The sequence below is a fragment of the Girardinichthys multiradiatus genome, chromosome 8 (assembly GCF_021462225.1).
Source record: "Girardinichthys multiradiatus isolate DD_20200921_A chromosome 8, DD_fGirMul_XY1, whole genome shotgun sequence".
NCBI lineage: Eukaryota > Metazoa > Chordata > Actinopteri > Cyprinodontiformes > Goodeidae > Girardinichthys > Girardinichthys multiradiatus.
In genome coordinates, this window is record NC_061801.1 from 10,984,547 (window position 1) to 11,127,686 (window position 143,140).

Below are 143,140 nucleotides of genomic sequence, written 5' to 3' on the forward strand. Positions count from 1 at the left end.
GGGGGTCAGATAATAAAAACAGAAAATACACGAGCATTAAGACGAAAAGAACATAAGCAATGTTTCTACTCAATGTGATAAAAAGGAATACAAACTGGTAACGATTTGCTTCCATAATTTTGGTCCACTTTGCTTGCTATATGCATCAATTGGCCGACAGAACGTGCTGTACGTAATTGCGTCATGGATTTGCCCACGTGTAGATGTTTATGCTCCTCGTGCACGTCGGCTGAAGGAGGAAAGGAGGTTTAACAAAGTCCGAGTGCGCTTGAGACAAATTAAAAAACATTCAAATAAATTACTTACAATAAAATATGAGATATTACTGGTACATTATGTATAGTCTTTGTATTTTATTAAAATAAACCTCGAAAAAAAAAGGCATAACCTTGTGCTGCCTTCACGGGACATGGGATAGATCCAGATGGTCTTTGACTAAAAGGCTTAAAGCAAAAAAATACTTTCAGTGGCTCTCGGTTGTGAAGATTTTAATAGTTCCACAGTAAATCATTACCTCTAGACAGATAATTAAAATACAAACAATCCATGAGGATACAAACTCTTAGTTCGATTTAATAAAGACACCGTGGGTCCTGTAGAAGACAGGACAAATTTACAAGAAAGCTAAAACGCCAATTATTCCACATCTTTGAATAAAACCTAACGTCCTCCATTTTCTCTACTATTTCGCCTCTTTGAAATGGTAACCTGTCTGTGGTGCTTTTAATTAAATAAGATCAATACAACTGTCTTGACTCAGTTTAGCAAGCTCACCATACTGTTTGTCAAATCATCTCTTTTAAAGGTCCATATAAACATGTAAAATATAGGACAGCATTGCTGAGAACAGTAAAAACAAACAAAACAGTGATAGAAAAATCAAAAAGACCGTTATTAAGGAGTGAGGTAAAATACATTTAGATTGAAGATAGCGGTTTTTTATTTGAAATGATGAACAAAAATCATTAAACACTGTTTTTCCGATTAAACTGGGGACACTGAACGTAACATGTGGCGTGTTAAACCCCTCCCCGGATTTGACCGACACGCACGCACCTTGTGCTTGTAAACAGAAGCTCACACGTGACGCAGGGAGCAGAACCAAGTCGCGCGACCGCATTGTCTAATCGGACAAAGGAGCTCGAGCTTCGGCCAGGTGAGCGGCCAGGTGTTATGGCAACCGACGCTATGTGCCGCAACACGAAGCAGAGTTTTTGCTCTTTTAAAGACCGACGTCTGGTTACGCGTTTTGTCGCTTGAACTTAATGTCTGAACCGCAAGTCCTGAAGCTCGGTGGGATAACGTCGTTCTCTGCGTGTTCGCTGCTCTCACGCACGCAGCGGGGTTAACTGGAGAGCCTTTGTTGTTTCAACGCTAAATCTGGCTGATATTCTGTGGCGCTGTCGTCAACTAGCAGTAGCCTTTAGCCTCGACGTCAGAACAAATTTATTTCCGAACAACATCCATCCGTGTGTGTTATTTATTGGCTGGATGAGATGTCATTCGCCATGGAGGATAATTTGGAGTCCGGATGGGTGTCAGTCCGACCCAGAGTGTTCGACGAGAAAGAGAGGCATAAATTTGTTTTCATCGTGGCCTGGAACGACATCGAGGGAAAGTTCGCCATAACCTGCCACAACAGAACCGTCCAGAAACGGAACACTTTTCTGGACCTGGATTGTAGCCCCGCTGCTGCGCTTCCCGTCCCCGCTGCTGCTAAAAGTCCGGCCAAAGCGAAAAAAGATGAAGCCTGTCAAGCTGTTGAAGTTAGACCGCACTCTGTCCCGACAGGAAAAACCACAACAGACACCGGAGCTGGAGACACAAAGGCTTTAAAAGACGACAGGTTAAAGGCATTCGAGTGCGTTAGTCACACATTAGGGTCCTGGAATATTGTGACGTCTAAGGAGATGGATTTGGAGATCCTGGACTCAGTGGATGTTCCTTCGCCTCCTGAAGATGCAGACCCAGGAGACGGTGAGACTAACCTCCGCGAGGACTTCAGCTGGGCCGCCCTGTTCTCCTTCCAGGACCTGCGAGCGGCCCATCAGCAACTGTGCGCCGTGAACTCGAATCTGGAGCCTTGCCTCCCCTCATTCCCCGAGGAGCAATCCGGCGTGTGGACGGTGCTGTTCGGTGCCAGGGGGATGTCGCAGCGGGAGACGGACGCGCTGTGCTACCAGCTGCAGGTGTACCTGGGTCATGCCCTGGACACCTGCGGCTGGAAGATCCTCTCTCAGGTGCTTTTCTCCGAGAGTGACGACACAGAGGAGTACTACGAGAGCCTGAGTGAGCTGAGGCAGAAAGGCTATGAGGATGCACTGGAGACGGCCAAAAGGCGCATGCAGGAGGTAAGTTATGTTTTTTTTTTTATAGTTTACCTTTAAAAACCTCATCATTTAATGACATGGGATGCTTTAATTATACCAAAACACATATGTGTGCTGTTTATGATCAACATTTACATTGTTGAGCCCCCTGTTCTCCGGACACCCTCCCCCCACCACCCCCCCCACCCATGGTCTACCATCTGTTGCTGCACACTCAGAGAGCAGTAATATGATCTGGTCTGGCCAGACATCCCACTCCAGTTGGCTGAATAGTAAGGAGGAAGTTACATAGAAACATAGGAGAACAAATGGAGGTGGGGTTACACAGTGATGTGTCACCACAGCTGTTGGCTTTGTTTCAGTGTTATCCCACATAACTGAAGACATTTATTTCGTCTAACTAGCATGGGAATAAAAGCTGCCAACATTTTTAGTTTTCTCTGTGTCAAATATCGCCTTCCTGTTGAAGCAAACTATAGGGCATTCCTAAAGTATTTATACCAGTTTTATACCAACGTTTACATTTTTTCGTGTTGCAACTAACCATACTCAGCGGATAGTGGGATTTCAAAGCAAAGCATAATAGCGAAGTGGATGGAAAATTGTTTAAATATGAAAAAAAAAAAAAAAGTGGTCTACATTCAGATTTGGCCCCATTTGTTCTGAAATCCTGTAATGTAAATCAGCTGGCTTTAGAAGTCAATACAGTAAATAAAGTCCTTTTTCTTAAATGTTTTGAACCACCTTTCGCTACATTCCCACAGCATGATGCTGCCACCGCCATTTCTCTTGCCCCTTCCATGAGAGCCACGGAGTGTACAGAAGGTGTAAAGGAAGCTGAATAGATATTCACCCCACTTATAAGGAGCCTGTTCCTTATCCTTTCACAATTATGTACTCGTTTGTGTTTGTGACGGGACAAAATTTGAACTACTTCAAATGCATGTAAGTACTTTAATAAGTACCTGTGAAATCGAAGTAAAAAAGCAGTTGTAAAGACGTGTTTGATGGAGCAGAAATGAAGCCGATGGCGAGTCGTTCATCACCCTAGCTATGTTCAACTAGTTGATTCGCAAACAGCTGAAGTGAAGGCTCGGCCACACCAAAATAACCTGCGGAGTGAATAAGAGACTCGTATACAGGTCCTTCTCAAAAAATTAGCATATTGTGATAAAGTTCATTATTTTCTATAATGTCATGATGAAAATTTAACGTTCATATATTTTAGATTCATTGCACACTAACTGAAATATTTCAGGTCTTTTATTGTCTTAATACGGATGATTTTGGCATACAGCTCATGAAAACCCAAAATTCCTATCTCACAAAATTAGCATATTTCATCCGACCAATAAAAGAAAAGTGTTTTTAATACAAACAACGTCAACCTTCAAATAATCATGTACAGTTATGCACTCAATACTTGGTCGGGAATCCTTTGGCAGAAATGACTGCTTCAATGCGGCGTGGCATGGAGGCAATCAGCCTGTGGCACTGCTGAGGTCTTATGGAGGCCCAGGATGCTTCGATAGCGGCCTTTAGCTCATCCAGAGAGTTGGGTCTTGAGTCTCTCAACGTTCTCTTCACAATATCCCACAGATTCTCTATAGGGTTCAGGTCAGGAGAGTTGGCAGGCCAATTGAGCACAGTGATACCATGGTCAGTAAACCATTTACCAGTAGTTTTGGCACTGTGAGCAGGTGCCAGGTCGTGCTGAAAAATGAAATCTTCATCTCCATAAAGCTTTTCAGCAGATGGAAGCATGAAGTGCTCCAAAATCTCCTGATAGCTAGCTGCATTGACCCTGCCCTTGATAAAACACAGTGGACCAACACCAGCAGCTGACACGGCACCCCAGACCATCACTGACTGTGGGTACTTGACACTGGACTTCTGGCATTTTGGCATTTCCTTCTCCCCAGTCTTCCTCCAGACTCTGGCACCTTGATTTCCGAATGACATGCAGAATTTGCTTTCATCCGAAAAAAGTACTTTGGACCACTGAGCAACAGTCCAGTGCTGCTTCTCTGTAGCCCAGGTCTGGGGAATGCGGCACCTGTAGCCCATTCCCTGCACACGCCTGTGCACGGTGGCTCTGGATGTTTCTACTCCAGACTCAGTCCACTGCTTCCGCAGGTCCCCCAAGGTCTGGAATCGGCCCTTCTCCACAATCTTCCTCAGGGTCCGGTCACCTCTTCTCGTTGTGCAGCGTTTTCTGCCACACTTTTTCCTTCCCACAGACTTTCCACTGAGGTGCCTTGATACAGCACTCTGGGAACAGCCTATTTGTTCAGAAATTTCTTTCTGTGTCTTATCCTCTTGCTTGAGGGTGTCAATAGTGGCCTTCTGGACAGCAGTCAGGTCGGCAGTCTTACCCATGATTGGGGTTTTGAGTGATGAACCAGGCTGGGAGTTTTAAAGGCCTCAGGAATCTTTTGCAAGTGTTTAGAGTTAACTCGTTGATTCAGATGATTAGGTTCATAGCTCGTTTAGAGACCCTTTTAATGATATGCTAATTTTGTGAGATAGGAATTTTGGGTTTTCATGAGCTGTATGCCAAAATCATCCGTATTAAGACAATAAAAGACCTGAAATATTTCAGTTAGTGTGCAATGAATCTAAAATATATGAATGTTAAATTTTCATCATGACATTATGGAAAATAATGAACTTTATCACAATATGCTAATTTTTTGAGAAGGACCTGTATTTATAGGTGATACGTCGGTCTTTTCTGACACACATTTTTAGAGCTAATGGCAACAAACTTGTTTTATCGGCTCATTTTCTAGGTCCAACCTGCATTAACATCTGACTATGGCTGACAGATCTTTCAGGATGCAGCTATTTTTCAGAGGCTTTTTGTTAGGTGGTTTCTTTAGTGATTCTCTGTCATTTCAAGTGGCTTGCTTTGGTTCCCGATCCCACAATGCAGTGTGGGAATTCTGTTGGCGTTTTTATCATCAAACTAGTCCCCTACATCTTTACTACAGTATTTATTTCTGAAAGCTGAAATCATACCTGATCTGCTCTCAGCAGTGCTGTTAATTGTTTTAAGAAGCCAACAGTTCTTCTCTGGTGGTCTGTCGTAGCACAAGTGGGGTAAGAATTTCTTCCTGTCTGTTGTAGTTCACAAGTAAAAATGGCACACCTGCGAGGCTTTTGTTGGTCACGTCAAATTTAGATTTCTCAGCCACATTCGTCTTGATTCCTTGTTTGATATCAGCTGATGTCTGGATATTTCTGAACTTTGAAAGCACAGACAAAAAAACAAGAAATTTAGCTAAACTGCAAACCAGTTAGTTCAATAAGGTAGCTTCCTGCACATGATTAGGCGCTAAAACAAGCTTCTTTACTGCAGCTGCCACATTCATTCAAAGAATTGGAATCGAGAATGGCAAGGTCTGCTTGGCTGCATTATCTAGTGGGATATCTCATATTTTAAGGGCCATGCATGTCAATTCTATATGCCAGTGATATATTTGTAATGTCTGATAGACTTTTACTGTCCTTAATGTTCACATTTGATGTATAATGTTATTGGGCGCAATGCTTAAGCTCACAAAGAGAGTTGGAGAGTTTATGGTTAAGTAAAGAAGAAGAAGAAGAAATAAGAATCTGGGCAAAGTGGGATAATTGTTATCAATGTCATCATCGCTATATTTAGCAACAGAATATAGCGATGATTCTATTACCAAATATAATATTCAATTCAGTTTTATTTATATACCGCCAATTCACAACACATGTTGTCTCAAGGCACTTCACAACAGTCAGGTACATACAGTACATTCCAATTAATTCTAACCATTGAACAGTGCAGTCGGAGTTAGCTTTTTATTCAAATTGGATAAAAAACTTTTCTGTCTAAGGAAACCCAGCAGATTGCATCCAGTCAGTGACTTGCAGCATTCCCTCCTCCTGGATGAGCATGTAGAGACAGTGGACAGTCACTGGCGTTGACTTTGCAGCAATCTCTCATACTGAGCATGTATGTAGCGACAGTGGAGAGGAAAAACTCCCTTTTAACAGGAAGAAACCTCCAGCAGAACCAGGCTCAGTGTGAGCGGCCATCTGCCACGACCGACTGGGGGTTAGACAGAACAGAGCAGAGACACAAAAAGAACAAAGAAGCACTGATCCAGAAGTACTTTCTATGGGAAGGAAAAGTAAATGTTAATGGATGTAGCTCCTTTAGTTGTCCCACCTAGAAAGAAAGAACAGATAAACTCTGAACCAGTTTTCAAGGTTAGAGTAGCACATATAATTAGTTACAGTAAAAGCTCAGTCAATTTCCATGTCTAGGAGAGAGAAAGGGTTAAACACTAAAAGACAGGGCTATGTGGATCATCGGTAGAGGGTGAGCATTAAGTTGTTGTCAGCAGAAGCTCGGACGATTCCCCTCTCCAGAAAGGTGTCACAGGTAGACACAGAGCCAGGCCAGGTGTAGCTTCTAGGAAGAGAAAAGAGAGAACAAGGTTAAAAGCTGAAATAACAGCAAACAATGCAAAATTGGAGAGTAGTGTGAGAATGTAGCGAAGAGGGTGAAAGTGGTCATTATGTCCTCCAGCAGCCTAAGCCTATAGCAGCATAACTACACAGATAGTTTCAGTTCAGATTATTTAGTTAAACGGCGCTTATTTACAACAATGTCGTCTCAAGGCACCTCACAAAGGGTCCCACTGATGGTCATTGTTATACTAAAACCCACAAGGATTGGGGTACCTCTCTCTCTGTCAGACTGATTATAACCATTGGAAAAGAGAAGGGGTCACACAGGTAGCAGAAATGGAGGGTGTGTTTGCACCTCAACCATAACTGAGCCGAATATGTATTATATCCACTAGCAGTTCAGTTAAGTGCCTTTAACCGTACACACGTTCCTATGGTACACTAGTCTGCTGTGCTGTACTTGAAAATACAGAAAAATAACCTTCCTTCACAGGAGTTTGTATTCAAGATGGAATTTACAGAAACCTTAAACAAACATAAACATTGGATGGATGGATGGAAAGAAACTACATTTATACAATGGGACATGAATAAAGTATGGAAAACATTTCAACTCTAGCCTGCTCCGGAAGCTGTAGGAATCCTGTAAGTTGTCTCTTTTAGTTCAGGATCATCAGTTAAGGTATTCATTACTGAAATAATTTGATTTTAAAGAGTATGAAAGTTGCAGCTGGCTGTCTTTTATTCAAGCTGGACCAATTAAATTCAGTTCAGTTTGTTGCAGCTTCTGCTCTTGGGTTTAGTGGGTTTTTTTGTGTTTTTATTTTTATTTTTATAAAGGGCACCGACAATTAGAACCTAGCAAATATTTCATGTTTCCATTTTCTGAACATCAGATTATCTTTACTTGGGATTTAACATATTGCCTGTACTTAAAATCATTTGTTTTTTACAGTAACTATTGACATAGCCCAACATCTGTGAGAAACCCACTTTTGGATCTAATGTTGCCTCCCATTTAGTCAGAATTAGTTAGGAATGCTATCACACCTCCTTTAACTGCTTTCCAGTTGCAAGCTGGAAACCAGTGGTATGTGCTAATTGAGCTCAGTGAGCAGGCTACCAGTTGTTTGCAATGCAGGCCCATAACATTGTGTTTCTTAAAGGCACACAAACGTTCACAAACAAATGTTGGGACATGTTGATTTAATGACACACAAACTGTCAAAAGTACAAATAAACAGTTATTGCTGCAACTTTCACTAACGTTTAATATACACAGCACCCATAAGAAATTTAGAGGTGGATTTGTCCTATAAAGTTTTCATATTTTATCCAACAGGTATGGACACAAAATCAGAAACATATCACAGTATTGTAGTTGGGCTCACCTTTTGTGAAACTTGGCAACTACAGCGGTAATATTTACTCTGTTTTATTGGATTGCACATGTTTCTGTTTTTCAGGACAGTGAGTACCTTCCTAGTAAACCTGTACTCTAGGCGGTGTGAGGGTGTACTGACCTGGTCCCAGTGTCTAATCGGGTTGAGACAGGATAAGAAAGAGGACCGACTGTTTTTACTCTTGTTTAACTAAACTGTTGGTTGAGAAATGTATCAATGCACTTCCAAAGCAATCTGCAATTTTCTAGCTTTCTTGGGAAAATCCTAATAAATTGAGTTGCAATATTAATCAGCACACATTCTTGTAAAATATAGAAGAACTGTCAAATATTTCTAGCTAAAATGTTTTTACTTTTCATTAAGGCAATATCGGCTTTTGCCTGATTGGTTAGTTAATCTGGAGCAGCTGCAGGCTTAAGAAGTGTTTTTTTTTTTTTTAATTGCTGCACTGTCTGTCTGGTTTTATCACCCTCACTCTGAGAGACGGTGTCAGTGTCCAGACCTTGTTCTGACAGATAACTGGGCCAGACAGGACCAGAGCCACTTTGACCATCTTTTCTAATCTCTGACCTTCAAGAAACCCAAACCAGGTCACTACGTGATACTGGTGGAGGAAAATGTTTCCTGACTCGCTCCTCCAAAACACCCAAAGTGGCTCAATAATATTTAGATCTGGTGACTGTGCAGGCCATGGGAGATGTTCAACTTCACTTTCATGTTCATCAAACCAATCTTTCACCAGTCTTGCTGTGTGTATTGGTGCATTGTCATCCTGATACACGCCTTCAGGATACAATGTTTGAACCATTGGATGCACATGGTCCTCAAGAATGGTTCGGTAGTCCTTGGCAGTGATGCGCCCATCTAGCACAAGTATTGGGCCAAGGGAATGCCATGATATGGCAGCCCAAACCATCACTGATCCACCCCTATGCTTCACTCTGAGCATGCAACAGTCTGGGTGGTACGCTTCTTTGGGGCTTCTCCACACCGCAACTAGCCGGATGTGGGGAAAACGGTAAAGGTGGACTCATCAGAGAACAATACATGTTTCACATTGTCCACAGCCCAAGATTTGCGCTCCTTGCACCATTGAAACCGACGTTTTGGCATTGACATGAGTGACCAAAGGTTTGGCTATAGCAGCCCGGCCGTGTATATTGACCCTGTGGAGCTCCCGACGGACAGTTCTGGTGGAAACAGGAGAGTTGAGGTGCACATTTAATTCTGCCATGATTTGGGCAGCCGTGGTTTTATGTTTTTTGGATACAATCCGGGTTAGCTTCTGAACATCCCTTTCAGACAGCTTCCTCTTGCGTCCACAGTCAATCCTGTTGGATGTGGTTCGTCCTTCTTGGTGGTGTGCTGACATTACCCGGGATACCGTGGCTCTTGATACATCACAAAGACTTGCTGTCTTGGTCACAGATGCGCCAGCAAGACGTGCACCAACACAATATTTTGAGCAAAACTGTGCTCTTACCCTGCTAATTGAACCTTCACACTCTGCTCTTACTAGTGCAATGTGCAATCAATGAAGACTGGCTACCAGGCTGGTCCAATTTAGCCATGAAACCTCCCACACTAAAATGACAGGTGTTTCAGTTTCATTGTCCAACCCTTGTAGTTGTGTGTATATATACAGTGCAGACCAAAAGTTTGGACACACCTTCTCATTCAAAGAGTTTTCTTTATTTTCATGACTATGAATATTGTAGCTTCACATTGACGGCATCAAAACTATGAATTAACACATGTGGAATTATATACTGAACAAAAAAGTGTGAAACAACTGAAAATATGTCTTATATTCTAGGTTCTTCAAAGTAACCACCTTTTGCTGTGATTACTGCTACGCACACTCTTGGCATTCTGTTGATGAGCTTCAAGAGGTAGTCACCTGAATTGGTTTTCCAACAGTCTTGAAGGAGTTCCCAAAGATGCTTAGCACTTGTTGGCCCTTTTGCCTTCACTCTGCGGTCCAGCTCACCCCAAACCATCTCGATTGGGTTCAGGTCCGGTGACTGTGGAGGATGGAGGACAGATCATCTGGCGCAGCACCCCATCACTCTCGTTCTTGGTCAAATAGCCCTTACACAGCCTGGAGGTGTGTTTGGGGTCATGGTCCTGTTGAAAAATAAATGATGATCGAACTAAACGCAAACCGGATGGAATAGCATGCCGCTGCAAGATGCTGTGGTAGCCATGCTGGTTCAGTATGCCTTCAATTTTGAATAAATCCCCAACAGTGTCACCAGCAAATCACCCCCACACCATCACACCTCCTCCTCCATGCTTCACGGTGGGAACCAGGCATGTAGAGTCCATCCGTTCACCTCTTCTGCGCCGCACAAAGACACGGTGGTTGGAACCAAAGATCTCAAACTTGGACTCATCAGACCAAAGCACAGATTTCCACTGGTCTAATGTCCATTCCTTGTGTTCTTTAGCCCAAACAAGTCTCTTCTGCTTGTTGCCTGTCCTCAGCAGTGGTTTCCTAGCAGCTATTTTACCATGAAGGCCTGTTTCACACAGTCTCCTCTTAACAGTTGTTCTAGAGATGTGTCTGCTGCTAGAACTCTGTGTGGCATTGACCTGTTCTCTAATCTGAGCTGCTGTTAACCTGCGATTTCTGAGGCTGGTGACTCGGATGAACTTATCGTCCGCAGTAGAGGTGACTCTTGGTCTTCCTTTCCTGGGACGGTCCTCATGTGAGCCAGTTTCTTTGTAGCGCTTGATGGTTTTTGCAACTGCACGTGGGGACACTTTCAATGATGGCCACTCGTTTTTCTTTACTTAGCTGCTATTTTCTTGCCATAATACAAATTCTAACAGTCTATTCAGTAGGACTATCAGCTGTGTAATGTATCCACCTCCTGCACAACACAACTGATGGTCCCAACCCCATTTATAAGGCTTGAAATTCCACTTATTAAACCTGACAGGGCACACATGTGAAGTGGAAACCATTTCAGGTGACTACCTCTTGAAGCTCATTAACAGAATGTCAAGAGTGTGCGGAGCAATAATCAAAGCAAAAGGTGGCTACTTTGAAGAACCTAGAATATAAGACATATTTTCAGTTGTTTCACGATTTTTTGTTCAGTATATAATTCCACGTGTTAATTCATAGTTGTGATGCCTTCAGTGTGAAGCTACAATATTCATAGTCATGAAAATAAAGAAAACTCTTTGAATGAGAAGGTGTGTCCAAAAATTTGGTCTGCACTGTATATATACACACACATACAGGGGTTGGACAATGAAACTGAAACACCTGTCATTTTTGTGTGGGAGGTTTCATGGCTAAATTGGACCAGCCTGGTAGCCAGTCTTCCTTGCACATTGCACCAGTAAGAGCAGAGTGTGAAGGTTCAATTAGCAGGGTAAGAGCACAGTTTTGCTCAAAATATTGAAATGCACACAACAATATGTATGACATACCAGAGTTCAAAAGAGGCCAAATTGTTGGTGCACGTCTTGCTGGCGCATCTGTGACCAAGACAGCAAGTCTTTGTGATGTATCAAGAGCCACGGTATCCAGGGTAATGTCAGCATACCACCAAGAAGGACGAACCACATCCAACAGGATTAACTGTGGATGCAAGAGGAAGCTGTCTGAAAGGGATGTTCGGGTGCTAACCCAGATTGTCTCCAAAAAACATAAAACCACGGCTGCCCAAATCACAGCAGAATTAAATGCGCACCTCAACTCTCCTGTTTCCACCAGAACTGTCCGTCGGGAGCTCCACAGGGTCAATATACGTGGCCGGGCTGCTATAGCCAAACCTTTGATCACTCATGCCAATGCCAAAACGTCGCTTTCAATGGTGCAAGGAGCGCAAATCTTGGGCTGTGGACAATGTGAAACATGTATTGTTCTCTGATGAGTCCACCTTTACTGTTTTCCCCACATCCGGGGGAGTTACGGTGTGGAGAAGCCCCAAAGAAGCGTACCACCCAGACTGTTGCATGCCCAGAGTGAAGCATAGAGGTGGATCAGTGATGGTTTGGGCTGCCATATCATGGCATTCCCTTGGCCCAATACTTGTGCTAGATGGACACTGCCAAGGACTACCGAACCATTCTTGAGGACCATGTGCATCCAATGGTTCAAACATTGTAACCTGAAGGCGGTGCCGTGTATCAGGATGACAATGCACCAATACACACAGCAAGACTGGTGAAAGATTGGTTTGATGAACATGAAAGTGAAGTTGAACATCTCCCATGGCCTGCACAGTCACCAGATCTAAATATTATTGAGCCACTTTGGGGTGTTTTGGAGGAGTGAGTCAGAAATTTTTTCTTCCACCAGTATCACGTAGTGACCTGGCCACTATCCTGCAAGAAGAATGGCTTAAAATCCCTCTGACCACTGTGCAGGACTTGTACAGGTCCTTCTCAAAATATTAGCATATTGCGCGAATTGTAGCCTCAGTTTCCTGTTCTTAGCTGACAGGAGTGGCACCCAGTGTGGTCTTCTGCTGCTTTAGCCCATCTGCCTCAAGGTTCGATGTGTTGTGCGTTCAGAGATGCTCTTCTGCAGGCCTTGGTTGTAACGAGTGGTTATTTGAGTTACTGCTGCCTTTCTATCAGCTCGAACCAGTCTCTCATCTTGACCATGTCTACATGCCTAAATGCATTGAGTTGCTGCCATGTGATTTGCGTTAATGAGCAGTTGGACAGGTGTACCTAATGAAGTGGCCAGTGAATGAAGACTATTCTAAAAGATAATGACGTGATATGTTCTCTACAATCATAAAATACTCTTCACTTAGCTGTTGTCATGCATTCAGTCAGACATCCTTCACTAGGTGGGTGAGCCTATTTATAAGGTCACTGCAAAAGAAGCATTGGGATCCAGGCAAATTCATAGAAGTTGAGTGGAGGGAAAACGTGTGGTAGAAAAAGTTGCACAAACCACAGGGATAGCCGGAGTCTTGAGGATGGATGATTAGAAAGGAAGACCTATTTAAGGAGAATCCCAAGATGTTGCTGAAGGTTACTCTGAAAGCAACTGGGCCAGGATGGTCAATTCATGCAGTTTTCCTGCTACAGGAGCCCTGACCAAGTATTAAAAGCATACAGGTCCTTCTCAAAATATTAGCATATTGTGATAAAGTTCATTATTTTCCATAATGTCATGATGAAAATTTAACATTCATATATTTTACATTCATTGCACACTAACTGAAATATTTCAGGTCTTTTATTGTCTTAATACGGATGATTTTGGCATACAGCTCATGAAAACCAAAAATTCCTATCTCACAAAATTAGCATATCATTAAAAGGGTCTCTAAACGAGCTATGAACCTAATCATCTGAATCAACGAGTTAACTCTGAACACCTGCAAAAGATTCCTGAGGCCTTTAAAACTCCCAGCCTGGTTCATCACTCAAAACCCCAATCATGGGTAAGACTGCCGACCTGACTGCTGTCCAGAAGGCCACTATTGACACCCTCAAGCAAGAGGGTAAGACACAGAAAGACATTTCTGAACGAATAGACTGTTCCCAGAGTGCTGTATCAAGGCACCTCAGTGGGAAGTCTGTGGGAAGGAAAAAGTGTGGCAGAAAACGCTGCACAACGAGAAGAGGTGACCGGACCCTGATGAAGATTGTGGAGAAGGGCCAATTCCAGACCTTGGGGGACCTGCGGAAGCAGTGGACTGAGTCTGGAGTAGAAACATCCAGAGCCACCGTGCACAGGCGTGTGCAGGAAATGGGCTACAGGTGCCGCATTCCCCAGGTCAAGCCACTTTTGAACCAGAAACAGCGGCAGAAGCGCCTGACTTGGGCTACAGAGAAGCAGCACTGAACTGTTGCTCAATGGTCCAAAGTACTTTTTTCGGATGAAAGCAAATTCTGCATGTCATTCGGAAATCAAGGTGCCAGAGTCTGGAGGAAGACTGGGGAGAAGGAAATGCCAAAATGCCAGAAGTCCAGTGTCAAGTACCCACAGTCAGTGATGGTCTGGGGTGCCGTGTCAGCTGCTGGTGTTGGTCCACTGTGTTTTATCAAGGGCAGGGTCAATGCAGCTAGCTATCAGGAGATTGTGGAGCACTTCATGCTTCCATCTGCTGAAAAGCTTTATGGAGATGAAGATTTCATTTTTCAGTACGACCTGGAACCTGCTCACAGTGCCAAAACCATTGGTAAATGGTTTACTGACCATGGTATCACTGTGCTCAATTGGCCTGCCAACTCTCCTGACCTGAACCCCATAGAGAATCTGTGGGATATTGTGAAGAGAACGTTGAGAGACTCAAGACCCAACACTCTGGATGAGCTAAAGGCCACTATCGAAGCATCCTGGGCCTCCATAAGACCTCAGCAGTGCCACAGGCTGATTGCCTCCATGCCACGCCGCATTGAAGCAGTCATTTCTGCAAAAGGATTCCCGACCAAGTATTGAGTGCATAACTGTACATGATTATTTGAAGGTTGACGTTTTTTGTATTAAAAATACTTCTTTTATTGGTCGGATGAAATATGCTAATTTTGTGAGATAGGAATTTTGGGTTTTCATGAGCTGTATGCCACAAACATCCGTATTAAGACAATAAAAGACCTGAAATATTTCAGTTAGTGTGCAATGAATCTAAAATATATGAATGTTAAATTTTCATCATGACATTATGGAAAATAATGAACTTTATCACAATATGCTAATATTTTGAGAAGGACCTGTATATGTCATTCGCAAGACAAATTGACGATGTATTGGCCGCAAAAGGAGGCCCTACACCATACTAATAAATTATTGTGGTCTAAAACCAGGTGTTTGTTTCATTGTCCAACCCCTGTATATATGTATGTATATGTATATATGTGTATATATATGTGTTGGGATTATCAATCTGAGAATATTATTTAATATTAATATTTTAATATTTTATCAAATAATATTTCGGTCTGTTAAGGTTATCCTGTGAATACCAGCCCAGTAAGTCGATGGTATTAGGACAAAATAGAAAGGTGTGAGACGAGCTCTGACATTATTGAACAGCAAAACTCTGCACACACATGGAATGAATTCACACAATTTCTTAAAATACAAGAATGTATTAACAAAAATAAGTCAACTCAAAGTCAAACATATTTCAATCAACAAACTCTTTACTATGCTAAAACAATCCAACTAAACTACCAAGCAGAATTAAAGAATAAGGAAGACTAATGGGCTATGTACAATATAAACAAGTTGATCAAAGATGATTGAGAGCCATGACCAAAAGAGTGATGCAACATTACCATACAATGTTTATGTTTGAGAACCAAGGATTATTTTTAAGAATCTGGAAATGAAGTTAAGTTAGTCTTGGAACTAACTTGGGCAATAATCAGCAAACGTTTAGACAACCATTCACAATGCAAGATCAGATAAAATATTATTTTAATAAAATAATGTTTTAAATAATCTGCTGAGTAAAACCAATCTTCTGGATGACCATTTCTCAACGCTGTCTCATTAGCTGCCTTTATTTATAAAAATAATATTTGAAGAAACATTATTAAGGGAATATTTTGGAAAGAGCCAAATCTTTCTGGAGAAATGGGCTTAATGTTGTTTACGTAGTTATCAGTTTTAGTAAAATGATGTTAGGGACACATTATTTACTGGCAGTTAAGCTAACAAAGAAGCTGCTAGCTTAGCACCAGATTCAAACACACACCTTTAAAAAAATACCGTTAATAAAAGGGTTAAAATGCATAAGCGAGGACGGCGCGTTATGATCAATCTTCTGTTTAAAATCACACTTTAATAAAGTTTGTCTTAACTTTAAAGACACACAAAGAATACAACCTGAGCACGTGTGCTGCAGATAGTCTGCTAGCACCAAGATAGCTGAGTTCAACACAAACAAAACCGAACTTCATAAAATGAAAAACGTTTAGATCATTTCAACTTAAATCACTTCTGTTTTTCTGCCCAAACACTTAACCTCATGAACTGTGGTGAGGAACGTTGTCCAAGCGACGAGGAAGTTTGAAGAGAGCTCTGTGAACAAAGGGTTAGCTTCCAGCTAACCTCCTTAGCTGTGGGGAGTGACGGCCATTCTTTCGGCCGGTCTGTGAACAAACGGTTAGCTTCTAGCTAACCTCTGTTGCTGTGGATGAAAGACGGCCCATTCTGTCCGCTAACCACACTGCACGTTATCGTTACCACGGTGATGGGGTCTCTGCTGTCTTCCTTCCAGAGACCGCTCTGCTCGGCTTCATAGAGACCGCTTCTCTGTAGGGAACCTCTCTGGGACAGTTTGCTTCTGCAGGCCTCAGAGAGAGAAAGTCAAGCCAGGCGTGAACCTTAATTCCCGTTTTTATGAATGAATACTGGGTACACAAACAGTTATTCACTCATACTTAACTTGTGCATATGATCGCGTGATCTTATGACACTCTTGGATCCAGTTGAAGAGTTATGTCTTTTTTGCCAGCAAAGAGACATCAGCGCGTTTGTCTCCCCTATCCGGTCCCTTTCGAAGGCCGTGTGGAAGAGGGCGGATGTAGAAACAGCTGTGCTTTTATTTGGGCAGTGGCGTCACAGGAAGTCCGCAGTTATCCCGTTTCCTGGCTGTGCCAGAAGAAGGTTAATGCACTTTATTTTGAAAAGTTTCAGAAGATTTCGTACCGGAGTTTAATGTTGAAATCCATGGCTGGGTACCAAAATATATATATTTATACAAGCTCCTGAAGAAAGGTCCGACGTTGCTTTTTGAGCTGCCGTGCTTCAAACAAGGCTTCGTTCTCAGTATGTTATTAATCACTACAGTTTATCTTGTTTGCACCCAGAGTTTTTGTTTTTAGTCATAATGATGTAGCTTTGACCCAATGTGACCTTTTGTTTACAGTGCAAAGGTCACATTTGGAAATGTGGGTGTATTTTCTTTTGAGTGACTTTAATGTGTACACATTTCTTGCAGATTTTGCCTCCTGGTCATGTTTGTCAGTGACATGTATAGCCCGATGCTCATGTTACAGAATCAGCACTTTTTAAAGCATTTTTCATTACCGGGGGAGTTCTGTAAGTTTTGTACTTTTAGATTTTAGTTCCACATTAGTAGATGTGTTTGCATTGAATGAGGGACCGTATTTGACCCACTGCTTTTCTTTATATGTACCCAGTCAGATCTGCTCTTTGTAGAGTTAAAATTTAATCATAATACATAAATTTATGTTTCGCTTGAAAAGAATGCTACAGCCTTGCAGGACTGTCTGAATGATTTTGAAATGATAAATTATACAACATTTGATAAACTTGAGTGAAGGAAGAAGCAGTGCTAGTCCTCCATTACCAATGATCTTGATCCTTTGGATGCTTCAGAAACATTCCCCAAACATCTTGGGATCATTTTGGATGCAAATTCTTCATTGGATAAAAAATCCATCAGCGCCTGACTTCTTTTGCTATACACTGCCACACAGCTTCTGTTTTGACATCCTTGTACTGGCTTCCAGAACATTCTGGAATTGAAGTTCAGTTTTATTTGGTTGTTTTTAGGTCCAGCTTTAGCTCCTTCCTACCACTTTATAGGTTGTTAACTTTTCATACCTCTCCTGCTCATAGAGATGAGCAGATGCGCTTGTTGTACACAGGAATTAATGCTACTGATATAAAATGTAGTAAAAGTTTCAGGTACTAACTATTTCTGATAATTACAAACGTTGTGATGTCATGTTTGTTTAGTCTTTAGCTTGCATTGATTGTGGCTGGCACCAAAACGATGAGCAAATCCTTTATTCTCAACTCTGGTATGACGTCGTTTCCACATCTGAGCTCCGACATCCGAGACAAATGAGGCGCATCATTAGTCAGGATTGGGCTCAACTATTCCTTTTTTAAATAGGCACATAAATCAACTATCTAGACTTCTTGCAGGTAGTTGTTATTTGTGTTAATTCAAACGTGCTAGAAATTACATTTAACAACTTTCAGGAAGTCTTCCATCTTTGAAGAGGCCTTCACAAAGACTATCTGTATGAAAGACAGTGAAACCTGTCTTCCTGTGTTGTTTCTCAATTAAAAGGCAAGAAGAGAAGAAAACTACTGTGGCATAAGACCGAACAGATTTATCACTGACAGGAATTGCTCTTAATGATAGAGTCTACAGATCCAGTATATCACCAAGAGGAAGATCTTGTAATTACGTCCTCTGCACTTTGCGGAGGGCTTTTGTTGACTTTGACGCTAAACTTAGCTTATAAAATTGTACTGTTAAAAAAGAGTTTTCGAGACGAGTTTTCAAACTGTTGGCCCAACTCAAACCTGCTGTTGGCGAGTCTGAGAATGTGAAAGAGAATAGGATAAGACAGGATAGACTTGAAATGAAGATGTCAGCAAAAGGAAACCAAGATGTCAAATTGTGCTGCTTTATAAGATTATTATATCTTCCATATTTGCATAGACACATTAGAGACTTGTTGCTAATTAGCCTCATTAGCTTTAAGATGTCCCCCCTAATTTGTTTTCTCTTTTTTTAGTTTCACTTTCCATTGGTAGATGTTGTTGAGCCAAATCTAGAACAATAATTTATTTTTAGGAAAATGTGTTTTAGTTATTTTCTTCCCACTACTTGAAGTTAAATATGTCCTAAATGACACCTGAATGTGTAATTTACCATTTTTAAATCCTGTCCTGTGTGCCGGCAGGAGTTGGCTCATTTAGTTCAGGGGGGTTTCCAGGCTAGCAGCGACTGAGCGGGGTGTGGGGTTGATCAGCGGTTGCCAGGGAAACCTAGGGGCAAAGTAAACAGTAGGGGCAGTGTTGGAGCTGAATCGGGCAGTGTCTGGTCTGCCACAGTGTAGAGGGCTTAGGAAACTGAGCTCAGAGTTGATATAACAGTCTTCATTCATATCTGTGGCTCTCTGCAGATAGAAGAGTATTTTATTCCTCATTTTAATTGATAATCAGATGGTAGTGCTCTGTCTGAGACAGAAGTGGAGGAGAAGCAAATGAAGCAAAGCGGCTGGTTTCTGAGAGCTTACAGATATGTTTCCTCTGAACAAAAGCTCAACTTAGTGGCGTTTTTAAGAACAATGACCAGTCTGGATTGTTGAACATATGGTAGGAATCAGTACCAGTTGGGATCAGTAGATTTATTTATTTTTTTCAACTCAACAATGTGTTTTGTGAAATCATTCCTGGCCACAGACTAATAAGCGTGCACTTACAAATATTCCTAGGCTGAGTCCTGCCTTGAGCTTCGAGGTAGCTATCGGTTTGGACTGCACTTAGTTCAGATCAGTGCCAATTTAAAATTAAATTTTATACTTTCCTTTTCAATCTTGGTCTGCTCTATAGATACAGAAATCACAATGCTGATTTCTGTATCTATGGAGTGGGGCGTGAAAACTAGGGCATAAAACCCTATGTTTTGTGATGTAAAACCTCCAGCACATACCTCACTAAAAAGATTTGAGCTATGAATATATTCCTGGTGTAATTTATTCTGCTGATGCCAAGAGTGGAAGGTTGAAATGTCAAGATATTTTTATTAATTCCTTTTTGTTGTCTCAGAAATATGCTGATTTATTTGACCCTAATTGAAGAGTTGACAGCTACATCTTTTCCTGATATTAGGATATTATAGATGGGCCATAAAAAGAGAAAATAAGATCTTAACATAAAACTCAAGTTGTATTGTACATTTGACAGAAGCCAAGTACAAACACTTTAGCGTGGTCTCTGATCTGTTTCTGTATGTGAAGCACGCGGTTTTAACGACGACAGTCACAAATTTTTCTGTCAATATTGACATAAATAGCATTTCACACGTGCTGAGTTTTAGAATAGTGTTGGTCTGGCCTGGACGTTAGCAAGAATTAGAGGGGTGATGACCTGGGGTTTCTGTTTTAAATAAATGTTAAAAAAAATGCAAACCCGTATCACAAGGAGGTGTTTTTCACACAACCTTTTAAATACAATAACACCAGCTGTAACGTAACGCTTGATCACAAGATCGTTAGGTGTAACGTCAGCAAGCCTTACGCACATTCTCCACGTTTTATTTGGTTTTTGTTCTGTTTTATAGGATCCATCAAATAGCCACACATGATACCTTGACGTTTTGGACCATTTTCAGTATTTTTGTTGAATGAAGCAGTTTCAAGAAATGGTTTGATGTTTATGTTGATCTCACTAAACTACCCATATGAAGATCATTTTGGAGAAACTCTAACTCCATGCTTACAAAGCCTAAAAAACTTCAAGTTAATGTGTATTTTACCATAATTTTACTGTGATTAAATTAAACTCTGGTGGGTAATACCCCAAAAAACCTCAGAGGCTAAAGCGTAGCGGCCCACATTCTCCTAAACCGGCCCTGGTGTTAGGGATTTCATAAATAACATTAAGAAAATAGCAAAAATGTCCTTTTAATAAAGATAGTCTGTCTGCACCTTTAGCCTTGAAACTACATTTTGTCTTACAGGATGCTATGATGTGACAGATTGGTGTTATTAATGTGTATTCTGTCTGAAGTCTTATTCTCACCGTTATTTTAGTTCAAGTAATCAGGAAATGCTGTTTACACCCCAGTGTATTAATCAGAGTGAAGGCTGAGTAAACATGTTTCTCCTAAAGCCTCTAATGCAGCTCAGATGATTACTAAGAGAATTACAGCACTATATTTAGGTCAGAAAATGTCTGGATTTGAAATGTGGCCAAATGTAATCTAAGGGAATAATGGAGCAGAATCTGTTGTTCAAATTATAATTAGAAACATTGGGTTCTGTAAATAAATCAGAATCAGAATGAACTTTTAATTGCCAAGTTTATGTGGACAAACAACCCAGACTTTTTCATTTATGAAAACGTCTGGGTATGAAATGACTCGACTACAAAGAGAAAAAATTATTAAATGGCCAGCATTCACTTTTTTTTCAGTTTAAAGGGAAGTTATGCTATTCATATGTCTGGCAAATTTAGATTTTAAATAATTTTTCTTCAAGCCAGACGTTTAAACATGCAGATACCAGCATCTCCCAAAAGATAACAAGACGATGATCGAGGAGCTGTAATTTTTAAAAACGAATTCTGTTTTTATTCAGAAAAATTAAAAAATAGCAAAATTTGTTTACATCCTTTTAAGTAATCAGTGGAAAAGCTGTTTTTGGTATTACATCAGTCAAAGCCTCATAATTGTTAATGCCTCCTCTGGTATTTTGATGATTTATATTTGGTAAGGAGCTGGGAAGCCCGCATTGCCATCACCCTCATCTTTAGCCCTTCCTCCACGGATTCTCTATCAGATTCATGTCAGGAATCTGGCTGGGACAATTTCAAGCATTAATATTTTTTACATTCAGAGGAAATATGTTGGTAAAATTAAAAGATAACTTAAATGCATGTATAATTTGCTGCTCAGTCTGTGGTGGGAGCTATTCCAATTTAACATGGAGATCCTTGAAGATCATGTTCTACTTTTTTTTCAATGCGCTTTGTCCCAGGTGTTGGACAAGCACAAGGCCATTGACAGCATGGTGGAGCTGCTGCAGGTGTACCCCGAGGAGGACGAGGCGTACGGAGAATTGCTCGAGGCGACAACTCAGCTGTACCACTACCTGCTTCAGCCATTCAGGGACATCAGGGAAGTGGCAACTCTGCGACGACAGCAAATTAAGGTAATTCACACACATACACAGAAACAAAGACCATCTGTTTTTAGAGCTTGTTTTAAGCAGGTTTAGACCTCCCTGCAGCCGGATTACTCGTTTGCCCTTCAAGACAATTTGTCTTGTGTCGGGGCGTACTTTATAGATCTGTGGAGCCCACGGTAAAAAGGGTTTCTGTGGTCTGGTTAGAGCTCGGTTTAGATGACTGACCCTCCTCCAGTGAGCATGTCCTCATAAGCCCATTGCCAGGACATTACTGGTAACTGCTTAGGCTTTTGGAGTTGCGGTGGTGATGACAACGCTGATGATGGCAGGGTAGATGGTAGAGGGCAGAGGATCAGGCTTTTTTTTCCTCCCCGAGAGCAGATTAACGACCAGCCTAAGTATTATTACAGCAGTCAGTAAACCACTCAGTGATTCTGCAGCCTCAGCACTCTCCTGTTTTCCATACTCTTTCTCTACTCTGATGCCTTTCTTAATCAGAGGCTTGAAAAGGAAATTAAGTGTGTTTTAGCAGGTAAAACATGTCCCATTTTGGTCATTAGGTCAATGTCCTACTTCTGGATGGTGTAATTGTTAGACAGTTTCAAAAGAGAGGCGTGCAGAATTATTTTTTAAATTTTAACGTTATTATCTCATCTCAATAAAACCAGACCGGACACATTTATCAGTATTATTTAAACCTGAAAAATGCATCTTTGTTTCTGCATTTGCTTCTTGCTTGCATAATAAGAATATATAGCAGATGAAGGAGTGTGCTTTTGAAGACAAAGAATTAGTTTATTACTGCTGCATCAGTTAATTGTCAATGTTTAGGCTTTCAATATGTTTTTATCTTGACTGCCAACACCTCGGAGCTCATTTAGTTGGCCGTCTTAACCCCTGTGGTCAGCTCCAGATAGAAGGAGTCCTTTTCTCGATTCCAGTGGAGAATTTTCCTTGAATACCTTTCTATTTAAATACACAGAGGCAATTTTAGTACTTTAACAGTGTCTTTTGAAAGTTGTTCATAGGAGGCTGTAGCTCAATGGGTAGAGTAGTCGTCTTAGGATCAGAAGGTTGTGGGTTAGATTCCGGCTTCAAGGCACTGAACCCCAAGCGTATCAGTGTATGAATTATGTATTTGTGAGTGTGATTGGGTGGATGTGGCTCTAGAGTAAATTGGTTTGTGCAGTCGGTATGACTAGAAAACATATTCAACCCATTTGCAGTTAGCTAAGGCTTTTAAGGGAGACTTAATTTAGGCAATTCAAGCTTTAGCAGTATAGATTCTTTAACATTTATAGCTGCATAAGCAATGGTTGAAGGGAAAAGTTGCAGGTTTAATGGCTGAGTTTAAAGCAATAGAGAATGACACATGGTATTAATATCAGAACCCCACAAATAAAGAAACAAATGCCGGCACGAATGCACACAGATTTATGCAATTTTCTTTGGCTCAGCTGAAGCACAGATGCAGCTCCCCAAAACTTCCCTTGAGTCACTTTAAGCCGCAGATATTTTCAACATGATGTTAAATATTTTCAAGGGTTAACAGTAGAAGTTCAGTTTCTCTCAAGCATTTAAAAGCCGTCCAAGCAGAACTAGACAAAGGTCTTCATCTTAGCCCCTTTTTTTTTTTTGTCATCGTTCTACATGAAACACACGAGCAACAACTCTGTGGTGCTGACTTCACGTTTGAAACATTTTTCTGTCAAAGTTACCCTCTGACAGATTAGCTTTACCCCCCCTTTTCAGTCAACAATGAGCAACACGATCAGTACTTTTCCTTCTCTAAACTACATTCTTCAGTCAGCATGCTAATCCAGCATGGTTTCACCAACCAACACAAACTACTCTGGTTTGTGGGTGTGTTTATATGTAGGTTCTTGGTGAATCCTCATCCAAATAATTAAAAAGTTACAGTCCTTACTAAAAATGTCCATTATTTATGCAATTATATTTCACCTTTCCTTGTGAGTAAATTCACTACAAAGACCAACAACAATTTTGTTTGAGGCTCCATGATTTCTTCTATTTCTTTCAGAGCCCTTGAAACTATTTTAAGCTCAGCGGTGAGTCACAGTGTTGATCTGTGTGGAACAGGGAGAGGCGTTAGATAGGTTCATCCAGCTGCCAGAACACACTGTAGTGCTGTAATTGTTAATTAAAACGTCAACTCTGAATGGTTACCTATGAAGAAAATGTAGTTTCAACCCTTTTTAATTGGGCTATAGCACACATGCGTCCTGTTTTTTAATCAATTTTCCATTTCACTCAATTTATTCAAATCTGATCTAATCAAATTGTTTTACTGATTTAAGCAACTAATTAAGTCAGTAGAAGTAAAACTCTGCTGCATGAATAAAATAATAAAGTTCTATTTTGTCTGAACATATAGCATGATTTATGGAATTCCTCTCTCCCCGTTTTCAGCCTGGAGAGGATTTCTTTTTCAGTGTTTTTTGTTTGTGACGTGTTTTCATAGATTGAAAATCTGCAGGATGCCAACGTTTTGTTTCCTCAGCTCTGCCACCTGCTTCCCTCAGGGCGATCCAACGGCCAAAAACAAAGCTGTATGCAAAATGTGTGTTGTAGGCTCACGCAGGAAGTTGTTTTCTTTTATGCTAAACTCATGAGAGGGAAGGAAGGAGTTTGGAATTAGCACACAAACACTTTCATTTACATGCAGTTTGCATTGTATTTGGTTTTGCTACCAGAAGAGGAGAGCAGACGGGGATCAGTTTCCTGCTGGAACTGCAGCCTCACCTGACCTCTCTTGTTGACTATAAACGAAACTAGAAGAATGAGCTGCAGTGTTGGCTGTGTATGTATTCTGTCTGCACTGTGCCTTGCAGAAGTATTCATACACTTCGAACCTTTTCCCATTTTGTCAGTTTACAAGCAAAAACTTGATTGTTTCTGATCTGTGTTTTATGTGATGGATCAACACAAAGTGGCACATAATTCTGAAGCAGAAGGGAAAAAAATCTAATTAAGATATGAAAAATGTCATCTAAATGGTCAATAGTTTAATCTCAGTATAAATTAACACTGCATATCATCCTGAACACGCCATCTCACAGTAACACATGGTGGTGGCAGCATCATGCTGTGGGAGGCTTTCATTTAGAGGGAACAACAAAGCTTAGAAGGGGTGGGAAGATGGATGGAACTAAATACATGAGAGTCCTGGAAGAAGCCCTGTTAACAGCTACAAAAAACTCAGATCTGGGGCAGAGGTTCACCAGCCAGCAGGACATTGTCCCTAAACATGTAGCCAGAGCTGCAGTGGAATGGTTTAAATCAATGCATATTAATCCATTTGAATGGTAAAGTCCTGACCAAAATCTGCTGCAAGACCTGGAAATTGATGTTTACATATGTTTACTATCTGCTGATCCGACATATTCACATTCTTTAAAGAAGAATGAGCAAATGAATCTTTTTCTAGATGGGCAAGCTGCTATAGACAAAAAGTGGTTCTGCAGAGGATCCTGGGGTCAGAAAAGCTTTTGAAAACCATGTTTCATTTTCCTCCCACTTAGGAATTATGCACTACTTTGCTCTGATCCATGACAATAAGAAAACAGACGTTGAAGATGTGAGAAAACCTTTGGAAGGTGCTGAATATGAATCTGTGAATGAAAGAGGAGATGCACATCTGAATCGTTGATCTCCTGAGGGTATGCAGAGCGTTGGTGGACTGTTAACTTGCAGGATGAACCCGTATGGTGTGGGTTTCCTGTTGCCTGGGAGGTCAGAGGCTTGGCCATGAATTAGAAATGTGGTGATACTCCCAGCATGTCTGAGGTGGATTGTACCTCAGTGAGCTCCAATTACTGCTGCACAGTCTGCATTGTTACATGGCAACGATTGTCTCATAGGTCCCAGATCCACCTGCTGGTGCTTCCCTTCATCTGTCAGGCAAATCAGACACAAATGTGAAAATATTACATAGCATAATATTTAAATGAATTAGTTGGGTGACCTGGATTGAGGTAATCTTCCTGATTGCTGCTGTTGTACATGTTATTAGTGTGTACAAATGTAACTACATCAGATGTCATTATTAATCTATCGGGATGCCTGTCTAAGATTCCATTAGCTTTATATTCTGGCCTTCATTACCTGAAGAAAACCAGTTTTTAATCACGGAAAAACAACAAGCGCTCAAGATGACTGCTTCTCTGTGCTCATCTTTATTAAGGCATTGTGTTATTGTTTCACTGTAAAATGTTTTAAGGAACATTTTTATTTTTGGTCTAACTAAAAGCTCCATATAAAAGCTTTTAGATGTGTTTTATACATTTGAATTGAAAATGAGATTCTTAAATATGTCCAGGGTTACTGATAGGACACCTGGGCAACCAATGTCTCCTCTTCTCCACCTTTTAATAAAACGTGTTCTCCTAACCAGTTCCAGCTGCTTGATAAATACTTTCCTGTGTTTCTCCCAGACACTCCCGTTTGCTATTTTAACCAAATGAGATAAGGACCACCATGACAGCATGCATGTCGTAATCCCAACACTCCCATCATGGGAAGCAGTGCCGTCTCTATTTTAAGCCGGCTTGACACATCTGTGTTCAGTCTCCTGGAGCATATTTGAGCAGAGGTGTTATGGCACTTCACTCTGTTACATCTCCGCTGCCGTTTCCTCCTTGCTTGCTTTGTTTACAAGATGGGAGGTAAACAGATTTCAAATAATGCTCTTTATGGGATATATCATGAGGTTTCTGGGCTATCCTTTAACCCCGATAATATCCAAAGATCTCTGGTTTATTGGGCTTTGTATGTCCTGAGCTGTAGGTGTGTGAAAGAGGTTTAATTAGTCTTCATAGTGCAGTGATTGTCTCGATCTAAAGTGGCCTTAATGCCAAATAAAATATTTTTCTACTTGTGTTTTTTGCAAATAGACTGAAGGTTCTTTGACTAGAGATGGTCAAGAGTTGGGCATCCACTTCCATCCTACTGGATATGCAGTCAAGCTATAGAAAATGATTGCTTGTGCTGCCCCCTGATGGGATGGTGAGCCGTATCAGACAAATGCTGCTGACAACGACCCAGCATGAATTTGCATCGATGGAGTCTTACTTCTGTGATCAAAAATGTCTCGGGCCGACTGAATCTGGACTGAGGCCATTCAATAAAATACATCCTGCATTCACACAGCATGTTTTATTATTATGTTGTACAAACGCTGTAACGCCTTTGTCACCGGTCCTGTTCATAACTTTTATGGACAGGATTTCTAGACGCAGCCAAGGGCCGGAGGGGGTTTGGTTTGGGGACCAGTGGATTTCGTCTCTTCTTTTTGCGGATGACGTGGTCCTGCTGGCCCCCTCTAGCCAAGACCTACAGCATGCGCTGTGGCGGTTCGCAGCCGAGTGTGAAGCGGCTGGGATGAAGATCAGCTCCTCCAAGTCCGAGGCCATGGTACTCGACCGGAAAAGGGTGGCTTGTCCTCTTCAGGTTGGAGGGGAGTTCCTGCCTCAAGTGGAGGAGTTCAAGTATCTCGGGGTCTTGTTCACGAGTGAGGGAAGAATGGAGCGGGAGATCGACAGACGGATCGGTGCGGCTGCTGCAGTAATGGGGGCGCTGTGCCGGTCCGTTGTGGTGAATAGAGAGCTGAGCCAAAAAGCAAAGCTCTCAATTTACTGGTCGGTCTACGTTCCTACCCTCACCTATGGCCATGAACTTTGGGTCATGACCGAAAGAACGAGATCCTGGATACAAGCGGCTGAAATGAGCTTCCTCCGTAGGGTGGCCGGGCACTCCCTTAGAGATAGGGTGAGGAGCTCAGCCATCCAGGAGGGGCTCGGAGTAGAGCCGCTGCTCTTCCACATCGAGAGGAGCCAGTTGAGGTGGCTCGGGCATCTATACCGGATGCCTCCTGGACGCCTTCCTCGGGAGGTGTTCCAGGCACGTCCCACCGGGAGGAGGCCCAGGGGACGGCCCAGGACACGCTGGAGGGACTATGTCTCTCAGCTGGCCTGGGAACGCCTTGGGCTCCCCCCGGAGGAACTGGAGGAGGTTTCTGGGGAGAGGGACGTCTGGGCGTCTCTGCTGAGTCTGCTGCCCCCGCGACCCGGTCCCGGATAAGCGGAAGACAACGAGTACGAGTACAAACGCTGTAAATGTTACTTTTATCTAGTTACACCGTCCTGTTATTAAAAAACACAAATCACAAACCTGTGATTAAAAAACAGCTTTTAATCACAGGCTTCTGGCAGATTTCTGTTCAGCATGACTGTTCTGTAACAGAAATGCATTGTAGGAAAATGACAGATCAGAGTAGCTGGATCACTCGTGTATCCATTCATTTGTCCTGTTTACAGTTGTGAGGAGCGACAGCTCATCTCAGCTGTCACTGAGAGGCAGGCTCTTTAGGCAGATCGCACGTCTGTCACACGAGTTTACAGCGTCTGGTGTTTCTTAGTGGTCTCCCCAGCTAATACTGTACAGACCCAACTCTGCTAAGCTATCAAGGTCAGTAGGTGGTTATATTAATCCCTGAACAGACCATAAGCCTACAAACATTAGATAGATCGGCTTCAGCTAGGTGTTCCCTTGATTCTAAGACCAAAATGTAAAGCTGGATTCTGGGAAAAGTTGGAAATGAAGGCATCATAAGAACACACGATTAGAAATACGCATCGTGGCCAATGCTGATTTCACTTTAAAAGCTAGAATATAAGAAGATATCCTAGCCTTTCTGCCATGAGCGGTCATTAAATATCTACATTAGGATCAGAAGCCATGTCTTACTGCTGTGTCAGAGGACACAGTAAAAGCTACCAGCATTCCCTAGTCCAGCATGTTAGAGGGCGGACAAGTTTCATAGGATAAAACGGAGCAGCTTTGCTATACTTCATTCAGCCTTCTTGTTATCTGCTGAAAGTTGTGCTCTCTTTTTCGCTCCCTTGCAGGTTGAACGGAGCTTAGACATGTCTGAACATATTGTTGAAAGTACAGCATCCTTTTCTTCCATTTCTCTGCTTCCACGTTACTGATACTGAAAATGGCTAACTTTGAGTCCTCTTCCTGCAGTAACGGCGTCCCTCTGAAGAGTTTAGTTGTCAGCACAACCTAGTTAACCCTAGTATGGCGTATTTACTGACTGGAAAGGACTGATTGGGAAGGAAGTATGTTTTATGATTTGGTTTTTTTAGTTTCTGATCGGTCAGTCACCCGTCAGGAGCTAGTCGATCTAAAATTTGTCTAATTATTGTATTAAGATGATTTTTCTTTGCATTTCTACCTTACTTTTTTTCAGCAACTCGATTATTCTACAAGCGTATTGCTGTAGAGCATGAAAAGCTAAATATTGACTACTGCCAGTTTGTGCTGGAGCCTCCTGCTTTGCATAAAACCAGTTTAACAAACTCAAGATCACGAGCCATCTTTAATGCAGATGTTGGGCTTCAGTTTGTTTTATCGCTGAGGTCAAAAGGGTCAAAGTGAGCAGAATCAGCAACAACATGGATTAAGATGTAGCAACATATGCTTTGAAATGTCGCTGTTACCAGGTCGGGCTATTCAGATAAAGAACACTAGTCAGTGTCGTTTAGCACTACTGTGTATGCTTTCCCACTAACAATACCTAAACAATGAGTTAATGCACTCCAGTATAATGTAACTTTCTCTTGAATAGATTATATATGGTGCCAGAATAGTTTTTCTGGTTGCTGATGTAATCCCCCACCCCTCCATGCTCTCAGCTTCACCTCAAAACCACTCCCTGTGCTTGTGCTTCTCGTGCACACACAATTTTCACAGAAATACAAAGCTTTTAGCAAGCGAGTATGCTGACTATCACAAATAAGGGTCCTTTGAGCTTTTTGTTTTTTAGTGATTACTGTAGTTGTGTTTATTTTGGAGCTCCTGCACACATCTGTTTCACATTACCAAGAGGCCCTGGAAGGGAGTCTGCTTCACTGGCTGTGTACATTTTGTTCCATACACTGCCATCATGCAGAGGTGGTTGTGTTTCTTAGCTGACATCCAGAGCAAGCTTCCACACACGGCGGTTTTCCACTCGTCTCACTGTTTTTTTTCGCCGGGATTTAGGATGAGTGGGTAAAACGTTACACTGGTGTAGTATGACAAACTTCAGGTGTCATATTTTTGGCAATTTGTTTATGTTGTTTAGTGGATTTTTAGCACTTGGGGAAACGTGGTTACTCTCAGAGTAAACACAAATATTTAGCCATGCCCTTCACTGCCCTCTGCTGTACACTAGCGGTTTTACAGAACACTCTGTGTTTGTTTTCACTGGATAACGTGAGGCTGTGGAAGGAAAAAGTGTGCCTTGCAAAAGTATTTGATCCCTTGAACTTTTTCACACTTTACAACCCCAACCTCCAGTAGTTTTCTGGGGTTTCTATGTCATAGACCTGATGCCTAAGTGTGAAGTGGAAAGATTGTATTTTACAAACAAAAGCTGAAAAATTGAAAAAAGTGTCGTGTGCATTTGTATTCAGCCCGCGCCCCCCATTTTCTCTGATACCCCGAAATTAAATCCAGTTCAATCAAATGCCTTTAAAAGTAATTTGCAAATGAAGCCCACATATGTGTCATTTAACCTCCACATACATCCAGAGTCTGTGAAGGCCTAAGACGTTTGTTAGAGGACATCAGTGGACAAACAGCATCGTGAAGATCAAGCAACACAGCACAAAGGTTGAAACTTTTTTGGCCTACATATAAAACATTGTGTATGGAAGAAAACTAAAGCAGCACTATACTCAAAACACACTGTCCACTCAGTAATACATGGTGGTGGCAGCATCATGCTGTGGAAATTCTTTTCTTAAGCAAGGACATAGAAGCAGATCAGAGTTAAGAAAAAAGCAGTACTGTAAGAAAGAACATTAGAGGCTTCAAAAGACTTGAGACTTGAGCAGAGGTTGACTTTCCAGCAGGACAAAGACCATAAGCATGTTTAGTTTGGCCTATTTAGAGATCCGAATGTTTCCGGCACAACTTCACTGATTTCCACGCTGCATGGAGAGGGAGAAGGATCTGGTGGGAGAATCCTCCAGCAACTCTTTAAATACTAGGAAATGACTTTATTAGCTGACCAAATTGGCTCTGGGCTGAACCACTTCAAGTTTAAAGGGGAAATCACCTCACACTCTAAAAGTAGTTCATTCCCAAAGGTCTGCAGGAAAGTACAGACAAGTTAAAATTACACATGGCAATCACAGGAAAACAGGGTCAGTCACAGAAAGTCATTATTAGATAGATCCTAGTTGATTGGTTTGAGCTATTTGCAATGAAGAGTGAGCAAATATGTCACTCTTTAGATGTACAAAACAGAGACATACAAAAGACTTGTGGCTCTAATCGCAGTGAAAGGTGGATCTGCAAAGGGCTGACTCGGGTGTTGCATACAAATGCACACCTTTTTAGATTTTTATTTGTTGAAAAAAGTTTGAGAACCATTTATAGTTTTCCTTCAACTTAATTATGCATTATGTTGTGTTGGTCTGTCACTTTAATGGATTTTATTGGGATTTTAAGTTTATGGCAGTTAAGTAACAAAATGTGGAGAGGAGAAAAAAAAAATCAATGTGGTGGTGGTGACAGAGAGAGGTGGTGAGGATTATTTTTTATCAGCGCTGCCTGAACTCTGGTGTAATCACTGTGTGTTGAACCTGCTTGTCCTCTTGTCAGATCTGCTTGGAGACGGAGCGTCTTGGGCCTCGCCGTGTGGAGAGCCTGAGGAAAGAGGATGAGGAGTGGCAGAAGAAGGCTCACACTGCTGTGCTCTCCATTCAAAACCTGACTGTGAAGTTCTTTGAAACTACGACTCGAGCTCAGAAAGGTAAACGGAGGCATGAGGAAAAGATTGAACACTATTTAACATTTGCATCGGATGTTTACGTGATAAAAAGGGTATTATAGCTCATTTATGGCTCTTAAGTTCTTTTTTGCCCGCTCCAAACTCTTGCATATCAATGTGGTTTTAAATAAAGCTTCACTGAACTATTTGAAGTCTTAAAAATAAACTGTAAAGTGGATCAAAACTAAAAGCTGTTTTTGTGTCACAAAATCAACGCTGCGTCACTCTACTGCACACTTGCAGCTCTGTATGAGCGGATGCGTGCAGACCAGAGGAAGTTTGGGAAGTCGACGTGGGCCGTGGCAATCGAACGCATGGAGCGGCTGCAATACGCCGTTTCCAAGGAAACTCTGCAGCTCATGAGGGCCAAAGAGATCTGCCTGGAACAGAAGAAGCATGGCTTGAAGGAAGAGGTAAAGCATGGCAAAATAGTTAAGAAAAGAAAGTTAATGGAGGTGTTTTCTTTCATAGATTGAGGCTATTACAAAAACAAAACCTGGAGTTAAAAGTTGGGGGAAAATAAACAAGATAATGGTGTTGGAAAAATGACCTCATTGCTCTGGCATCCTGTGATGGAGGGAACAACATCCTGCTGTACAACAGTGGAAATGACTCACTGGAAATGACACTCGGGTCAAATGTTTTTCATGTGAAGCTGCACTCCTTATCTCATCTCTGTAGTTGAACACCATAAAACAAGAATCAGCTTCGGTTTCCACCAGATCCCACTCCTGTTAGAAACAAAAGCACAACGGGATCATGTTTTTTTGGAAAATCAGCCATTCGGCAGCCTGTGTCCGCGGGGATGACAGTGTGTGATGTAATGGTGAGGCGGTGCTTTTCAGATGCAGAATCTGCAGGGTGGGGAGGATGCAATGATGCGTCTGGACCAGCTGGAGGCGCTTTACTACGAGTTGCAGCTGCAGCTGTATCACATTCAGGCAGAGGTGCTGCGCTGTGAGGAACTGTTGCTGACTGCGCAGCTGCAGAGTCTACGCAGGCAGATGATGGGTGAGCATCGGCTTGATGTTTCCAGAGGTTATTTCTGTGCAGCTCAATCTGATCCAGTCATGACCATTAAGCAAGTAAAGGAAAATAACGGCTTACAAATGTGTTTAAAGTGTGTTTAAAATACAGTCTATGATACCAGGGTTTAAGGTAGAAACATCAGTTTTAGAAATACATATAATAGATGTGACTATCAGGTCTTCAAAGAATCAGAGGACTGCACACAAGCACAGGAGCTCTAGTTTGGGTTAAATTTCATTAAATCTCTACTGATTTCCTACCAGAGCGACAGGATGAGGTGGTGTACTATGATGCCGTTGAGAGCCCAGATGCCATGAAGGGTGAGGAAGAACCTGCATCCCCACCATCGCCCCTCAGACATGAGGAACTCTGTGTCCTCCAGCAGAGGACACGGCAACTAGAGGCCCGGAGGGGCCGCATCACCGCCAAGAAAGTCTACCTCAAAAACAAGAAGGTAAGATATACTGTGGGGAGAAGTATTTGATACACTGCTGATTTTGCAGGTTTTCCCACTTGCAAAGCATGTAGAAGTCTTTATTTTTTTTTATTATAGATATTCTTCAACTGTGAGTGTAGGAATCTAAAATAAAAATCCTGAACATCACATTGTGTGATGTTTAAGTAATTAATTAGCATTTTATTGCATGACATAGGTTTTTGATCACCTAACAACCAATAAGAATCCCGGCTCTCACAGACCTGTTAGTTCTTAAAGAAGCCCTCCTGTTCTCCACTCATTATCTATATTAACTGCACCTGTTTGAACTCATTATCTGTATAAAACACACCTGTCCACACACTCAGTCAAACAAACTCCAACCTCTCCATGATGGCCAAGACCAGAGAGCTGTGGAAGGACATCAGGGATAAAATAGTAGACCTGCACAAGGCTGGGATGGGCTACAGGAAAATAGCCAAGCAGCTTGAAGAGAAGGAAACAACTATTGGTGCAATTCTAAGAAAATGGAAGAAGTTCCAGATGACGGTCAATCTCCCTCGGTCTGGGGCTCCATGCAAGATCTCACCTGGTGGGGCATCAATGATCATGAAGAAGGTGAGGGATCAGCCCAGAACTACAAGGCAAGACCTAGTCAATGATCTGAAGAGAGCTGGGACCGCAGTCTCATATATAATTAGTAACACACTATGCTGCCATGGACTAAAATCCTGCAGCGCGTGCAAGGTCCCCCTGCTCAAACCAGCCGTGTCTAGGCCTGTCTGGACATGTGGCTGAGCCAGCACATGTCCAGACAGGCCTAGAGCCTTGTTCTATTCCTCCTCTGGATGATCCAGGGGAGGAATGGGAGAAGGTCATGTGGTCTGAAGAGACAAAAATAGAGCTTTTTGGTCTAAACGCCACTCGTGTTTAGAGGAAGACAAAGGATGAGAACAACCCCAAGACCACCATTTCTACCGTGAAGCATGGAGGTGGAAACATCATTCTTTGGCTTTTCTGCCAAAGGGGACAGGACAACTGCACCGTATTGAGGGGAGGATGGATGGGGTCATGTATCAGGAGATATTAGCCAACAACCTCCTTCCCTCAGTAAGGGCATTGAAGACGGGTCGTGGCTGGGTCTTCCAGCATGACGACGACTTGAAGCACACAGCCAGGGCAACTAAGGAGAGGCTCAATAAGAAGCATCTCAAGGTCCTGGAGTGGCCTAGCCAGTCTCCAGAACTGAACCCAATTGAAAATCTTTGGAGGGAGCTGAAAGTCCGTATTCCCCAGCGACAGCCCCAAAACCTGAAGGACCTGGAGAAGATCTGTTTGGAAGAGTGGTCCAAAATCCCTGCTACAGTGTGTGCAAAACTGGTCAAGAACTACAAGGAAACATCAGATATCTGTAATTGCAAACAAAGGTTTCTGTACCAAATATAAAGTTTTGTTTTTCTGATGTATCAAAAACGTATGTCATAAAATAAAATGCAAATTAGTTACTTAAAAATCACACAGTGATTTTCTGTATTTTTGTTTTAGATTCTGTCACTCACAGTTGAAGAGTAGCTATGATAAAAATGAAAGACTTCTACATGCTTTCCAAGTGGAAAAACTTGCAAAATCAGCAGCGTATCAAATACTTGTTCTCACCACTGTACATGCTCCTCTAAATGCTGCCAGATGTTTCTAGTTGGTCATTTAAAGCATAAGCTGGTTAGGGTTGTTACACCACTATGGGCTGTTTTTTATTTCTCGTCATCAGGAAATCTGTATCTTCAATCACAACCAGAAAATCCAGCAGCGCCAGGGATGCAAAGCTGACTGCAACTCTCTGCAGGTACTGCAAGAGGTTAGATCCAAAGTACCCCAGGATTTATTACTGTTGTGTTTTTAAACTGATTTATCCTGTCAGGTTAATTCAGTTCATGGAGGAGAAACTGGATCCCAGTATTCACACACCTAGAGCTTTTGCACAAGTTGTGATGTTACAACTACAAACCTCAATGTATTTTATTAGGATTTTAGAGACACATCTCTGCACTTTGACTGGGCCATTCTAACACACAACATGTGGTCTAAAACATTCCTTTGGAGCTCTGGCTGTATGTTTAGGGTCATTTCCCTGCTGGAAGGTGAACTTCCAACCCAGTTGACAGCAGCAAGTTTTCTTTCAACTATTCCCAGCTTCTGCTGAAGAAAAGCATTGCCACAGCATGATGGTGCTTTCACTATGTTTCACTCTGTTAATGGTGTGTTCAAGGTGATCTGCTATATCTTTTCCACCAAAAACAGCCATTTGCATTCAGGCCAAAAGGTTCTGGTTTGTATTATCAGAGCCAGAGCACCAGATTAGAGGTTTGTGGTTATATTGTGACCAAATATAAAAAGTTGAAGTGGTAAGAATACACAACATTGTGCGGAACAACTTCTAATAAACTCCCTCTCAGCACCTTTTTGTCCCAGTTTTTAGAGTTGCTAGCAACAGCTATGGAACCGCTGGTTCTGTTCAACAGAGATAATAAACCATCCATTACTACTGAATCCCACCACTTAAAACATTTACACAGCTGCATATAAAGCATAGGTTTGTTTGTTTTTAAAGGTCAGAGAATCTACAGAAGATGATGAAGCCAAGAGAAATATATCAGTGAGTCAGGAAAGGAAGAGGACTCTGGACAGACTTCGCAGCCTAAGACAGGTGAAGATCTACCTGTCTGCCAACGTTCTACTCCACCTGGCTCTGCACTCAACCCTCACATTTCTGTGTTATTATTTCATTTTACCAGTTGCATTTTGAAGCTGTTTAAGATGAACATTTTGTGTGCTTTAAGGTGTTTGTCTTCTTGTGTTTGTAAGGTCCAGTAGTCAGAATGCTGCCCTATGCATGTCAGTGCTGACTGTTTTTTCGTCTCTACATGCAGCATTACCCAGGTCAAGTGACTCTAAGGTCCAGCCGTCTGCGTCTGACTCAGATTCACAGCGGAAGGCGAGCAGGGCAGCAGCCCAGCACCCAGGCAGTCAGCGTCCAGACCGACTCCATCTCTGACCTACCTGAACTCTCTGCTCCTCCTCCACCTGATGTCTACTGCTGGGACAGCGCCTCTCTACCACCCATCGACCTCAAAAGTGTTGAAGCTTTGCCTTCTTTCCTCTCGCTGCCTCCCCTCTCATCATCTCCATCTGTACTCTCGATGGGACCACCTGCTGCACCTCCTCCTCCACCGCCCCCGCCGCCTCCCCCTCTGCCTCCTCCATTTCCTCAATCGCTTCATCCTACAGAGAACCAAACAACCAGCCCGACGAAGCAGCAAAAGTGCGAGTCCGAATGCACCTCATTACCACTGGCTCCGTTTTCCCCTCGATTCTTTGACAGCAGTCAACTGCTGACTGCGAGGAAGAAGCTGAGGAAGACTGCGTCTCTGGACTCCTCGCAGTGGAGGAAGGGTGAGGAAAACCATGCTGGTCAACCTACTTTAGTTAAGGATTTATTCGAAGATATGTGCCTTTACCTGGATAACACGTTCTTTATAACACTTGTAAAGCTGGATCTGCTCCTAGTTGAACTGTGCACAGAGTTTACTGCTTTGGTTTATTCTCACTTTCCATGAGGCCGGTTTCCACTTCAGGAAACATTTCCAGAATTTTTCCGGGGGCCAATATCCCCACTTACACCCATTGCATCTGCCAGGGATAAAACAGGTAGAAACTACGAGAAAAAGGTCCTGATGGGGAAATTACCCTAAACCTTCAGGGTTTCAGGGTTGAGCTTTCCTTTGAGGGACAGTGCTAAATATAAGAGTGGAACAGTTTTCCAGTTATGATATGATTATATCATCTTAGTTTGAGCACCGCTGCAGTTCCTATTTTCTGTTTACTAAGAATGTTTTAGAGCAATTATCTTCAGAAGCACACATAAAAATAGCTACAACCACAGCTTGTTTTAGGGTGTAACTCTTAAGTTATGGCTGTTGACCTCTGGGATATAATCCAGAGTCCAGGACAGATTTGTTGGAATCTGGGAGAGGGGGCCAAGTTTGATTGGCTGAGCTCAAAGTTTTAATGCTAAAGAAATCCCAGGGTTTTATTTTCACAAGAGTATTTTTTTGTCTTTTGTCCTTCAGAAGGCTACTGAGGAGTAACAGCTCTGGTTACAGGTGAAGGTGAAGGTTCAGGGTAACACGATGGAGAAACAGCCTTTAAAGAGTCATTGCTACTAATTAGTTTTGTGATTTTGTTTTATTAAGTTGGTTCCTTTAAAACTTGAACCTTGTGTCTTCACAGCGAGCTCACCCATGGACGAAGTGTTAGCCTCACTGAAGCGGGGCAGCTTCCACCTGAGGAAGGCTGAGCTGCGTGTCCTCGGGCCCGACCCGGACGACGACAGCAACAACATCCTGGCTCAGATCCGACAGGGTGTCCGTCTGAAGAAGGTCCGCACCCGCGCAGAGCAACAGCGCCGCCCCAAGAGCTTCCTGCACTCGGCCGATGCCCTGACCCGCAGCATCCACGAGGCTCTCAGGAGAATCAAGGAAGCTTCGCCAGATTCAGAGTCTGAGGACGAAGGCCTTCCTTGCACTGACTGGGAAAACTAAAGCAGTTAAAAAAAAGAAATTCAAATGTTGAACTTTGTTTTATATAATTCTGTGCAGCCAAAACAAAGAGAAAAGGATGAGCTGAGTCAAGCAGACAAGCCAGGGTTACCTGAAGGCACCTTGGTGCAATTAGAACAACAAAAGTTTTTTTTCTAAATCAGCCACATTTGTTTTCGTACTCGTGTTTGTAAAGATGCTACTCGTTTTTAACGTGTTGCTGTTGCAGTCTTGGCGAGGGCACAACCTCTAACCTCCTGTTACATCAGAGTCGTACTGTAGCTCGTTGTGATGGGTTTGTTTGACGAAGGAGACACTTGGTCCTTTCTGCTGTAAAGACAGATATCAGCTTTTGACTCGATGCTTTCACTGTACGCCTTCAAACTTTACTTCACAGCAACTATTTCTACTGATCAGTAGTACCTGAAAACCTTATAGAAGTGCCCCCAAACATTTAAGCAGTTAGCTTCTAACAAACCTACACCTCATAGACAATGTGTTTTACTGACTATTCACTGCTTTTTCTCTGAAATGCTGTTAGTTTCTTTGTTTTATTCTCCAGATCAGGCTGAGGTTGAGTTTGTGCACCACAAATAATGTGTCCCCATGATTTCTGTGTCCTCCAGCCGAGGACTTGTTCCTCTTCAAAACTTCTCATCTGCAGAGTTGGCATGGGTCGGTATGAGATTCTCGTCGTATGACGACCTTCAGTAAAGACGTCACTTTCTCACTGTATTTAGGTCAAAATTTCCAACATATAAATTTAACATGATCTAATTTCCCTTTTCATTAAAATAGGCAAGCGAGAGTTTTCACCGAAGCTAGAACAGTACAGCATATTGACAGTTATTATAATGTTATAACATTATTTATTTTGTCATTTATATATTTATTTAACACTAATTTAAGGAGTAGTTTTAAATTGCTTATGGCACTAGCTTACGTCTTTAGCACAAGTATAGCAAACTGATATGAGCTGGTTATCAGTTTGGGCTATTTGTCCTACTTAAGTAAGCTAGCCTTCTTTCAACCAGCTGACTAGCAGTGTGCAGCATTTAAAATGTATCGACAGTAAGAAGGAAACATTTAGTGGTTTTACAGGCGTATCTTTCTCAAACCTCAGTATACCTTGATACGGTAACTGGCCCATGCCGAGGTTAGATGCTATTCATGCCAAGTCAGTATTTTAATGAACTATCACCTCTATGTCAAGGATAAGGAGGTATATGAATACAGTTTTGATCGCGGTTGAGTAACTGTCTTATTTTACTGCCATATGAGATGAAAAATGACAAATTTACTATACTGTTTACTCATGATCTCAGTTGTTGGTTGATGGCCTTCACTGGGAAGAAACTGAGCTGGCAGGAGTGTTTCAGATGTAGAAACCCTTGAAAAGTATATTTATATGGTTAAAATAAGATTAGATTAACAGCTGATATAAGCAGGCTATGGGGTATTTTGATGTAGATCAAGAAATACTTTAAACACATTTTTTACATTCTGATCCCGGTTTTATTGCCGCCCTCTGGTGGCAGGTGCTCATCTCTACAGCGATCATTTATCTTCGTCTTTTTTTGACTGCCTTGTTTTTTTTGGGGGGGAGTGGGGTTACTGTTTTTTGTTTCTGGACTTGGTGTTTACGTTTGGTGTGTGAGTGATTATTAGATTTTTTATTTCATGTTTTTTTTTATCCTGAAAATCAACTTAATGTTCTGTGGCTTTATTCTGAGATACGTTCTCTTTTTTTCCTTATAGGTAAATGGATTGTTTGGTTTTTTTCTTCTTTTTAATATTTGTTGAATGCCGATTTATAACTTTCAGTTAGATTAGCAAAGCATTAACAAATGAAGAGTTGCGAACTGCAACCACAGCCTACACAGTTGTATTTATTTTTATTTTGTTTACAGCCTAGGTAGTTGATTAGGTGCTAAGGCAGGGGTTCCCAAAGTGGGGGGATGTCGCGGGACACCAAGTGGGAGGATGAGAGATGATTTTCAGAATCGTCATGATGTGACCGCTGAGGGGTATGGGAAGGGGTATGAAATTGAATTATCAAATGTCATTTAAAAAAAATACATTTAAAAATATAATTATCATTCGCTCTCTAAATTTATTCATAAAATATAGTGTAAAAATTGTGTATTTTAGGCGGTCACCAGTCTCTGGCACTGTTATTTTGGGGGTCACATGCTGAAAAGTTTGAGAAATCCTGTTCTAAGGCCTCAGATCCTCCTAAACGGTGGAGATCAGCAGATCATGTTTTTAGCCTTAAGTGTTCACGCTACTAAGCTGTCGGGTTGTACAGTACTGATTACTCCCTAAATCCGAATTTTAGCTTCAGTTAAATGTCTGTGAATTGACCAAGATAATCATGTGTCCGGCACTGAGAACTGAAACCCAGCAACAAAATTTCTATTCTCTGTTTATTGTTTTCTGGAGAGAAGTTTGATGTAACATTTTTAGGAGTTTCTTCAAGCTTTTGGAATTTGTTTTAACAGGACAAACACAGAGCACACTATTTACACCATTTGTTTTTATCTTTATGCTAAGCTAACTGTGGCCTCGCTGTATTGGTCGAAGCCGCCATGATTCATTTGCAAGCAACTCCTTGTTCCCTGCACACCCCTGTGAAGCCGCCACAGCTGATGCATTTGGGTTTGTGTTGTTGCTTTTTCCGGCTTACTGGTTTGTAGAATCCCCCTTTTTTTTTTTTTTTCAACTCTCATCCCGTTTTTACAACTTTTCCATGAGACCGACCTAAGGAGGACAAACCCATCACAACGTATGTGCAATAATGAAGATTGGAAAAAAAAAAGTCATTTTATGATTTATACTGTAAACAAATGTAAATCATGAGAAATGCATCCACATGCCTAAATGTATTGAAATATTTATTGAAGCGTCATATTTGAAAGATTTGTTTTAAATGTACTTGATAAAGTTTCTGTTATTCCATTCCTCTGCTTTTCCATAACCAACAAATATCTTTATTTTTCCTTTCATAATAAAAGCACCAAAATTTTGTCTTATTAAATTTCTATCATTCAGATTTTTGAAAGCTGATCTGAAACAAGTTATTCAATAAGTGAAGGCTGCTGGTAAGTAAACATGTCAATGTGCTGAAAACATTGTATACACAGTGGCTCTGATGTTTACACACCCATTATGTGAAAGAACGAGACCATTATAAATCTTTTAAACCTTTTAAATTACAGCCTGTTAAATTAAACAGGAAAATCAAATCTGAGATGATCACAGGAGGTTGAATTTTGGGTCTGGTCAACCATTTCTGTTTATTGTGGCCATTTGTTTTGGATCGTTGTACATCCAAAACACCCAATGACTGCAAGTCTACCAGAGTTTTTCTTAAAAGGTTCAAAATTCATGATCCTCTGGGCCATTGGTTGAAAAAAAAAAAAAGGCCCTCATCATCCACTCTTCACCATACTTACCAGTGGGTTCCAGTGGCTTTACCTCATATTTATCCATTGCCCTATACCTGCTCCACATGTTTATGTTTGTGTCCATTAGACAGAAATCAATCGAGGACAACAGTTGGTATTTAGATGGTGTCTAATGGTTGTTACCTCTTATAGTTGCAGAAATTGGTAGTTTTTATCATGCTGTGTGTGGTGGTGAGAGAAATATGTTTCAATTATATTCATTTTAAAGGAATTGTTAAAGGCACCAAAATTATTCCACCAGTGATTTGGTTTAAAATGATTTCTTGCAATATTATTTCTCTCCCACTCAGTAAATGTATTCAAACTAAAAGATAGTTTGCTTGTTTTTTGGTACAGCAGCAAAAATTAATTTATATTAGTGATTTATTTTTACACCACTGTAAAGGTAGTTCAAATACATCTGGTTAAAATATGTTATTCTGGTTTTCTCCATCGAGGAAGTGTTACTTCCATTCAAAGTTCTCGTTTAAATACGAGTCTGAACTAAGGTTCCATTATTTCCTTGGAAGCATGGTATATTTAGTGGAAACAGACTGTTTATTTTATATGTAGTATTTAGTTTATCAGGTAAAAAGCCATCCAGTAACATCTGTAAAGTATTTAACAGTTAAGTTTAAGTATACACAAAAATATATAATTCAACACGTATTTCTGTTCATTTAGATAATGGTGGCTTACAGTTAATTAAAGCCCAAAAATTCAGTTTCTTAGAAATACACACTCACCGGCCATTTTATTAGGTACACCTTGCTAGTACCGGGTTGGACCCCATTTTGCCTTCAGAACTGCCTTAATCCTTTGTAGCATAGATTCAACAAGGTACTGGAAACATTCCTCAGAGTTTGGTCCATATTGACATGATAGCATCACACAGATGCTGCAGATTTGTCGGCTGTACATCCACGATGTGAATCTCCCGTTCCACCACATTCCAAAGGTCCTCTATTGGATTGAGGTCTGGTGACTGTGGAGGCCATTTGAGTCCAGTGAACTCATTGTCATGTTCAAGAAACCAGTCTGAGATGATTTGTACTTTATGACATGGCGCGTTATCCTGCTGGAAGTAACCATCAGAAGATGGGTACATTGTGGTCATAAAGGGATGGACATGGTCAGCAACTATACTCAGGTAGGATGTGGCGTTGACACGATGCTCAATTGGTACTAAGGGGCCCAAAGTGTGCCAAGAAAATATTCCCCACACCATTACACCACCACCACCAGCCTGAACCGTTGATACAAGGCAGGATGGATCCATGCTTTCATGTTGTTGACGCCAAATTCTAACCCTACCATCTGAATGTCGCAGCAAAAATCGAGACTCATCAGACCAGGCAACGTTTTTCCAATCTTCTATTGTCCAATTTTGGTGAGCCTGCGCGAATTGTAGCCTCAGTTTCCTGTTCTTAGCTGACAGGAGTGGCACCCAGTGTGGTCTTCTGCTGCTGTAGCCCATCTGCCTCAAGGTTCGATGTGTTGTGCGTTCAGAGATGCTCTTCTGCATGCCTTGGTTGTAACGAGTGGTTATTTGAGTTACTGTTGCCTTTCTATCAGCTCGAACCAGTCTCTCATCTTGACCATGTCTACATGCCTAAATGCATTGAGTTGCTGCCATGTGATTTGCGTTAATGAGCAGTTGGACAGGTGTACCTAATGAAGTGGCCAGTGAATGAAGACTATTCTAAAAGATAATGACGTGATATGTCCTCTACAATCATAAAATACTCTTCACCTAGCTGTTGTCATGCCTTCAGTCAGACATCCTTCACTAGGTGGGTGAGCCTATTTATAAGGTCACTGCAAAAGAAGCATTGGGATCCAGGCAAATTCATAGAAGTTGAGTGGAGGGAAAACGTGTGGTAGAAAAAGTTGCACAAACCACAGGGATAGCCGGAGTCTTGAGGATGGATGATTAGAAAGGAAGACCTATTTAAGGAGAATCCCAAGATGTTGCTGAAGGTTACTCTGAAAGCAACTGGGCCAGGATGGTCAATTCATGCAGTTTTCCTGCTACAGGAGCCCTGACCAAGTATTAAAAGCATACAGGTCCTTCTCAAAATATTAGCATATTGTGATAAAGTTCATTATTTTCCATAATGTCATGATGAAAATTTAGCATTCATATATTTTAGATTCATTGCACACTAACTGAAATATTTCAGGTCTTTTATTGTCTTAATACGGATGATTTTGGCATACAGCTCATGAAAACCCAAAATTCCTGTCTCACAAAATTAGCATATTTCATCCGACCAATAAAAATTGGATTAGGACATCCCCAGGAGTTGGGTGAAATTTGAATTTTGAGGGAGCGGTGGATTGTTTCTCTTAAAACTCAATAGGAGGTGTTCAAAAAATGAAATCAATCTCTGAATAAAATCAAGCTAGCTTGAATCATTACAAATGTTAGTTTTAAATAAACCAAAGAAAGAACTTATACAAGTCTCTGATGTTAGCGCTCAGTTTTCCCATTTTTCTTGATCTGGAGGACTATTCCGATTCATCGTGAGCTGCAACAGAAGGAGACCACAGCACGGTCTTCATCAGATTTAGTTTTAATATAAACTTAAAATTACAATTTGTGTTTATCAGCAAGTGTTTTCATCCACTTTTCAATTTCTTATCCAAATCCCTTTTCAGCAACAATGTACATCATCGCCTTTAAGTTGAAGGTCGCCGCCAAAATCACCCCATGTTTGACCCGAACCAAGAACAAGCCCTTAGTGTTCTGCAGGCGAACGTACCGTAGAGTATGCTTTCATTTTTGGCAACAGGTAATCCCACAAGGAAAAAAAAACCCAAAACGTACCGTCAGTTAGCTACCGTTGATGCATCTCAGTGCCCAAGGCAACAAGAGTTCAAATCTGCACAGAAAAACAGCATTTGGCAAAAGAAAAACAAGTTGGATCGCATTTCCTTTCCCGCTCAGAAATATCCTGCACCTTCACAGCCACATACAAACAATAAAATTAAATTAAACCATCTCTTGCGTTTTTACAATGTTCATTATTCTAAATATTTCATTAATAAATAATAAAAAAAACAGGATTCAACCATTGCACTTCAAAATGCATCAGAAAGAAAGGAAAGAAACAATCTGAGTCACCCACACAAAAGAAACAAAAGAACAGAAAGAAAAGACTTAATAAAATCCTGCATCGCTTCAGGTTTGAACCAATCTGCAGGAGCAGGAAAATGACCTGAAAGTGAGAGTGGGAAGAGTTCATAGACTCTTCTTTAGTGTATTGCTCATAGGTTGTAGAAGAATATAAGACAAACCGACATCCTCGTGTGGCAGTTTCTGTGATTATCTCTAAATCCTGCGAGTAAAGAAAGAATCCCGTCTCGGAGGAGCTCGTTTGGCTGATTTCAGTGAACAGCGAGGAAAACATTGAAGCATAATCATGGAGCTCAGTTGGCTCCAGTGTCGCACCCAAGCTCAATTGTTTAGCATATGATGGTGGTGAAAAATCTAAATTATAGTGACAAAGTTTTCCAGAGCGGAGCAAAGACAAGGCTTCACTTGGCTGTTTGTAAACCATCTGAGTGCGCTGAAGTGACGATGTGCGTGTACCCTTAATGCATGTAAACTCTGAACATGTACAAAAAAAAGAAGAAGAAGAGATTTCAAGTTGTGTTGGTGATGATGTCGGTCGGCGGAGGTGCTGCCGGCCCTCTAGCTGCCCTCCATCAGCTTAGCCAGCATGTCGCGCAGCTCCGTCAGCTCGAAGATCTTGCTGTCCAGCAGCTCTAGCAGGGAACATAGGTTGTTCCTGTAGGTCTCCCTCTCCAGCTGGCTGCTCTCCAAACGCTGCTCCAGGTCGCTCAGCTGCACCTCCAGCATCTGGTTTCTCGACTCCGTCTCCTAACAGAAACAAAAGAAGAAAGTGTCAAATAAACCGTCTAAAATGCAGGACAGTAAAACAAGTATTTGTCCCCTTCTTCTGATTTCGTCTGGTTTGGGTTTGTTTTTTTTTGTCACACCTACATGTTCCTGATGACATTTTTTTCACAAGATAAAAATAACCTGAGTAAATACAAAATGATGTTTATCCATTAAAAAAGCTCTCCAAACCAACCTGACTCTGTGAGGAAATATGATCTCTCCCTAAACCTAATACAGGTTCTTTTTGGTGGTCTTAACTTTGACCTCTCTCATGGAGGCCATCTTTGCTTAGTCTCTTTTTGTAATTGTTGAATTATGAACACTGACCTTAACTGAGTCATCAACAACCTCTGGATGAGTCGCAGCAGTTTTGGCAGGGCAACTAGAGCCCTAGAACCCTTTCCAAACGGATTGATGTCAAGGACTTCGTTTCTCAGCTGTTCTTGAACTTCCTTAAAAGTTTTAGCCTACTTCATGCTATCAGACAGGTACTGTTCATGTCTGGAAATAATTAGGCCTGGGCATCAGACTGATCCCAAAAATGTGGTTATTCACAGTTAACTTCTGATTTAACAAGAAGGGGCAGAAACATTTTTACAAAAGGGCCAAGCTGGTTAGATTAGCTTTTCTCCTTAAACCAATGACAGTTTCTTTCAGTTTTAGTACAATTTAAGACACTAAGACCTTTATGAATTAAGTTTTAGACCAAGGTGAAATAACCTAGAAAGTTAGTAACCTAATAGCATATATTTCCTAAAATTTCAACAGCTTCAATACAACTTTGTTGACTAAAGTTGGCACCTACGCGTTGGCACGTGACCTCACGATATGTTTTGATTTGTAGTTTTGTCAAAGCATAACTATGCCTAAACGTCTCTGCCAGAACTACAACACATTGGACAAATGAAAGCAATAATGAAGAAATACAGACTGTAAAGGCTAATTAAAGCTGTGCTTATTTCAGACGTTTTAAAGCCATGTAGTGAGATAAATACATTTTAATACTGCAGAAAACCAGAAATGAAGTAATTCGAAAACAATTTATTTGCATTAAGTCAGAATATCTTTGGCTCATGTTAAAATTAGTTTGATGATCTGAAACATATAAGTTCCAGTCAGACCTTTCCCAGGCATTAAGGTTGCGGTAACCTCTTGATGTTACCTATTCACTTATTATTTTACATCAACATCGTACTCGTCGTCTTCCGCTTTATACGGGACCGGGTCGCGGGGGCAGCAGACTCAGCAGAGACACCCAGGCGTCCCTCTCCCCAGATACCTCCTCCAGCTACTCCGGGAGGATCCCAAGGCGTTCCGACATAGTCCCTCCAGCGTCCCCTGGGCCTCCTCCCGGTGGGACGTGCCTGGAACACCTCCCAAGGAAGGCGTCCAGGAGGCATCCGGTATAGATGCCCGAGCCACCTCAACTGGCTCCTCTCGATGTGGAGGAGCAGCAGCTCTACTCCGAGCTCCTCCCGGATGGCCGAGCTCCTCACCCTATCTCTAAGGGAGTGCCCGGCCACCCTACGGAGGAAGCTCATTTCAGCCGCTTGTATCCGGGATCTCGTTCTTTCGGTCATGACCCAAAGTTCATGACCATAGCTGAGGGTAGGAACGTAGACCGACCGGTAAATTGAGAGCTTTGCTTTTCGGCTCAGCTCTCTCTTCACCACAACGGACCGGCACAGCGCCCCCATTACTGTGGCAGCCGCACCGATCCGTCTGTCGATCTCCCGCTCCATTCTTCCCTCAATCGTGAACAAGACCCCGAGATACTTAAACTCCTCCACTTGAGGCAGGAACTCCCCTCCAACCTGAAGAGGACAAGCCACCCTTTTCCGGTCGAGTACCATGGCCTCGGACTTGGAGGAGCTGATCTTCATCCCAGCCGCTTCACACTCGGCTGCGAACCGCCACAGTGCATGTTGTAGGTCTTGGCTAGAGGGGGCCAGCAGGACCACGTCATCCGCAAAAAGAACAGATGAAATCCTCTGGTCCCCAAATCAGACCCCCTCCGGCCCTTGGCTGCGTCTAGAAATCCTGTCCATAAAAGTTATGAACAGGACCGGTGACAAAGGTGCTAACTCTGAAAATAAAAGAAATCATTGATGTTTAAGGTGCTAACCTGGTGCATGTTGGACCCCTGCCGGAGTCCAACATGCACCAGGAACAGGTCCGACTTAGTGCCGGCAATGCGGACCAAACTCCTGCTCCGCTCGTACAGAGACCAGATGGCCCCTAGTAAAGGGCCCCCGATTCCATACTCCTGGAGCACCCCCGCACAGGGCGCCATGCGGGACACAGTCGAATGCCTTCTCCAGGTCCACAAAACACATGTGGACCGGTTGGGCAAACTCCCATGAACCCTCGAGTACCCTGTAGAGGGTATAGAGCTGGTCCAGTGTTCCACGGCCGGGACGAAAACCACACTGCTCCTCCTGAAGCCGAGGTTCGACTATCGGTCGGACTCTCCTCTCCAATACCCTGGCGTAGGCCTCACCAGGGAGGCTGAGGTGTGTGATCCCCCTGTAGTTGGAACACACCCTCTGATCACCCTTCTTATGTAGGGGGACCACCACCCCAGTCTGCCAATCCAGAGGCACTGTCCCCGACCGCCACGCAATGTTGAAGAGGCGTGTCAACCATGACAGCCCCACAACATCCAGAGACTTGAGGTACTCAGGGCGGATCTCATCCAACCCCAAAGCCCTGCTACCGCGGAGCTTTTTAACCACCTCGGTGACTTCAGCCTGGTATTCACTTATTCTTTTACGTCAACATAATATGATTAAAAAAAAAAAAAGTTTAAATATTTATCTTTTCCTTCTAATGGATAAGTGTTGTTTTTTCAAAATATCTATAAACTCCACAAAAGCCAATTTGGAAAACCTTTGACATCAATCCCAACTCCTAATTGAGCTTGCTGCCTGCCTCGAACATCATGGAAAAACAAAAAAACTGAACAAAAACAACCCCAACAAGACTGCATATAAAAGGCTTGATGTAGTCTCTAGCAGAGCAGGGATGTCCTGGGAGAAAAAACAACAAATCCTTCCTTATAGTCTTTTCCCAGCTCTGCAATCTGGAATCATTTCATTTTAACCCCAATCCTATTTATACATACAGCTCTTCCAAGTAATCCCAACATGGTTGCAGTTATGTATATATTGGTGTTCTGCTCCGTTCCTTTGGTATCCATAAATACAATCTAAAGCGACCAACAGCCTTAAGAAGTCTGTAAATTAGTAAATAGAGACCACCTCCAACACATCAACCTGAACACACCATCCCCATCATGAAAGATGGTGGTGGCTGCATCATGATGTGGGGACGTTTCTTTCCAGCAGGGACAGGGAAGCTGGTCCGAGGTAATGAATGGAGCTAAACGGGGGGCGATCCTGGAGCCTTAAAACTCTTCAGAAATGATCAACCCTGATATATTTCCTATATAGAATCTTTACATCTAAATGAAAGAAGCAGAGCTGTATTTCTACTTCGGTGTTTTAGATTTATAAAAAACTCAACTTTTGCAACAAGCCGATCCACTGAACGTCAACAGAGTACCTGCCTCAGACTGATAAAATGCTGAACTGCTGTTATATATATATATATATATATATATTATGTATATAAAACTTATTTTATTCATTTATTTTGTGTTTGTCTACCTAAATCCAAGTGAAACATTGTTTTTGTTGATGAATTTAATGCCAAAATTACAATCAATTGATTTGATAAAAAAAACAAATGCATTCTATTGAATGGGAAATGTCATGTTTATGAAAGAGGAAGAAAGGAATATTATTATATTATTCTGTTGTGGAGTTTCTATGCATATATTGAACCAAACCTCAAAGAGGAACTGCTATAAATCTGCTTTTATCACAATTTATATTAAAACAACCCTGCTCAGTTCATGTTTGACCAATATTATTAAGAGCCGGTGTGGAGGGCCCTGAGAGCCACAGGTTACAGATACCTGGCTTGTGTTAGAATGGTCCAGTCAAAGTCCTGACTAAAACGCAATTGTGAAAATTTCAGTTTACAATGCTCTTGTTCCAGTCTGACTATGGAATGGATTTTGTAGTCCCTGCAGACCGGTAGAGACACACCTCAAAAGACTTTCAGCTATAATTGTGGTGAAGTTTGATTTTTACTAGGGTTGGTTTCTGAGGGCTAAATAGAAAAGTATGCCACAAAACAAACAACAAAATTCCCACTTTCAAGATTATGCTCTACTTTGTGATGGTCTATCAAACACATTATTCCCCCCAAAAACACATCAAAGTTTGTGGTTGTAACGTGACAGAATGTGACAAATGTCGGGAGACTTGTAAACGTTTGGGAGCCATTGTATCGCATTCATCACCCAGTCACATTGCATTCTAATATGGCGTGTGTTGGGTCGGGTCATGGTCTGTGCAGTAAGAAAGAACAACAAAAAGAACAACCTTGTTAGCTGCCATAAGAGAACATTTAAATCTGAGCCACATGTTCTCTTTAAAGACTTCACAAATGCCCTTCCAAGCTAACAGAGGCTGCATCTAAACGGGTGTCACTTTGACCTGGCAGGAAATAAGCCGCATAGCATTCAGATCACATCAAATTTAGATTCGTGGTCATTAGCTTGATGGATTGCAGGAGTTTCCTCCTACTGGCTGAGCTTTTGACAAAAGATTCCTTTTAAACTTTTATTTTTTTCCACCAAACATTTGAGGACACTTCTGTAGTTCTTCGACATCGCTGCTATCTCTGAAGCTCCTCTGCTCTCATACAGTCTCTCCAAAGTGTTGCTCACCTTTAGTTTCTGTGTGAGGGTGTCTTTTTGAAACCTAAACTCATTGGCACTCTCCACCTCTGCTTTAAGTCTCTCCAGCTCCTAAAAGTGAAATATGGAAATAAATGTTAGTGAGGTCAGCCCCACCGAGTCCTAATATCTTTAACACAAGCCCCCGTTAGCTGCTCCTTACCTCCTCCTTGGCCTTTAAAGCCAACTCCAGCTCCTCTATTGTTCTGTTGAGTTCTGTTTTCTGAGATTTGATCGCTGTTGTTTGGCCACTCACGCACTCCAGCTCTGTCACCTGTGAGACAAACACAAGCCTTCTAAACTGAGATCTAACTGGTAGATGGGGGGCCTTTAGCGACAGAGCCGTACCCGTTTGTGTAGCCGCTCTGCCTCCTCCTGATAGGCCCCCAGCTGCTGCTTCCACTGTTTGACGTTGGCTGTGGACTCGAGCAGAGCCGCAGTCAGTTTGGCGTTGTTCCCCTTCAGCGCCGCCAGCTCGGCCTCCCAGTGCTTGTTGATGCTTGAGGAACTGGAGACGGAACGAGAGGCGGATGTTAGCAGCTGGTCTGAACACCGAGGGTGCTCGATCTGCATTAAATATCAGAAAACCGCCAGGCTGTCAGCTGTGGGAATCCAAAGCCCACAAAGACAGAACATACAGATCAACAATCAATCAGTCAAGCTAAATCTCTTCGTGATTTGGTTTCATTCAGTACAGTAGCTTTTCCTTTTACACAAGTAACTAAATTAAACAGATTCTAGTTAATATTTTAAATTGCAAAGGCATCTGTTTATTGGATGTGGAATCAAATCCACAGCAGGTACTATTTTCCAGTTGATTGTTTCACCCTGAATCCAACACAGAAGTAGCCAGATCCTCTCCTCCTGTGAATCCTAACCAGCGTTCCTACACATTTTCACTTAAAAACACGTATGAACGTTTCCAGAGTCAAATTTCCAGAGCGCTCTATCCATATCAGCCAGTTTTAAATAGAAATGCAAAGATTCTCTGTGAATTTATGGCAGACTTCTCTATACAACGCTGGCCTCAATATGGAACCTGCAAATACCCGAGACTGACAGGCAAGCAGGGAGGAAGGATGCAGGGAATGGAGCAAGGAGGGAAAGAAGGATGCAACCAAGAACAGAAGGAAGAAAGGAAAGAATGAAAAAAGGAAGAACGAAAGGAAGGAAGGAAGGAAATACGGGGAAGAGCGAGAGAAGTGAAGGACATAAGGAAGAAGGGAAGGAGGGAAAAGGAAAGAAAGAAGGGCTCAAGGAAAGACAAAAGGAGGGAAGGAAAAACAGGAAAGAAATGAAGGCAGGAAGTATAGACTAAAATAACAAAGAAAAAAGGACACAAGGACCAAAGTGCTGAAGGAAACATGGAAGGAAACAAAGAGGGACAGAAGGAAAGACAGAAGCCTAAGCAAAACACAAGAAAGTGTAGGAATGAGGGACAAGAGAAGAAAGTAAGGAGTGACATGAGGAAAGACAACAAAGAAAGAACACAATGAAGGACAGAACAAAAGAAGGATGGATACAAAGAAGGATTGAAAGATCAGATGGAGGAGGGAAGGACATAAGAAGGAAAATGAGAAAGGAATGAAACAAAGAAAGAAGAAAGAAAGGAAAACACCGGAAGAGAACGAAGGAAGGAGAAAAGGATACAACCTTTAGACATAGGGATAAAGTATATTGTCTGGAAAAAAAAATAATTTTTCCATACTGCATTTTCTTTTCCCTTACTTATAAAGAGCCAGAAAACAGTGAAATAAAACACCAGACTTTTACAGCCTGTGAAGGAACCCTTCTTCACTCCATCATCTCTGCAGATTGTTTGCAGTTGAAATGTTTCACCAAAACTGGAATCCTACAGTCTGCATCAAACATGTGGAACTAGATCTTTCGGCTCCTTGTTTTGCAACATCAAGGAGTCAAACCCCCCATAGTCGGAGCTTCTCTCCTCCAGCTGGAGGTTTGCTGTAGACAATCAAAGCCAGAACCACAATATTAAATGTGCTGATGGTGAAGTTCAGTTGTATTTCAAGTTTCTGTTCTTTTCTACACTCAAAAGTAAAAAACATTTACCATGAAGGTTTCATTTTTATTTGATCATATTTCGGTTTCTACAACTTCCTAAAAACCGTTGGTTTGGTGTCCAAACCAGGCCCAGTTAAAGCTCCACGGGTCCAATTTATAACCCCAATCTAAGAGGCTATTGACGAGAAAAAAATGTGTGAAATTGCACTTTTTAAAAGGAGTTTGCATTAAAGGACAACATCCACATATTCAAGCTAAAAAGCAATTTTTTTCAGAATTTCAGATTTTTATCATTTAGATAATTGAAGAAGGAATCAAGTCTGGTGACTCAAACATTATCCCACTCCCAATTTTCTTTTATTCCCCTCAAACCTATCCAGACTTGAAAAAGATCTAATTTCATTTTTTTTAAGCTTTAGGCAGGGACCATGTAAAAATACCGGGTTTATACCTGGTGATCAGCATTTATTGGTCTACTTCCAGGGTCAGGGTGCAGATTAATAATGAATATTTAATTGCAGATTAAACTTAGAACTAATTAGATGGCGACTGACACATTACACCTTCAAGACATCTTGGCGACAGTAAAATCCGACTTCTCTGTGGTGCCTCTGGCTCACCTGTGAGAGAAGGGTAATGCGTTCTGGGAAGGCTCTGCTCTGGCTTTGCTGTGCTTCGGTGTGTTTGGTGTGACTCTGTCCTCGTCTGTACCATTGATGCTCTCTGACGTCAGAGGTGACTGTAGGTCACCTGGCGCCGACGCCGACTCCTGTTTTGGTCAAAAATGAAATTAACTGAATAAGAAAATGTAGTTTCTCAAAGCCTCCATTTGTCACTGCCAGCAGTTTAAAGCAGAAGACCAACACCTCTGACGTCTGACTTCAAAGTTAAATTATGACCTGGGAGCAGACAATGATGATGTAAAGTGCACACAGGAGAGGCAAAAAAATCCCTAAGAGAATGTTTTTAAATGTCAACTTTAATCTGTTTTTCTTTCCACTAGCCAAAAGAGAGTGAGGCCAAAAAAAGCACGGAGTACATAAATCTGTGGTCAAAATAATAGTAATCCAACATCAATAAAAAGATCAATCACAGTTTTTGGTAGAAATGATATCTCTACATGGTAAACCATTTACTGGCAGCTTTAGTAGAGTAACAGAAAACCAACAGACTCAGCAGTCATGACATGCATGCTGCTGATTCTGTGTAAGGGTGTTTTCACACCAGGAAAGTCCTTTGGTCCGCTTGTTTGGTCCGGAGCAAAAGTGGACTTTATTTTTATCATTTGGTGCGTTTTGTTTTCACATTGTACTTTTTGCAAGTGAACTATTACTTGTAAACAAAGCCACGCGGGTGATGATCATTGGTCCCATTGGACAGAAATGACAGGGGCGGGACAGAGCACAGGCCCGGAAATTTAGGAAAACAGATGTAGACGTGCTGCGTGCAGCACCTCTGTTCTGCATATTTGTGCCGTTATTACAGCTTCAATATTATTGTGAGAGTGAAGAGCAGCTCATTCAACACAGATTTTACGACGTTTACGAAGTTTGGAACAACGTTGCAGAATGCGTGCTGAACGCCGAAGAAGACGCTGTGCTCTGCGTGCCCAGTGTTGCAACAATCAGCTGGCCAGGTATGATTTGAGTATAACGTACACCTTTGCTATCGGCTACGGTGGCTTTTTATGTCCAAAGAGACGTACGTTTTCTGCAGTTGGTTCGGATCGGGGCCGGTTCGTATTCAGACCATAAGCAAACCGCACCAGAGTCTGTTTGGAAGCGGACCGAGACCACCTCCATAACTGGGTCTTGGTCCGGTTGTTTGGTCCGGACCAGGGTTCGCTTGAGTGTATTCACACCTGCACAAAAGGTCCGGACCAAGGGGGGAAACGAACTCTGGTCCGTTTAAAGCGAACCAAAAGTGGCAAGTGTGAATACACCCTAAAAGAAGCATTAATTGAGAGGGTTGTGTTCAAAATAACAGCAGTAGGGAGTCCAGTCAGTGAGGTCATTCATTCTGATGGAAAACAGGTGTCTTTAATTCAGGGACAAAGGCAGCAAGTGTAACATCCTCAGGGTCTAATGGGTCGTATCACACAGTTCAGATTAACAGCGTCTTTCCATTTCTATTTTTATATGCCAAGGGTCATGGATCAGTTGGAATACTTCAAATTACTTGGAAGAGTTCATGTTACCTTCTGGTGAACAGGAAATGGCCTTGAAATGGGTGTTTCAACAAGACAACGACCCAAACATACCAGTAACCCATCAGAATCTTGGTTCCAGACGAACAAAATCGACACTATAGGGCGTCCAATCAAATCCCCGGAGCCTAATCAATGAAAAACCAGGAATATTTTGAATTTGTAAAACAAATCAGATCATTGTTCTCATGGTTTGCTTTGGAATATGCTGTGTTACCTAAAATATTTTTGTGTATTATGTATATGTAATAAATCTTTTATAGGGATTTTGGGTTTTCCTCACTTTTTCAGCATGCTGCTTTGATTTTGAACAAATCTGTCTCTGCTGAAGAGAAGCACAACCTAAACAGTAAATACTAGATTGGGAATATTGTTAGATTTGCAGGTGATAGCACAGAGGAGGGTCTTATTCCTGGGAATAATAAATAAATGTGCCAAAAAGAAAATCAAACGGCTAGAGGGCTGTGGCAGAGAACAATCTGGTGCTCAGTGTGGAAAAAAAGAAAGAATGGACCAAAGATCTTCTGCATGCACACCTCTCAACATCAAAAACCATTCAGCAGAAGAAGGGATTAGCATTAAATCCTCAGAGTACTGATCTCTGATGATTTCACCTGGTAGGATGTTGAAACCGGCCCAGCAGAGACAAAACTTTCTGAGGAAACTAAAACAAACTTCTTCGCCAGGAGTGTGTTGACATGGTGCTGCAGCTGCAATATAGCAGACAAGAGCGCCGTGCAGAGGACAGTGAGGGGAGTGTCCCACCAGAGAAGGAACAGAACCAAGAACATCGTCAGAGACTACTCACACACCTCTCCATGATGTTATTGGTCTGCTGCCATCATGAAAACAGGAAACAAGTGCAACTTCGAAAGCAGAACCACCAGGCTGCGACTCAGCTTTCTGCTTGTAGGATTAATGTATGTGCCCAGCATTAAAGCACAGGTTATATGTTCTATCTTTGTAATTATTTTTTCACATGAACCCATTTTACAGCCCAGAGAACTGGCTTGTGTTGTTGCATACTATTAGGCGTCCGATAAGATGATTAGAACTTGATGTCATATAAATAGGGCAGTCAGATCCTGTGGTACATTTTATTTTTATAGTCCTGTCTGCGGCTGTGATTGCTCAGACTATGCAAAATAAAACCAAGCTCAGGGTGTCTGATCACAAAAACCTCTGTGTGCCGTCATACGCTCATCTGACACCCAGCATGGTTGGTCAGCTGAATCTTTTCTGGCATTTCTCAACTAAAAGGGGTTTCTGACTGGCACACCAAAAGGTCAAGGTCAAGGAACTCTGGCAGACCCACGCTTCAAGCTTTTTCTAAGTTCCAGTGTTTGTACAAAGCAGTGTTCCAGTGCTTGTATATTAGGTGGAATTTTTCTCAAAGCACCTTTAGTGTTCACGCTTTAGTAAAAATGTAGCCTAACTGGAAAAGATTTGACTGGTGGCTGTTACCACAGAATAAGGTCTGTATAAGCAGCAGCAGTGGCAGAGGATGACAGAGGGGCCGGTTAGGAGGGTCTGTTGGGTTCGGTTGTTCTTTGTGGTCACTCTCACAACAGACGAGGAAAGACTGGCCTATTTCCTAAATATAGCTACGGGGACCAGGTTTCATACACTGAGGATAAACTTGAAGGAAAAGCCTTGGACCGGAGTCAAAAAAGGAGGATTCGCTCAATTTGTTTTACCTTCTTTTTACCAGGTTTGTTGACAGACAACACATTCCTCTTTACAGCGCCACCCTGAGAAGAAACCATTAGAGAGAAAGCAAAGGAGCCTCAACAAGACACTAAGTGTTAAGAGTTGGGCATCTTAAACAGTGTCATGTAAAAACAAAAACACAAAAAACATACAGCTAACCAAAAAGCCTTGCAAAAGTATTCACACCCTTAAATATTTTCAGTTTTTTAGTCATCACAACCACAAACATCAATGTATTTCATTACATAGGAAGGAGAGCATCAACCCTGACTAATTTTTCTGTCCCTGCCAAAGAACAGCATCCCCACGGCATGACGCAGCCACCACCATGCTTCACCATAAGGGTAGCAAATTCAGGGTGTTGGATTTCAGCTATATTTAACAATTTTTCCCATCCGACCAGAGCACCTTCTCCTAGATGCTTGCAGTATCCCCTACATGGCTTGTGACTTTCTTCTTTCCACTCTTTCATTAAGGCCAAATTTGCATTGCGCACAAGTAGTAGTTGTCCTGTCAACAGATTCTCCCACCTGAGTTGTGGATTTGTGAAGCTCCTCCGGAGTTACCATGGTCATTTTGACAGCTTTTCTCATTCATGTTCTCCATGCCCGGCCGTGATGCGTTGGATTTTATTTGGAGGTATCAGAGTAAAGGGGGCTGTGTACAATTACATGCTGCAGTTTTTAAATACTAATTCCAGAACATTTAGGAAACATTGGGTCTCACTTCCCTTTTTGTGTCCCGTCACATAAAATCTCTATGACATACATTGACGTTTGGGCTTGCAATGTGTGTGTAAATGTAAAAAACGTTAAAGGGTTATTATTGCTTTCGCAAGACGCTGTACATGGATGTATTGTGGCCATTACAATTGTGCACATTATTACTGTGCATGCTTACACAAACGGTGCTAGTTACCTGCGAGGGAGTGCTGGTGAGCTCCGTCTTCTCCTGGGACCTCTCCTTCGCTAACCGCGCCGCCTCCTTGAACTCAGCGAATTTCTCTGCAAACTGAAACAAGAGGAGCAGCTGACTCTGGTGCTCTGTTGGAAATTAAACAGAAGAAGCCATGTGGGATGTCCCCCACCTTGCTCAAGTGGCTCTCGGACGAGAAGCCAAGGCCGTAGACTGTGTTGGCCCGGCTGTCGGCCCACTGGCCGAACTTCTGCGACGTCTTGGTGAAGGTCATGTTGGGGGTGATGGTGCTGTTGATAATAGCCTGCAGAGGATGAAATGTGCATTATTGGGGACCGGATTATCGTAGCTGTTGGTGACGAAGGGTGTGCTGGCTGGGGACAGCTGCAGGGAGGCTGTCTAAACTGATGTGGGTTACTATGCCCTGAGTTTAGCACACAGGAAGCTGTCAATAGGGAGCTTCTAATTGAGTCCAGCTGGCTGTAATGTTATTGATCAGTGTGGGAGGCCACTCTGGGATTACTGGTATAGTTAGCTCAATTTATTGGATGTTGAAGTCCGAGTCGATTGCTTTCCTGCTGCTTTCAATACGTCTCTCCTGTCCTCCTCTATGAAGGGTCATGAACCCCTGAGCTTAATGAACTCCTTCATTGGAAACTGCAGCTGAAGGAAAAAACTTTCACTCTGCCTTCAATTTAAATGAGATTAGATTTCTTTGTCATTTGTATCACCCACATAACAGCTGAACAGTTCTTCACACATACCACCAGCAGATAAACATGCTTCTGTGCAATAAATATAAATTAAAACAATAAATGAATCTACCAATGAGGGCAAGAATAAATAAAAGTGCAACAACTTTAAGGCTAAAATAATAATGAACATGAATAAAGTACAAATTGAAGTAGATCAGTAGTTCCTGTCCAACGCAGTGAGAACGTTAGAAGCCGACTGGTCCTAAATCTATATAAATCTATAATCCAAAAGGCAATCTGTAACTGCTTAGCTATATCTTTTAAAGTAAGTCAAACACAAGAAAAATATTTACTCCTTACATCGTGATGCAGGATGACATAAGGTCTGTGGCTGGCCTCTGATACCCGTCAGGCCGCCTGCAAGCCTCACATGGCAGCAAACCACAAAGCAGCCTTCCAGCCTCATGCAAGCCCACACTGTGACCACTATGAAGCTGGAGGGCTGGTAATGCTGCATAACATGTCTGCTGACCGGATGCTTCGGTAACTGCCTGATGACAGCATTCAACTCCTGAGACCATCTATTTTGCCTTCTGGGGTTTTTTCTAGCCACTGCAGCGCCTTGCAAATCAGGTCATTTAAGTTCCTGTTTCAGCCTGTGTATTTATTAAAATGACATATAAATGGGATGGTTTCTTCTAGGTGATTATTTTGGTGATGAATTTGTTTTTGTTTTTTGTCAGCGTTTATTGAGTAACAAAGTAGAAACTCCCTGTGTTCTGGGGACGGCCACTGAAAGTTGGGTTCCAGGCCGAAACCTGTATGCAGAAAAGGCAAAAAGGATAGAAAAAGAAAGACATTTTTAAACAGAACTATCCGTTTAAAAAAACGAGCTTCATTCTGTTCAGTTTTTCTTATTTGAGATTCAAGAGCCAACAGAAGGACACGAGGAGACATGTTTCTATGCAACATGAGAACAAAACTAGATTTTCTTTGATCAGCTTCATTAATAAAATCCATTCAGTCTTTCAAATGATTTGTCTGATTTACATGTGGGTCAGTATATGAGCTTGTGAAAAAATAAGGACACCCTATTACATATTCACGTTTTTTTTTTTTTTGGAAATGTTCACATATCACATTTCTAATCATTTTTTTGCAATGCCCTTTTAAATAAGGTGATTTAATTGCACTTAATGCAAAGCTGGAGCAGGTGGTGAGGAAACTCCGAACACACAGGGGACCAAACAAGTCTAGAAAACACGTTCAAAAACCAACCACGATCCAGTGACGATCTTATAGGGAGTGAAAAAAGAATAATAATCAAATATATAAAAAGAAATCTATATATAAGTATATCCATCATTGATTTTACCATGTTTTAGAGGGTGCTTGGGGAAAATGTGAAACAGAACTGAACCATGAAACATGAAAATGACCCAAAAAATGTTAGTTAATCCACCACTGAGTGGCTGAGATTTAAGAAATGGAAAGTACTGGGCCTAGTCAAAGCCCAGATCTTAATCTCTTTGAGATGCTGTAGGGTGACTAAAAACAGGTTGCCTGACCAAAAAAAAAAAAAAAACCTAAAATATCTCACAGCTGAAAGTGAGGAGTTCCTCAGACCAATGTCAGAGACTACTAGATGGCTACAAGAAGCATCTCACTGAAGTTCTTTCAGCTAAAAGGTGGTTATTATAGCTATTGGAAGGTAGGGTGTCCTAACATTTTCCTTAGCTAGAAAAACATTTCGTTTAATGTGTAAAACAAGGTTAATTGGTTGTTTAATGCTCAGCAGGACTATGGACTGTTATACAGTTTGACTTTCTAACTCTATTTTCCTTAACTTTGACCGGATGACTGTGTAAGCAATGGGCTAATATTAATGTGAACTGGTTCACATGTTCATATAAACCATTTGTGGAAAAATAAATAAAAAGATTGCTGGTAATCTGGATGTTGAGCATCTGTGTAAACTGTATGTGATGAACAATTTAAAAGAAACATTTGAATGCATTAATAGCTTACGGTTTTATATTCACTCTAATAGCGGGAGGTTTTATTGTTCTGTGTTATTGCTTTAATTTATTCGACCACCTGAGGGCAGCAAACACACTTCAACCTCAGGAGACGCCAGGGAGAAAAATGATCTTTGTTATTTAGATCTACACGTTTGGTTAAATACTAATTAGATCAGAGAAGGGAGGGCGTCAAAGATCTTCCTGAGGCTTTTTGTCTTTCCTGAACAAACAGGCACTAATCTGTAAATGGGAGTTGTTTTTGATGTAAAGTAATGAAAAGGTTTCCGTCTCTGAAAAAGTTTCCACTTTTTGGAATTCAGGGAGCAGCGTGAGCAGAACGATCGTCCTCTGGTGACAGGATGCGTTGTTGTCTGGATCATAACGTCCCTCAGCTCCAGCCCACCAGCTTGCCTGCTATTTCCAGCTAACTTGCTGGTTCAACAGCGACACCAGTCACCCCCAGAGAAACTCTTACATAACTGTGCAAACTCCAGCCCTTGTGCCTCTTTCAGGACTAAAATAATCACTGCCACATACATATCAACATCAACCATGCCCCAGCTGAGAGGCGAGGCCCGAGGCAGGCAGGCATGTAGCATGAAAAATTTACTTTCCCAGATGAGATGAAACTTTAACGAGCCCCGCTGGAAAAGTTAAAAAGGCTTTTCTGTACAATGCAAAGACTGTTGGCAAAATAACCGGTCCTGAGGTGGAAAGAACCCTAAGCAATCGGATGATTGAACGACTTCTAGGCTTGGTGCTTCACATACCTTGGAGCCTTCCAGACTGATGATCCGGTACACATTCCTGGTACTGTCGAAGAAGTAGGAGACTGTGACGGCATGCTTGCTCGTGGGAACCCAGTTCTTCTTGGTGTTCGGGTCGATCTGGAAGACGTGGGCTCGCGAACTGAAGATGGGCTGCTCACTGCACAAGGAGAGTAGGGGAGGAATAAACAGAAGCAATAAGCATCTTGATAAAGGCTTCATCTCTGAAGTTGTGTAACAGTATAAAAAGACAGGAGTTTCCTTCCTTACTGTCTGACATTAAATGAGACAAAGTGTTTTCTACTTCAGGTCAGTCAGGATTATCACAATTATTCCTGCTTGCTAAATGGCAAAATCAGGAGAGATTTCTAGAGATTTGTTTTTTACTTTCTTTAGATTGCATTTCTTTAGTATTTGGTAGAACTGCCTTTTAAACATTTCGGGTTTCCTTCCAAATGCTTGACTGACTGCAAAATTGCACAAGCAAATATTCCAGTGACTATTGCAATTCAATATTTTGCGGAGCTCTAAAACATTAAGTTTGCTGTCCTTAAGCCACTTTGGAAATAATTTGGTGATGTGCTTAGGATCATCGTCCATTTGGAAGACCGGGTTTGTCTGATTTTCTGTCATAGTGCACCAGGGCCTCTTGCAACAAAATAGCCACACAACATGGCTGCCACTCCCGTACTTCACAGTTGGAATGGTGTTCTTAGGCTTGCAAGCTTCCTCCTGTAATTCTAACAACTGCCTTTGTGCATTCAAGCATTTCAATTTCAGTCTCATCAGCCCACAGGAGACGTCTCCAAAAATCAAGGTTTTGTCCCAGTGTGTATTTTTAAACTGTAATTTGGTTTTGCTTTTGGAGTCATTACTTCTTCCTCTTGGAGTGGCCTTCCAGCTCATGTCATTTAACCCAAATGTTCAGATGTTTAGAAAGTCATGTCATAATCATCTGGGACTTCTTAAGTTAATTAAAGGCATCATGTCTGTGTATGTAGTGTATGTGTATACAGAATTTGAAGAAAGTTAAAAAAACAATCTAAAAGAAATGATCTCTTTCATTATAAGGAAATAGAAATAATGTCAGTGATCTTAACTGACCTAAAACTGGAAAGGTTTAGTCTGATTTAATGTCAGACAGGGAGGGAAGGAAGGTTATGCAACTTTTTATACAGCGTATGTAAACATCTGGTTTCAACTGTGTCAAAATGTATTTTGTAAGATGTCCATCTCTCTCTTTTCTGGATTGTGTCTAAATTGGATTAATTCTTCAAAGAAGTCTAGACAACAGTAGAAAATAACCCCTCCAAAATCCCTAACCTGTCAGACGAAAAAGTAAAAGAGGGATCATAAACAATCCCAGAAACCTTTATCTGTCTGAAGGAGAGAAGAGTTTAGTTGGGCTAGATTAGATTTTTTATTATGAGGATACATTGTGGCATCAGTGCTGTTATAAAGAGAGATCTCCTGAAGTAGCTCCTTTGCTAAAAAGTTCAGATATCTATGCCCTGCTTCTCCTGCTGCCTGATATTTGCAGGGAAACTAGTTAACTGACTCAAACCCAATCTCTAGATATAAAAAAGGGCAGTGGACAACACAATTTTTTCTTGATCAGCTCCCAACAGAGATAAGTGCATCAAATACTGGAAATCTTTTTAATTAAATGCAACAAAACTGAAAAAGTGGACTTTTTCCAGTCTGTAAATGCATCAACACATAACGTGTTCTTTGATGGCTTCAAAACTGCAATCTCCATCGAGGAACCTGCAGCACATTTTTTTTTTATGGTCAATGCTCGTTACACATAATTGTTAACATAAAACATTGTACATGTACAATTTCATAGGTGTTACAGTTTGTCTAAAGAAAATAGAAATTGGTCAAAATCAGAATTCAAGGAATATCTGTATCGGCCAGTTAAATCCTGATCGATGCTTCTTTAGAAGAAATGTAATGAAAATAATCCTCAGAACATCAAACTATGCTGTCGAGACATTCATTAGATGCTCTGAGTCATTAGGTTGAACTGAACTAAGTCCCAGTGTGTGCGCTGCAGGATGAATTCATGTCCAGTTGATTCAGCTCTGAACCGCTACCACTCAGCCTCCACAAGTCTTCCCTGCTCCTCCACATCTGGATGAAGGATTATCTCACATAATCTGCATACGTCTTGGCCCCCGTTTCAATCAGATGCATAGAATGTATAGTGAAGATTGAAAACCAACAGCTTTCTCTGGTCTCTATGAAGTGTTGCTCAGCTTAGATATCTGTGGTATAGATGACCTGTCTTCATCTGTCTTTTTACCAAATACATCAACTGATCAACACAGATGGATCAGCGTACTATACTGAATAATAGCCAAAGCGCTGGCAGCAGGGGTAAAATCATACCTGTTTCTCCACTGCAGAAAAGGGGTAAAGGTTCATCGTCCAGAAATCTTTTTTTGTTTTCTTAACACCAAGATATTTAAGATTAGAGAAAATCTCCCAGGACCTGAAAGCTGGTACAGACGTTCATGGTGGTCCACCATGTATTCAGAGACAAGGCGGAGAACATTCCTTGACTTCCACCGTGGGCATGGATAATACAAACATAGGGCAGATGTGTGAACGGAGGCACTTCTTCTGACTAGAACACATGCGTAGTGTAGGAAGGTATCAGGAGTTTGAGGCGACAGAGGTACCTAGGAGAGCATTTCCCAACTCAAACCGTGTTTCTGTACAAACACCCAAACTTCTCAAATGTCATGTTGTAAAGTGACAAAAAGGCTAGACAGCAAACATGATCAGATCTCGCCGAGTCTGTTAGAAGAAATAAATTATTCACACCCAAGAATGGCAAGCATATGTATTCAGTCCCACTGAGTCACTACTTTATATAACAATGTTTTGCTACTATAGTCTTTCAGGGTATGTCTCTAGCAGCTTTGGACATCTAGAGACTGGGATTTCTGTAAATTAGCTCAAGCTCAGTCAGATTGGGTGGGAAATATCTCTGAACATCCATTTTCAATTCTTGTCACAGATTATAAATTGTATATAGATCTAAACTTTAACAGGGCCATTGTAACACATTCATATGCTTCATTGTAGCTCTGACTGTATCTTTAGGACTGTTGTCTTGCTGAAGGTGAAGCTCCACCCCAGCCCGTAACAGGTTTTCTGCCTGAATTGCCCTGTATTAAACACCACCCTTCGTCCCAACATCTCTGATCAGCTTCTTTGTCCCTGCTGAGAAAAAGCATCCCCACAGCATGATGCCACCATCTCCATGTTTTATCATGTGGATGTTGTGTTTAGGGTGACTTGCAGTGACAGTGTTCCTCCACACATAGTATTTTGCATGTAGGGCTCATCAGTATAAATTAAACTAAGCATAAACTACACACAGCTAGTCTGTTTACCAATTAGTCAACTGAAGGCACTTGGTTGCATTAGATTTTATTTACAAGCATAAGAATACAGGGGGCGCAATACAAATGCATGCCACACTTTACAGATTTTTATTTCCATAAAATAAAAATCCTTCCATTTCACAATTATGCACTACTTTGTGCTGCTGTACCACACAACCACAGTAAAACACACTAGGCTTGTATTTGTAACATAGCAAAATGTGAAAAGTATAAATGTATTTGCGAAGCACTGTGGATCACTATGCTTTTTGTTCATAAAAATCAGGTAATTAAAGTATTCATCACTGAGAACTACATAATAACAAAGGGCAGCAACATGTCTATTGTTTCAAATTGCATCCAAGTAGAAAAAGATGACCATGATGGCTTCAAATTGTTTGAGGAGTACAGCAGAGAAAGAGAAGGGGTTGGAATAAAAATCAATGGCAGACTGACTGAAGAGAACCAAATGATACAGGTTCAACTAGTGGAAACTGAGTACACCTCCATATTTGTAGGACAGCTGCAGAGCTCTGCTTGTGTCTGGCTGCTACTCATTATTAACTCCGCTCTTTACAGCAGTGATAGGGGCTCCTCAACCTGTCACGCCTGAATGATGCTGGATCCAAATAAAAACTTTCTTTGGGTTATATTTTTCTGTCTCATGTGTTTGAGTGAGTTCATGGCAGGCCTGATCAGCAGCACGTGCACTCACATGAAGAGAGAGGCAGAGATGCCAAAGGTGACCTGGAAGCAACCTGTGCTAACATACAGGGATCAGCTGCCACTGGATGACTTCCAAACAAAGCTATGGATGAAAAGCTCACACTGCCTTGGATTAAAAGGCAGTGACTCCATAACTATAACTGTTCACACTAGCAAACACATGATGTGTTGCTTTTTGTTTTACTCTGAGGCAAAGACTGACATTTGAACAAGTTTAAAGAAACAGAGATGCTGATCTTATCTTGCTGTTAAGGGTTATGACTACTGTAGTTTTAAGATTTATAGGAAAATTGGATCCAAATAAAGAAAGACTGGCTAAGGTTTTAGGAAAACACAAGTTTGTGTACAGCGTTGAAAAACTAAAATCAAAGAGTCTTACTTGGTAATTTTCCAGGATTGACAGTCACGCATAGGGATGTCACGACCACGGCAACTTTAAATGATCGGCATCAAGCGTCCCAGATGAGACTCAACATCAGAAACCTGTTGTCGGTTTTACTATCTAGGAGTTTGTCTGCAGTCTTGCAGCCAGTTTTTAACAGTCACAGCCAATTTCTGTGTGCATGGCTTGGCAAACGGTATTATTAATCTAACAAATCTGGTGATAATCCAACAATTTAAGTGTTTTTCACCATTTACAATGATGTTCACAGTGGAAGAGAGACTGTATTGGCAGCTGCAGCCTCCTGTCAGTGTCATGTGATCCGCTCAGATATCTACAAACATTTCTTGGTGTAGGAGAGAGAAATACTAGTCAATAGATTTTAGACATTTATGAAGCAAGTGAGTAACTTTTGTTTGATTACCTGAAAACCCCACTGAAAATATGCCACATTATCAACAAGCTATATAAAAACAGAGAGTAAAGATGCTAATGTTAGCCTAACATGTCAGCAAACTGCTCCTCATAAAAACATTGTCAGAAGGAAAAGGGCTAAGCAATCAATAGAATTTACCGTTCAATTTTGATCTTGGCTCCAAATAGTCATAAAAACAATGTAGTGGTCAAAATCAATGTTTTTCTTATTTTGTGATGTCTCCTGACTGATACGCACTTATGCACAAGTTGACTTTGTTGCTATTTTTAGCGACTTTTCAGACCCCTCTAATTACTTTTTTAAAGCCGCTAGCAACAATTCCAGCAACATTTGAATAACACACATATTGCTCGTATTAGACTGAGCAGAGGGTGCTGCCATGGGCCCCTTCCCACTTCAAAGCTCTCACAGGTGGTCGATACCTCGCGAAGCCGGCACCAGCTGATCCTCTTACACTGAGAATCACTGAGAATCAAACTTGCCTGAATTAAATTAGGTTGGGAGTGATGTCAATCCCAGAGATGGGACATATCTCGTACTCTAGGGTTGGAGGTAAATGGAAGACAGACTATCTTTGCACCAAGTCTTCCATAAGCTAAATGAAAGAACTACTTTCGTCAGGGGCCGGTTTTCTTAAATGAGTGGGCTCATAGGGAAAGCCAACTGTTTAAAATGTTGCCAGATCCTTCTTTGTACATGGTTAAAAAAAAAAAAAAACCTAAATAGTTGGGAAGACCAAGACTTGTTAGATCGGTGTTGAGTTTATTAAGGGGCCCTGATCATGACAATTAATAATGTATAATTATGCTTCTTGAATACCTGCACCTTCTTTAAAAGCAGATGGAAAACTGGCCATAAACTTTCAAACATATCACTGCTGTTTATTGTCAGACCAGAAATCCAACAGACGTGAATTAATGGTATTTCTATTTAGATAGCCCAGATATGCAGTTTCTTGCAATTTATCCCATCCTTGTATTTTTACACCAAGTGAAAATGCTAAATTTGCACAACATAGCGAGAAATTACTGAACAGACGTTCAGACGAGGAACAGTCACCGCTTAGTCTAATGAATAAGTGTCAAGACATGCAGTGAAAATGTCATGCAAATGCATTTGATAATATTTGAGTCAGCAGTGGACTGACTCACCAAGTTTGGTGCTGGGAAAAACAAACGCAAAGTAATGCCAGGAGTAACTTCTATAAATGCTTTGGTTACCATGTTGATAACTGTATCTTACACAGATATGATCATATCAACATGCAAAATACCGCCACTCCTTAGTGCTACACAGGAAAAGGAATACGTGAGATCTGCTTTTAATTTCTGGGCAAAAGTCAAAACTAATTAGCCAAAAATGAGACAAAAAGCTGCCTGAGTGGTGGCCATTAAGCCTGTTAGAAGCTCAGCATCGTAACAGGATCTTTAAATGCAGGTTTGTCACAAGGATGTCTGTCTGCCATCTTTACGGGAAAGTAGAAAATGATGAATGCTTGTCTGCGAGCCGAATGTCCCAGGACTCCTCTGGGATCTAGCAATTGTTCCCGTCACTGGGAATCTCTCATCTCGTCTCAGTGTGTTAATTAAGTTAGCAGAGCAGAGCCCTGGCAGACGTTACTTAAAGGCAGACAGTTAATCGGAAAGATGTGATAATAGGAGGCGGTGTATACTGGATTTACACTGACAAAAACAGGCTGGAGGCACTGTAGTATGTCAATAATATGTTTAATATCACCTGTTAGAGCGCATGAACACCTGGAAAATAGGTGGAAGAGAATAGAATGAAATGAGGGTTGTTTTTGTGTTTTTTGTGAGAGTTTTTGGTCAACATTAACATAACAATTAGAAACACTAATTGGCATCTATTACAACTGGCTTCACTTTGATGTAAATAGTCTAACTTTTTGTTCCTCCACGGGGGATCATATGAGGGTGTGGTACATATCCCCTTTCAGAGTATCACTGGTCTGCCATTATGGCCTAGATGAAAATCAGCTCCAGCTTTGTTTGCACCTCTATGAGTGAGTGTGGTGAATGTTAGCCCATAATCCCTTTTTACAATAAACGGGGTATTGAAGTCTCAATGACGAGTGCTTTGACAGGAATCTGACTGCAAAGCTTATCAGCTCAGCAATTCTCCAAATGCAGCCGGCAGAAACATTCACAACTACTGAGGATTTTCAGAGAGGCTGGATTTCCAAAGGGGAAAAAACAAACATCTACACTATGGGGGGAAATAAGTGTTCCCCCCAATCATACAGAGGCAGTGAGCTACAATAATTTATTTCAGTTTATTCATATAGCGCCTAATTACAACACGTCATCTCAAGGCACTTTACAAAACAAACAGATCCAATTCATATACAGAAATATATAGTCAAATCAATCTAATTATACAGACAGATTTCAATTCGATCCAAGTTTTAAAATAGGGCTGCACGATATCAGGAAAACATTAAATTGTGACATGATGGTTGAAAATTGTGTTTTATTCTTTATGATTTCACATTTTCCTTTCAATCTTCTTTTTTACCATTAGACAATATCCCAAACCCTCTGACTGTTGCCATCTCAGCCAATACAAATGTACATCAGGGCGAGGTTTAAAGAGTAGTAAGAAAACCCAGTTGATTTCAATGAGTCACTGACTTGCAGCAATCACCCCTCCTGAACCAGCATGTAACAACAGTGGATGGTTGATTGGATCAAGTGGTTAACATTACAGGTCCTTCTCAAAATATTAGCATATTGTGATAAAGTTAATTATTTTCCATAATGTCATGATGACATTTTAACATTCATATATTTTACATTCATTGCACACTAACTGAAATATTTCAGGTCTTTCATTGTCTTAATACGGATAATTTTGGTATACAGCTCATGAAAACCCAAAATTCCTATCTCACAAAATTAGCATATCATTAAAAGGGTCTCTAAACGAGCTATGAACCTAATCATCTGAATCAACGAGTTAACTCTAAACACCTGCAAAAGACTCCTGAGGCATTTAAAACTCCCAGCCTGGTTCATCACTCAAAACCCCAATCATGGGTAAGACTGCCGACCTGACTGCTGTCCAGAAGGCCACTATTGACACCCTCAAGCAAGAGGGTAAGACACAGAAAGAAATTTCTGAACGAATAGGCTGTTCCCAGAGTGCTGTATCAAGGCACCTCAGTGGGAAGTCTGTGGGAAGGAAAAAGTGTGGCAGAAAACGCTGCACAACGAGAAGAGGTGACCGGACCCTGAGGAAGATTGTGGAGAAGGGCCGATTCCAGACCTTGGGGGACCTGCGGAAGCAGTGGACTGAGTCTGGAGTAGAAACATCCAGAGCCACCGTGCACAGGCGTGTGCAGGAAATGGGCTACAGGTGCCGCATTCCCCAGGCCAAGCCACTTTTGAACCAGAAACAGTGGCAGAAGCGCCTGACCTGGGCTACAGAGAAGCAGCACTGGACTGTTGCTCAGTGGTCCAAAGTACTTTTTTCGGATGAAAGCAAATTCTGCATGTCATTCGGAAATCAAGGTGCCAGAGTCTGGAGGAAGACTGAGGAGAAGGAAATGTCAAAATGCCAGAAGTCCAGTGTCAAGTACCCACAGTCAGTGATGGTCTGGGGTGCCGTGTCAGCTGCTGGTGTTGGTTCACTCTGTTTTATCAAGGGCAGGGTCAATGCAGCTAGCTATCAGGTGATTTTGGAGCACTTCATGCTTCCATCTGCTGAAAAGCTTTATGGAGATGAAGATTTCATTTTTCAGCACGACCTGGTACCTGCTCACAGTGCCAAAACCACTGGTAAATGGTTTACTGACCATGGTATCACTGTGCTCAATTGGCCTGCCAACTCTCCTGACCTGAACCCCATAGAGAATCTGTGGGATATTGTGAAGAGAACGTTGAGAGACTCAAGACCCAACACTCTGGATGAGCTAAAGGCCGCTATCGAAGCATCCTGGGCCTCCATAAGACCTCAGCAGTGCCACAGGCTGATTGCCTCCATGCCACGCCGCATTGAAGCAGTCATTTCTGCCAAAGGATTCCTGACCAAGTATTGAGTGCATAACTGTACATGATTATTTGAAGGTTGACGTTTTTTGTATTAAAAACACTTTTCTTTTATAGGTCGGATGAAATATGCTAATTTTGTGAGATAGGAATTTTGGGTTTTCATGAGCTGTATGCCAAAATCATCCGTATTAAGACAATAAAAGACCTGAAATATTTCAGTTAGTGTGCAATGAATCTAAAATATATGAATGTTAAATTTTCATCATTACATTATGGAAAATAATGAACTTTATCACAATATGCTAATATTTTGAGAAGGACCTCTACAGAAATCCCTCATACTGAGCATGCATGTGGAGAGAGTAGAAAGAAAAACTCCCTTTTAACAGGATGAAACCTCCAGCAGAACCTGGCTCAGTGTGAGCGGCCATCTGCCCTGACTGGGGGTTTGAAAAGACAGAGCTACTCACAAAAAACACATAAGTATTAATCTAGGAGTATTTTCTATTTAAAAGTAAAGAGTTAGTGACCACAGTAGCTCCAGTGGCTTCATCTAGAAGAGAAACACAGCTAAACAGATAAACTCTGAACCAGTAGTAAAATCTATGGGATGAGAAACAGTTGATCAAGTTAAAAGGCAGGAACTGGCCCTTAAGTTGCTTTATCTAGAAGAGAGGCCAGGTTAAAAACTGAAAGACAGTGTCAAGTGTATCATCTATACAGAGAGAACGCAATGTTATTAGCAGCAGTAGCTCAGTCAATAGTCCAAGAAGATGTCATAAAAGTTAATAGCAGTAATAACTTCAGTGGGTTAGAATAGTAAGAGAAAGTAGTAGAGAAAGGAAAAGAAGTCAGCAAGTCCTCCAGCAGGTTTCTCTTTTTAATTTTCATCAAAACTCTTGCTGCAGCATTTGGGACAAGACAAAGGCTTTCACTGACATTTTTGGACTTCCCGATTGTGAACAATTACAACAATCCAGCCTTAAAGTAACAAATGCATGGAAATTGGGACAGCATATTTTGGCTGTATCACAAAGGTGGACGAAGGAAGACTTGCAAACTGGTTTTATTTAAATAGCATGTCCTGGTCAAACATAACACCAAGGTTCTTTACATTATTACTGGAGGCCAATTTAATGCCATCCAGAGAAGTGACTGACTAAGCAATTTGTTTTTCAGATGCTCTGATCCAAAGACAAGTTCTGTCTTATCCGATTTGAAAGCAGAAAATAAAAAGTCATTACTTTATGTCACAGGTACTGACGTAGACCAGTATACGTTGAATAAAAAATAAAGGTAGTAAGATTTGTCTGCAGTTTTAAAATGTAGGCTTTATGTTCAAGTTTTTCATCCAACTTAAAGCACTCATTGCATTTTCTTCATAAAACAAGAAAAACTTTGCAAAAATGCAACAAATGCACAGCTTTACTACATTTCTTCAGTGGGAGAGAAAAACCACAAATCTGACCATAACATGATCAAACTTCACAGAGTAACGGCTGCAGCTTGGGCTTGCCGTGCACAGGAGTAATATCCCTGCATTACTAACTTCACTGATGCCATGTTGTCATGGCAACTGCCCACGTGACGGAAGGCTGGTCATGAGCCGTGCACATTCTCCGACTCCATCACTGCCTCTCCTTTCCACATGCGCTCTAGCCCAATCCGATCCCGGTGTCCCTGTCAGTTAACCCACTCGCAGAGGGAGACAGCAGGCGCCTGGCAAGGCAAAGCCTCCAGTCAAACTCCCATATGCCGCTCCACAGCAGCAGCAGCTCCTTACACATGCCCATACAGAACAAGCAATACATAAATAAAAGGCGCATTCCTAAAGACTGGCACCTTAAATCGCTGCTTTTACTTTGAGTGATTCCCTATTCCAGTAACTCTGCACTGACCTTAAAGGAAGATGAGAAAAGAGAGAGGAAGGAAAGAGAAAGGAAAACGCAAATCTTAAAACAAGCCTCTGCTCAGAAATCATGTATGATCTTGGAACATGAAAACTGTAATTAAAACCTCGTTTGTTATATCATTTTATCTTTCACTTTTCACTTTACTGACAAGATGCCAAAGTTTTCATTTTAAGGAATAGTTCAGATTTTTTGAAGCAGGCCTGATATTGGAGGCTTTATGAGAAATCAATAAAATAATGCACACTTGAGCTACTATACCATTTTTACTCAGCATATACTGCATTTGTTCTTCAAATAATAGTTTGAAATGGAGGGCCATTTTTCAAATCATAAATCTGTAAAAACTACACCCCTCTGTACAGTTATTGGCAAGTATTAAAAATGCCATACACTTTATACATATTGTTTCTTTCTCCAATTATATCTTATAGAGCTTTACTTCTGATATACAACCACTTGCACACCACTTTTTAGAGATGTTACACTTCCATGTTTGTTAAATTTGGATAATTATTCCAATATATGTAAAATGCTTGTATTACAAAAGGAATATGGTTGCATTGTTGAGGCACGTAGACTGCACTAAGTGCTTTTCAGGATGCAAATCTGAACTCCGGTCTGAATTCTCTCTGAGCATTTCACAATACAGCAGACTATAAAAACAGTAACAGTTTATTTTGCCCTGTTTGTAAGGATATCTATAGATGCTTATTAAGTTTATCTAAATGTAAGGAAATAAAGCGCAATTTCTGAAACACATACTGTCACAGATATTAACACTTGTCACATAAATTAAGGATGTGTGTCGATTACGTTGCTCTCCATTATATATATTGGATGTATATTGGGATGAGGGGTACAAAATGTACAGTGTGTTACTGCATGTGGATGGATGAAGTTACTTTTGCAGAGGGGGTCTGGTTTGGGGACCAGTGGATTTTGTCTCTTCTTTTTGCAGATGACGTGGTCCTGCTGTCCCCCTCTAGCCAAGACCTACAGCATGCACTGGGGCGGTTTGCAGCCGAATGTGAAGCGGCTGGGATGAAGATCAGCTCCTCCAAGTCCGAGGCCATGGTTGTCGACCGGAAAAGGGCGGCTTGTCCTCTTCAAGTTGGAGGGGAGCTCCTGCCTCAAGTGGAGGAGTTCAAGTATCTCAGGGTCTTGTTCACGATTGAGGGAAGAATGGAGCGGGAGATTGACGGACGGATCGGTGCAGCTGCCGCAGTAATGGGGGAGCTGTGCCGGTCCGTTGTGGTGAAGAGAGAGCTGAGCCGAAAAGCAAAGCTCTTGATTTACCGGTCGGTCTACGTTCCTACCCTCACCTATGGCCATGAACTTTGGGTCATGACCGAAAGAACGAGATCCCGGATACAAGCGGCTGAAATGAGCTTCCTCCGTAAGGTGGCCGGGCACTCCCTTAGAGATAGGGTGAGGAGCTCGGCCATCCGGGAGGGGCTCGGAGTAGAGCTGCTGCTCTTCCACATCGAGAGGAGCCAGTTGAGGTGGCTCGGGCATCTATACCGGATGCCTCCTGGACGCCTTCCTCGGGAGGTGTTCCAGGCACGTTCCGTCGGGAGGAGGCCCAGGGGACGGCCCAGGACACGCTGGAGGGAATATGTCTCTCAGCTAGCCTGGGAACGCCTTGGGCTCCCCCCGGAGGAGCTGGAGGAGGTGTCTGGGGAGAGGGACGTCTGGGCGTCTCTGCTGAGTCTGCTGCCCCCGCGACCTGGTGCCAGATGAAGTAGAAGACGACGAGTACTTTTGCTGAGATGTTATGTTTTTGTTTTTCAAAGTATGGCTGCACGATATTAGAAAATCTTGCAATGGCAATAGAATTTCTTCTTTCCTCATATTCTCATCTGTGCTTCCCTCGCTCTGTGACCTGTATGTCAGGCAGTGTCATTTGTGTCCGGAGTGAGCATGTCCTTCCATGGAACTCTGTCCAACTGGTTAAATATTACATTAGCACGAAAAATGCAAGTTCAGAACACTTGGAATACATCGACCAGCAAGTGTTGCACTTTAAAACACTCCTTTGAAATACAATACAGCACACGCTGATATTGTGATGATGATATATTCCTGATACATTGTGCAGACTTACACTTAATTGTGCAGTGAATCAAAAACTACGTTTAATTTGACATTCGTTTTGCTGTAACATCACACGTTGAACCCTGGCATATTAAGGTGGTGAGGAAGGTGGTAATAAATCCCCCGACACTAATTCTGCATGCCCACTTTGCTGCGAACCACTACTACAAAAAAAAGAAGAGATGCACGAGAAGACTTTAATTACGTGCACACATGCTTGAGACGTGCTCTTTTTCTGTGCTTGAGGAATTGATTGTCAGCTGGATTATAACTGTTGGCCTTGAGAATTAATGAGGATGAAGAGGTTAGCGGTTCACTCTGCTCCTCCTCCAAGTACAATATGACAACAAACCAATCACATGCCACATCATCTGCTTTCATCTAGATCGAGAAGTAGGTCGCTCTTGATCAGGAGAATCACCAAACATCTGCAGGTTCGGCGGCTCGCCCGCTGCGATGCATGTGGCATTTAAATAGAGGCCTTGCTTGTTTTTGAAACTATACCTTCTGAAGCTAAACATGCGCTACACTGCAATCACTGGCTTACTTTGTTACAGTTATGTAATCTAAAGATCCAGTGAATGGCCTCTGTTAGCAGAATCCTATGAGCACCTGCTGCTATCAGCATGTTTTTATAGAAAACAAAAATCAACTGCATAAAACAACGTGCACAGGATTAAAGCGACATTATTAGGATATGCAACAGAGTTTATGGAGCACTTCGTCAGGACTTTGTCTTTGCAAGCACTGCAGAGCCAAAGATATCAATACTTCATGTATCTGTGTATCCATAATATTGACAAGTGGGTGGGGACAATAGGTCAGAAAAGCCAAATCATTTAGCAGCTCATATCAGGACATATTTTTAATGCCGTTCCTTCAGTTTATTTTTATACACCAAAAGGGCTGTTTGATAAATCTGTGAATAAAACTCTTCAGTTTCACATCCAAAAACCACCAAGGTAGTCACAGAGCTCACTTGCTTTCTGTGTTTGCTGAAACCAACTACACGGCTTTCAAGTAGGCATGGGCCGTTTAAAGTCCTTCTGATGAGATGCGGGCCGGTGTGACTTGATTTTTCTCTGACTGCATGGAGCATTGAGTTACTCGGTGCTTACCCTGCCCCATCTATTCCTGCGCACTGCTGCCCAGCTGGGATACATTTGGGATGAAGAATCAAAGGGTTTTCCAACACTTGACATGGAACTGCTTAAAAAGTAGGGATGAGACGGTTACTGGTTCTAATGGTTACCATGACAAAAATTTCAGAGAATTTGCATAACAGCTTTCATGAATTTATGATTTAAACCATATTCAGTTGACATGCCCATTTTGGTTGTCCATCAAACGCAGCATCGCAGACACTTTGCAGCGGAGGGCAGTGAAAGTATAAGTGATAATATTTAAACCACCAAGATGTCAAAAAGAAGAAAGTGCCTTCATGAGCCAGATTTGAAAGTAGCCCTAGGGGAGAGTGGTTCAGGGTTTCATGGTGTCTGTCTGGATCAGTGTGGTCCCTGTTGTTTTCCGGTGAGTTAGAGGGACGACCCTGACAGGAGCGCTTCATCTATAGTTAGCTGTGAGTAGCATGCTAGCAGTGTGTTGTGTTGGAGAGGCAATCTGCGTGGAGTGTCACTGCTTTAGGTTTGAGTGTGCTGCCGGTTACATACCCCATTTCTGCTGGGTTTGGCTCGAAAACTATCCGGTCGGTGGTTTCCTGTGGGGAACAGGCTGGTTGCTCCTGGTGTTGATCCGCTCTCTCCCCTCTCAATAAAGCCGCTCTGCTCTGCTCTGCTCGCTGTGGGTTCTGGACCGGTCTGCGGAGCCGCTCAGCCGCTCTCAGTCAGACATGGCCGGCTGTGCTGTTATGCCCTTGGGCACATCCTTTCGGCTGGTCTCGTCGGAGCGAAACGTGTCGGTGCATGCATGATGACCGACAACAAAAACAGCAGTACAGACGCTAGTTGCTGCCACCGTTAGCCAAATAAAAGCAAACTGCTCGCCTTTGAAGGATTATTTATGGAGCTGAACTGGAGAAGACTGACAGCAGAGGGAGGCTGGTTTATAGCAGAATTAGGCTTTTTTTTAAAGTTGAAAGTTGGGAAAATACTGAAAGGCTCGACAGTAAATGCTGCTGTTCTAAACATAAGTAAGTCTCTACCAATGCAATTTTAGCCTGATTGTAAATATTAGTAGCTGGTGTTAAATCTCATAAGAAGGGGCATAAAAAAAGAGGAACAATTACATTCCTTTTTAAACATTTCCCATCAGTTCATAAATCCAACTTTGAATCGCCTTTTTTAAACAAAGTCCGACGTGCCATTAAATTAAAATGCCTCCCACTGATAAATATTACTGAGTTTCACCGCATGTGAGGCATTTACTGCAGCTCGGAGGCGACAGACATCTTGCTTTCAGACGTTGCTCCATCCTTACTGTTGCTTCTGGAGATGATACAAAAGACATCTGGTTCCCTTTCCGGATTTTACCATCACGTTCCGCCCTCCTCTGAGATTATTTAGCAGCTCAGCTTCGCCGATGGCTTTTGATGGCTTATGTTGACGTGAGCTCCAGCATATGTACGGGAGAATATTTACGTTTTATTTCTCTCGGTGTTTCTCCAAAGAAGGCATGCAGATGAGGAGAAACTACGACGCTGATGCTTCTTTGGGTTGATCATCCTCCTCCTTCATCATCATCATAATCCACCCCTCTGCCCTCTGTCAGCCTCTCATCTCATTCATCGCACAGCTTCATCCGACGCTCCGTAAAGACTACGACATAATTACGTCACGTTCGAAACAGATTCTTTTTTTCTTTTTATTTTATCCTAATTGGCAATAAAATGTTTTTGCCAGCTCCAAGTCATTTTTGTTGAATAATCAATCATTGCATAGTTCGAGAATACACGAATTACATAATGTATAAAAGGTCAGTTTACAAAACTTTTTTACAAATCTATAGAAATGTATCGAGGTTATTTTTTTAAACGAGATTTAGATATTGATGGTTACAGTGCTATGAAGAAGAATTTGTTCATTTTCGATTTTCTCGGATTTTCTTGATTGTCACATTTCAATCTTTCAGAATTTCAGCATCAGATTAAAAAAAATGTTTTTGAATTATGAAAAAGCTATCCAAACCAAGCTGGCCCTGAATGCTCCATAACCCACTGGTTTTGCCACCCTGGGCAGCAACAACTCCCATCATTTGAGATAACTGGCATTGAGTTTTTTTGGATTGCTGTAGAGGACTGTCAGCCTACTCTGCTTTGCATAATTATTTTTGATTTACACATTTGAGTATTTTTCAAGCTTTAATGTTCTGTTTCAGGTCATGCCACAACATCTCAATTTGATTTAAGTAGCAGGCAAGGTGGGTAAAGTGTCTTGCCCAAGGACACAATGACTGAGACAGATTCAAACCAGCAACCCACCGGTTACAGGACAAATACCTACCACTGTTGCCCCCATTCAAGTGGACCAATGATGCTGTGATTTTAACAATTTTAAAAGTTTACATTTCACAATTTTTTTCTAATTGTATATGTTTATTATTTTCTACATATTTTAAGCTTAACCATTAGGCATTACAGTGATTTCCTGTTTCTTGCATGATTATCAAAATATTGAGGAAAAATTATGATTTTAGAGAGAAAACTTGACCATAAAAATAAGAAGACAAAAAATACTTGTGAGTCCAGATCCAACAATGTATTGTTAGTGTTTCTCTTAATTTTTTAGCATTAAAACAGGAATGTAATGTAGTATAGTATCAGAGCATAAGACCGTTGTTAGTTTATAAACAGAACTGGGTGGTGTTGTGTTAATAAAGGTGTGAAGAAATAAATGGTTGGATTCCTGCTACTGAATGATAAATGTGAGACGATTGGGAATACAGACCTGGGTGTTAAAATCCTTTTCTTTTTTGGACAGATTTGAACAGTTTTTCAGTGTTACAGTGCATGTGAAAAGTGTATATATAGCCATGTTAAAATGACAGTTCAAAATTTGAATAAGATAAATCTTATTAACAGTTTTCCAGGTTTAATGTCCAACATATCCTGTACAGGGAGGAAAATTTTGTTTCCCCCATAAAAATGGCAATAACCTGTTTGCATAAGTGTTTGTGAAAGTGCCTTTTAACTCACTCTTAATCTTTGGTTTTCTTTGGTTGGATTTTGTGAATATATCCTGACTTATATATATCCTGAATATATCCTGACAATATTTGGCCCCTCTGCCGTGCAAAGGTTCTCCAAATCTATCAGATTGTGATGCCACCCCTAGTCCCCACAGCCCTCTTTGGGAGACTCCCACATATTGTCTGTCAGATTAAATTCTAATTTCTGACGTTAATCTTCTTCTAATAAATCAATTCTTCTGTTGATCTTGGCATACGCTTGGATTTACAGTGATGCTTCAGTTTTCAAGTAGACAGCTGAAGATTCTGGGTCAAACCTTTTAATTTCATCCACCTTGACAAAAAGATCATTTCCATTTGAAGAAAAGTAACCTCAGAGCATGATGCTGACACCATCATATTTCACTTCACATACCTTAAGGCACTGTGGCCAAAACTTCAACATTCTCACACAAAGGTTTTGGGAGATTTTAGTCAGACCTTGGTGTTTTCTTTGAAAGAAAAGATTTCTGTCTTTCCACTCTACAGCTTAGTCCAGTAATGTACAGTATAAGTAAAATGGTTATGTTATGCTTGAAAACCATTTAATATGACTGATTAAAAACAATTCCGAAAAAAGAGTGGACCAAAATTCCTCCACAGTGATGTAAAATACTTATTGCCAGTTTTGCAAACATTTCATGACAGTTAATGTCCCAGACAGTGGGTCAAATAGGTATTAGGTTCTTTTTTTTTTTTTACATAGGGTCAGGATAATTTGGATTCCTTTTTTCCCTTAAAGTAATTAAATCATCCCTTAATTACTGCATCTTGTATTTATGCTGGCTGTCTTGGTCTGATATTAAATGGTAAATGGAGTGAATTTAAACAGAGCTTTTCCAGTTGCACCGACTAATCATAGCAGTGTATGCAAGAGCCACATTTACCAATTGCACACACCAATACACAGATTGGTAGGCAACTGGAGGCTAAATGTCTTGCCAGGGGCATATTGACATGTGGCAGGAGGAAGCTGGAATCAAATCCACAACTTTCAGAATGCAAGACCACTACTTTTCCCATTGAGCCATGGTCATCAAATTTGTTTGATGATCTTTTACATGTATGTATTACAAACATGGATAAACTGAATAAATTTGTAAAGATTAAAAGCTTAAAAGCAAAATTAATACATTCAACACTCTTGTCTCTGTCAGACCTGTAGACCAAGTCATGACATTGGAAACAGGCCACCAGCACTGAAGTATATATATAGACCTGTCAGGAGTAATAAGGACCAAAAATCTTCTTTGAAATGCTCAATCATTTGTGTTCAGGTTGTTAAACTACTAGACTATCCCCTATTAGAATGCTAAGATATAATGTACTGAATCATACAGATTGAACAGATGGCAAGTGAACTCCCCTACATGCTGCAAATACTTAAGATGAAACACAGGAAGGCCGGTTTTCTATTTCAAGATTACGCTGAGCATGAAAACTCAACTTGAGCATGCTTGCTCAGAAAGTAATCAACAGGGCAGCGCTAAAGTCTGCTGAGAAACTCAAGCAAATCCATCAAGACAGTCCTAACAATGGATACATGGACAGAGGATTTGTCACGGTCTGACGTTGAAGCTGAGATGACAATGTTGAGCGCAAATGACGTTGCAGAACAAAATGCTGAAGCAAGTGACGAAGTGGAGATCCTTCGAAACAGGTATTTTGCTTTCAGAGTGTAATCAGCTGAAACTGAACAATTTGTATACAAAATACTGAAAATAAATGATAACTCATGTATGCATGTAAAATAAAATCTTCATAATAACTTCTTCAAAATCTTCAAAATAACTTGTGTAAAACTAAAGACTTTGCAGAACACCCCTTCCCAAGAGAGACTTTTGTGTTTTTATTCCTGATCGTCACTTGCTCTATTTTAGTTTACGTGAGGCCGTCCATGATGACAGCGTCCGACCTAAAATGCAGTGCCTGATGATGGATACCTCTTTCTCAATGGTGACTATGCAAGGCGAGGACAGCGGAATTGCATGGGAAACAACAGCAAGTCGCTGTGCCACACCGTGGACACCTGAAGCTGGAACAGTGGATGTTAGCTCACCAGCTCCAGTTCGACCTGGACTATCAGGGTCTCAGCCTGCAGGAAAGATCATATTTGTCATGGATGAACAGATGATTGCAAAACAGAGAAAAACTAAAGAAAAGGCAAACAATCAGAAGAGCAAAGCGGAAAGACAACAAGAAGTGTGGGATGAAACCTTTGACAGTGTCTCAGGACGACCAGAGTTGGTGGAGGTATCTCAACCAAATGTAAAAACTGAAGGAGAAAGAGAACAAGAGGAAGCGTCAGATCTTCTGGAAAACAAAGAGCAGTGTTTGTTCAGCATAGTGTCCGAAGGTTCAGAAATCCTCAACATTGTTGTCCCTCCTAAATTTGCCACAGTGGATGAAGAAGAGAGCAGAGAAATGGTGGACAACCTGTCATATCTGGAGGAGAGCCCTGTTCCTAAAGCCAACGAGGAAACTCAAGACAGCGACATGACATTCTCGACAGAATCAGGTGATCAGTTTGAGCTTTTACCTCCAACTGGTTCTGGTGTAATGGACCCACCAGGTGCTCCAGTGACCAGACCTCTGGTGAGAGGAGCAACTAGGAATGTAGACTACTTTGAGGCGTTCTCTCTCGTTGATGCCGAAGCTCCAGGGAGTCCTGCCGTTATCCCACATGGGCAGGAGGGGTATGAAGCAAAAAGAGCCACTGACAGCCTGGATACTGAGAAACCAGTGCCTGCTGAAAACCAAACAATGACCAAAAGTTTGGACTTTGATAAATCAGACACAGTCAGTTTAGAAGACATCACCAGTGACCTTCTAGATGATGTTTTCTATGGCGGTACAGAAAGCTACGCTTTAAAAAGTCTGGACAGTACAGGTGAAGTTGGAGGAGCAGAAGGTCCAACATCCAGGATTAGTTCCAAAACATGTGGAACATCTTTGTTCGGTAGCCAAGAGGACATCCTGACACCAATCTTCCTACCTGAAGGACCAGCAAAAATTATTGACCAAATATTGCTGGAAGAGCCGAAAGCCATGGCCTTCCTTTACACAGACCTGTACGAGGAAGCTGTGGGCAGCAGGAAGAAGGACGAGGATGCAGAAAGTATGACGTCTGAGAAATCCTTCCATAGCAGGCATTCGGACCGAGAAGCTAGAGGATATTTGGAGAAATATGTCCTCATTGATGAGACTCCTACGGTGGAGACGGAACAGCAAGAAAAAGAAAATTTCACAGCAGAAGAACTTCGGACTCTGCCTCAAGATATGTATGACTTTGAAGATATTCTTGCTAAGTCTGAAAAAGAAGAGAAGCAATGCTCAGACGAAGTCACAGACTTCTTCAGGTCCAGTGCCAATTCTTCTCCCTGTGATATAGAACCTTTCCCTCGATCACTAGAAGATGACGACATACAGAAAACAGCAAAAAGTAATACCAAGACTCAAAAAAGTCTCTCCATGGCTGTAGAAAAAGTCTCAAAAACCCCAGTAGATCCACTTAGCTTCTCAAGCCTGGAGTTCCTGTCAGAGGAATCAGACTGGGAGGGCATAGACGATGGTTTTACTGCTCTGGATGTGAAATATGTTGGAGTCCAAAAAGAAGAAAAAATGGGGAAGCAAGAATCACAGCTTGATAAGGAAGACATCCCTCCCAGGAAGAAGGCACCGTCCTCTCCTAAAACATGCTTGGATCTAACACCTCTGATTCCCATTGATATGACTACTAAGGAAAAAGAGGAGGCTGGAGGAAAGGAGCACAGGGTGGAGGAGAAAGAGACAGCATCGCCTGTAGAGACTGCTGACGAAGGCGATGGGAACGGGGAGGACACTGTGCCTGCTAGCTCTGAAGTCGCACCACTTGAGAGTGCTCCAGCTGAGCAGAAGGCCTGGTCCTTGGAGAAGGAAAGTGCAAAGGAGTCTGATAAGATCACTGTCTTAGACGCAAAACCAGATAAAGAGAAAGAAACAAATACTGATGAAGAAGAGGGAAGAAGTGAGACCCAAACAATGACAACCCCAACAGGACTTAAAGAGACAGATGTTGAGACAGAGGTTAATGCAGAGAAACAAGAAGATAGTTCAACCCCTTCATCAGTTGATTCTGCTAAAAACAAAAGTCAGTGTGTAATTCTTTAGTTTTGTTTTTTTTTTCAAAAATATATGCTTTTCAAAATTAGTTTTTAAAACTTTTTGTGCAAAAAAACTAGGCATGGGCAGATGTCCAGGATCAAGATACACAAAGGTTTTCTAAAGATAACATTTAAAACCCACTAAAATGTTCTTTCATACAGTTCGTACTGGTTAAAGTCCTTTTATGAAATACGAAACAGTGCCAGACTGAGCATGTGGGACTGTATGATGCATAGATGAAGGGTGAAAGTTTCTGGCCCTCTACCACTTAGTGCTTTAGAGGTTTTGATCATTTGGTATCCGACTTTTTCAGGTACGAAATGGTATCGTCTGCTGTTTCATATCGACTGTGTGTCAGCTCATACCTGCCAGGGAGATGTTTTCCAGTCAATAATATCAACCAGTAATTCTTTTGGTTGATCAATGGTTATAATCAGTCATATTTTATAAATCAATAGGCAAAACAGGGATTGCAACCAAAATAAATGGGAATACTATTCCAACATTATGTAAAAAATACTTATCTAAAAAATAAACACATATTTTGGCTTAGGTACAAGAGTATGGAAAGTTTTGTTTACAGTTACAAAATGAAAGCAATAAAGGACAATACTGTAAGGCATGGTATGAAGTGGCAAATTGATCTGGAGCCACAGAATCAGAATCAGCTTTATTGCCAAGTTCGTACATACAAACAAGGAATTTGCCTCCGGTACACTTTGCTCTTTTGTTCTGTTTTTGCATTACAGAATATACAAATTTACAATTTACAATGTACAATGTACAATATACACATATCTAACAAAAAAGGTGCATTTGCAACATCTGTATGCTGTTGTTTTGTACTCTATTGAATGTTCAACAGAGAAACAGCCTGGGGGAAGAAACTGTCTCTGTGGCGGCTGGTTTTAGTAAACAGTGCTCTGTAGCAGCGGCCTGAAGGTAAAACAGTTTATGTGCAGGTTGTGTGGGGTCTGCAGAGATTTTGGCAGCTCTTTTCTTGACCCTAGACCTGTATAAGTCCTGGATGGAGGGAAGGTCAGCTCTGATTATTCTCTCTGCAGTCCTGATTATTCGTTGCAGTCTGGACTTGTCCTGTTTTGTGGATGAGCCAAACCACACTGAGATGGATGAAGACAGGACAGACTGAATGATGGCAGTGTAGAAGATAACCAACAGCTCCTGTGGAAGGTTGAACTTCTTGAGTTGCCTCAGGAAGTACAGTCTCTGTAGAAGTGCAGCACCTTCCCTAGCATTACTGCACACTGCTGGTCAGCTGGCTAAAAGAAGGGTGATGTTCCCCTGCCTAAACAAATTCAGCTGTTTAAAAATATTTGTAGTTGTAAACACATGGAGAGATGTGTGGGTGGATTACAGTAGTGTCATCCATCACCATACTTAAGACCTATTTGATACCTCCCTGTTTACCCTATTGTGGGCTAATGGGCAAAGGCTGTGTGACATAAAGGCTGTGTATCTGTAACACTCACTACTAACACTCCGAGATTTTTGTTGACCTTGTTGGCTGTATGCACGCATGTTAATGCTCCCATTCAGACAATGGTGCCAAGAACACAGCATTTAAAGAAAATGAAGGGCAGACCATTAGCAACAAGGTCAAAGCCTTAAGCCTTTTAGGTAGCAGACTACATTCTGGGTACTGGAGCAGATATCCTGACTAACCAACAAGCTAATATCAACATATTATACTTGTGTTAAGCTCTAAAGAGCCGCACTATAAAACGTTTTTATATTCTGTGGTTTATTAAGCTCTTGAAAACTACTACTACATTTGAAATGTTTATTCTATACATTTACCTTTGCATGTGTATAAAAATAAAAAAACAACAAATAAATGTTATATATGACTTGGGTATAATTGTAATAACCAATATATTATTTTAGAGGCTGTTTAAATACCGGTTTTAAACAAAAGTAAATAGATTATGTAATACATTTTGTTTTGATTTTTTGTGTACATACCACCTTGTGTGTACTGGTTATTGTTACATAACATTGTCACATCACAAAAATCTCAGACTGGCCCATGCCTAAATACCCAAAACTGTCATTTTTAAATAGTGGTTGAGCTCTGCATTAAGTCAGAAACAACAGTTGCTGTTACACTGGTCCAATATGTTTTGTTTCTTCAGGTGAACCCAGTCTCTGTAGCAATAGTGCATGACTCTTTAGGGGGAAAGGTTTTGGTCACGAATGCAAAAAAAAAAAAAAAAAAAAAAGAGACAGAGAGCACATGTGTGACGTCAAGATGCATCTTTGGCTAAAAATAAGCCCATCTGGCTGCTAACCTGATACCATTACTCCCTGTGTGCCAAGCCCCTGCTTGTAAACAGCCATGCAACAGTATGCAATAAGTGCACATATTCAAAATAAGGTACTATTAGCCAAGTTTGATGTGCCCACCTACCCTGCGATACATGTTATTTATGAAGTGTTTTATTATGCAGAATTGAAATAAATTAACACTGTTCCTGTTCTGCTCAAACACAATTTCTGCTGCATTACAATGCCATTAAAACATCAGGCAAACTCTTTCTTTTTTGCCCCCAGTGTTAAAAAAATATTTTGTCTGAAAAGCCTTTCACATACATGGTTTTCCACAGTCTGGCCTTACATTTAAAAGGCATTAGCAGGAAGAATTCCCTTGTTTGTGGATGAGGGTGTGTTGCAGACTGAACAGTGAATCCGTCTATAAAACGGTGCCATCTGGAACCCGGGATCTCGTGGCTGTGCTGAACTTGAAGAGAGGACTGAAACACCCAGGTCTTAATGTGCAAATGTATACATAGCATGTAAACAAGAATTAAAGATACCAATATACATGATATTGCCAAAAGTATTTGTCTGTCTATTTTTATATGTACCTGAACTTTGGTGACATCCTATTCTTAATCTAAAATGTCCAATCTGTTAATGCACCGTTGCCAGCAATAGTAACTTTGCAGCCAAAGCTTCAATGGAATAGTTTACATCAAAGAAAGGTTAGGTGAAAAAACAAAAACATCTTATTTAGGCTACAGAGAAAATTGCTGGACTGCTGCTGAATCCAAAATTCACTTTTCAGATGAAGGTAAATTTGGAAATTATGGCCTCAGTCTGGAGGCCATAAACAAAAATAAACACTTGAAATATAGAACTCTCTGTGATAAATCTCTATGAAATATGTGTTATACTTTACTTTTTGAATTATAGTACATAAGTAAATTAAGTTTATAACAGAAACATGACTGGTTAATTGGCTTCTCTAAATTGCCCTCAGGATGGTTCTTTGTTTCTGTGATGGTATAATGGTTGAATTCAACCTATTCAACCAATCAAATGGTTGAATTACATTATTTATTGATATGCACCTATAAAACAAGAGTCGAACACCAGCTCCGTAACAAGCACTGGCTTATAGTCGATCCATTTTTACAACGGAAATCCTTGTTTGCCGCTCCTCTTCCCCATTGGACCGCGTACGATGCATTCCTGTCATGTAGGAATATTTTATATTTCACAGGGAGGAAAGTAAAGAAGAAAAGAAAAAGACCCCAAACTTGGACTTCAAAAACTCGTTTCTTCATGTAACCAAATTAAATAAGTATTTAAAATCAAATTTATTCCATCAATAACATTTTACAAAAAATTGTTTTGTAATTCCCGAGCTACATGAATGCAACATTGAGGTTAGCTAGTGGCTAACACCACAATGGACAAAGGTCCTTGTTCGTGCTCTCCTGCCACCCTGGAGGAAAACGGACTTGCAGCCTGTGACAGTTCTTACACAGACGATGAGTTAGTGGATGCTTTCGGAGACCTGGCTGCCCTCCCGGTTGAAGTTGAGGAGCGAAGGCCGACCTGTTTGCGCTGCCGGTGAGCTGAATTAGAGCGAAGCTAATGCTAGCTAGCCGACTTTGTTAGAGCATCTGGACGTGAAGCCGTATAAAAATTTCTCCCTCAGTTTCCCTTTCGTGTATCTTGCATGCTTTAATGAGGGAACAGATTTATATCGTTTCAGAAAGCTGAAGACCAGCTGAAAACAGAGAGATGGGGGCTGTAGACGGGGAAATAGCTGGGATATCACAGCTTCACGTCTTCAACTTTCCTCCCATGTAGTCGCCCTCAGAAGGTGTGTCTCTGTCCCTTTCTCCCGCAACAACCACTGGAGGTGTCCACATGTCTGTACGTGGTGCAGCATCCTGCAGAGGTGAGTCAGTAAATCCAACACCAGTTCCTTTTACATAGATGCGTTCAATGTTTTTGGTTTTGCGTAAATAAGTTTTCCTGTTCACATTCGTATGATTTACTATAATTTGGTATGCTTATCTTTGGTTCTGGCAGCTTGTTGTCAGATGTCTTGCATGGAAATATTCCTGGATAATGATTCAACTTTCCATTTCAAAAATGCATGCCAATTTTTTAAAAACATATTATAAACATGAACATGTCTAAATACAGTGCCTTACAAAGATATTCACATCTTGAACTTTTTCACCCTATCTTCTTTGATAACAACAAACGTGAATTAATTTTATTTGGTTTTATGTAATAGACCAACAGAAAGTAGTGCATAATTATAATTACTGTGCGTGCAGAAAAACAATTGCTGTTCATTGCCGTGAACACACCATGACCAATGTGAAACTTGGTGATGGCAGCATCATGCTGGGTCAAGTCAAGTTTATTTATATAGCGCTTTTCAGCAACAAGGCACTCAAAGCGCTGTACATGAGGAAAAACATTACAATGATACAGAAAATCAAACACAGAAAAACAAAACAAGTGACATTAATAATCCTTGGGGGTTTACTGGTAAGAGCTGGTTCTAATCCACTCTTTCTAATAGAGGCAATTAGCTCATTAAGTCCTCTGTGGTAAGGAATTAATCTTGTGCTAGAAAGAAAATTTTAATATTAATCCTTGAGGTCGCTGGTATGAGGCAGTTGTGGTCCCATCATTCAAATAATAACAGTCATGGGCGCTCACTGAAGTCTAAGTAGTGGTGAGGTAGGAAAACATTACTGGCCGTCAGTTAACTCTTACATTACTCCTCTCCCCGACTCTTTTATTTGACACCCAAAGGACAATCCTCAGTCAGAGATCAGTTGTATGTTTCCACAAGTTTATAAAAAAACCAATCTGAATTCAGAGAGGGGACACACTCTTACACTGGTACCTGGAAACGTCTGTGTGTTGTCCGTTTTGGAGGGGCCACAAATACCTTTATATACCCTTCGCTGCTATGCAGTACACACACAATCATTCTATCTGTGGATATCTCCCCAGCAACCATATAACCTCATATCCAAATAAGGAGTACTTCTAGTCCTTCTCCTATAACAAACTTATCGTGTCTGGCCCAATTTATGACCTTGCCCTCTCTGTGCGCTGTACTCCCCTGTATTCTTCTCCCCCATCGGTGATTCCTTGTCCTTTACTAATTTATGACTTTGCACTCTCTATGCTCCTCACTCCCTAGGCCCCTTCTATGCTTCACACATTGCAGTTACACACATAGATAGTTCATATTACACACATAGATATTTTATATTCTACAATTCCCCCTTTTGAACTCTAATAAAAGAGTTCACAATCTAAAATGTCCTTCTAAAAATAAGTAGAAATAAGTAAAAATATTACTGTACTACCTGTAAAAGAGAAAATCATTAAAAAACATGCATCCATCATATTATGCGTCCATAAATTCACACACTGAGTCTTCATCCACACAAAGTTAAATCATAACCTGAAAAAGATACAGAAACATCAAAATGTAATATAAAATATAAAATGTTCGCCAAACGGTGTCTTCTGGGTTGGGAGGGAAGCTCCACCACTCCCAGTGAGAGAAACTCAATCATTCCGCCTCTTCTTCTGTCTTTGGTTTCAGTGTGGTGTCAACATTTACACACAGTATTTAAAGAGTATGTGGGTGTTATCTCCACTTAAAAGAGTTTATGCTTTATGACCCTGAACCGTCCTCGGGTCAGGTGTAACAACGTTATCTATGAGCAGACCCAGCTGCTCCTGGTTTTGACAGCTTCCTCCACTAACACAGATGTTCTGAAGAAAGAGGGTAACCTAAAGGTCATACACTTTGGAACACCTTAGAGCACTTAATACAAGAATTTACATTAGAACTCCTTTCTTCTGGTACTGAAAACAAATTATAACAACGGCGGAAATGAACACATTTCAAATTAGTACCATAATGATAGATATCAAGCAATAAACATGAAAGTTAGATAAAAGAGAGATTTCCTCCTCAGAGTCAGTTTCGCTGTCAAAGTAGGAGAAAAGAATTTGGCTGACCCTTGCTGTCCAGGCAAAGGAGCCTAGTAGCCACCAAATGTTAAGAAATTAAGGAGAATAAGCATCATGGCGCATGTTTGACTGTCTCTCTGTTGCAGACGTCGCCAGTCCATCATCCAGAGAAAGGTTATGTGCAAATGTGTAGAGGTCTTCCCTGTATGTTTCCTATGTGTCTCTCACTGTGGTGAGTGTGCAGTGAGGCAAATGACCTTATGATTTCTAACTTTCAGGCAATGCGATGGCCTTAAGTAGATTCTGAAATAACGTTGCACTGCCCAAGAGATTATTGTGCCCTTGTAAGAACAGTGTTCTTCAACCACCTCTTCAATCACTCGCCAGTGATCAGCTTACAGTTCTTTGTCTTGTGGTGGTCCGCTGTCCTCACACCTTTCAGGCCGTGGATGATCCAGTTGGAAGATGACTTGTATCCTGGAAGCCAGATGAACTTGGCGAAGCTGGAGTTTTCCTGCAGCTTTGCTGGGTGTCTAGTAGGATCTGATATGGGCCATTCCAGCACCTGTGGCTTCCAGTGTTTTCTCCTAGATTCTCTGAGCAGAATCCAGTCGCCAGGGATAAAGGACTGGAGGGTGGAAGTGGCTGTTTCTGGTAATGCAGCCTTCACCGTCTCTGAAACTTGAGAAAACACGGTGGACAGGTTTTGACAGTAAAACAACATCCTATCTTCCCACAAAGATGTGGAAGAAAATGATCTTGGCAATAACTCCATGTTACTTTATTCTGACATTTCCCCCCTTTTGGCGCAGGGTCCAACCCATGCGACAATCTTGCAAAAAGTTTAAACAAGAATGTTCTAGTAACCAAGATCACATTACATAGAACCAAAGAAATGAATTCTGACATAACTATGTGTCTCTATGAATTTAACGAAAACAACATAAATAAAATCCAGATGTTTTTAACTATAACTCAGTTCCATTAACTACAAAACACAAACTTCAGTCGTTGTACAGTTCATCAATATTTCACTTAGAAATAAGTCACACATCTTCCTGATTTGTCTTGCATGAAGATAAGTTTTAGATTAATGTAAATCTAATGTAATTTTGATGCATACACTACAAATTTAATCTAATAAATAATTCCTGTCAAGTATGAAATCATAATTCTGATTCTTTCTCAAAAATATATTCCTTACTTTTGGCATATCTTGAACTGTCAGTTAGCTTAATGGCACCAGGGAAAACTTTCAATCTAATAAATTACCAATGATTCTGTATGCAAAACTAATTCTTCAAACTAGTTTAAACTATTTCATTAACCTTTTAATAATAAAACACATAAATCTAAATGTCATGCTACATCCTTAATTATTGTACAAAAAAAAACATGTTTTTAAGGCAACAATCACTACAAGCATTTTGATTCTATTGTCTCTTAAACAGTGTTAAAACTCAGGAAGGGAGGTGCTGAGCGTTACCATGACAACAAAGGCATGAACCAACCTGGTAGGTGGGCGGAGTCAGGCAGAACTAACCTCTGATTGGCAGCCTATGGGCGGACCCACAGTTTCTTCATTCCAACCCATCTTAGTGAACCTTAAACTGCAAAAACTGTTAACATGCACCTACCTCAGAAACAAGCTGCTTCTTAACTCTCCTGAAAACTCAAAGTTTTAATCAATCTGGGATTTAGAAACATTAAACATCTAATCATGGATTATTGTTTAATGAAACATATAAACAAACATTCATTCCAACAAAACAAAGACAAAACATCAAAGACAAACAAATGGCCAAATTTGAAGCTTCAAGAATACAAAGAAATTTTTAACAATATCTTTTCAGAATATGTTTTCTCAGCCATATCTTTTAATGCTGTAATTGATCAATTTTGTTATGACAATCTTCAGGATCCTTTTTAAGATGAGGGCACATAGTTCAAAGATATCTCAAACTATTTAGAAGCACAGCAACAGTTTTCTCTCAAATGAATCCAAATTCACTGATGCTGAAACCTTTTGCCAATTCTTTGTACTGTAATTCTATAATAATAACTACAATCCTGAGAGTTATTGTTATAGTTCTCTTTTTGTTTTGCTCAATTTTGATCGCAGCTGCATTCAAGAATTTCTCTGCTCAGGTTAAATGCAAATAAGTATTTTAAGCCGGCGTTGACATTTTTATGGTATACCCAAACAAAACAAAAACTGCAGTGTTTGACTTGATCAGAAATTAAGATAAGAAACTTGACTCCAAACTGGACTTTTTTCCACATAGTGTTTCAAAGGGAAGACATAATTTTCCTTAATTTGGCTATTTAAAGTTTGAGAGTTGGGGAGAAAATTATTACTAGAACCTCTCTTTAATAATCCAAATGCTGATAAATGTTCCAATATTTTATGATTTAGTAATCTGAAATTACCTTGTGTACCTTTGTACTCCTATGTTTTGTTTTAATCTTTAAACCTTAAGAAATCAAACAAGGAGACTTGAGTTTGAGCCGACCATCCTCTTACTGTTAAGAGAGCCTTTATTTCTTTTCTTTTCCTAAAATGAAGGATTTTACTTGTCTTGATTCCGTTATAAAAATCCTAACCTTGGTTCCAAAACTAAACTCTTCAACCCCAATCTGTGTTCCCCAGAGTAGAAATTTTGAGTATTATTGCATTTCAAAGCCACCAAATGACTGGAACTCATCATTGGCTTAGATCTATTTTAATAGGTAATCAGCCTACCTTTAATTAAGTATTATAATTTTATGGACCCAAAATCTATGGCTCACGGGCTTCAGGAGTCCAGGAACCACAAATTGAGTACTACTGCATTGAGCAATGATGTTAACTTTCTGCAGATTGAAGAGAGGAGTGGCTAAATATTCCCAGACCTGTTAGTGTATTATTTCTGCTTGGACAATAATCAGATTTAAAAATCACTTGTTCACAACTCCTAATTTACCTCAGATTATATTTGCTCCTAACCCAGTTCATAAGCAGCTTCAGACAACATTATACTAAAAAGCCAAAAACAAAACAAAAATACAGATCTGTTTTAAAATAAAGAAAAAACATGCTTAAAAAACTTGGTACTGTGGTGGAAAATAACTCCACGATTCTGAAGGCCTTTTCTATGCAGAGTCTTTTATGGAACATGAGATTAGTTTAATTTTTGTGTGGTACCACTGTCCAATCAGAATCTTTCTTACCTTCAAAAATAATCACATTTTTTAATTTTCATTTTAAAGGTTTGTTTTACCAAGGAAAATGAGTTTAACAAAACCAATTACTCTCAAAGTTTTAAAAGTTTTAGCTAGTGTTATCTTAGAAAACAACAAGTGTTTTAATATTTCTGTGCAGCACAGAACTGATTAGGTTTCCTTTCCTTCCACAAAGGGAAAGAAACTGCAGAACCAAGCCTTTCATAGTTTTTATCAGGACCTGATATAAGGTACAGTGTAAATCAACACGCTGCATGAATCAGAAGAGGGAAGGAAAAAATAAATTTAACCTCTTCCCAGCAGCTGCTGTGACAAACAATGAATTTGTACTTTCCATAAGCGTCAGTTAGCACTTGCGGACAAAAACTGCACCAAACTGTAAGTACTGTGTCAGAGACTGTATGAAGACCATCTGCAGTAGAACTAAGCCTGTTTTAATGAGTTCTTTACCCATTAGATTTATGGAATACAAAATCTGACAACAGAAAATTATACCTGAAGGAGAAACCCATCAAGTTTTACGCATTCGCTGGGTTTTAAAAATACTCCTTCATGAGATCTGTCCTGAGAATAAAATAGAAACACATGGTTACTGCTGAGGTTTGGAGATGTTGTAACTTCCTCTGCTTTTTAATAACTTTGAACAACTATAATAATTGACCCTGAATATTCCACGACGAAAGAGAACTTGCTTCTCTGAAAGAATTAACTAGAAAGTATCAAATGAGTTAAGTTATCACCCTTTTTAAAGATACTTTTCTAACCCTAAAATAATATTTTAACCCACTATATCTGTCAACGTCAATCAAGCGTCACATGAGCAGCGGTTAATAAGCGTTCTTCATTGCAGAAAATAGGAAAAGATTTATGCAAATGTGTGTGTGTTTGTACGTTACCCCCATCAGTTTCTAAATCGCAGGCCCTTCAGGTCTGTTGGTGAGACATTCAATCCTTCTTGTCCATTTTTAACTTCTCGAGGAGGGAGAAAGAGCTTTGCTCCGGCCTGTTTCTCTTCTGCCCGCACAAGATGTGCTTTCAATATAAATCCAGTGGATCGCTCTTCTGGCTTTGAGAAACAGCATGGATCGTTGTCCATCTCCAGTGGGGCCAGACTACTTCTGAGTTTCGTTCTCGTGGAAACTCACACTGTGATTTACAGCAGGCAGGCAGGCTCTCTCTTTCAGGCCGTGCTGAAGAAGCGTCGAGTGGCCATGGGGAAGGGCAGGTTTCTAAAGTCCAGACTCAAAAACGTAGATGTTACACTCAAATCCCATACATGTGTGTATGTGTGTGTGTGAGAGGCAGATGAGAAGTTTAGTATAGGTTCAGATTTTGCACACAGAAATATTATCAGTCAGTCAGTCAGTCAGTTGTCCACCATAACATGCACTATGCTCCTTTCTTTTCCGACTGATCGCAATATTTAAAACAAACGAAACTTCCTGCAGGAAAGTTTTAACTCTTTAACACCTTAATTGATGCACTCTGTGCTTTTTAATCTTTTTCTTATGTTTCTTATTTTTCTCATCTCCATCCATCAACTGTTTTACTTGAAACTCTTTAAACTATTTAACTTATTTACCCTAAAACTTCCACTCTGTGAAAAACCAAACTTATCTTCCCAAATTAAAGCATATTTAACACAATCGCAGAGGGCCTTAAACCCTTCCACTCAGCGGGACCTTTTCAATCTCTCCTGGTCCGACCGCTGTGATGCCAAACCCGGTTTGACACCTAGTAATCAACCCTCCGTTGACTCCCTGGAATTCCTTTTACTTAATCTTATTATTACAGTTTCACCATTTAAGTATCTCAACTGTCTTCCCTCACCTGCCAGTTCAGGGTCTCGGGGTCCTATCCCTGGCCACTTTGAGGTGTCCCAATCCCTCGGGGAGGCTCTTACCAACCCCAGCCGAAACACCCCAGTCCTCGTCAGGACTGAGTTTGGATTGCCAAATCCGGAACTTATTTGCTTCAACACCGTCACCATTTAAGTATCTTCGGTGAAAAGTATGTTACAGCCTCAACATTCAAGTATCTCGCCTAAAATTTATCTTGTCTCAATCAACAAATATTTTTACGCAATATATAATTTCTTTACCGTAAGCCATTATTTCAACCAACAAATATTTTACCCAAAACTGATCAAGACTGTAAATTTAAGAGAAAACACAACACCACCTACACTATTAGCAGGCAAAAGGAGAATAAATATAGATCTCCTTAGCTTTTATTTTGGGTCAACCCTGTGGTGTTGTAGATCGACGTCTGCCTCGTTGTCAATTAATTATCCTTTAATTAGTGCCAAATCCCGGGTTTCGGCACCAATTGTTGAGGTTGGAAAACTTTACTGGCCGTCAGTTAACTCTTACATTACTCCTCTCCCCGACTCTTTTATTTGGCACCCAAAGGACAATCCTCAGTCAGAGATCAGTTGTACGTTTCCACAAGTTTATAAAAAAACCAATCTGAATTCACACTCTTACACTGGTACCTGGAAACGTCTGTGTGTTGTCCGTTTTGGAGGGGCCACAAATACCTTTATATACCCTTCGCTGCTATGCAGTACACACACAATCATTCTATCTGTGGATATCTCCCCAGCAACCATATAACCTCATATCCAAATAAGGAGTACTTCTAGTCCTTCTCCTATAACAAATTTATCGTGTCTGGCCCAATTTATGACCTTGCCCTCTCTGTGCGCTGTACTCCCCTGTATTCTTCTCCCCCATCGGTGATTCCTTGTCCTTTACTAATTTATGACTTTGCACTCTCTATGCTCCTCACTCCCTAGGCCCCTTCTATGCTTCACACATTGCAGTTACACACATAGATAGTTCATATTACACACATAGATATTTTATATTCTACAGTAGAGAAGCTGGGTCACTGGTATCAAACAGTTTTAGTCCAAACTTTCAAATACTAATAATTTTTATCTTTTACTGGTATGAAATAGTTGTAATACAATCCTTCTAAGAAATCTAAAGATCTATGAATCCACATTTAGGTAAAAAGAGAATAAGAAGAAAGACCACATTAGGTAAGAGAAGGGAAAAAAAATCATATTTCACACTTTATCCTTAGCAGGATACAGTTTGAGATTGCAAAAAAAAAAACCTTAGCACAAATAAGCAACGCATATGTGAGACAGCATATTGCAGGGATACAGTGAAGGCTGTATGTCAGGGGTGTGTATGTTTATATGAGCCTTTGTGTGTGTGCATGTGAGTGTGTGCAAAGTAAGTCTGTGAAGCACTGTCACAGAGGCCATTGTCCTTGATGGTATGATGTTCATCAATTGGCCACACAGTTCTGAGCAGGTCCACAGATGTCCTCAGGGATGGGAGGGGGCAGAGGGAGCAGAGCGTCATGTTTACATAACTTCCAGGAGAAGTTGAAGATAGCCAGCCATCAAGGCCGTGCAGGGGAGCCAGATTCAGAAAAACAACAATTATTTGGGTCAGGCTGACTCCTAATTTTCTGTCAGCCTTGAGAGTCTCGCTGGTGTTTCTCAATGGGGAATCCAAACTGCCAAATTCCTGGTCTTTTGCCAGATCTGAGCATGCAACTTCCCCAAGATTTATTCCATTTCACCCCTGAGTCCAGGAACCGCAGCCAGCCTGCGATCTTGTAGGATCACATCCAGTTTGCGATTCTGCTCCCTTAACATTTCAGTATGAATGTTGATAGCTCTGCAGATCCCTTCACATAAGCCGGGCAGCCTTGCAATGGCCAGAACTGCTGCCAACGTTTTCCCAATTTCACGATATGCCAGGTAACCACAAACTCCGAAAAGCAGAAATCCTTTTATCAGAAATCCAATTATGTACACATCTTCCACGTCCTCGACTGACATCATTGTCAGACACACAATCCTCCTCTTCTGCCAGGAGTTCATTGTGTATCCGGAGAAGAATGTCACATCTGGACAAGAGGGCTCTCCCTTACCCTGTCTTCCCGCCGAGAAAATTTGATGAATTGCTTAGAGTGACCAGCTGACCAGATCCATAATTCACAATTTGGGAGAAATGCAAAGAGAGGCTCCGAAAGAAGACGACATAGAGCAGAAGCAGGGCAGACAGGGGAGGGTGCGGGAGACAGGAGAAAAGTGTCCTCTTTCACCGAGAGCAGAAACGGGGAATAAAATAAGACACCATGTTAGAGACAGCAAAAGACTGGGCCAGAGGTTCACCTTCCATCAGGAAAACAACTCTACTCCTACAACCATAGTTTCAGTGGAATGGTTTAGATCGAAGCATTCTTAGTATCCACGAATGGCCCAGTCAAAGTTGAGACCTGAATTCAATTAAGAATTTGTTGCAAGACTTGAAAAATGCTGCTCACATGAGCTCGAGCTATTTTGCTAATTCCAGTCTTTAGATGTGAAATGCTGGTAGGGGCATACCTCAACATACTAACAGCTGTAATTTTAGCAAAGGTATTAAGGCGATACATATGCACAATATAGGGTGACACGGGAGTGGATTTTCTCTTCTGTCCCATCTCGCTCCCACAGAAAAATGTCTTGTCCCATCCCAATCCCAGGCTAGCATAAAAAAAAATTCCTGTCCCATCCCACTCCTGGTAAATTGACTCCCACTTCTATTTAGAACGACTCCCACTCCTGTGACTCTCCCATTTTTGTTTTCTTCATTTAGTCTTTTGGCAATTTCTTTCTTTGAAAGACCAGTTAGGTCCCTGTTTTTAGCTGTAGTAAAAGCCAGTTAAAGTAAAAAGAATAATAATGAAGAAATAATAAAATATCAAACAAGGAAACAGACCATGCCTATCTTCGCTGAATAAACAAAATGTACATAGTTGTATTTTACTCATTTATTAAGTGATTGTTTCCTTTGAACAATGACATCACTTTTATGTTTCAAGTTGCTGAAACAAAAGACAAATGTACCTAGCAAGAGAACTGTACTTGTTGAACAAAAGGACAAAAAGGCATTACCTTCACAATTTAGAAACTGTACCTCAATGGTTCACAGCCCTGGTCCTCAGGGACCCCTTCCCTGCAAGTTTTAGATGTGTGTCTGCTCCAGAACACCTGATTTAAATTCTGACATGACCTCCTATACAGGCATCAAGAATGGAGGGTCAAACTGGACAAAATGAATACAATAAAATCATCATTAAATAAATAAATGTTGTGAATGTCCCATAAGTGAAGTAAATGTAACATGAAAGAAATGTAACATTAAATGTGCTATTAAATTAAATGTACCATTTATTTATTTAATACATCATTAGAAACAATAAATGTACCATTATATCATGAAATGGACTATTATGCAATTAAATGTGCCACTGAATAATTAAGTATAATTTTAAAGACGACATGACGTAATTAGTGGTACACTTAATATTGTGTATTGAATATGATGTATTAAATAAATTGTACATTTAATGGTGCATAACATTTTTTTCTATTCACAACGTATTTATTTAATATCTTCACTTGATGAAGCCTTTCCTCTACTGTGGCAAAAGCTCTTAAATCTTTACTGTACATGCAGCAATTTTGTTGGTCAGATGAGACTTGACATATGATGGTACTTTTGGTTTGATGAATGAAGAGATGCAGGACTGATTTAATCCAGAATTTGCCTTACAAGTGTCCCTTAATCACTGGTGAACTTGATTACGACTAAACACGTTTTACAAGCAGCAGACTGCATGTTAACAGCGCTACATTCAACTCTCCTGAAGTTCGGTAATATTTGCGACTTTCCTGTCAGCTCTATAAGTTTAATAGATAAGTCCTTACTTCTGACTTTACGTTGCAAATCCAATTTTACCACGTCCAGTTCTCCACCTGCGTTTGCTCCCTCTGTCCTGAACGCAGGTGGAAAACATCGAGCAGAAGCACTGTTGGCTTGTGGGTCGTGTAGTTCGTTTGACTCGCATTATAGTTTCGGCTTCTTGGAAAAAAACTACACAATGGCGGCGTCGATCCAAGTGTTTTTTTCTTAAAGTTTATAACAAAGTCTCAGTTTTACATTTCCAAAGATAATTGATCCTAGTTTATTTTCCCTCCTATTGTTTAGCTCCCGTCTGGTCCCGTTCATTTTTTATCCTGTACCATCTCAATCACGTGATCTTTACTGATCCCATGGGATTCCCGAAAAAATGTCAGCCTCTAATGCACAACACGGGTTTTAGATTTTAATTTGCTAGAAATGTTGAAAACAAAGTATCATTTCTTATTCCGCTTCACATTCTTGCACTACTCTATTTTGTTCTATCACATAAAATCCCTAAAAAGTGAAGTTTGTGGTTGAAATGTAACAAAATGTAAAAACGTTGCAAAAGTTTGCACAGCACTTTACTTCTTTGAGCCTAATTCTTATTGTAGTTGAATAGCTGATACATGTTTCTGTTATTGAGATGTTCTATGTTTTAGTTTTTTTTTTTCTGGATGTTCCAGATGTTGAGGTCAGACTCCTTAATGAAAAGCTAATGCCTTTAATTTTTGTGATCTGCTTGCAGGAAAGCCGAGTACTTCGGACCGTGCCTCTTCTTGCTGCTTGTTTGCCACATGGAAAATGCAACGTTATAGTAGGAAGGAGGTTTAATGAGGACAAGTAAGTTGAGTTGGCTGCATTTTTAGTATCCCAAACATCCCCAATATCATTAAGATTGCCCATATGTAGACCTAATTTTTCCACACTCAGGCATCCAGAGCTAGCTGCTGTGTGTCGGGATGACAGAACACTCATCCTGTACCCCGGACCAAAATCCCAGAACCTGGAGGAGTTAGTGGAACGGCAGGAGGTTGCCACCGTGAAACACAATGTGATCATTATAGACGGCACATGGAGCCAGGCTAAAAATATGTTCCTGAAAAACAGCCTGTTACACCTGCCAAAACAGGTTTGTGCAGTATACTTGTAAAAGAGATATGCACTGATTTTACAAAAACAATAAAAGTGATCTAAAAAGGGCATGGGAGTTCATCCTTCTGCAGACTGAATTAGAAGACATTACAAGACATTGGTTGGATAAGTTATGATAGTTACATATATGGTCACACAGTACTATGTTACTGTAAACATTTGTAGTTCAGCAGCTTTTCTGTGATTGAAAGTTTAATATGTTAGGAACAGAACAGAGGTTCACACTGTGTGGGAGAGATACAGCACACGCAGCTGTTTAACAGCTCTGCGGTTAAATAGGATTTCGCTGTTATTTCAGAACAAGCCCATGATTATGATGAGAGTTAACATTTTAAACTGTTTTTAGCATCTTATATTTGCAATTAGCATGATTAGCACTGGTCCCTCTTTGTATACCCTACAAAATAAGGAAATTTCCAAAAAAACTCTATTTATTTCCTAATCCAGCATGTTCCATGATAGCCTCCATAGACTCTTCTACTTAATAAGACAGATGAACATTGGTATAATAAATTCAGCTTCCTAATTTTCTTTTCAATGCCAGATTGTGGCTGCCTGAACAAACCAAGATGCAGCTTTCAAAGGCTTCTTACATTTCCGTGCTTCCTCTGATTTTATTGTAAACCCCCTAATAGGTATCGAAAACAATATTCTTCCTGCAGCAACAACTTCTACACCAAAGAATATTGCCATAAGCGAGGCGTAGTAGCACTTTTGCGTGGTGCGTTCACTGCTTGGAAAAAGATTGGATTGTTTAGTTACAGATTGCCGATCAGCGATCCGATTTCTGGGTGCATCGCCACTAATTTACTTTTTAGGTAAACAAACATTGTTGTTTGTTTTTAAACTTACGGTGCATTGCCTTTAAAACAAGCCGCCCACTTTGCAGCAAGCTCAGTGCTCATAACATAAATTATAAATATGATTCTGCTGTCATTAATATACAACGTGAAACCACTTTATAGAGGTAATTACATTTCATTAAGAAGTATATATTTAATTCCCATCACAACAGCCACACAGCAGCACTATCGATTCTTCTGCTTTGTTTTATCAGGTCCAGCTTAACAGGACGCTGTCCAGCCAGTATGTGATCCGGACACAGCCCTCCAACATCTGTCTGTCTACGCTGGAATGTGCTGCTGTGGCTTTGTCAATCCTGGAGAAGAATGATGAGATCCAAGAGGTGATTTGGACTTGAAAGTTTTTCTACTTTTTTCTTTTCTTTCCAAAAATAAATCCATACACATAAAACTTCAAACTTTTGACAATAATGCATGTTTCATTTATCCTGGAGAAGGAGAACTGCATTCTAACAGAAGGCATCTTCTTTGATTCTTTTTCTTTTCCTGAATGAATGCCTTAGTTTTTGGTAAAACAGCAATATGCACAAATGAGAATTTGTCTGGAAGCTTCAAATAATTTTGTAATGTGAAAGAGGCAGTAGTGATTGGATCAGGACCACAGTGTGTCTGGATGTGTACAGAACTAGAACCAGTGAGACTAAAAGGTTGTGTGGTAAAGCTACAGCTAGCAGAGACGTGAGAAGGTGCGGCACTGATATATCCGTTTTTGTTTTACAAATATGAAAAACTTTTTGCTTTTATGAACATGAGTAGATCATTAAAAATAAAAATTAAATAGTGACACAATGTCTTTTTTCAATGAATTTTTATTCATTGAAAATGTCTTTTCTAGGGTGGAATGATCATACAGTGCGGAAAATAAGTATTTGAACACCCTGCAACTTTGCAAGTTCTCCCCCTTAAAAATCATGGATGGGTCTAAAATTTTCATCTTAGATGCATGTCCACTGTGAGAGACATAATCTAAAAAGAAAAACCGGCAATCACAATGTATGATTTTTTTTTTTTTTATAATTTATTTGTGTGTTACTGCTGTGTGTTACTAACTATTTGAACACCTGTGAAAATCAATGTTAATATTTGGTACAGTAGCCTTTGTTTGCAATTACAGAGGTCAAACGTTTCCTGTAGTTTTTTGCCAGGTTTGCACAAACTGCAGCAGGGATTTTGGCCCATTCCTCCACACAGATCTTCTCCAGATCAGCCAGGTTTCTGGGCTGTCGCTGAGAAACACGGAGTTTGAGCTCCCTCTAAAGATTTTCTATAGGGTTTAGGTCTGGAGGCTGGCTGGGCCACTCCAGAACCTTGATATACTTCTTACGGAGCCACTCCTTGGTTATCCTGGCTGTGTCCTTCGGGTCATTGTCATGTTGGAAGACCCAGCCACGACCCATCTTGAATGCTCTAACTGAGGGAAGGAGGTCGTTCCCCAAAATCTTGCAATACATGGCCCCGGTCATCCTCTCCTTAATACAGTGCAGTCATCATGTCCCATGTGCAGAAAAACACTGCCAAAGCATAATGCTTCCACCCCCATGCTTCACAGTAGGGATGGTGTTTTTGGGATGGTACTCATCATTCTTCTTCCTCCAAACACGGCGAGTGGAATTAAGACCAAAAAGTTCTATTTTGGTCTCATCTGACCACAGAACTTTCTCCCATGACCCCTGTGGATCATCCAAATGGTCATGGGCAAACTGAAGACGGGCCTGAATGTGTGCTGATTTAAGCAGGGGAACCTGCCGTGCCATGCATGACTTTAAACTATGACCTCATTGACCAGCTCCTCGTGTGTAGTTCTGGGCTGATTCCTCACCTTTCTAAGGATCATTGATACGCCACGAGGTGAGATCTTGCATGGAGCCCCAGTCTGAGGGAGATTGACAGTCATGTTTAGCTTCTTCCATTTTCTAATAATTACTCCAACAGTTGATCTTTTTTCTCCAAGCTGCTTGGGAATTGCTCCGTTGTCCTTTCCAGCCTTGTGAAGGTCTACAATTTTGTCTCTGGTGTCTTTGGACAGCTCTTTGGTCTTAGCCATGTTAGTAGTTAAAGTCTTACTGATTGTGTGGGGTGGACAGGTGTCTTTATGCAGCTAACGACCTCAAACAGGTCCTTCTAATTGGAGTGGAGATGGACTTTTTAGAGGCGGACTAACAGGTCTTTGAGGGTCAGAATTTTTGCTGATTGGCAGCTGTTCAAATACTTATTTGCAGCAGTAACACAAATAAATTATTAAAAAATCATACATTGTGATTTCTGTTTTTTTAGATTATGTTCTCACAGTGGATGTGCACTTAAGATGAACATTTCAGACCCCTCCATGATTTCTTAGTGGGAAAACTTGCAAAGTCGCAGGGTGTTCAAATACTTATTTTTGTCACAGTACATGACTTCAATGTTTGTTTTTTTTTCTTGTTAAACACTGGGTCAAAATGATACATACTACCTCAAGTATCTATACGTACGCCGCAATAATATTTAGTTAAATGTCTGTTAATAAGTTGCAGATATGCCATACACCTTTTTGTCTATGAGCAGATTTCTACTGTATATTTGGCTGAATTTTCAGGCACTCTTCCCTAGAGAATTGGTAGAGCATTAAAATTGCTTGACTTACTGGAACAAATCTAGTTTTTAAGCATAGTCTAGAAATATTCAACAGAGTTTAGGTCAGGGCCAGTCCAGAATCAGGTTTTGGAATGAATATGTTTAAATTAGTTGGTTTTCTAGCACAGTGCTTCCTTGGTTGTTCATAAACTGGCTAAACAAAGATTCCTGATGCTAACAGTTTTGTCATATTTTGTATTGTGGACCTGTACCAGGTGAAACTGATCCGAGCATGTTATTTAATGAACTTTTTCAGAGGGTTTTCATATGAAAATATTATATATTTTTCCATCCTCACAGATATTGCTGAGGCCTCTAAAAGCCCTGTGCTCCTTCCAGCTGGAGCACGGCGCTCAGATCCATCACAGCAAAGAGCATCTCCTTAGGAACGGCATGTACGACAAGCCCATGCCGAAAAACAAACGCAAGATAAAAAGGATGGAGAAACTCATGACTGACCACAGCATCTGTCCAAGATGAGGACAGATTGATGACCGAGCATAGAAAAGGATCTCAGAATGTCTTTGCACACAGTTTGTTTAACAATGTAGGACTTCATCAACTGGGTACAGGCCTGCAAATAGCTGGACTTATGTTTCATTTGTTTTTTGTTTAAGATACTTGTTTTATGTTGGTGAATTTAATTTATATACTTGTCGTTAATTTTAAATAAATGACTTAAGGTCTACTTAAATTAACATGTTTTACAGAAAATCAGGTTTATTAGGTTTTCTTTTTTTCCAGAAATTGTTTAACTATTGCCACTCTAAAATATTATTTAAAACTAATCAAGTAATGATGTGTTACTTTTGATAGTCTCTCCTCTATAAGGGCTGATTCATTTAATGTATGTGCTAAACAAAGTCTTAAAGAAATAATTGTATTTAAATACAACAATTACCAAAGCTGTACATATATTTGTCATCTTTTTTTAGTGGTCAGTTTACTGAGTGAAGATGTAAATAGATCATTTGTAAATAAACCCTGTTTGACCTTAAAAACTACTTTATCTTTTTTTTTTTTATTTAAAATTCTTTGCTAAAATAAATCTAAATTAATAAAAATGATGATACTTTGCTGAATATATAGGTGCCCTGACATGAGGAATGTATTTGTCATGTATTTCCTTGTGTGGTTTATGGATTAGATTTCATCAGTTAAAAAAAAACCTATGACATTTTCTTTTGATCACCAGATCATTTTTTATAAAGAGAAAAAACATCTCTTGGACAAATATCTAACTGCAAAAGAAAGGCAACAGTAAAAATTACCTTATGACCTTTACCCTGGTTAGAGATAAATTTTAGCGTTGAATTTTAGAAGGATGAATTTTTACTGATTGGATAAACAATAATTATAGACAAATGCTTTTTTTTTTAAAGCTAAAATTAACAGGACATAAAATGTAATGTAATGAAAATGTTATTCATTATATTTTAACACCTGGCACACCGCATTATTTTTCCTTGACCCTGAAAAAGAATTAGTGATATAAAATATGAATCCATTTTTGTTTTTTACAATTTTTCAAAGATAAATCTAACAGGAAATAAAATGAACTATTGTTACATTTTACCACTTGCTTGAAGAAAGAGGACAGATACTTTTTTGTTGCTTTTTGTAAATAGAAATCTACCGGGAAATAAAATGTCACAATTGTTACACTTTATATTATGCAGTATATTCCCCCTAGCAGTTTAAAAGACCACATATAAGTAAGAATAATTGGGACAGGAACTCCTTTTTTTTTTTTTTTGGCATTTTATTGTGCAGTACTTCTGATATATGGAAAAGCCGCAGATACTAAGGCAGTATTAGTAGAATGAAAATATATATATTAATATTGTTTTAAGATATAAAACTAACAGAAAATGAAATATATTACTTATGATCCAGTTGGCATTATTTTCTAATTTGCCTCCAAGTCGCCTTTGGCTGAACTGTTGCGCATGCGAGTTTGGAATCGGCCCCCGGTCGCTCCGCCATCTTTGTCGGCAGCCCATTGTTCACTCTGAAGCTAACATCGGTGTCAAAACCCTCTACATCTCATAATAAACTTTCGTGATTGTGTCACCGACAGCTGACCGTGACCGTCGGGGATTTGCTCACAAGGTCGCGACTTGTTTTCGGCCACCAAGTGAGATAGAATGGACGACGAGCAGCCGAAAACCCTGTAAGTGTATGACGGCGTTGTTCTTAGCTAGCCGCTTGTATTCGTCACACAACATTGAGCGGCACATGTAAATATAGACGTGTCTTTATATCTGTTTTTGAACAAGTATTGTTTTTAACCTGGAATGGTCTAGCTTTCACCTTAATAACAATAAAATGTTTTTGTGAAGGGTTTCCTGTTGGTATAGTCGAAAGGCTTAATGCTAGCCAGATAACTAGCTAGCTACTTCCAGAAAAATCCTAAATATACCCGTTGGATCAAGCTTTTCCCTCTGAGTGAAGTAGAACCGTTTTTTTTTTTTCCTTTTTGAGCTTTAGAAAATGCCTCATTGATATTGAGCACTGCAGTTAAATCCTGATGTAAGCATTAAACCTTTCTGTTTGTGTGCCTTTCACCCCCGAACAACGGTACATGGTTGCGTTGGTCATTGTGCAGGCCAATGGTTTTATAACCTCATCCTTAATGCCGGTGTTATTTTGGCAATCATTATTCATCACAATAAGTACACTATAATTATTATCCAAAATTAATTCGGTCTTCTTCTGAATTGCTAAATAATGGCGTGAGAAAAAATTAGACATTTGTTTTTGTGTGAAAAATAGGATTTATCGTGTGAGAGTCAGTATGGGTTGAGAGTAAACAGTTGCGTTACCTGAATAAATTACAGCAGAAATACACAATGGGATTATGTTTCGGAAACTATAGATTTTAGCTTGAAAATTATACCACTGTTCATAAGGGGTGGTGGGGTTATTTGACAAATAGAAATTAGTTTTTGAAGTTTAACAATGAAAAACGAGCACTCAGTTAAAATGTGGAGGCCTACTAGGTGCTGTGTTTGGACTTAAACCTTTTTATTCATATCATATATCTAAAAATATCTATAAATGCCTTTGATTGCGGATGACACTTTTTTTCTATCATTGACTTTCATTGCCAAATAATTTGCTGAAATTTGTTGTATTGGCATTAAATGACAGTGATCATATTTCAGTTTATGGAGTAAAGCCACTAATGGGTTTCACAAATTTTCCATTTATATTCTTTATACCATATTTTAAAAGAGGGATTATTTTATTATTTATAAAGAATTTGTATAACAAGAATCCCAGTAAAACTGTTTCTGATTCGGAGTGAACATCTAAAACTCTTTAGCCTCTTTTATTAGCGATTAGCATTAAACTATAAACATCAGTTTCTGTTGGTATTGATATTCTGATATTTCAACTATCTCAGTCTTCTTGCGTCAGTAATAACCTTTACATCAAACAGTGTTCTCTGTGCGACCTGATAGTGCTCAGATATGGTTCATATCACTGATCGGAAAAAGATGGATCGTTTGAGTTGCCTGCTGGATCGTCGGCCAGTGACGAGGGCTGAGGTCACATAAACTACATTCTCAACATACACCACCTCACAATCTTGATCTGTCCCATCTAAATTCAGCATAAGATACGTCTGTAAAAAAAAAACAAAAAAAAACAAAAGCTTCTCGCTACCGCAGTCACATTGGATCTCTTTACCATTAAGGCTTTATCACGAGTTATGTTTTGTTGCTGCTGTTTGTGTTTATGTTTGTAGGTATGTGGGGAATCTGTCTCGGGACGTGACGGAGGCCCTCATCTTGGAATTGTTCAGCCAAATTGGGCCCTGTAAAAGCTGTAAAATGATAGTAGATGTGAGTTTATTCATTCTCATTTATTGGATTTAATGTGGCTGGTTGCATTATTTGCTTCCTAAAACTGATGCATGTAAAGATGACTCTTCTATGTATTTTGATGCTAAACTGCTGTATTTTTCCCAGCTTGCACAAAGTATGCGCCCCCCTATTTTCTGTGCATAATACTAGTTTCATTAAGACCACATTTACCTAATCTGTGTCTTTTGTCCACTCCAGACAGCAGGTCATGATCCATACTGCTTTGTGGAGTTTTATGAGCATAGACATGCCACTGCTACAATCGCAGCCATGAATGGTCGGAAAATACTGGGTAAGGTAAGCTATCATATCTCCTTGGTGAGTGACCAAGTGCAAGGTTATAACCAAACAACTGGTTAAAACGTGTTTTGTTAAAATTGCTCTTCTTTCCGTTTTCCTGCTCCACTTCATGTTAATTTGCTTTATTCCCCTGTGCACATCATTCTTCTGTGCACAATCAAAGTGTCTCAGTGGGGAGCACTACACTTTCTCAGTCTTATCTTTCTTTAAATGTTTCAAAAACCTTTAATAAAAAACATCACTTTGAGATTGTTAGTCGAGTTTTAAGTTCTGGGTCCATGTCTTTCCTGTTTTCTTTGTTTTTAGCATAAAATGCACATCATTGATTGTCTTTCTTGCATCCATCAGTTAGTAGTTATGCTGTAGTCTTCTGATGTTTGAACATTTATGTTGCAGATTAGGTCCAGACAGTCATTTCCTTATCCCTACCAAATAGAATGACGTAAAGCTAATTTATCGTAGGACAATATTCAGTATGTGCAGAATAAGGCGATATCAGGAACAAAATGCCAGAAATAGGCTTGTCTACATGTGTCTAATGCTGACTTGAAAGGTTTCAGGATTTTTATTCTGATTTTGATATTATTGCTGTCATAACAATGATAAATTGATGAATGGTTTTTTGCATTTTGGGCTTTTGCTTCTACCAAACGAATACTTCCTGCTTGCGTCTTTATTTTTTCACCAAATATTGCCAGAAATGTTCCTTTAAACTTCTTACAATCAAACTAAGAATTACGTTTTCTTTTCTCATCTGCAACCTCTTGCCATTTATAACCCTTTACCTCATCTTCGTTAACCCCATAATGAAACTAATAGAAGACCATTCTGCTCCTGAATCCACTCAACATCCACTGAGCTTTTATTTAGAGGTTTTAAGGTTAATAGTTGGAAACCTTTGTTGCAGGGATATTCTCATTTTTCAAGATTGACATTGCTGGAAGCTAACTCTAGAACATGTATGGAATAAATATATAGCCAGTGGATCAAAATGTTTACATGAAATCGTATCAGTAATAAATGAAAATGTATTTCAAATTAAAAGTGTTAATGTCTTCCTGGTTTGGGTTAATTATAGACATAAATACCTGCCAGTTTCTTAACAACTTTACCACCTTAGCATCAGTTTACCTCCTGAAACTTTTTTGTACTGCACTAAACTAGCTTCACTAAATATACTACTAGCATAGTAAGGCTGAATGCCTGGTTCATAATTAGCTAATATTTACTACAGTTCTTTGTGCAACTGAAATTGATATAGTGTTCAATAATATTGATACATTTGGTCTATATTGTGCAGCCCTAATGATATGATGAGCCTTTAAGCGAACTGAAAGTAGAGATGCACTGATCAGAATCTGATCAGATCTGTTTTTTTATAAAGCTTAAACTTTCCCATGCCAGTTTCAACTGATTCAGATTTCTCTTTAAGAATTACAGCGTTCAGACAATAGGTTTCTAGCCTTTCTGCCTTGAGCGCTCATAAATTATTTACAGAGAGCATAGCCACGGTTTCTAAGATAGTAGTCTTTGTAACATGATTGCTGTTGGTGTTATAAACGGTCTCAAGCATCTTATATTAGCACTTAGCCTGGTTGGAGATTGTAGATCCTTGTGTGAACTCTGCCAACATCTCTGAATATATAGTATAAAACAGGGCACTTGCTCTCTCATTCGCCTACACCCCAAAAAAACTGCAGACGAGTCCTGGTAGCAGAAAGTACATCTTCCATTAAAATTCTCACATCTCTTTGCTTCTTGGGTCTTTATTTAAAGTCCCCAAAATAGGCATCTTTCAGTTTTTTTTCAGTCAAAGCGTCCATCCTAAAGGTGTTGGCAGTAATTTGGTAGCGTTTACCATGTTGTGTTCACTGATTTAAAAAAAAAATAATAATAAATAAAGTCCAGCTGAAAATTGTCCGATCCCCTGGTGACAAGGAATCATTAACATGTTTAATGAATGCAGTCCTGTTTGTCTTTGGTCACTCCATTCTCCATTCTGTCTGTTTTAACGAGCATTTTTATTGAGCCCTCCTGTGTTTATGAATTCATTGAATTTAATGTGGCCCTGCTGTGTTCTTATACAACATGTAACTTTCTTTCATCTACTTTAATTGATGCTCTTCTCTGCCCCTACACCTTTTTAATGCTGTGTGTTCTTTGCAACGTTATTTCCACATAGAATCCACGTAAGAGCACCTTTTTAAGAAAAATACTTTCAGTTGAAAATATTTTATCCTCAACAGGTATTGAAGGACCATTTGAGGAGTATAACAAGTTCGTAAAAATCACTTGTTTGTAAGTCCCTTGTTATTTGGACCTTACTTCCTACAGTTTTACTCCAAATTCCTAGCCTGAAAATGAAATGTTCTTCATTATAAAGGTGAAGTCTTGATATCCCTTTATGTACTCCACTGTATATTAATGTCTTAATTAATGCAGAGGGATATGTACAATTAGATAACGATGGATAATTAGTTTGTTTTGGTGGTTTAAACATTTATGTGGCTCTCAGAGGCCGTCTTGATCAAAAGTTCTCAATCACGAAATAAAACCAAAAGTAAAGCTGGTGTGTGACCCCCACCCTCTAATCAGAGAAAAACAACCTCGTCTTCCATTAGCATGAGCCACGTCTGACCTTATCGTCTTCCCTGCTCTTTGCATCTATGTCTCTTGCAGGAGGTGAAGGTTAACTGGGCCACAACCCCAACAAGCCAGAAGAAAGACACAAGCAGTAAGTAATTCATGCGACGACAGTTGATCATTTCATATGCAAACTAGCATGTCTGTATAGCTAGAAGAAACAATTTGATCTGCACACACACGCTTAGTTAATAGGAGTGTGATGATACATCCGACTCAGGAGATGAGACAACCCGCCATATCAGTTGATGAGAATAAAAATGAGAAAATATTTTATCAATATTTTTTGAAAACCTAACATTTCCTGTTTTTTGTTTTTGTTTGTTTGTTTACATAAATAACAGATTCACAAATCACAAACTGCGATTTAAAAAATCCGAAATGAGTGTCTTATAAGGCAGTGCACAAATTGAAAGCAACATTTCAAAAACAAATGTTCAGTGCGCCTTTTTGTGTTTTTGCAAATGGAATAAAGGTTTGATTCATCTCAAACCATTTAAAACAATCTCCGTTCAGAGCAGAATTACCCAGTTCTGGTTTGATCATTTTTAAGTATTTAGGTTAAATACTTAAAGGATTAAATGCAGTTCAGACTTTGTAAAACACACAGAAATAAACAAATTTAGTGAGGTTTTGTGGTATGAGAATTTATCACACCCCTGTTTGTCAATAAAAAATGTTGCTTAATTTTAAACATTGGTCTATTTTACGACTTTTGGATCATTGCAGGAGAACTAGCTGTAGCTATTTCACTATACACCCTGAACCTTCACTGTATTTTATTGGTGTTGTATGTGATACATCAACAGTAAAGTAGTGTATTACCTGTGAAATAGAGGGAAAATAATGTATAGTTTTTATTTTTAGTAAATAAATATGGTGTGCATTTGCACTTGTTGAATGTACCAGGAACAAATTACCAGCAGAAGTTACCTAACTAGTAGAGTCTGCTTGTTTGTAATTTAATCTCAGTTTCAAAACAGCTTTTCTGTGAAGACCTCATAGATTTCTTAGAGAAGGTTAGCGAACCAACAGCATCATCAAGAACAGGGAACTCAGCAGACGGGTCGGGGAGAAATTTAAAGCAGAGTCGGGTTATAAAACAATATTCAGAGGGTTGAAAATCTCACACAAGTTTTCAAGCCATCGTTATAAAATGGAAAGATTATGTTACAGCAAACCTACCAAGATATGGCTGTTCACATAAACTGACAGGCTGGGGCAAGTAGACATGCATTAAACATGGACACTCTGGAGGAGCTGCAGAGATCCACATTATTGGTGGGGCAATCTTTATTATTAGTTGTGAACTCAACAAACAAATCTAGTCTTTTTGGAAAAGTAGTATATTAGTTCACTGTTGAAAGATGTCCTGCTGTGGGGATGCTTCTCTACATCTGGGACAGAAAGGCTGCTCATAGTTGATGTGATGGATAGAGTTGCATACAGAGCTGGAAGAAAACCTGCTGGTCTGTAGACCGGTTGAGACTGGGGTAGAGGTTCTCCTTCCAGCAGAATAATGACGTTGGACATAAAGCTGTGTTAACATTTGAATAGGTCCAGAGGCCTGACACTTTAGATGGTGCCATTTAAATTTCTATCTAGAAAATGTGTGTAGTGCATATGTTAAGAAGAACTTCTTGGCTAATTGTTTCTGCTTAAATATTTTATACCGTAAATAGTAAATATTTTTATAATGTTCAGTTTTTATTCCTGATAACTGTGATTTTTTTAAAATTAAATTAAATTAAATTTATTTTTTAGGTCATTTCCATGTTTTTGTTGGAGACCTCAGTCCAGAAATCACCACAGATGACATCAAAGCAGCTTTTGCCCCATTTGGAAAAATATCGTAAGTTTACTCTCATCACTGCGTATCTATTAATCCATGAACGACGGTCTTCATCTCATATATTTCTACTGCACAAGCTCAGAAACTGCTCAAAATAATTCAGACTCGATCAATAGTGGTCATAGTGAAACCAACAGTCAGACATGAAAAAGCACCACATAAAAAAGAGTGGAAGAAACACAGAATAAAGCATAATCATTTGATGTTTTTACATTGACCCTTTCATTAACGGTAAACCTAAGAGCAGTACCAGTCTAGAAACCATATTTAAGGATCCAGTATATGATCAAAATAAAAAAGGGATCTTTTTTTCTTTTTAAATGGTTACAAAAAAGAATAAAAACATAATTGTTGATGTTGAACAGTGTCTGGTATCGGTATTTGAACTGGATTAAAATGGCATGCTTGTTAGATACCTTTTTACATCTCAGTACTTCCTAATATTCCTGTACAACTTCTAATGGAAATCACATATTTTTGTTGATCTGTTTGACCGAGCTGTATGAGCGTGTTTCTGTTTTTCTGCAGGGACTGTCGTGTTGTGAAAGACATGGCCACAGGTAAATCTAAAGGCTATGGTTTTGTCTCCTTCTTCAACAAGTGGGTAAGTTTGTCTTCAGTAACCAAACGTGGGATGATGCAGAAGGTTTCAGCTTGCTCGTGTGACAGATGTTTCTCTTTGCATGTTCAGGATGCAGAGAACGCCATTCAGCAAATGGGAGGGCAGTGGTTGGGAGGAAGACAGATCAGGACCAACTGGGCCACAAGGAAGCCTGCTCCTAAAACAACTAATGAAAGTAGGTTTGCAGTGATTAACATTTGGCTTGGTTAGGGTAAGGTTAGGGTTAGGAGGGTTACGAGATTCTCAGTATACAGGCGTTTATCTCCTTACTGTAAAAAATATAATCTAAAGCAGCTGCTGTTACACTTATGTGAGTTTTTATTCATTTTTTAACAGAATGCGTTTAGACCTGGACTGTTCATGAGCTTCTGCATAGTCCTAGCATTCATGTTCGTCATGTTTTTCCCCACCTTTTAGCAGCCAGTACCAAACAGCTCTCTTTTGATGAGGTGTTAAACCAGTCCAGCCTCAGTAACTGTACAGTCTACTGTGGAGGAGTCACACAAGGTCTCACAGGTGAGGAACTGTTTAACACGAAGGTGCAGCCTTGAAAACACTGAATACAATTTACGCTTTTTTATTATTTCACAGAGCAAATAATGAGACAGACCTTCTCACCTTTTGGCCAAATAATGGAAATCCGTGTTTTCCCAGAGAAAGGCTACTCCTTTGTGAGGTAAGGTGACTTTCAAATGCACCTGTTTTAGGCAGATGACCTTTGCCTTTTATAGGATAACTTGATATTCAGCAGTATAATGTTCTTTGCACAGGTTTAACTCCCACGAGGCAGCAGCTCATGCCATAGTTTCTGTAAATGGCACTTCCATAGAGGGCAACATTGTAAAGTGTTACTGGGGAAAAGAAACAACAGACATTGTTCAGGGCCCCATACAGCAAGTACAGATGGCACAGGTATGGAGATTTGCTCTTTTCAGAATCTTCATGTACAGCCATCTTCACTCTAAAGGAGACATCCTCACTTCCGTTAGGTTTGATTTTTTCTTTTTTTTTCTCCCTCCAACTGTCTTTCTGTATTTCAGCAGAACACATTGAGCTTTGCAGCCCAACCCTACAATCAGTGGGGCCAGTGGTACAGCAACACACAACAGATCGGTCAGTATGTGCCCAATGGATGGCAGGTGCCAAGCTATGGCGTCTATGGACAGGCCTGGGATCAGCAGGGCTACAAGTGAGTGGAAGCATTTCAACTATCAAAATAAGCAGCTCATCTTTTTGTTGGAGAGCTGTTGTTAATGGCCAGAAAATGTATTAAATTTATTGTCTTCATTTATGTGTCTTTACCATGAAACCTTCTACAAAGGTCTACTCATACATTTTAGACTCCTTGAAGCTCTTTAAAGTTCCTCCTAAGGGCTGGAAGGTACTGCAGAGCCCTACTGAAGACCGCATACTTTCAGTAGTTTTTTCCTCTGGTTGAATTTGATCTTCAGGTGTGAACATAGATGGGAATTGTAAGTGTCGATATTAAACAGATGCATTTTCTTTGCATATAAATGCCAACCAGGAAAAATGGTAAATAATTGTTATAGAGCTCTGAGTCGTGGGAATAAGCATTTTGGGTCAGTCCATTGGTAGTTGACAGCAGATTCCTCAGTAAAGACAAAGATTGGCAATGTGTTTCCCAAATCACCTAAACTATTATAAGGATGTGTTTTATGTACTTGCAGCGTATATGTCCACGGTGCAGAATGAACGACCTAAAGGAAGTAAAACAAATGTCAAAAGATATAGATGTAATTTGGATTCTTAGACAAAAAAAGTTCTCACTGTTAGGACTTTGGATTACACAGATGCATATTTTTATATTTAGTTGTCACCCATATCTGCATTTGTTTTGTACTAGAGCTTCATCAGCCTGTTTGTTACAGTCTGGCAGTCGTGAATGCGCACACGGCGCGGGCCGCTTTGACATTCTGACAGCATCATCTTGAGGGAAATTACCAGGGTTTCACAGTTTGGATGTTTACACCAACAGTTTATATTAACCTGTATAAACAGCACAACTATAATGAGTTGATATTAGCTGGTTATTTATGGAGCCTTTCAACTATAGGCTCAGAAATGGTTCCACATAATTAATACTTAATTTCCCAGAACCTTTGACTACTGAGACCGTTTCTTGTGTGCGTTTCCGCAGTTTGGACTAAAACTGGGCTTTTAACAGCAGTTCGGCTAAAGATTATAACACCAATTCTAAACCATTAAGTCGTTTCTATTTCCAAGAAGCAACCTAAAACTCGTTCCACCGTGCCCTTTGTAGAAGTAATAGCCTGCAGTATTCCAGTACTGTAATGAAGAATGTCTGGGCGTACTCCCAGTTCGGGTGCTGCTAATTTTACCAAGGAGAAATTCCAGATAACTTGGCTCAGTCTCTTCAGTGTGCAGCAGCCTCACAGCCTCCCAGGACGTAAATGAGGGAGAGACGGCAATTGAGGACCTTATCTAGTTTCACTGTTTCTCTGAAGATCACAGTGAAAGCTTCAGTTTATACTTTCTTGCTGTGGCATTTCTGTTTAAATCAGGGGTTAAGCAGTTGCTTTTTTCCATAGGCTGTCGAGGGCCAAATCTTTGGCTGAGCACAATTTAATCAATTATGTTTGATTAATAAAATCAGTACACATTGCAATTGAAGAATAAGGGTCCCTTCATTTTATACTCCACAAAAATGGCCTTTTAAAGACCCAGATAGTAATTTTAAGTACTTAAACATTTATTCCTATTTCACAAATACTTTAGTCCTCAACATATCTAACAAATGTCTATAAATTGTCAATGTTTAACCCCTCAAACGCCAGTTACAGCTATCAAAGTCTTATCCGAGCTTAGGAATGTCAGCAAATTGCTGAATCTGAATATTTCAATTTTGTTTTGGGCAAAGGTGTCAAAAAGTTCATTTTTTAAAATTTTTCTCCAATTTCATTTTTGTAAGACTTAAAATACATGAAACAAATATCTTCACCTGTTGGAAACTCTAAAACATGACAATATTAATCATATTAAACTGCAGATCGTGTGTTTTAAATATTGCTCTATTTAGTTTTGGGCATGAGAAAGACTTTTAATTACAATTCAACCCAAAATATTCAACTTGGGTTAATGTTATGCCATTTGCACCAACAAAAAGCTACTCAAAAACAAATATCCCTTGACCCCAAAGTATCTTCCAAAAATTGTTGTCAAAAAAAAGTAAGCTCTAATATTTTGCTGCATCGTTTTACCTTGAAATTCCTGAGAACAAGTCTGACCCTGTTTCCCACAAGCTGAGCACAGCTTGAACCTTTGTAAATAGATACCGCCGGCCCATGTGTCATGAAATGTCTCTGGTTATTTAACTTGCTCTCCATTTACTGCTGCAGAGTCTCTTTAGTGACACACTGCTGGAGGACTGCTCAACTGTGCTTTTCTAGAACAGGATAGAGGTTGCCTTCAAAATAAAAGCAGGATATTTGGATTCTTGTCCACGGTGAACTCTTCTTGCTTGTTTGCTTTCCAGTTTTCATGCAGGCAGGTAAAAGACTCCTAAAGGGCCCTGCAGGCCAAAAAGGCATCATTTTAATCTGTTTGACCCTAGCAGAGTATTTTCTGTCTGTCGTGTTGTAAGAAATTGTTGTGCAAAAATAGAAACCACCTTTCTGCAACTTTGTGATTTTTATTTTATTTTTTTGTGTTATCTGATGTTCAAACCGCTCCACTTTTTTCCTTTTTCAGTCATTTACATGCTGGAGCTGGATGGACGGGAGTGGGTGCTGTGAGCAACGGAGGCATGGTGGAGCCTGGGCAGGGAGTCAACGGGACAATGCTAACCAACCAGGCAGGCATGAGCACCACTGGATACCCCACCCACTGATCACTCTTAGCGTCTGAGGACACAAGGATTATATTCTGCTGGGGAAGGAGTGCACCAGATGTGCTCTGACTGTCACATCACAAAATGTCTCTGTTAGTGAAGCCGGTCTGCCAATTTTCTTTTTTTTTTTTTTTTTTTTTTAACCAGCCCAAAGCCTCACCCACTGCCCAAATCAGCAGGTTGAAAGATGACTATACATACTTAAACCCTGATAAAGCCACTGCTAATGCACATTGCATTCCTGGGCCCGTTTTTATTGTTTGGCGTGTTCATGGCCAAATGTAAATTTAGCAATCCGTCAGGATATTTCTAGGAAATGGAGCTTAGTTCAAAGAAAACAAAAGTGTTAAGAGAATTAAATCATTGTTAAAAAGCAAATCTTTCCCTGTCTTTAGCCCCTGAAAGCCAGAGATCAAGGGCCCAATTTTATATTACTATTTAACAATCATGCAGGGAGGAAAGGCAATGAACACTTCCACAGAAAGTAACCTACAGTATTGCAACACAGCCACTGCACATACCGACAAAGAGCTGTTCCTTTCCTCTCCATCGAAGCCTGTCGATCTCATCGTTGCTCTGTCCACCCATTACTGTAGTGACACAGCAGTCCAAGTGAGTTCTCAGGGTGTGCTTAAGTTCTTCTAATGAACTGCAGAAGTTAGCAAGTTGGGAGGAAATTGGTTACAACAAAACAATTGCAAACAAATGCCAGTGCTCCTTCATGCCATGTCCTGGACCGGACCGGATGGAGAAACTCGTCTGTGGATAAAAAGTATGTGTGTTTGTGTGTGCGTGCATGAACTGATGCTTTTACTCACAAGACAACGTTCCTGTTATCTACCCCAAAACCCAGAAAGACTATGCCATTGTATTTCTTTTCTTTTTTTTTTTTTGGGGGGGTTTGCTACAAAACTGCTAGAGAAAGGTGTTTTATTTCTTTTTCTTGGGCAACGTAAAATGCCGACATTGTATAAAGAGCTTTTGCCTTTTGTGTTTTATTTCAGGACTGAAGAAATGTTAATGTGATGCCATGAACTCATGTACTTGCAAGATCCTTCTATGTTTGGACATCATTAAGTGGCTGTCAACCTAATTTTTTAATTAGTATAACTCAAAGCAATTGCAGGGATTACTGCCATTCTTATCTTACGTATGGGCAGACAAAGATTGCACAAAATGTTCTCACAAAATTTGAAGTACTCAATTTTTATTATTTTTTTTTTGCATTCCACTTTTTTGCGATTTTATTTGGAAGTCCGTTATATGTAAATAGCCAAACAGTCTGTTAAATTGTACTAAATCTGTATAAAAGACATGTTCAATGAGAATGCGTGCTTGCTCCTGGCTGGGAAAACTGACCCCAGGCGGCTGTTTGAACGTAGCATCTCTGTCCAGTGCTGATCCGTAAGCAGTAGAAGCAGAGCAACATTTCACTCGTCCAGCAGATCGGATGACAAGCAGCATTGCTATGTAATGCAGAAGTCTTTAGATTCAAGAAAAAAACTTTATAATTTAAATTATTGTTTTACACCAGTGTAGTGATTGTTTTTATAGGTTAAGAAACCTACCTTCTATAGCTCAGACTTTTGCAGCTTGTCTACAGTCATTTCAGTAGAATTGGGAAAATCCATTCTGTTGCCTTATCAAGTTAAGTTACTTTTAATTTAACCAAAAAAAATAAGAGAGTAGGCAGTGCCTATGAATGTTTTCAGCCTACGTTTTGGGAAGATAAGTTCTGTTCATACATCAGTATCATGGTTTGTGTTTTTGCTTTGTCCCATTAAAAAAAAAAGCTGATGTTTATAACCGCTCACATTTACAGTTTGTTTCTACTCCTTGGAAATGGCTTGATCAAATCAAGCAGCCATTTCTTTAGTTACAGCATGATTAGGGGTGTCCACGAATAGATTTGTCATTGCCACATTGCAAACACATTAGGTTCTCTGCTTAATCTTCAGATGGCTGAAAGGTTTTCCAGATTTAAACAGAAGCTTCATGGAACAGCAAGAACTGTTGCAAGTCTTTTTGGTTCCTTGAACTGCGTTGAGAAACTTGCCACTCCTGCTAAAGTGACTGTTAAACTATGTCTACTATTGTGGCAGTTTACCAATTAAAGATTTGGTGCTTCATAAGTGTAACCTTATATGTTTATGTCCATATTTCGCAAGTGGGAAGATTCGAGATCATCTGACGACATAAAACAGTGCGTCAGGACAAATTCTGTCTGCAACGTTATCCATAGGTCAGCTGTTGGTTTAATGCAAAGAAAGTATGTATTTCACCTTAGAAAAAAAAAAAGTTGATTATTTGTGCCCTGTTAAATGAAAAACAGGATTTCTTTTCTGGGTCTACTTTGGCAACTCTGGTATTTTTGGAGTGGAGAATAATTAACTGCTCTGAAATATGATGAGGTCTAAGAACATTTCATCTGGGATTTATTTCTGAGGTCTAGTGAAAAAATGTTTCGAACCTGCAGCTTTGTTGTTTTTTGTTTTGTTTTTAACACTTTGTTATACAGCAGAATAAATGGGAGATTCAATGCCTGCAAGGTGCCAAGATCCTGTAGCAGCTAAACGAGCCCAAACCATCACACCGCCACCTCCATGCCTGAAAGCTGGTTTGAGGTGTTTGTGCTCATATGCTTGGTTTTCCCTAAACATTTCTAGTTTAGCCTGAACTGTTCAAAGGACAATGTTACAGACGTGGTGTGGCTCAGATGCAACTTTGCAAACTAGTCACGTAAGTTAACATATAATTTTTAGAGAGGAGATTTTCTCCTGGCAATCCCAGCAAACTAGCCATACTTGTCCAGTTCTCCAATGTTACTGCCTTGAATGGTAACATAACCTTCCAAATGAGGTGAATTTCCTGGCATAGGTTTGATCCTACCTTAAATATTTTCCAATTGTGAATGATCTTTCTTCTTTTAGAATGGTGGCATTCAAATAGTTGGGAAATGTGAAGACTGATGGACAGAAACAATTGCTTCCTTAGGGTCTTTGGTAATGTTTTGTTAACACAAATCTATATTCTCCAGCAAACTGCAAACACTTTTTTTTTTACTGTAGCCGATGAGTTAATCATGAGCATTAGCTTGACAGCACCAGGGTGTTGCTATCCCCTCTTCATCCTCTGGTTACTTAATTTCATCCAATTTTGTTTAATAAATGACTGTGGAATGTTGTAAATATTGGACCAGCTCACTGTAGAACACAGTGTTGGTCATTATAGTGATTTTAAAACAGATTGATAAGCAGGTGCATGAAACAAATTTGGGTAAGTAAAGATATGCTAATGCGATCAATTATAATACAAGTAAATGCACATGCTTCCGTTTTCATCTTGCAGAGGTTTCAGCATTTTTTTATTTTTTTTTTAAATGTGATGGGGGCTCATGAAAAAAGAAACTGTCTTCATTTTTTTTAAGGACATTACTCAAAATAAAACGCTTTAAAAGCGCTAGCGACTCGTGTATCCGCGTCGCAACTACAGATACCATGATTCCACACAACAGAAGCCCACGCCCTCTGCCTGTTCTCCCCACGTGACATCCATCGTCCAATGGGGAGGTCCGTTACAGGCGCAATGCGGGTATCTGGATGTAAGGAGGAATGGCGACGGTCGAGACGGTTTTAGGAGGCCAGAGTGAAGCTGAATTTGACCAAACAGAGGCGGATTAGAGGTAGTTTGAACATATGTTTTTAAAATATTCAGAGACATATGTGAGATGGGCTGTATGGTTACAAAATGGTTTGCGTAGCAATCATACACATGCTTGTTGCATTCAAAGCACCTAGGAACATTTGAACTGATGTAAGATTAATGAGGTAGTGTCCTTATATTCCAAGTTTAGTATTAAAGATAATAAGCAGTGATGTATGTTTTTCAATTTACACAAAGTGCCAGTAAAAACGCTGCCAGATAATGAAGTATGCATTATCATTGAAGGATTTTTTATGACGCAAAGTTTTTAAAAAGCACAGTTTAGAATAAAACTTTTCATTGTGCTGTGTGTGCATTTGGATTGATGACTTCACAAGAGGTACTAGAATCGAGTTGATCAGCTTGAATTATTAGATGGCAAAGGAGGGATTTTTGCAAGAGTTTTAATGCAGATTCTGAAGCGCTTTAGTTCCAAGAGGTTCAACTTATGTTTTTCATCAATGACTCCACCAAGATGGGGACACGGAAGCAAACTGTAAGGATGACAGTACTCTTAGACATCTTACTGCCAGTAGATGCTGTACAATCAACCCCAAAACTTTTTTTTTATTTGCTGTTCCAGGTTTCTTTTTCCGGTGATAACATAAAGTAAACTTACCCAGAATATCAATACTTGTCTATGCTTTTATTGCTGCTAGCAACATAGGCTTATTGTTGAAGTTCTGGAGTATTTGATTTACCTGAAGACATTTTTCCTTAAATAACTAAATAGTCAGTTGGTTAATGTTTTCAAGTACCTAGAATCTACAAACTGACTGATTTGATAAGATGTTCTCTGGTCCAGATTGATTTATCTGGGACCGGGTTGCGGGGGTAGCAGACTCAGCAGAGACGCCCAGACGTCCCTCTCCACAGACACCTCCTCCAGCTCCTCCGGGGGGGAGCCCAAGGTGTTCCCAGGCCAGCTGAGAGACATAGTCCCTCCAGCGTGTCCTGGGTCGTCCCCTGGGCCTCCTCCCGATGGAACGTGCCTGGAACACCTCCCAAGGAAGGCGTCCAGGAGGCATCCGGTATAGATGCCCGAGCCACCTCAACTGGCTCCTCTCGATGTGGAGGAGCAGCGGCTCTACTCCGAGCCCCTCCCGGATGGCCGAGCTCCTCACCCTATCTCTAAGGGAGTGCCCGGCCACCCTACAGAGGAAGCTCATTTCAGCCGCTTGTACCTGGGATCTTGTTCTTTCGGTCATGACCCAAAGTTCATGGCCATAGCTGAGGGTAGGAACGTAGACCGACCGGTAAATCGAGAGCTTTGCTTTTCGGCTCAGCTCTCTCTTCACCACAACGGACCGGCACAGCGCCCCCATTACTGCAGCAGCCGCACCGATCCGTCTGTCGATCTCCCGCTCCATTCTTCCCTCACTCGTGAACAAGACCCCGAGATACTTGAACTCCTCCACTTGAGGCAGGAACTCCCCTCCACCTGAAGAGGACAAGCCACCCTTTTCCAGTCGAGTACCATGGCCTCGGACTTGGAGGAGCTGATCTTCATCCCAGCCGCTTCACACTCGGCTGCGAACCGCCCCAGTGCATGCTGTAGGTCTTGGCTAGAGGGGGCCAGCAGGACCACGTCATCTGCAAAAAGAAGAGACGAAATCCTCTGGTCCCCAAACCAGACCCCCTCCGGCCCTTGGCTGCGTCTAGAAATCCTGTCCATAAAAGTTATGAACAGAACCAGTGACAAAGGGCAGCCCTGCCGGAGTCCAACATGCACTGGGAACAGGTCCGACTTAGTGCCGGCAATGCGGACCAAACTCCTGCTCCGCTCGTACAGAGACCGGATGGCCCCCGATTCCATACTCCTGGAGCACCCCCGCACAGGGCGCCATGCGGGACACAGTCGAATGCCTTCTCCAGGTGAACAAAACACATGTGGACCGGTTGGGCAAACTCCCATGAACCCTCGAGTACCCTGTAGAGGGTATAGAGCTGGTCCAGTGTTCCACGGCCGGGACGAAAACCACACTGCTCCTCCTGAAGCCGAGGTTCGACTATCGGTCGGACTCTCCTCTCCAATACCCTGGCGTAGGCCTTACCAGGGAGGCTGAGGAGTGTGATCCCCCTGTAGTTGGAACACACTCTCTGGTCACCCTTCTTATGTAGGGGACCACCACCCCAGTCTGCCAATCCAGAGGCACTGTCCCCGTCCGCCACAAAATGTTGAAGAGGCGAGTCAACCATAAATGTCATTTATAAAACAAAATAAATTTGGTGAGACTTTCATCAAAGATTGTTGAGCGAAAAAGAAAGTAATATCTAAAAAAAAAGATATAAAAAAAAAAAAAACATTGCGTGCCTAAATTATGCCAGAATTTTACATTTTGCCCTGCACACGTGGCCTTGGCACTATTTGAAAGTACTTTTAATGCTCCTTCACATGAAATAGTTTAGGTTTTGCTAACGTTCCTTAATGTTTTGGTAAGAATCCGTTTATATTCATGTTTCAAGTTTTCAATCTTATTGGTTTCCGTGGCTATCCACCACGAGTCCAATCCTACTAGCCTGTTTCTCCTTGATCAGCAGTTAAAATCCTGCAAAAATCATTAAATGAAGATAAAGAACAACCACCATTTTTGTCAGTAAATGCATCAGCTAACATCTTGTATTTTGATGCCCTTTTTTCAAGGATATGAAAATAAGAAAAAGGTTATGGATGGATATGCTTTGATGCGTAAACTTTTTATGTAATTTATTTTCTGTTCTGTTCAAAACTACTATCTATATTAAATAACACGCAGAAAACCTTTCTCTTTAGGGTGTTTTAGTCCTTAGAAAAAAATCAGAATCCGCCAAAATTGGAATTGGGTGGTTAGGACTCGAAAAAAACAAAAGTTAGTATTAGCCAAGAAAATCCTGATCAGTGTATGTTTTGATTGGACTCTGATTGGTCTGCATGATATTAGCAGAACATACAGTTTTGGTAATATTGTCAAGACGATATAGGTTGCGATGAATTCACGTTTTCCGCGGTCCTCACTTCCTTTTCTATCTTCACCATAGTACTAACCCTCTACAGCAGATCTGTATCGGGTTTGGGCATCATGAGCTGCATATGTCCATCTGGCCAGGAAGGATTTTTTGCATGCAGAGCAGAAATGCATTGGAGCAGCGGATTGAGAGGTGTACACACCCAAGATGAGATCAAAAAATTATATCATGATAAATAATTTTTCATCTTTAATGTGAAATATTTGGTTCAACTGAACTAAAAGAAATAAATTAATCTGTTAGATGAAGAAACTGCCATTAAAAAAGCTGCAATATTGGAGAGAATCTGATTAACTGTAAATAAACTTTAGCTGTCCTAGTAAGATGTTCCTAACACTTGCGCATTTCTACCCTGTACCTAAAGCCATAAATTGCAGGGAGGTTCTAAAGGATCTTTCTTCATCAGTCAGGCAACTAATCCACACAGACCACTAATAACATGAATTGCCATATTTGCTAATTGCTAAATTTAATGATTCCTGGAATTTCGCAAATATTTGGGTGCAATCTGGGATGTCTAAAGATTCAGTTACCACAAGTACAATCGATAAAGATAAAATCATGAGATTCGGCTTAAGTCACATGAATATTGTAAAGAATTCATTACGATTTACAAGAATCTATTAAGAATACTGCACGGACGTCAGGAATCAGTTAACAATATGCTGAATGGATCTAAGAATTGGGTACGATTAAATTTGAAGTCATTACTATTCTTGACAATTCGTGGGATTTTCCATCAAGATATAATAATTGATGAGGGACTAGTTAGGAGGGAATGACTTGATAATTAGAGGTTTAAATGTTTTAAGTGAAGTGATCGTTTTTGCCATTAAAGTGTAGAAATTTAAATGTTTGTTTATGGACAAAAAATGTAATAAGGAACTAAATCTAAAAAATGTAATTTTACTTTGTTTTATATTTCTTATGAAACGTATATTTTTTATTATTTTGGTTATTTGTTTTGGTTTTTACATTTTTTATTAATTATTTTCCTTCTTTTCCATCTTTTTCTAAGGGCAGAAGAGAGATGTGGGCAGGGGGTAAAATGGCCCTGAGTGGTAAAGACAATGCTTCACGAAGTCCTGATTGAGTTAGGAACACATAGGAGTGCTTAAGAATCAATTAGGAATTGGTTACGATATGAATACAAAATGAATGACCTACAGATTTATTAAGAATTAACAGATTTTTTGGGATTCTGGAGTTCGGCACCAACATTTTGAACAACTCAAAACTTTTGCCACAAATTCCAGACTACTTAAGAATTGGAAGACCTGACTAAGAATAAAATACGAATTAGTTACAAATACAGGAACTTATTAAGATTCAACTAACTGTAACTGTCGTTAAACCCCTGTTCTGGGGAACCATTGGATGGAGAGTCTGTTCAAATAATTGTAGTATTCTGTCTCTCTTTTATATATGGATCGCTTTGTGACTGCATTAAAGTTTCTTATGAAACTTAAACATTCGGTCACAATTTCAAAAGGTAACTTTGGCACAAAAAAACAGCACTGAGCATCCCCAAAGGTACCCAGAATCATTCTTGGGGGTTACTTCAGGAGGAACAAATAGTTTTCAAGATGGATGAAATCACAGTTCTAAATATCACTTGATTTTAACCCCAAAACTTCAGGATGAAGAGGGATTTTATTTTTGAGCATAAAATTAGTCAATGTCAAATCAGAAAGGTGCTTCAACAAAGTATTAGTTTAATGAAGCTTCTTAAGTGTTTTAAATCTAACAGATTTATTTCGTTTCAGTTGAATCATATGGGCTATATGACATCTTAAATGGAGGAAAAATGGAAATAATTTAACAAAGCCTCAAATTTTCATGTCACAAAACAAGAGGAAAATTAACAGGAGTGTGTAGGGGTTTATATCCACTGTAATAGCCTACCAAATGTTACATTCCAGCCGTCCGTTGCAGCTGCAGTATCAACACATTGGGATCGTGATGGTAGTTGAGAGTGGAAGTGTTACAGAATACAAGTAGTACAAGGAATTTGATATAAAAAAAAACATGCAAATGCAGAAAGCAAAACAAGAAAAAAGCAAAATCATTCACCTTATACCTTTTGTGATGTCATCAGAACCCTGTGTGTGTAGAGTCTTGTTTTGGGGAGAATAGATTTAATCTACATTCAGATTTAAAACAAAATAGTAAGCGAAAATGTACATGGGACATTTTGTTTCCTAGGTGACAAACTAGCTATGGTAAGTTTGATTTTATAAAAATGTTTGGCTTGTAGCTTTAAAGTGCAACAGACTATAAGACATTTTCCTATTATCACGACATTAAAACTTTCTTTTTCATTTTCAAGGCTTCAATCACTTAATGCCCAGCTGAAGGTTTTATTATAAAACCTCAAAATGGCCAGTGATGCGACCGTGCCCTCTTCATCAGGCACCATCTCGTCCTCCTCCCCTCAGGCTCCCACCAGCAAGTCCACCTTAGCTGTAAAGCAGCGAGAAAGCAGGAAGTCTTCAGCCACAACTCCTGCCTTTCTCTCCAACCTGGGGAGGGCAACCCTGCGCGGTATTCGCAAGTGCCCTCAGTGTGGGGTGTACAACGGCACCCGTGGGCTCAGCTGCAAGAACATAACCTGCGGCGTGACCCTCAGAGATGCGTCTGCAGGTTGTAAAAGCAGCAAGAAAGGCGCGGTGGAGGTGGTGAGGGTCATAACTGACAGTGAGGAGGAGAGTTGTGGAAAGGAACAGGAAGCAGGAGGAGGTGCACAGGTGTTTTCCGTGTGCCACAGAGGAAGAGGAACCACACAGTGGGGCTTTGTCGAGCTGGTTCCCACAGATACGGCCATAGCAACCGGGGATGGAGCCACCCTGCTAACCCGCATCAACCTCGGCCGCTGCTTCTTATCCTCTTGCAGGCAGGGTGAGAGGTCAAGCAAGCGTGAATCAGGTTCAGCATCGACGGAGCAGTCCTCCGACAGCCTCTGCATCCACATCAAACAGGCCATAGACTGCCGGAGCCGTGCCACGCCTCTCACCTTAAAGAGCTCTGTCCTGGAGGCTTTGCAGGCTTCCATCCAAGCCAGAGAGGAGCTTTGGAGGCTGGCCACAGAGTCCCCCGGGCCTCTGGTGCAGCGGGTTTCTAAACAAACCCTGGTGGTGAAGTGCCACACAGACTCGCAGCATCCTCTGGGCCTGCTTCATCTAACTGTGGCTCAGGTGGACACACAGAAGAGGGACAGGAGTGTCTTTCATTGCACCTGCCAGGTCAGCACAGGAAGAAGCAAACCTGGTGTGAACGGAGCAGGCGGGTCAGTCAGCTCTCTCCCTTCTCTGAGCCCAACCACTTCCCAGCCCTGCCTGCACTTCTATGCCTGCGTGTGTGCCTTCTCAAGCAACGAAAAGCTGGCTGCAGAGTTTGCAGCTTTCATCAACTACACCTCAAGCTGTACAGTATCTACAGTGCTGCCAACACTGATTTACACTTGCAAAAAGCCTTAGAAAAAAAGCATCTTTTTTCACAGCAGCATAATCTCACACTGAGAATCTTATCTAACTTTTAATTTGGGCATATTTATTTAGTGGGGGAGGAAATGTTGAGAAATACCTTTACAAACAGAATATAAGTGTCAGAAATGGACAAGCTGTTATAATGAGTTCTAAATCGGAAATTGTTTCATGATTTATAGAACATACAGATAATAAAACCCAACTAGAGGATTTTCTGTCCTGTATTATTTATAGCCCAAGGAAACAGGAAGTTATTGATTATTAATTAAAATCTCTTACACACTTGGACTTACTTAAAAAGTATAAAAATGACAATATTTTTTAAAATGCTTATTTATATTTGTTTTAAGAAGTTGGTTGCCAATCTGTGTACCACCTGTAATTTTATAAACACGTATTTTATAACTTGGGTTTTTTTCCTTCACTGAATAAACAGATTAAAACTACTTTTTTCTCATTTTCAGTGTGAGGTTAGGTTACTGCAATAAGAAATAGCTTTGGTTTGAAGCCTTCTTTGCAAATCTTTGCCACATACAGTCAACATTGGACTCTCCCAAAGATTTAAAGAACCTAGAGATAAAAGTTTGATGATATTCAGCTAATTTTATCTTGTGTTTTTTCTCCTCAGGTGTGCAGCAGACCGGAAAACCACTGCAGCAGGTCGAACCCAACAACTCCCACCATAAAGTGAAGAAGCAGCGTTTGGATGAACCTGCCTCTGGTGGTATTTCATAACACTTTCTGAAACATTTCTCATTTAGCATTTATGCTTTATGTTGCTCTGAACCTTCCACTGTCCTGCCTTCTCTTTCTGTATTTTTCTGTTTCCCATGCTGTTATTTTTTTGACCTCCATGACACTGTGGTGCTACTCTCAGTGGCCTCTCCCTCTGCGGCGGGGAAAGGAGGAGCGCTGGTCTCCGGCCTGAGGAAGGCCGATCAGAGGAAAGCTGCAGGTGCTGCCTGTCTCACCTCTGATCCTTTTCATTTTTTTGCTGCCTGCCCTTGTCTCAGACATCTGTCTTAATTTTTTACTATTCGTCAATTTAATTCTCTCCACTAATCCTGATGAGCCACTAATAAGACTGTGTGTCACATTTGACATTCAGTTAGAAGCTGATTTTAGTGGTAACTGAGGTGCTGATTCTTCTGATCTGTGTTTTTTCTCCTCAGGCAGTGCTCAGGTTGTGGATGAGCGCACAGTGACCATGGGCTTCCAGCCGTGGCTAGCCAGTGTGACTGAGAGGATCCATCAGACAATGCACTACCAGTTTGATGGTAACATTAGCAATAAAGTCATTTTATACCTAGCAATGCATCGATTGTTGCTGCATTACTGGGAATTTTCAAGGGCTGTGTATCCATACATTTTATTAGGTTTGATTACTTTACAACCACACTTTAATGTATTTATTAGAAATTATGTGATAGACCAACACAATGTTGTGCATAATTGTGAAGTAGAAGGAAAATTTTATTTATTTATATATGTTTTTTAAATTATTAGTCTGAAAAGTGTGGCCTGTATTATGTCTTTTTAAGGGTACATATTTACCAGTTTTTGCACATCTACAGACTGAATCTTTGGCCTATTCTTCTGTGCAAAACAGCTCAAGCTCAGCCAGATTGGATGAAGAGAGTCTATAAACTCAAAGTTTAATTCATATCTGGATTTTAATTGACCATTCTAACGCAGTAATATTCTTGGATTTTAACCCATTCCATTGTAGCTCCGGCTGGATAGTTTGGCTCATTGTTCTGCTTAAAGGTGGAGCCTCCTCTTGAGTCTTTTGCAGCTTCTTCCAGGATTTTCTTCTGTTTAGCTCCATCCATCTTCTCATCATCTCTGACCAGCTTTCCAGTAGCTGCTTGAAAAAGGATTCCCCACGGAATAATATTGCCACCTCCATGTTTCAAGAGGGCAATTGTGTGCTCTGGGTGATGTGCATTGTTAGTTTTTCTTCACACATAACATTTAGCATGTAGTGCCAGAAAATTTAATTGTGGTCTCATCTGACCTAAGAACCTGCTTCCAAATGTTTGCTGTGTCCCTTACTACTCTTATGGAAAACTGCAAACAGTACTTTCCATGACTTTATAGCTGTAGCATGACTTACCTCTTCTTTACCTTTAGATGCCATGATTTGTGGAGGGCACGAATAATAGTTCGGTTCTCATGTTTTTTCTACCTGAGCTTTGGATCTCTGCAGCTCCCCTAGAGTTACCATGGGCATCTTGATTGGTTCTCTCATACAGTGCTCTGTAGCACGTTGAAAGATTGGGATGTTTTAACCTAATCTGCTTCAAACGTCTCCCTAACTTTCTCCCTGGCCTGTCTGCTGTGTTCCTTTGTCTTCACGATGCTGTTTGTTCTCTAACGTTCTTCATCAAACATCTGAGGCCAGAAACAGAACAACTGCATTTATACTGGGATTCAGTTACCATGGGTGAGCTGTATTTACTAATTAGCTGACTTCTGGAGTCAATTGATAGCATCAAAGTTTATTTTCAGGGTATCAGAGTAAATGGGATTGAATAAAAATACCTGCCAAACTTTTCAGATCTTTGTTAAAAACATTATACAATTTTCTTTGTACTGATCTGTCACATAAACTCCCAGCACAGTGCATGATGAATGGCACAGATCCGACATACACCACAATGATCATTTCTTTTAATATAGAACCCCAGTTAAAAATGATGTTGCGACGTTGTGTAAAACAGAAATGAATACGGAATACAATGATTTGCAAATCCTGTTCAACCTAATGCATTAAAGACAAGATATGTAATGTTCAAACTGATAAACTTTGGGTTTTTTTTTTAGCAAATATTCCCACATTTTGAATTTAATGCTTGCAACATGTTACAAAAAAGCTGGGTCAGGAGCAGCAATATATTGGGAAAGTTGAGGAATGCTCAAAAACCACCTGTTTGGAACATTCCACAGGTGAGCAGGTTAATTGGAAACAGGTGAGTGTCCGCAAGAGGGTGGGAAAGTGTGATTGTGACTGAGTGAAGATTGGGTCTTGGGCTGCCCCTTCTCCTGCATCATCTTAGCCCCCCATCAAATGCCCGGCCCATTTCTCCCCCGTCACAGGTGTCTTTGCCCGCCGGTGCGTTGGTGGTTCTTTGTGTCCGAGGCTGGGTGCTTGGTTGTGTGCCAGCTCAGTCCCAGTCGCTTACTTGGCAGGGTCTGGTCCCTCTGGCTCTGTCGGGCCTCTGCTGGGTGGTGATGTTCCCTTGAGTCTTAGGTCTATGGGTCCATCGCTGGATCTGCTTCGGCGTAGACGGCTGCCAGCGGGGCCAGTGGGCTCGTTGCTGCAGCTCCCTGGGGTTTCAGCACTGTTGCTGCTGGGTGGTTCTCCCGGGGCTCCCCTCTGCTCTTCTTTGAGTGTGTGTGTGTGTGTGGTGGGGGGGCTGTTGGGTGCGGTAGTCCCGGCGGTGGTCCTCCCGGGGCTACTGTGCTTTTGGATGTCTATTGCTCTGATCTCCTCTGTGTCTGTCTCAAGCGGAGCATTATAGGGTCAGCCCTAATGCTCCACTTGTGAAAGCAAATCTCACACAACAATTCTGAGTGCTACTCTGCTGGACAGGAAGCGTTAAAAAAAGGGGAAAAAAAGGAAAAAGGTAAGTGTCATGATTGGGTATAAAAAGTAAGAATGGGCTAGGTTCACTACTTTGTCAACAACTGCGTGAGCAAATCGTCCAACAGTTTAAGAATGTTTCTCAACATACAATTGAAAGGAATTTAGGGATTTCATCATCTACAAACCATAATGTCATCAAAAGATTCAGAGAATCTGGAGAAATCTCTGCATGTAAGCAGCGAAGCTGAAAACCAATATTGATTGACCGTGACCTTTGACCCCTCTGGAGGCACTGCATTAAAAGCTGTCATCATTCTTTAAGGAATTTCACCACATGAGCTCAGGAACACTTCAGAAAACCACTGTCGTTTAACACAAGTCATACAAGTGCAAGTTAAAACTCTACCATGCAAAGCAAAGCCATATATCATCAACACCCAGAAACACTGCTGGTTTTTCTGGGCCCAGACTCATCTGAGATGGACTGACGCAAAGTGGAAAAGTGTGCTGTGGTCTGACGAGTCCACATTTTAAATTGTTTTTGGAAATCATGGACGTTGTGTCCTCCAGGCTCAAGAGGAAAAGACTGTTGAGCAGCTGAAGTTGTTCATCAAGCAAGAATGAGAAAAAATACCACGTACAAAGCTTCAACAATTAGTGCCTCAGTTCCCAAACACTTATGGAGTGTTCTTAAATGGAAAGGTGATGTAACACAGTTGTGAACATGAACCTGTCTCAGCTTTTTTGGAAGGTGCTGCAAGCATCAAATTCCAAATGAGTGGATATTTGCAAAAAACTATAAAATTTATCAGTTTGAATATTAAATATTTTGTCTTTGTAGTGTGTTCAATTGCAATCAGATGAAACATCATTTACAAATCATCGTGTTTTGTTTTTATCTATGTTTTACACAACGTCCCAACTTCATTGGAATTGGGGTTGTAATTGGTTAATCTTTGAAAGGATTTTGTTTTCATAGATTTTTCATTACTACTTCTTGTTTTATTGAGGTTTTTCAAATTGTAACGGGGAATAAACATGACCAACAGTTGTCATTGGCATTAATGTTAAAATATAATGGAAATGGCTCTAATTACTTTGTGTCTCCTTTAAATCTACTGTCTTTTAAGTACATTTACTGATTTAGTCCACTGTAGTTGACTTATTTATCCACTAGAGGACAGTGTATACAAACAGTTAAGAAGGTTTAGGTCATTTAAGCTTTAATTTACGTCAGATAAATATTTTATTCTTAAAGTCTTGATTTTACTACTTAGAATTCATCTTAAAGGAGCTAAATTATCTATTTAGAATGAACAAAGCTTGGACATGCGCTTTTAACACTTACATGTAGAATTATAATGAAAATGTTTGCCAGATGATGTGAGCCGTCAAGCTTTAATTAAAGATCCAATGACCTTCTGGAATTTCAGGAAAACCACAGCCATTCGTCTACCACATCCCCCAGGAGTTCTTCAACGCCCTGCAGCAACGTCTGTCACTGGGATCTAAGAAGAGAAGACTTCCTAACCTCACAACAGGTGAGTGTTTATTGTATCATGTTGAACAGAAATGCCTTGCATAAAGGAGATGTGAAATGAAATATATAAACCTCATTCTCAGTGTGAAATACGGTGGTAGCAGCATCATGCCGTGGGGAGGTTTCAGCAGACTACAGAAGACTTAAGACTAGGGCAAAGGTTTGCCATACAGCAGGACAACGACCCTAAATGCACAGTCAAAACTGTAATAGAATGGTTTAGATTAGAATCAAACATGTGTTGGAATGGCCCAGTCAAAGTCCAGGTCTAAATCCAGTTGAGAATCTGTGACAAGACTTCGAAATGTATGTTCAGAGATGCTGTCTATTCACATTTGCTGAACCTGAGCTACTTTGTAAAGAAGAAATGGGTAAAGGGTTCAGCTTGTGGATGTGCAAAGCAGTTAGAGACACGCTCCAAAAGACTCGCACCTGCAACTGCTACAGAAGGATGTTCAACAAAGTATTGACTGAATAAAAATGTACGTCATACCTCTCAGGTAATTGTGAAAAAAAGTAAAACTAAAGCTAAAAGCCTAACTTGTGTGAATACCTATCTCTTCTTCTGCTTCCTTTTGTGGAGTTCAGCATTTGTGAGGAACGATGGTCTTCCCCTGGGCTCCTTCTCCAAGTACACCTGGAACATCACCAACCTGCTGCACGTCAAACACATTTTCGACACTCCGGAGGTAAATTCTCATATTCAAAAAGCAATGCTTTTCGCTAGAGGAGGAAGCACATCCTGGATCTTTATAGAAAACTGATTATATAATTATATTATCCAGATGCTTAAACTATAGGTTGTGTTTATATTGCTTAAAGAGTAAAATTAGATCTCAAAACCCATCCTGCATGCCCTAACTGGCACACTGTGGGGTCAAGAAGAAATTGCTACTCTTTAAGCTGTTTGATTGTGATCAGTCTATTAGGTAGAAATCATTTTTCAATCAACAGTGCTTAGATCAAGTACTTTGTTCACCAGCTGCCATTGGAGGTCACTCAGAGTTTTGTAAAGAACCTAGATGGCTCTTACTCCCGCTTTCACCTCCCCGGGCCGCTTCCTGAGCCAGAATCATTAGATGGCTATAGGACGGACCGTCCACAGGCCATTCGACCGATGGAGCACCGCACTTTCCTCAAAGCCGGTACGTGAATTTCCTTATTTTTTGTTTCTAAAAGCCCTGCCAGAAAAATAGCTTTTGGTCTGCTCATTTTTATTTTTTATTTTTTGTCTATTCTGCTTGTTTATGTCCCCACCAGGACCAAGCTCTGGGGATCAGAAGGAGTCCAGCCCCTTCGTGATCGAGTGGACCCCTGACGTTCTGCCCCGCTGCCAGATGGGAGAGCTCAGGATCAGCTTTGAGTTCGGCCACCAGCAGAGCGGCCAATCAGAGTGCCAGGAGAAAGTGGGCGGGACGGAGAAAAAAAGTTGCAGAAAGTCTGATTGTTCTCAGACCAAAGTCCCAAAGGCTGCCGAGGTTCTTCAAGTGGTTGTACAACAGTCGTCACTGTAAACATCACATGGTGAAAAACAAAGCATGTTACCAGCATATGAATCCATGTTTGTTTTAATGATATGCAAAATATGTATAACAGGTTTCTCTGTGCTTGTCAGTCCAGACTTGATAAATGCTTCGTCAAACGCAAAATACCTTTACTAATGGAAAAAAGCACAAACATCTAATGTTTATTTTTTACCATTAACTTTTTTGGTTGACCTTTCAAAATATTAAAATAATATAATAATTTCAAAACTTTTTTCCACTTTTGTAAATTTGATTCCTTGAGATTATAAGATATTCTCCCCCAAACGTTTAACATGTTTTAGTCAGTCCTGTTTGGAAAAGTAATGAAGGGGATTGTTTTCACTTGGAGAACATAAGCAGTACTTCACAGAAATTTCTGCAGATCCATCAGCAAAAGATGCATAAAGGGATGTATTTCTCAAAGAGGTTGCACACTAAGGCAACCAGGTTAGTGCAGTGTCTTTTATTTCTACAGATTTGTTTGGCATTCAGTTAAATTAAAGGTGAAAACATTATTTATTATTGTCTCATTTGTTCTATCAAAGTAACCTATAAAGGGATGTGAACAAGTTTGAGGTCCACTGTATGCACAACAGAACATTTAGTTTCACACCTCTGGTTTGTTGGCACTGTTTAATCAAAGAGATTTAAAAGGACAAATGTATTTTTACTAGAAAAATAAATAATCATGTGTTTTGTCAGGATGATTATTTCAACACTTTACACCATTATTATGCTACCCAGAACTTTGATCCAGATAAAAATATTTGGATCGACCCAGAGTCCTGTTGATGTCAGTGATTTCCCGGGTTTCATCTGCAGGAAATCACGAGCTTCACATTATCTATTTCTGTCAACATCTTTGTCTGGTCTTTGATTTAGTATTTTTTTTTTACTTAATAATAACATTTTCTTCTTTCAAAGTCAAATACTAAATTCAAATGTAGATAGTTTGTTTTTATATTTATAGACACGTTTTATTATGAAAAACATCTGCAAAAAACTGAATAAATATGGTTGCTTATTAATTCAAATATACAAATAAACAATAAACAATTGGAATAATAAAGAAATGTAAATAAGCAGATTAGCTTTATATGTGTACATAACAAAATACATAGCATTTTTAAAATTAAAAAAACAGAAATATTTGCACTAAAGGTATGTATGGAAAACAGAAAAACCCAAACATAATCACAAAGAAACAATCCACAAAAAATATCATAAAATGATTTTAAATAAATACATTAATGTATAGTAGAAAAAAACCTTTTTGCAATATTTAAATTATTTATATTTTTAAGAAGTAAAAAATATTATATTTAGGACTTTTATTGGCAGATAAACACTAAAACACTCCCTTTTTTCTACATTAAAAAACTATCTTGTTTTATTAAAATAAAACAATATGTATTTTGTTCTTTATATATTGTTTATATATTTAGAATAAAAATATAAAGTGTTATATCTATAAGGATAAATGATAGTTATGTACAGTTTGGAAACACTTGAACTATCTAATAATGCTTCATCTCTTTGAAGCACTAGGCCTAATTCAGAGGGAGTGACAGTTTTTCTCCAGCAGATGGCAGCAGATGGCTGCTCCTCCAACAGCTGAGGGCTGACTAACAGCTAAACCAAACCAGAGACTGAGAGAATAGACCACATAAGAAGTGATTACAAGTTGAAAGGATGTTTTCTCCACATTTAGAAATGGGTAACTACAGAATAAAATTCCTCATATAACGGTTTCGATATAGAGTAAACTGGCTGATTTGGAGTTTTTTTTTTTTTTATTCCTTCCTTCTGGACATCATGAAACAGCCAGTGCAGTGCGCACAGACTGTGTGGTACATCACTGAAAACATCACAGGCTTCCAAAATGGGCCCAAATGTTCTTGAATTAATTAAGATTACAAGTTAATAACATGAGCACAGAACATCAAATTAGATGCACAGCTCGGAAATAGCTTCTCACACACAGCGTCTTTACATGAGGGGTGTGGGCGTTAAAATAAAAAACACATAGTGCCAGCTCAAGGCCCCCTCTTCCCTCGCAAGGCCCCCAGGACATATCAGCATGAGTACAGCCTCTGCTTGCGCAGGGGGCCGGGCTTCCCAGACAGATCAGTTAGCTGTTTGTGTAGCCTGTCAGTCACAGAGATGGCAGACGCATCGATTCTCTCCTGGAAGGAAAAGCGTGCACATTCTGGCACAGAGACGTCCCTCATCAACTGAAAGATGTGCTGGCAAAGGCCTGAGAGAGGCGGAGGAGGAAGCATGCAGAGTTGGACAAAATGCTTTATAAAAACTATTATGTACTCTTACATGAATAGCATCAAATAAAAATGCCTCTTTATGCAAATTATTCAAATAATTTGTCAGTTTTTCAAAATGGCTGAGCCATTTAATGTCTAAACAATATATAGAGAGACATTGTGCCATTTGTCCTAGCTAGGAATGTCAACAGGATGCTTTCAAGTTGACAAGATACAAATCTATTCTCACTCTGGCAGCTTGTAGTTTCAGCATCCTCATGGCTCTAATTAGGTGACTCAGGGGTCAGAACCCACTGCACGCAATCACTGGAAACAAAAAACAGGGAAAATGCTGATCATCAGTTGCAAAGTTCAACGTTTTCTGGCCCAGATGACTGAAAAACATTCTCTGAGCCTGTTGGGAGTCTCACATATGAAATATTTTACACCTGCAACAACAACACGTGCAGTGATCTGACGTGCAAGACAAGAGGGAGACAAACCTGCCAACACGTAGCGTACCTACCAACTGGGCTGGGCAGACTGACTGGACTTCTCAACACATTCCCGATTGCTGACAACAAACTGTGACATGAATCATTTCCACCGCCTAGAAACAAACTCCACTCAGCCTGCGTCTGCAGGAGGTCATTAACCAGACAGAGACATTACCGTCCATCTGAGAGCAAACGCTGAAGGACACCAGAGCTGCATCTGTCAGTCCTTGAGTCAACCATCCAAATCCAAAGCTGATCGAGCCAGATCTCGACATCTCTTCATGAGTTTACAGAACTGATATTGACTTGTACTAGGAGGGTCAAACCAGCCCTGAATGACAGATGAAGTCAGTCTTGTCACAGATTCTCAATTAGATTTAGGTCTGGATTTTGACTAGGCCATACTAACATATGAATATGCTTTGATTATTGTATCTCTAGCTGTTTGTTTAGGGTAGCTGTCCTGCTCGAAGTTGAACCTCCACCCCAGTCTCAGGTCTTTGCCTCTAACAGGTGTTCTTACAGGATTGTCCTCTATTTAACTCCATCCATGTTTCCACCATCTCTGACGTGCTTCCCTCTCCCTGCTGAAGAAAAGTGTCCCCACAGCATGATGCTGCTACCACCATGTTTCACAGTTGGAATTGTGAAACACAAATGATCCTGTGTATAGTCACATTTAATCACTTCCTTTCAAACTAGAGGTCTCTATGCTTTTCACATTTTCACAGTATTGTACTATTGTATAGTATATTGCAGTGGCACAAAATGATGCACTAACGTACTTTCAGTATAGCCATATCATGAGCACAGACGAAGTTATCACAGTGTCCAGCAGGAATCCCCCAATAAATCTGTTTAGGAGACTGGTTGCTGTAAAAGAGAGGTGGTTGTGTGGAACCATTGTCTTCCTGTTTTAGTAATGTCTACCTTGAGAGAAAAGCATTCAGCTGTCATTGCTTCGCATCAAAATGGGCTCACACTTAAAGAAACTGTTCCTAAGAACATTGGAGCTGAAGGAGAAACTTTCAGGACTATCATCTCAAACTTCAAGGTGAGGATGTTCAGCTGCAGTAAGAAGGGCTTTAGTTGGAGTGTGTCCTACTAAGGAAAAGGAGGAACCGTGTTGCCACTGGTTCAGAGCTTACTTAACACTGGCAGCAGATGGATCTACACACAATGAAATATAAATGCTTCTCAGTACAGGACAGAAATGTGTGCAGAAAGTGTAAACATGTTAGACCCACAAAGCACAAGATAAATAAACGTTTCATTTTGCTCTGACATACTACAATATGCACCAGTGGCTGTAAAACAGTTACAACTTGTTTTTGATTTTGAGAGGAAAAAGACATTTATTTGTCAGCTGAGATGGAAGATGCCCATGATGAGAAACATAACAATAAAAATCAACCTCAAAGAAGTGCTCGAAACAAACAGATACCATTTTACTTTCTAGTTTTCCTCATTGGGAAGAAAATAACTAAAAAAAAAGAAAATACTCCTTGGTATTTCTTCAATTGATTCAGAGCCAGAAGAAGGTTTTTTGAGAATTTGATTTGGGGACTTTCCACCCTAGTCGATCATCACACCTCCAGTAATATCTCCATTGTATTCACACTTAGGCGTTTCATACCCATGGCTGATTTAGATGTAAAAATATCTTTCATTCAACTAAGACTTTTGTGTCTGATGGGAAGTGAGAGAAGCATCTTTCAGGAAATAATTAAACAATCTGAAAGCAGTCTCAGTTCTGAAGTAAATCACTGCTCTTTTATTGAAATTTATTTAAAAATGGCATTCTCAATATTAACTTAAAAATCTTTACTGACATTACATGACTCAGAACCCTTCCTGCACGTTTCCACTGGTGTTTTGACTAATTATCTTTGATAAAGAAAATATAAATGCAAGTATTTGAGGTTGGAAGGCCCCCTGGTGTCACTCTGATCATTAGCGTCACACATTCTCAAACAGATTTAAATCAGCACTCCAAAACTTTAATATTACTTCCAGTCAAGGAAACATATTGGTGACATTAAAAGATAACTTTAAACCTAAATCTGACAGGGGTATGTAGCATTTTAGGTTGATCTGTAAAAACCATGTTTGAGTTTTTGTGCATTGTGCATCCAACATTACAGATTTTACAGTTTACAGCTAAACAACAGTTTATGGATTAGTTTACTGCTTATTTTGCTCATGCTTTGGGCCAACTCTGACTACATCTATGGTCCCTCAACTGAGAAAACAAACTCTTATCTGCAATCTCATTATTCCAAACTTGTGATCCACGAGTCAATGGAAATGTCTGATGAATCTTGGTTATTGAGTAAAAAGTTGACATCTGGAATATCTCTGTACTGAACTCATAAAAACAGAGTTCATACTTTCATAATCTTCATATCCTGTTGTAGTGGATCTCCTTTTGTGAAACTCAGCTGCTACACTGCATCATTTAACATGGCCTTTCTAGTTCAATGATACACGCAACCACCCCGCACCCCTCCTCCCTTTCTGCCTGCCTTCAGACTGCTTCCTAATGGTTGGGCTGAGCGGAGTCATCATCAGATCCATCAGGGCACAGTCATTGCCTGAGGAAACATGGGCCAATTATGGCCATAAATAATAATAGGCGAGCGCATCTGGCATTATGACTGATGGCCCTTCGCACAGCTCATTTACATGGCTTTTGTGTGGCCATCAGCAGCTTTGCTCCGGTGTGATGCACAGAAAATGAGCCTTTCAGAGAACATTGTGGGATTCAATGGAGGAAAAAATGGCACCAGAGTGAAACTTCAGTTTGAACATGGACAGGAAACATGCATAGACAGAGTATAAAGACATCTTAATTGTTTCTTTTTGATCTTGCCATACATGCACATAGACTTCCTGCATGTGTGGAGGCTTGTGGCCTGTCTGTCCTTGTGTTAGACAAAGAGTAGTTCATCCATCAGCATCAATTACCCTGACATAAAGGGAGATTGATGGTGTCTGTGTGGTCAGGTAACAAAACGACCAGCTCACACACTCTAACACACACACACACACACACACACACACACACATCCTTGTTAAACTCCCACAGCAGGACCGCAAGTAGTTGACTGGGTTGTGGGGTCCACCCATTCTAGTGGTCCTAGAACTATGAAAAAAATCAGGCAGATCCCAAAAAAAATCTACATATTAAAAGTCACGTTCAATATGCAAAATTTCAAACTTTATTTTACATGTCTGTTTTTCAATCACATGTGGGGCCAGTTTCTAACATTCATACTTTGCAGGACCCACCTTCACACACGTTTGATTTTTAGTCAGTTATGGGGCTTGCTTTTAATGTTCGAACGTTAAGAGGTCCATCTTTACACACATAATTTTTTTAGCCAGTTATGGGGCTTGCTTTTAACATTTAACTCTTGTTAGGCCTTCATAAAGATTTGCTTTATCTTTAAATTAGGATCTATCAAATTCAATCCCAACCCTAATCTAACCCAAACATGCATTTGTCAAGACTTGATTGTTTAATGGGAAAAAACCTTAAAATTTTGTTAGTGTTATTAATCCTTTCATCTGGCTTAATAGACTAGATATATATTGAAATGTGCATTCTTAAGTACATCTGTCATTATTCGATTGTGGTGCATTTTTCCTAGTCACAGCCTTAATATTCTTCCATTTGTTTAGGCATACAGGTCAATTTTTTATATATTTACAATCTTCATTTTAGCCAACTATAAAATACACATGATTTACTATTAATCATGAACTGCTTGAGTCAAAATTTAAAATGGACACATTACAAATGTAGCCACTGAATAAAGGAACTTTATTTTGAGCTGCACATGTTTTATTTCAACATTTTAGCACTGAATGTGCCATTTAAACATTTCCCATATTTCTTCCTCAGAACATGTATCAATAAACTGAAATATACTTTGTTTGAACTTTGTCCATAAAAATTACAAACAAATAGTAAAGAACTGGTGAAACAGGACCAGCCATGTGTTTCTACCTCTGTTCAGGGAAGCTCTGTCACTCATATTTTCTCCTCATGGTGGTTATTCTGTTTTTGACAAAGTACTTAACTGCTCTCCAGTCTCTTTTACTCAGTGCTTGTGGTTCTGCAGCAATGCATCTCTCACAGTCAAGCTTACCAGGAACCTGATTTGTCAATATGTACTTCCTTAAATGTTTATTTACAGCAGCACATTCCTCTGGGGTCCAGCTTCTTTTCACAACTTTTTCTTTACCTAAGGGCATAAAAAGAGCACAATTTAGTTTACAACTTCATTAGAACAAAACTGCACAGAGGATACATTCACTTTATGTACAATAATCCCACAATATCATTTAAATGAGATATTTTAATAATTCAACTATCTTTGTCAATAGTAATGAGCCTACAGTAAAAAAACAAGTAAATCAGTTTATTTCTGGGATATTAATCAGTCAGTGTCACTGCTGGTACAGGCAGTCAAACTCCACCAGGAGAGCACATCATCGATATGCAAATTTGCCAACAGGTAAATTTGATGCAAAGATTTTTTTCTGTCTTGAGGTAGATGTGTCATGTACATTACCCCTATTTAATAATAGATGGAAACGAACATCTCACAAATAATCCAATTTAACAATGACGTGAAACCCACCTGAGAAGGGGCGCATTAATTTGCATTTTACGACAAAATTCAAAAGTTTAGACCTGACATGTCTAAGTAAAAAAAGTCAAGTGGTTAATACATTTTGCTTCGGTCATTTAAATCTTAGTAAGCAGTAAATGTGAGGATAATTAGAATATTGATACTGTAGTAATAATTGGACCATTTAAAAGCAATCATGATGAAGTTATGTATTGAAGAGGATTACTCCAAACTCACCACTCTTTTTGGCAGACCTTTCGTTACTTTGGCTGCTAGAGGTGGGGGTACAAGAGGTCACTTCGTTGACTTCTGGCATCAGCCCATCTGAATTTGTGACTTTGAAGTACAGAAAAGAACAGGTTAAACTCATCTTATTAGAACAGCAAACACGCTGATCAAGGGCATAGATATCAACAGCGAACTAAAGAAAAAAAACCAAAAAACCTTCTATTTACACTTGTGTTCATAAAGAGTTATTTATTACAATCAAGTCCTGTAGAACCAATCTTGTTTGAATCAAATTTGGATGTTAGTAAATACTAGGCAGGATCAGATATAAATGTAATGGACTTGTAATATTAGTTAAAAGTGGTGGTATTAAAAAAAAATGAATAAAAATCAATGTTGAAGAAGAGTACTAACCCCAAACTGCAGTTTTACAAGCTCACCTTTCTTTTTGGTCAAGTTTTCCTGACTTAAGCCACTGGATGTGGGGATACAAGGTGTCTCTTCAGAAGCTTCTGGATCTTCTGAAATATTAATTTTAGGAACATAAAAAAACTGTTTAAACTTTCAATGATCTACAGTACTTTAACAGTTCATGTACGCACGTGGACGCCTCAGTTAATGAAAGAAAAACCCACAATGGTCACAAAAATAACTTGAATCTGACAAAGTTAATCATAAATAAAAAATTATATGAAAATGAACAAATTAAAGTCAGACAATGCTTTTCAAACATGCTTCAACAGAATTATTTAAACAAATAAAGTCATGAAACAGGCCTGGACAAAAATGATGGTACCCCTGAAAATAATGTGACCAAAGGGACGTGTTAAATCGAGGTGTGTCCATTAATTAACATCACAGGTGTCTACATTCTTGTAATCAGTCAGTGGGCCTATATATAGGGTTACAGGTAGTCACTGTGCTATTTGGTGACATGGTGTGTACCACACTCAACATGGATCAGAGGAAGCGAAGGAAAGCGTTGTCTCAGGAGATTAGGAAGAAAATTATAGACAAGCATGGTAAAGGTAAAGGTTATAAGACCATCTCCAAGCAGCTTCATGTTATGACTACAGTTGCACATATTCAGAAATTTAAGATCCATGGGACTGTAGCCAACCTCCCTGGACATGGCCACAGGAGGAAAATTTATGACAAAACAAAGAGACTGATAATACAAATGGTAACAAAAGAGCCCAGAAAAACTTCTAAAGAGATTAAAGGTGAACTTAAAGCTCAAGGAACATCAGTGTCAGATTGCACCATCCAACGTTGTTTGAGGCAAAGTGGACTTAATGGGAGACGACCAAGGAGAACACCATCTTTGAAAAATCATAAAAAAGCCAGACTGGAATTTGCCAAACTACATGTTGACAAGCCACAAAGCTTGTGGGACAATGTCCTATGGACAGATGAGACAAAAACTATACTTTCTGGCAAGGCACATCAGCTCTATGTTTGCAGATGGAAAAATTTAAGCATATGAAGAAAAGAACACTGTCCCTACTGTGAAACATGGAGGAGTCTGTTATGTTCTGGGGCTACTTTGCTGCATCTGGCACAGGGTATCTTGAATCTGTGCAGGTATAATGAAATCTCAAGACTATCGGGATTCTAGAGATAAATGTGCTGGCCAGTGTCAGAAAGCTTGGTCTCAGTCGCAGGTCATGGGTCTTGCAACAGGATAATAACCCAAAAAACACAGATAGAGGAAAACATTGGACTATTCTGAAGTGGCCTTCTATGAGCCCTTACCTAAATCCTATTAAGCATATTTGGAAGGTGCTGAAACATGCCGTCTGGAAAAGGTGCCCTTCAAAAATGAGACAACTGGAGCAGTTTGCTCATGAGGAGTGGGCTAAAATACCTTCTGAGAGGGACAGAAGTCTCACTGACAGTTATAGGAATCCTTTGATTGCAGTGATTGCTTCAAAAGGTTGAGCAACAAAATATTAAGTTAAGGGTTCCATCGTTTTGGTCCAGGCCTGTTTCATGAGTTTATTTTTTTAAATAATTCTGTTGAAGGATGTTTGAAAGCAGTGTCTGACTTTCATGTGCTCATTTTCATAGAATATTTATTCATTATAACCTTTGTCAGATTTAAGTTATTTCTGTGACCTTTGTTGGTTTTTCTTTCATTAACCGAGGGGTACCAACAATTTTGTCCACGTTTGTATATAGAACTCAGGTTGTAAAATGTGTTTAATTCAGAGAAAAGTGGCCCTTTTTTGTTTAACCGCTTTCTTTATTATGTGAACATTTTACCTTCTTGTGAGGATAAATTGGTGCCATTCTCAGTTCCGTCAGGCATATCAACTATGTACATGAAAGAAGAATTGTTTTCAAAAGTCAGAATTAACAATACACCAACAAGCAAAAAAAAAAAAAGTAAAATTAACTATTGCTTTAATCCATATCTTAGGTCATCCTAATTGACAGGAAATCAGGAGTAATATAGGTTTCCAGGGATATCAGTGCTCTTCATAATGTATATGGCAAAGAGACTTGTGTGAATGAGCCACTTGCCACAAAGCTGAATAAGACATTATGATATAATTGAAAAATGTTAGCTGGCAGTAGTGCTAAGAAATTGTATTTTCCTATAAATGTTTTCAGTAACATTTTATTTTATAAAACAAACTAACCCGTAGCTGTCAATTTGTAGGCTACATATTTTTGGACTACTAACTCTTTATTGTTCATTAATTATTTAGTTAATGACTTATTGTGACTGACCAAATTCAACAGTAAGAGGCCATAAATTAAGAGTTTTACCAAACCAGGCCACTTTTTTGATAATCCAAAGTAAAAGGTAATTTCATTTAATGTTGATTTTAATATGCTCTTCTTAATATGAGGTTTACAAAGAAGTAATTAGACAGGTTTTCAACCTTAACTGGTAAAAAAAGTAATTCCTTTTATAATACAACTAAACACCAGCGCTAGTGCCAAAACAACAGTTTACCAACTATGCATGAGAATATGAACTGGACCACTGTCTAAAATCATCTTTTCATAAAAACATTAAATTAGCATTTCCTTTCAAGCTTCCAGAGTCTGGAGGAAGAGTGGAATCCCTATTAGTGACATCTGCTGATTCTGGTCCAATGTGTTTTCTGAAGTCCAGTCAGCAATCTAGTATGATATTTAGACCACTTCACACATCCCCTTGTTGACAAGCTTTATTTAGATACTGATGTCACTTTCCCACAGGACTTGGCACCAGCTCTCACTGCCAAAAGTTGGTCCATTGACCACAGTGTTGCTGTGCTTGATTGGCCAGAAAACTGGCCCCACCTAAGCCTAAAAATCTAAGTTGTTTTGTCAAGAGAAAGATGAGGGACACCAGAAGTAACCATGCAGATGACCTGAAAGTGGCTCTAAAAGACACCTGGGCTCCCATTATACATTACAAAATATTGTTTATAATTGTTGTAATTTAATATAAAAATTTTCTGAAACACTGAATTTTAGCTTTTTTATTATGTTAGCCATAACTATGAAATTACAAAAACACAGGGTTGAAATATTTCACTGTGTAATGAATACCCAATATCAGTTTCAATTTTTGTAATGAATCGCCAAAAATATTGAACTTTTTGAATGCATCATATCAATACATTTCATTATATCTGAAAGTTTTGAATGTACCTGTAGATACAAAAATTAATATTTGTACTTTTTTTATGACAGAGCTTAAATAAAATTATGGCATGAAATTTCCCTACATCAGTCCTATCTTGGATGTTTTCAATTTAATGAAATTTTAATTAAAACAACATTAACATGCAGTCATCTAGTGTATTTAAAACTACAGAGATTATTGCGGTATAGAAAAAATAAACAAATTCATACCTTTCTCTTGTGAAGAACCATCCATGTCAAGAGTTTCTAATATGGTAATGAGATAAATTTGAAGAGATTTGTTTAATAGAACTAATAAAACACTCAAGAACCAATTCCACAAAAGATAGGAAACCATAAAAAGTACCTAAATAGCACCTTTTAATTTTTTTTTTTTTTTGCCTCAAATCAAATCAGAATAAGCCAACATTTTTATGTAAAGCCTAAATGATACCATTTTCAACTAATATGATGTTTATTCATCCTTAACAATAAAACATGCCCTCCTCCATAAATATCTCATTTCATTAATCTATTCTTA

The 143,140-nt window shown here is 40.2% G+C and overlaps 7 protein-coding genes across 23 annotated transcripts in view; 5 read left to right on the plus strand and 2 right to left on the minus strand.

Moving 5' to 3' along the window:
* The first annotated feature begins 292 nt into the window (after positions 1-292).
* Positions 293-40,731, plus strand: jmy (junction mediating and regulatory protein, p53 cofactor). 2 transcript variants are annotated; one of them, XM_047373317.1, is made up of 10 exons: positions 293-2,351; positions 21,641-21,814; positions 31,466-31,616; positions 31,878-32,047; positions 32,480-32,645; positions 32,927-33,117; positions 34,868-34,954; positions 35,708-35,803; positions 36,027-36,549; positions 37,387-40,731. In XM_047373317.1, exons 1-10 carry the CDS (start codon positions 1,497-1,499, stop codon positions 37,695-37,697), a joined length of 2,724 nt encoding a protein of 907 aa, XP_047229273.1. In that variant the 5' UTR covers positions 293-1,496; the 3' UTR covers positions 37,698-40,731. The 2 variants fall into 2 exon arrangements, with proteins under 2 accessions (XP_047229273.1, XP_047229274.1); XM_047373318.1 differs by having other exon boundaries at positions 297-2,351; positions 34,868-34,942.
* A 2,967-nt stretch (positions 40,732-43,698) lies between these two features.
* LOC124872569 (homer protein homolog 1-like) lies at positions 43,699-75,891 on the minus strand. 3 transcript variants are annotated; one of them, XM_047372734.1, is made up of 10 exons: positions 74,820-75,891; positions 60,194-60,350; positions 56,880-57,011; positions 56,711-56,803; positions 55,780-55,833; positions 52,497-52,645; positions 50,203-50,362; positions 50,018-50,128; positions 49,846-49,926; positions 43,699-45,026 (listed from the first exon to the last, which is right to left on the minus strand). In XM_047372734.1, exons 1-10 carry the CDS (start codon positions 74,822-74,824, stop codon positions 44,838-44,840), a joined length of 1,131 nt encoding a protein of 376 aa, XP_047228690.1. In that variant the 5' UTR covers positions 74,825-75,891; the 3' UTR covers positions 43,699-44,837. The 3 variants fall into 3 exon arrangements, with proteins under 3 accessions (XP_047228690.1, XP_047228688.1, XP_047228689.1); XM_047372732.1 differs by lacking the exon at positions 55,780-55,833 and having other exon boundaries at positions 74,820-75,890; XM_047372733.1 differs by lacking the exons at positions 55,780-55,833; positions 74,820-75,891 and having other exon boundaries at positions 56,880-58,220; positions 60,194-60,330.
* A 2,079-nt stretch (positions 75,892-77,970) lies between these two features.
* On the plus strand, positions 77,971-82,021 carry si:ch1073-398f15.1 (cardiomyopathy-associated protein 5). The gene is made up of 2 exons (XM_047372731.1): positions 77,971-78,991; positions 79,212-82,021. Exons 1-2 carry the CDS (start codon positions 78,867-78,869, stop codon positions 81,478-81,480), a joined length of 2,394 nt encoding a protein of 797 aa, XP_047228687.1. The 5' UTR covers positions 77,971-78,866; the 3' UTR covers positions 81,481-82,021.
* A 2,964-nt stretch (positions 82,022-84,985) lies between these two features.
* On the plus strand, positions 84,986-102,348 carry dtwd2 (DTW domain containing 2). The gene is made up of 6 exons (XM_047371947.1): positions 84,986-85,350; positions 85,594-85,684; positions 97,465-97,559; positions 97,650-97,848; positions 98,929-99,057; positions 101,648-102,348. The coding sequence occupies exons 1-6, from the start codon at positions 85,187-85,189 to the stop codon at positions 101,825-101,827; spliced, it is 858 nt and encodes a 285-aa protein (XP_047227903.1). The 5' UTR covers positions 84,986-85,186; the 3' UTR covers positions 101,828-102,348.
* A 947-nt stretch (positions 102,349-103,295) lies between these two features.
* LOC124872550 (cytotoxic granule associated RNA binding protein TIA1-like) lies at positions 103,296-114,509 on the plus strand. 6 transcript variants are annotated; one of them, XM_047372689.1, is made up of 12 exons: positions 103,297-103,520; positions 105,102-105,198; positions 105,418-105,516; positions 108,199-108,253; positions 109,927-110,014; positions 110,543-110,618; positions 110,706-110,811; positions 111,057-111,152; positions 111,228-111,312; positions 111,407-111,548; positions 111,677-111,825; positions 114,366-114,509. In XM_047372689.1, the coding sequence occupies exons 1-12, from the start codon at positions 103,495-103,497 to the stop codon at positions 114,502-114,504; spliced, it is 1,158 nt and encodes a 385-aa protein (XP_047228645.1). In that variant the 5' UTR covers positions 103,297-103,494; the 3' UTR covers positions 114,505-114,509. The 6 variants fall into 6 exon arrangements, with proteins under 6 accessions (XP_047228643.1, XP_047228647.1, XP_047228645.1 ...); XM_047372688.1 differs by having other exon boundaries at positions 103,298-103,520; positions 111,054-111,152; XM_047372687.1 differs by having other exon boundaries at positions 103,296-103,520; positions 110,543-110,811; positions 111,054-111,152; positions 111,680-111,825.
* Positions 114,510-118,068: 3,559 nt separating this feature from the next.
* c8h2orf42 (chromosome 8 C2orf42 homolog) lies at positions 118,069-131,580 on the plus strand. Of its 4 annotated transcripts, none has more exons than XM_047371741.1 (9): positions 118,069-118,186; positions 123,542-124,635; positions 125,326-125,421; positions 125,575-125,652; positions 125,870-125,974; positions 129,720-129,827; positions 130,415-130,515; positions 130,809-130,971; positions 131,087-131,580. In XM_047371741.1, the coding sequence occupies exons 2-9, from the start codon at positions 123,591-123,593 to the stop codon at positions 131,338-131,340; spliced, it is 1,950 nt and encodes a 649-aa protein (XP_047227697.1). In that variant the 5' UTR covers positions 118,069-118,186; positions 123,542-123,590; the 3' UTR covers positions 131,341-131,580. The 4 variants fall into 4 exon arrangements, with proteins under 4 accessions (XP_047227697.1, XP_047227698.1, XP_047227699.1 ...); XM_047371742.1 differs by having other exon boundaries at positions 125,326-125,418; XM_047371743.1 differs by lacking the exon at positions 125,575-125,652.
* Positions 131,581-137,914: 6,334 nt separating this feature from the next.
* Positions 137,915-143,140, minus strand: part of LOC124872897 (N-lysine methyltransferase KMT5A-A-like) — a 16,613-nt gene continuing 11,387 nt past the window's right edge. For 4 of the 6 annotated variants that reach the window (XM_047373324.1, XM_047373325.1, XM_047373323.1 and 1 more), the window contains 5 exons: positions 142,831-142,866; positions 141,241-141,291; positions 139,416-139,496; positions 138,985-139,083; positions 137,915-138,357 (listed from right to left, as the gene is read on the minus strand). In XM_047373324.1, coding sequence (XP_047229280.1) covers positions 139,443-139,496; positions 141,241-141,291; positions 142,831-142,866 — 141 coding nt within the window. In that variant the 3' untranslated portion in view covers positions 137,915-138,357; positions 138,985-139,083; positions 139,416-139,442. Of the gene's footprint in view, positions 138,358-138,982; positions 139,084-139,415; positions 139,497-141,240; positions 141,292-142,830; positions 142,867-143,140 lie in introns of those variants that run through there. The other 2 variants (XM_047373320.1, XM_047373321.1) reach the window with 2 other exon arrangements.

What these genes read in the sequence shown, in the direction of transcription:
- dtwd2 (XM_047371947.1), top strand. Translation starts at nt 85,187, where the DNA reads ATGGACAAAGGTCCTTGTTCGTGCTCTCCTGCCACCCTGGAGGAAAAC. An exon ending in TGGTGCAGCATCCTGCAGAG is followed by an intron (nt 85,685 to 97,464) that starts GTGAGTCAGTAA and finishes ATCTGCTTGCAG; the next exon opens with GAAAGCCGAGTACTTCGGAC. An exon ending in AGGAGGTTTAATGAGGACAA is followed by an intron (nt 97,560 to 97,649) that starts GTAAGTTGAGTT and finishes TTCCACACTCAG; the next exon opens with GCATCCAGAGCTAGCTGCTG.
- LOC124872550 (XM_047372685.1), top strand. Translation starts at nt 103,495, where the DNA reads ATGGACGACGAGCAGCCGAAAACCCT. An exon ending in GACGAGCAGCCGAAAACCCT is followed by an intron (nt 103,521 to 105,101) that starts GTAAGTGTATGA and finishes TTATGTTTGTAG; the next exon opens with GTATGTGGGGAATCTGTCTC. An exon ending in GCTGTAAAATGATAGTAGAT is followed by an intron (nt 105,199 to 105,417) that starts GTGAGTTTATTC and finishes TGTCCACTCCAG; the next exon opens with ACAGCAGGTCATGATCCATA.
- si:ch1073-398f15.1 (XM_047372731.1), top strand. Translation starts at nt 78,867, where the DNA reads ATGGATACATGGACAGAGGATTTGTCACGGTCTGACGTTGAAGCTGAG. An exon ending in GTGGAGATCCTTCGAAACAG is followed by an intron (nt 78,992 to 79,211) that starts GTATTTTGCTTT and finishes GCTCTATTTTAG; the next exon opens with TTTACGTGAGGCCGTCCATG.
- jmy (XM_047373317.1), top strand. Translation starts at nt 1,497, where the DNA reads ATGTCATTCGCCATGGAGGATAATTTGGAGTCCGGATGGGTGTCAGTC. An exon ending in AGCATGGCTTGAAGGAAGAG is followed by an intron (nt 32,048 to 32,479) that starts GTAAAGCATGGC and finishes GGTGCTTTTCAG; the next exon opens with ATGCAGAATCTGCAGGGTGG. An exon ending in TCTACGCAGGCAGATGATGG is followed by an intron (nt 32,646 to 32,926) that starts GTGAGCATCGGC and finishes ATTTCCTACCAG; the next exon opens with AGCGACAGGATGAGGTGGTG.
- LOC124872569 (XM_047372734.1), bottom strand. An exon ending in ACAAACCTGGTAAAAAGAAG is followed by an intron (nt 52,646 to 55,779) that starts GTAAAACAAATT and finishes TGACCAAAACAG; the next exon opens with GAGTCGGCGTCGGCGCCAGG. An exon ending in CTTTAAAGGCCAAGGAGGAG is followed by an intron (nt 49,927 to 50,017) that starts GTAAGGAGCAGC and finishes TTTCACTTTTAG; the next exon opens with GAGCTGGAGAGACTTAAAGC.
- c8h2orf42 (XM_047371741.1), top strand. Translation starts at nt 123,591, where the DNA reads ATGGCCAGTGATGCGACCGTGCCCTCTTCATCAGGCACCATCTCGTCC. An exon ending in CGATCAGAGGAAAGCTGCAG is followed by an intron (nt 125,653 to 125,869) that starts GTGCTGCCTGTC and finishes TTTTCTCCTCAG; the next exon opens with GCAGTGCTCAGGTTGTGGAT. An exon ending in AATGCACTACCAGTTTGATG is followed by an intron (nt 125,975 to 129,719) that starts GTAACATTAGCA and finishes CTGGAATTTCAG; the next exon opens with GAAAACCACAGCCATTCGTC.